Here is a 142,715-nt window from a genome sequence, read left to right on the forward strand (position 1 = left end):
TGTACTCTATGCTTCCAAATTCTTATGCTGTTTTCTTTCTTTCAGGAATATATAGTGTGATGAGGTAGGTAGAGATTGTGAAAAGAACATTTCAGGACTAACTTGTTGCTGATACACAACCAACACTAAGAGTTCTAATCCTCCCATTGAACATACAGATGGTTCGCTGTGCAGGGCATGTGCAAGAAAAAAGCACAAATCAGTCTATGTTTGCAGACTGGCTCTATCTTTCGTAGCATATTTAGCTTTGACACCATTCTCTGATGATTTGGTTCTAGGGAATGAAAACCCTACAGAGCAAGCTACATGCTCAAACTATCACTGAAATTTCCTGCTCCATCTGGAATGTCATAGAGTCTTTTTGAAGCCATTGTGTTAGAAAGTTAGACATGTTTCCTGATAGCTGATACCCTGTGTTTTGGATAAAGTCATGGCAGAAGTGTCACACTGAGAAATTGCCCAATAGATATTTACACCCATTTAATCATCCATTGGAGAAGTGAGGTGATATGAATGCTGTGTGTTGGCTTTCCAGCTCTACTGGATGTAGCGTAATTGTGTATCTAGGTTAATAAAACCAAAACATAGCCTGCTCTGTTCTCTGCAAGAGGTTTCTTATTTTCCCTCTTCTTCCCTTTTTCTTTCCACCCTCTTTTTTGATTTCTCTGCCCCTGATAAAATGACAAAATAGAATGGAAGCCAGTTAAATCACATTATTAGGGAATGCTGGGTCTTTGGGTTATGTTTGCAGACAGAAGCATTTTATCTACAAGCACGAATTTCACTAAAACTTTGTGTAAAATCTATTCATTTAAACCAATGCAACCTGTTTAAATGTTTGTTCTTGTAGATGCAGTAAAGCCAGCTGATAAATATTTTAGGACAAATCATGCGGTTACTAGATCAAGGTAAATTGCTAAAAGTAGTTTTACTATAGTTTACTCTTTTGTGATTGACCAACACAAGCTGCATACCTGTAAGCTGTCTAAACACAATCTGCACCTCCAGCATTTTTGAGGCTCTCTTCCATCAAAACCAAGCTATATAACAGTATTCTTTGCGGTACACTCTGTGCATAAATAATACTGTTGCTGCTGAAGCAGTCCATTAGACTGATTTTGTGAGCACACAAAAGGTATAAGCACTTTCTAGTTAGTAATTGTATATTGGACCTAATTGCACTATGTTTGCAATCCTTTCAATTAATGTCACTTGAAACTAAGTCTAATTCCTCTTTCCCCTCACTCAATGCAGGGTAATTGTAAACAAAAAACCCCTTTAAGTGTGATTTCATCGTAATACGTGTTGTGCCACTGAGTAGCCTGGTTTAATGTTGCTAAACAGTAGCCAGCTTGTCTGCAGAAAAACAATAAGTGAAGGAAATAATTTGCTGTTTGTGCACAAGAGTGTAACACTGGGGATTTCAGCAGGGTTACTGTAAATAAAAAGCTCGTTACACAAATAACCATTTCCGAGGTATCTAAGGACATTTCATTCTCAGGCATGAGTTAAGTTTGCTTCCAGTAATTAATGAAAGTTAAGATGTCTATAACTATGTAAACTGGTTCAGTTTCTGTGATGCGCACAAGTTCACAAAGTCAATTTAAAAGTTGTGTTGGGGGCAAGCAAGAGTCAATAGATGAGAGCAAAGTGGGTGGTTGGCAGCGCAGAGGAGACCTTCAGCTCTGTTTTATGAGAGGTGTTTGTATGTAGACATGGATATGTCTACCTGTGCTTCAGAGGCAGGTGCGGCTAAAAGGGTATAGCCGAGTACAGGGACTGAGACGATATGAGATTGGTGAGGAACAAAGCAAATAAATAAGCAAAAAGACTCAGAACTGAATCTAGACCAGCCTTCTTTTGTAGTTTACTGAGGGAATTAACTCCCTCCAGTACATTTCTTTTTACATCATCTCTGTCTTTTCAGAAGTCTGTCTCTGTCACCCACCTTGGATATTAAAACAGCCTTTCTTAGTTGTTCCTCATCTTGGTAGTTTTCAGCGGGGCTGCCAGGAAAGCTAAAAACCTCTTCCTTAGACTTTGGAAGCACAATCAGGGAGCTAAGAGGCCAGGATTAGTCTTGTTAATAAATGTGTGCAAGAGCACTCTTTCTGGGGCTTTCTGTTTTTCTAACTCTTTTCTTTGAAGGATTATGAGTTTCTACTGTCCCCCTGTGAGACAGCTGGAGTTTGCCTCATCCTCCAGTGTGTTGTGACGGGGAAGAGAAATTACTCAACCAGTCTGCTCTTGGATTTTCTGAAAGACCTTTTTTCCACTATTTTGGCTGTTGCAATTTTTTCTTTCTATGGGCGCTACTGAGACACTCACCATCCCCTGAGGAACTGCGGTCAGTACTATTCATTTTCTCCTAGGAATAACAGCAGGGATGGTAGCTCTGTCAAATTAATGTGTGTTAGGGTCACCATCCCTTGGGCTGTCTGACCTTGGAGAAAGGGGTGAGGTTTTCTAGGTAAACAAAAATCCCTTCTGATATTGAGCTGACATTCACACACATCCAGAAACCTAATTTCAAGTTCCTTTATGCCATGTAAGAACATGTCTCAACATATCTTTGTCCAGTCTCAGCTAGTACTCTGGAAAATGAGCAGACACTTGAGCAGGTCTGGAATTTCCACCCAGGGAGGGAGAAGCTGCACACCAGCCCATCGTGAAGGACATCAGCCTCTGCTAAAACCAGGGGAATGGATTCAGGCTGATCAATGACCTCGTGCTGGCTGAAGTCACTGATTATTCTGAGACCATTCATAAATTATGGTTTAAACAGTAACCTTTTTCAAGAGCTTGAAGTAATTAGGTGTGTAGATTAAAATAAAGCACTGTCATGGTAGTTTTATGTTGCATGTCTTGAGTATATGATATTTTGTCTTTGCTAGTAGAAACCTCCATCTGTACAAACATTACAACTGATACCACTCTGAAAGAAATTTGATGAGTGTCAGAAGAGAAATTAGTTATTTAATTAGTGTTTTGGTTGCACATATGGACGTGTAATCCCTAGCCAGATGTATTTGGACATTTTTTAATTTAAGCAGCATGGTAGGTTTTTAGATATCCAGTTACAGCCCTCCACAATAAAGTTAGTATTGCCAAGACCCCATTTCAAAGGTCTTTTTATTTGTTGTTGTTTATTTGTTTGTTAGGGCTTCTTTTGTTGGTTTGTTTGTGTGTATGTACAGCATCCCTCTCCTCTTCTGTCTCCATTTTTGTGTTTTCATTTTAGTAACAATCACTTCAGCAAAGGCCCTTCGGTTTGCTTTGATAAAAACATTCAGGAAGATCAAAGAGAAAGTGAGACTCAGCTGGTGGCCTTTCCCTTTAAAGAAGTGGCTTTTAGGCCATGTCTACACTACAGATGTTTGCTGGCAGGGTTGTGTCAAGCCGGGTGGGATAAGGAGTTTGATCCCTGTCAGGCAGATTTGTGTAAGGAGAAGCCCTGAGAGCAGATGCAATTTTTCTGGCTGTGCTATGTGTACTTGCTTGGCAGGCACGAGCAATAAATGGACCTGAATATGTTCAGTGGTGCAAGTGCAGTTTTGTCAGTTTAAAAGGCATTGGCGCACAGGAGACCTTAACCCACCTCCGCAGCATGTTGCTACCACTACGTTAGCCTGTGCTTAAAAGTTCTCACCAACGCGCCTGTGTTGGACTGGAAGCAAAACAACTCTGCCTAAAACTGAGATAGTTCTATTGGCAAAGACCCTGAAAGAAATGCGGTAAAATAACTCTCTGGTGTTGAACTATCTTCTGGTTTAGCAACCGGTTTAGCCTATACTGGCACAGAAACTCTTGCTGAGGCAGGCCTTTTTTTCAGCTGGAATGGGTTTATCATCTATAGTTTAATTCTATCTCATTCGCTAGAAAACTTTTATATAAAAGCAAGACATCAGTTTCTCCCCCGTGGTTGAGATTTAGTCAGTAGAAATCCTTCTGTGAAGATCAAGAGAGACGGACCTCTAAAATGTGACCGGCCTTGGAGGACTTTCCATTTTCAGTGGAAATTCAGCACTTTAGTGTTTGCCAAAATGAATCACAATTCCACTGTTCAAAGGAACGTTTCCTCTTGATAATGACTTGAGCATGGCAGTAATTTAGACACTTAAGAAAAGGAGAATTCTTTTCATTGTCAGGATGCTGTGTTTGTAGTGCCAAGGAGGAGATGTATTTTGGGGAAAGAAGCCTGCAGCTTAAACCCTAAAACACCGAAACGGAATTATGGGCTGCTGAGACTGTATTTGACAGTGGTACTGGTCAGGATGCACATCTGTCTCTGGAACCAATATTCAGAAGTGCACCTTCTGGAACAGAAAAAGAAATGGCTCTAATTTTTGCAATGAGAGCTGCTCTAGGCTTACTTATTTTAAATGAAATTTAGGGCATAACGTTCTCTTCTGCCACAATCTAGACTAAATTAGTTTTCCTTTAAATTAGTTTACTGTTTTTGTTTTTTTCTTGTATAGGCACTAAAAATGGTACAGAATGTTGATTCCATGCTAACTTTAATGCATATTACGGAAATCCAGTATTGTGAAATCATGTAAGTGCTCTTTAAGCGCACGTTTGCTTTGGGATGTTTAATAAGAGAAACTACCTTTATTGAAAAACAAACGTTTATGGATGCTATTGCCTAATGCCTGCGTCTATTTGAATGAATCTGGAATTTACCCCTTTCTTGGACCTTTTCCTTTGTTTTGCTTTTATTTTACCTAAGGTTTTAAGGTTTACAATGTTGCTAGGTTTACTAGGCTTCCAGTAAAGAATTTTTTTAAAATGTTGATTTGAAGGTGTGTGGGGTTTTTTTCTTCATGTTATAGTTCTACTTTTTTTTTAAAGTATGATCTTCAAGCCTGTTTTTGCAACAACCTACTCACTTAGGAGACTGATCCAAAGCTCTCTGAAATCAATGGAAAACATCCAGCAGGCTTCATGAGCTTGGGTTAAAGCCTTTTTTGAGAGCCTAAGAATGAAGGCTTTTTCAGTTTTCACTGTTGTGTTCTCAAATCTGAGTAAGTAGAAAATTGGATTTATTATTCATAGAAGTGGATCTACAGTAACAAAGGACCTGTAGTTCTCTACTGTAAAGGATATAGTTTGGAAAGATGTGCAGCAGGTAACTCTTGTGATGTGAAAAATGTAGACAACTGGAATTAACTGTAACCAAACATACCCTGGAACCAAGGCTGCAATTTATAATACAGTCAAGAATGCATTGCAGACTCCTCAATCGATAAGCTAATGAGAAAAAGGTCTGTAATTAATTACAAATCAACTGGGTCAATATCTTGTAAATGAAATATATGAAATTACTAACATTTGGATGAAACCTCTTTGCCAAGTATATTTATAAACCTCATATAAAATATGATATTTATAAAAAGAATAAAAGCTCCTTTCACTGTTCAAAGGCAACACCATGAATACTTGATTTCCTTTTGCTCTGAAAATTCAACTGACTTTATTTCAACCAGTTTCCTTCTCTGTATAAAGTAACTGAAATAGTCTTTTACCTTTAATTTGATACCTTACAATGAAGCATAAAAGCTATAAATAGGACTCTCGGGGTGCTGCTACCTGTGACTTACTGGTCAAAACATCTAAAATGTTGAAAGTTTGTAGCCAAATGATTCTCCTAGTAGACTGCAGGACCTGAAGCATTCTAATCCATGAACTTGGCTATCTAACGCCTTGTCACATTGATAGAAATAGTCCCAAAAAGGACAGCTGGGGAGTAAGGACATGGGCTAATACTGGTGCTTGAAAGCAGCACATTGGGTCTCCAACTACGAACTCTGTGCCTTTATAACTTGCAAAACTGGGAGTGCTACTCACCCAAAATCCTTTTCATCTGGCAGTGGTGATTTTTTTCATATGTATTTTATAATACTTCTGGTTTTTATTAAAAAGGCAGAGGGTAGTCATTTCAAAGGAGGAAACAATAGTGTTAAACATGTGAATTTACTTTTTTGTAAGATAAGTTTTATTACCTTGCCGCACACTTTTTAGTGTCCTTTTTGTAGAGGCAATGAATAACAGAGGATTATATTGTAATTATATGCAACATTAATGAGAGTTCAACTGAACAATGACTATTCTTAAACCGTAACACATTCATTGATATTGGAGATTTTTTTTCGAGCAGATGGACAAAATGCCCTAAAAGACATTGAGAATAAACAAAAATGTTAGGCCTTTATGACTGTATCTTCACTGTAGATGCTGCTGGATTTAATTTCTGTCATCATAGGATTTCACAGAGTTGTTACTAGGCTTCTTGGGTTGTCTGAGTTTCCTAGAGTTGCTTGTTCACATTAAAAATGTACCAGTGCTGTTTGTTGTTGTAGAGAACAACAATTTATTTGGACACACAAACAGGGAAATCAAACTCTGCCCACACAATGTTCCTGGTTTTGCCATGGAAATCCAAACCACAGTAGCCATGGGAGTTGCTGAGATATGATGTGTGAACAGGATCCTTTTGTTCTCTTCATCTTTCAGGGCAGACTGAGGCTGCACTTTTCAAGTTAGTGGAAGAAAATATGAAAATGTGGAAAGAGAGAATCTGGAAGAGCACATGGAAGTCACTGAGCACTGACCCACTGAAAGACGGTCTTTTTTCTACAAGGGACAAGTGTCTGCAGTAACTCTAAGAAGCAAGTACAGGAATAAAGGTCTTTACTAACTTTTTTAGGCTTTCTGAGTTCAAAAGCGTGTTGTGCTCAATTTTTCTTTGCCGCTGCTTTATTAACTTTTAAGAAAGGCCCTGCAGCCCCTTTTTATTGAATGATACAATACTAATAAATCAAGGTCTTTTCATTTATATTAAAATGCTGGTATTCATCATGTAGGCTATTGACGACAGGTTTAAAACACCAGAATGTTTGATACAAAAATGTACTAAGTCTTGAGTCTTTTCTTATACATTGGGAAGGATATGTAGTAAAAAAATATATCTAAGGTAGGTAGTGTTGCATGATTTTAGAGAAAAATATGTCTGTTTGACAGCGTACATCAGAAGAAATGATGGGGTGATATTTGACTCCTGTCACTGTCTTCAATTGCAGCTCTAGCTTAGTGCTTTTTCTGTCTGGCTTCAATGCAACTATCATCACACCTGAAGTCAAGACTTTCATGCCTACATTTGAGGAGCACTGAGTTGTTGCTTTTCCACCTCATGTATCTTGATGTTTAGAACATCTTTCTTTTTTCCTTTCCTTTCCAGATTGTAATGATTAAGGCCTACCCAAGCCTTCAAAGCCGTATGAGTAGTCCCATGAGGGCAGCAGTGAAGGAACCTTTCTTGGAGTCTTGGCTGCTGTGTGGGTTTCCTGAGACTTCCATGAAACCTCTTCAATCTGGGTTGTGGTTTTCTTTTCAAGTAGCACATTGCTGAGCTAGGCTAGCTCTGCTGAGGCTAGAAGTATTAAATCATGACCAACGTTGCAATTTCTTAGGTGAGGGAAGCATGGTCTGTCTCTACATGAATGATGTCCTTGGCTCACAAAACACTGTTGTTACTTGAAACAAGACTGGGACCTGTTTCCAGTCCTCTTTGTTCTTTCTTGCCAGCCTCTTCCAACAAAATCTTGGGTTTTCTTTGTAATGTATAATAAAATGTAGGTATGATAGTATATTGTAATGTGTCCATTAGTCTAAAGGTAGGAAGAAAACTATAACGACTGTTCATGACTACGTCAAAGAAAACCCTTTTTTGAATGGAAAATGTGTGTCATGATCTTTGTGTGTTATCAGATCAGCTAGAATTTCCTGCATGATTTAACTCTCTCGGTATATGTTATTAATATATACAGCCGAGAAGTTGTCCTGCCATATATTTTTCACTTCGACTTCTAGTACTTCTGTCTTGTTGATTTCATCTCTCTAAAGATTCAGTTCTGATTTGAGTCTCTATTTCTCACTTGCAGTGAGAAGTATAGTCACTCTCACTTGAAAGAGGCATCGCTGGTGGTGATAGACACCTGCAAATTACTAGAGAAATTACTTACATTTCACATGTATAGAATTAGCACTGCAGAGCTGGGACTGCTTGTATTTCAAACACATTCCACCTGTGCAGGATGTTGCAGATAGATTAGAAACGTCCATGAAATCTGTCCAGGAAGAAATTCTGTTACAGTACCACTAGTTGAGATTTCCACTCAAGCTGGAGAAGCACAATCATTTTTTTTTGTCTGCATTTTCCTCTTTAGATATTCCAACAAAATTTAAACACATGAAATCTGCATTACTATGAATATACTTTTTCATTAAGCTACAGAAACTAATTGGCACTGAAATTAGATTTCACATACAATTCATGAAGTCTTTCAAAAAGCTGAAACCTAAAACAAACACAAGAAAGCCCAATCAACCAAAACCTACTAGCACTTTTACATAGCGATATCTGCATTTTTAATCAACTAAAGAACGTTGCCTCCGCAACTCCATTGTAGGCCACATGTCATTTCGTTTGACTTTCTCCTCAGTTAGTCATTGCATTTCCCAAGTATAAATGCATTATGATAATATGTTTCAATTTAAATCCATTCCTTAGTTTTTCAATTGAAGCAGTCTTACATCTTTCTGATGTGTTTTTTTCGGGAAAGTAAGGGTAACATCATAGACTTTTTTTCCATCTTTGTCATTGTTTATTCAATTATTCTGTTCAAGGCAGACTGTAAAACGTTTACATTCATTAGTATAATTCTTTTGGCATTGATTGGTCTCGTGGTGCAAATGGGAGAAGAAAAGAGTCTCAGTATCACCTTTCTAATGAATTTTTAAGTGATGCAGCACAGATGAGTTGAGAGACCTGGAATGGGGAGACATCTTGAAATATGAAGCTAGAGATAATTTTTTGTCTTATATACTGCTATTTCAAGAGTTGGCAGTGGTCAGTTATTTTTTCTTTTCCTTTTTCTCTCTCTTTTTAAAGAAAAATGAAAGAAAATACAGCAGTATTATAGGCTTCTTGTACTTCTTGTACTTTTTTGTTTTAAAGACTAAAATTCTGAGACATATTACAGTATGGCCATTCAATAGCTGAACAGATGACAGCAAAACAGTCAAAGCAGCCTCCTTGGTGGGGTTATTCTCTGCAAATTACTAGAGAAGTAATAGGCATATAGGCATACCGTATAGGCATATTTTTCCATCTAAATTTCAAAGGTAATGCAACACTTTCTTCTTTTAAAAATGAAAAAAAAAAAAAGAAAAAAAAAAAGGAAAAAGAAAAAATAGTATATATTGCCCCTTTGCAGTTGCATATTCATAATTTCCAGCAAGAGCGGTAGCTTTTGTGTTGGCAGATGACATTAAGCAACAAGTAACGCTCTGGACAGCAATGAGCTCTAAGGAACATCTGCTGTATGGGGAAGGCATCCACCAAAGAGTGTGTCATATGTGTGCTGCTTATATCCGGTGGGCTTAGTTAAAATAAATAGTGAGATAAGATTTCTTGCTTTGATTTTCAAGTCTGCTGTTATTTTTTTCCCCCCTCACTTTGGTCAATTCAGTTCAGTTTGCCTAGTTGTAAAATGTGTTCCATAATATTTACTTGATTTACTGTGATTAAATCTTCTGTTATTAGTTTAGGTCCCCTTTGTTCTAGTTATTGTATACATTTATAAAAAATCAAAGTCTCTGCTTCAGGGAAAGTATTACCTTCATAAATAACGTAGGCAGAGGTAGCAAGAAATTCTAGGATGTATGAAGGGAAGTTGGGCAGCTGGGAACACAGCTAAAACAAAATCACCATATTTGCAAAGAAAGTCAGGAGGTGTTTGGTATTGAACCAACAACTAGTAATTCATCCATAAGTATGCTATCTGCTCTTTCTTATAAAGGGGTTAATTTAAATTCTCTGACAATTTGTTAAAGGATTTTCTGAAATCCTCAAAAGCTTCCAAAAGTAATTATATAAGCCAAATATGGTTTTTTATGTGGGCTGTACAAAGTAAGCCATATAAAACAATATATGTTAGAAGTGGGCTTTTTTAAGCATGTATTTTATCAAATTGACAAATGGAGAAATGTGTATTTTTAAAATTGAAACAACCACAAATTTTTCACTAATTTTAACATAAACTAACTTTTGTTCTTTCTTCCTTTCATGTCTCATGGAATTTCTGGAACTGGTGTTAGCGGCTATGTAGATTTATTTAAATTCCATATCTGGAGACAAATACTCCTTCCGATATAGCTTTTAAGTTAAAAATACACATTTGTGGCTCATACAGAAATCAGCCTATAACAAAGCTCAGCTTTATTATTCAGTTCTCAGGAGATAACAGTGTAACAATGTTATACATAGGTTACTTGAAACTAACTAAAAATACAGAGCACTCTCCTGAATTTTTAAAATCTATTTGAGTGTCCTGACACTGTGTTTCTTTGGTATAAACTACCGCCAACAATAAATATAAATTAAGTGCGTTCCCCAGCCTGTTTCATGAAATTATGGCACAACATTTTGAAATTCTGCCAGTTTAAGATACAAGCAAAAGTGCTGCTGGCTCTGGCTTGCTACTGTAAATGTAAAACACTAAAATGATGACTAATAAGAAATTGATGGAATTCAATCCTGCCCAGGAAATTCAAAGACCTAACAAGAAAAGGAGATAGAAATATGTGCCATGGCTCTGAGACCTGGTTTGTTTTCTTGAAACTTGATTCTCCCCTGCCTGAAATCTACTGGAATTTAGGGAAGATCAATAGCATTTGATGGCATGCCCTAGGAAGGAAGGGATTGCTCTAGATGGTGGTGAGTGGTAATTTGATTTTGGCACTGTTTTTCCTCCCCCCTCTTTTCCCATCTGACAAATTCACTTTACTTTGGCACTGTTTGGTCTGTGACCTTTTGATCCATCTTGCTTCTGGAGGTTGTTAGTTATTTTCCTTCATCACCCTCACCATCTAATCTGAGTGCTTGCCACTGCTTATACACCCATCTCCAAAGGTAGGGATCATTATCCAAATCCATGAGAAAATGCTTGGCCAGCATGAAGAGCTAAACATCAGCTAATAGGTCAAAATCAAGTAGACTGATGAGTTGGTCAACACCAGCTTTTTTCCAGATTTTGAATGTGGTTAAGTGACAGCTTGGAGAGTTTCACTTTACTGTCTGAGAAACTGTGCTTATTCTTTTCTTGTACTGATTTCATCCCTCTTCTAAAGGTTTCCGTGGCTAGCTCTCACCTTTCTCAGCTGTAAAATAGCACTAACAAGCATGCCTAGCTGCTGCTCAGCTGAGTGAACATGTTTTCAAATTCCATTCAACACAGGAAGTGTTATTACTTATCTGTTGTTATTTTCCTGGTGAGATTCCACTATAGGCATTTGTTTTAATTGCTCAATATATCTTCCCTATAGTCTGGGAATGTGGATGGATCTCATGATGTACAAGCAAAATCTGACTTGGGACATACTGATATGCATAGAAGATATATTGATATGTTCCTTTAATGTTATATTTATATGACAGGTGAAGTCAAGAGAACAGCTATGTTATTTATGCCAAAGACTCTTAAAAAAACGGTATTCACTGACACTAGTAGAATTATCCACAACTTCGTTCTGATCACATGTGGGTAACTTGGTACTTTTGTAACCAGTTTTTTTTGTTTTCTGATTGTGTAACAAAACTGAAAAGAAATAAGTAATATATTTCGGGTGAATTTCACATCGCTAAGTTGAAGCGTATCATTTCCTTAAAAAAGTTAATGTGCCAAGAGATTTAAAATGTTTGTTAGTTAATAGACACAAATTACTGTAATCACATTGAGATATAAATTACTATAATCATGTCCACTGAAATCTTTCAGTGATTATAATGCCATCATTTCAGTGTCATGCTTCTAACAAGGTATTAACTTCATGTCGCAAGTAGTTTTGGAATTGATATAGCTGTGTATCTTAAAGCCCGTTGGTCTTTGGGGAGACAAATGTCACTTTTAGTGGGGAAAAAAAAAAAAAAAAAAAAGGAAAATTCATAAAAGCAAGATAAATTAGTGGATGTGCAAGTCAGATAACTGAGTCCACACTGACCCAACTGCTGGTGTGCCATGCCATTGCTGCACCTTCTGGGAAGCCAGTTGTGGCAGTTACCCGAGGAAACTATAATCCAAGAAGGAATCCAATGCTAACATAGTTACAAGAATGAAAAGGGCTGCTACTTTCTACAAATTTAAGGATGAACTGCTATCCTATCTAGCTCCTGCTTTCATCAAAACTAACGTGGACTTTTGTAAGGCAAAACAAGGGAGAGGAGCCTGTTTGGTAACATTTTTCCCAGTGTGGCCAAGGGAGAAGGAACTGTTTTGCACAGGAGGCTTCTGCATTGTAGTCAAAGGAGAGGTTTAATGGTTTTACAAGTTACAGATGTTTACTGTGTCAATGATTTTCTTTTTCCTTTTAGGACTTTTTTTTTTTTTAATAAGTGTTTAAAATACATTTTTAAAACTGCTCCCTTAAGCCTAAACAGATTTCCAAACTTCTGATTTACTTTTAGTGAACTCCTTGCTTGATAACATCTTTGACTATCTGTAATTTAAATCATTGTACTTTTGAGAAATGTATTGTCTAGTGAAAGCTTCTCCTTATTTCGTCTTAATGACTGCCCCTGTTCATTGAGAAGAAACATGTAAACAGAGTTATTACCAGGGAAGAGAACTAATAGCCTTTAGTGGCTTAAATTGTTTGAACAATCATGCCCATGAGGAACTCCTTACACAAATAGTCCTGGTAAACTCAACAGGACTCTTCATATGGTGAAATTACTCATACAAGTAAGTGTTTGAGAGCAAAATGTCAGTATTTCTCTCCCACATTCTTCCTGTTCCTCCATGAAAGAAAACCAGCACATGAACATCAGAAGACATTTTTAGTGTAATATGTCCCAAGCAAGGATTTAATCTAGACTAAACAACTGCTTTGAATACTTGCTGTAACTATTAATTATTGTAAATGTTTTGATTTTTTTTCTATTACTTTCCTAGCTTTTACTTCTTGATTTAAATCATTTGTAGTGTTCCTACTTATTGTGTTCACTCAGTATTTAATGTTTCTTATATCTGTTTATTACAATTTAACAACCTCTACAGTCAGCTGCATTTTACTTAAAGTGAATTGATTACTCTAAAAAGGTTCTGGAATTAGTGATTTATCAAAGAAGTAAAAATAGCTCAAGCTTTGTGTCCTGCTAACAAGGCACTGCATATTTGTTTAATTGTGAATGCATGTTCAAAGCATATACAATAAGCCATCAAAGACATACTGCCTGTAAAAAGCTGTTATTTTTGTCTGACATGAGGTTACTCCAAAAGATGCAATTTCCCTTGCAGGTACTGAAATAATCTTGTTACACTTCTTATTTATTTATTAGAATTAGTGCATTCTTGGTACAGCTGCTTCATGGATACATGTCTTAATTAATTGATAAAACAGCTATTTTCCTGAACCAGTTAGCAAAACAGGTCACAATGGACATGTGAGATTTTGGAAGTAGATATGCAAAATTTCCCATAGTGTAGTGGTTTGTGGGGTTTTTTTTTTGTTTGGTCTGGGTTGGCTTTTTTTGTTTGGTTGGTTGGTTTTTTGGGGGGTGGAGGAGGTCTAGTGTTTTGGATTTTGTTGTTGTTCACTGTATTATCCTTGACCTAATGGCAAAATAAAAGCAATTGTATTTAATTTAGGCTGATTGTGAGTCAGCTCTGTATCTGATCTACAGCTGCTGAGGAAGTTAACTCGCTCACCCTGTAATTAGGTCTCTACAGCACCTTCCTCCTACATAAATGGGCAGATGGATTCTTGGTTGTTTTCCTGTGGTCACCAATGCAACCAAGGGACCCATCGAAGTGACAGGTACTTAAATTAATTTGGAATTTTTAATCATGGCTTAACACTTGTCAGCTTCAAACTATACGCTGTTGGGAAATCAGTGTCACATTATGTGATACAGCGGTTGTAAGTCTGCAAAGAAAACAGATTGTTTGATTTCTATTTTTTTTTCCCCCTATTGCTAAGGTTAACTGTCTGGACAGCTGTGAGTCGAGCCTTCAAGACACGCTGCTTTATCTGATTGGTCTCAGTCTTGATCTGGCACATGAAAGGAAACGTGAGGAAGTTTCAAGCAGAGATCATTTTGCAAGTCCAAAGATGAGGATAAGGTCAAGTTCACTTGCATTTTCACAGCATCTCATTTTAAACCTAAAACAAAGTGCCATGCAGACAATATGAGATTTAGTTTCACCCTCAGGAGTTACACATTGCTGGAGTATTTTTCATGTTCTGTTTACCAGCATCAAAGAGAAATACCACAATAGAGAAAGAGCAGTTATATTTTTTAAAGGTGATTCTTCCTTCTAGGGAACAAACATGTGGTGACTCTGAGTTTTGATGTTCAACTTGCACAGGTGTTGCCAACATCTCATGGGGCTGCAGGGCAATGATAGCATTTACATAAGGAGAAAGTTGTCATTATTCATGTGACAAGATTTTAACCCGCAATTTTACTTTCCTTCTGTAGGAAACTACTACTGCTTCCATGCATTCAGAACTGTGGAGGTTAATGCAGTGATCTACGGGATGGAAAACTAATATACATATATAAATATATATATATACACACACACACATATATATATACACACATATACATACATACATATATATATATAAAAACAGTGTACCTTATGGTTATTGTGAGCTATCTATGAAACTTAGGAATTTTAGCCTGCAGGGTGGAAGGACACCTTTCCTAATCCTTTCGGTATCACTGTTCAGAGAGGTAATTATAACAGTGCAAACTATAACATAAAAGTGAAATTGAACTAAAGTGGATGATGCGTTGCTTGAAAAAAACTTGAAAAGACACAGCACTAATCTGTTAGAAATTAGCTATGGTTTTATTTTATTCTAAATTTGCAAATTCTCCAAGGTTTCTGTCTGTTTGGGATTTGAAGAGGGGTGGGCGTGGTGGTTCTTTTGTCTTCAGAAAAGCGTGGTTTATAATCAAAAGAGCACAGTTTTGGGATGCTCTGGTCACTTGGGTGGTTATTAGGGAGAGCTGTGCACAAGCTGGAAATAAACTAAACCCTCAGTTCAAGTCCCCACTGTGCTCTGAGAGGAGGACAATACTAAAAGGATCATGATATGTCCTCCTATCTCCCTTTCTTGCCTTAATAGGTGCAGGGAAGATTCTGTGGGCAATAATACATCCATGTTCAGCTGTCATAGAGAAATCAATACAGATGTGCCCTCATGTTAGGTGGGGGCAGAGTATGTTTGAAAGGCGCGATGGATAAACGTGTTATGGCAATTCCCGTATAATTTTTGTTTGCTTCCTTTATGAGTCCCTTCATTTACAAATACTGAGAGCCCAAAAGAATTCCCCTGCTTTTTTCTGTGCTGTTTTGATAATTTTTTCATAATACCATGAAACCGTGTTTAACTTACTGTAGCACTTTCTTCCAGGGAGAGCTGATCTCCACACAAATTTATCCTGATCAATTTGCGTCCAATCTGTTACTGGCTTGATCAGATAGAAATGGATGACATCAGTGAAGCTGGCATATTGCTCCTAACCCTTCCTGATGGTATATTCGATATCTGAAAATAGCAAAGGATGTTCTGTAAAATCATTGTCCCCTTTCCAAGAAAAAGGGGCAAGTCTTGTAATACATATCTCATCTCTCTAAAAGTCTTAGTTTGAAACCACTTTTTGCTGCTGTTTGGTCTTTATTCCCGTTTTACTTCTAGGGTATGCTGTAGTCTACCAAGACACAGCCCTGACTTTCAACTTTTCCTAATTATTTTTCAGGTTTTTATAGGGTAAACCTAGGCAGCATCTGCCTTTAAGCAGACCTATTTTTCCTTCTCAAAGCGGTGTCTTTCATTATTAACTTTCAAAGAGCAAATCAATCCCACTAAGCTGCCACACTTCTAATTCTAATTATTTTTCCATTTACTGTGAGTGTTTCTTATTCCACATTTGCATTAATATAATTTTGATCTTCTCCCTTTTAAAAATAATATTACTAATCATTTATGTCACTTTACTTTCCAGTTCTATTAAGGCATTATTTACTCTCACCTTTGTGAATGTTTGCCCTTGAAGTTTTTAGTATTTGTGATAAACATGCACTTTCGCTGCTATCATTAGCTGGTATTAGCCATAAATTAACTACTTCAGCTCAAATTCAGCTCCTAGTTCTCCTCGGGTACCATCAAGAATCCTGCTCCTAGCCAGCCTTACATCCAAGGAGCTGGGAGACTAATTTCAGCAATTTAATAGCTCTGTCTCACTACATTCTTGTTTGTAGGCAAGAATGTCTCCTCCTTAAGTATTTTCTTACTCTTTCTTGGCTAATGGAAAACCTCTGGATATTTCTGATAGTGTTTGCCCCCTGTACTGTCTGTGCTAAAACATCCAGACATTCCAAGACAAGGGTATTATGAGCCAAAATTGTAACTGTAGTAAGTTTTTGTGGGTTACTGCCTTTTTAGTTCTCTGTGGCAGATCATATATTTAATATATGCAGTCAGACTCTCCTCTGTTGTCATGTCTGTGACTGCGCATGAAAAGAATAGCTGCCCAGTAACATAATATGTTCTAGTGATTTATACTTGTGGCTTTTCTACTTCTGAGGTGTGTTTACTGACTACAAGAAGAATCTGGCAAGATACAGGTTCTTATTTTTGTCCTTGGAAAAAAATGTCATGCCTTCCATAAGCACATGAAAGACAATATTATTTGTGTTTGTCTGATAATCTGCATTTTAGCTCGTTCAGTCAGTTGTTTGAGTTTGAAAAGCAAAGAGAAAAGCAAACACATATTAGTTTTGGAGAGAAGTGAGATCCAATCTGTGACACTAGTCAAGAAAACTTCAGGGGTCTCGTGAGTCAGTTATAAGGAGTTAAAAACATCCTAACAAGGTCCCCCTTTTAACAGTTTATATTTTACAAATTCTGTATATTTTGTTGTTGTTTGGTAATTGATATTATACACACACATATATTTTTAGCAGGTGAACAGCACAGGTTGTTTAGGTCTCCTAGCAAAGCCCATTTGTACATCATGTACAATAACTTGACCTCACTACAGTTTAGCCGTTTTATTCCTTTCCTCTCCAGTTCATCTGGATTCCTTCTGTGCTGATATTTGTGCTCATGATGTGTAACTTTATCTAAGGTTTTAGAAGACTAGTATTAATATCTTCTTACTGGAACAGGGGAGACATCTGTCTGGGTTACAAGTTGAGAAGACAATCTAAAAAGCTGCAGAACCAGGTTTTAAAATCTTGGGAGAAGCTAGAGCAGGATCAAGTGATCCTAGAGTATTTGACTTCTGCTGCAAAAAGATGTGCTAGACTCAGAAAAAGCAAAGACTGATGGTCTGTTGTACTCAAAATTTCTTGTTATTATAATGCAATTTGAATTATTCTCAGTTGGTTTGGAACATCTCTTTTTCTAGGCATGAGCCAATTTTTTCCCCCTAGCTTACAAAGAAATACTGACTAGATAATATAATCGTTGAAGCACACTGAGATGACCCTTAAATATACATATTGTATACCTGTGCACGTTGCAAGCTAGCTAAGGAATCTGAATACAACCTATCCTTGGCAGTCATGTAGATTCTTCAGGTATCTTTAGTGTATAAAATGAAATAACCCTTATACAATTAATAATGATGACAGAAAAAGTTCTTAGGATGGAACTTTCCTAGCAAATACATCCTCCAATATTTCAATATATGCTACAGTTAATGCCTTTAGGAAGGTTACAGTAAAGTTCACCCTACACTGACTGTAAGAAAAGAGATGTCTGTGGTGTGAGGGCTGCTACACATACCTATCTGTTCTCCTGGAAACTTGAAAGTAAATGCTTTTCTTAGGTTCATGTAGGTGTATGTGGACTTTCAGGAGGGACATTCACATGTATTTCATATTCACTGGTAAGGAATGGACATAATGAGTGGAGAGGTGTTAGGAGAAAACGCTTACCATATGCCGCTGAGCCAGTCAAGGTGTTACTTTGGCAGCCTTGTGCAGGACAGATTTCTGTGTGAGGCGAGGATATCTTCAGTGACAACATAAATGACTGTCAGGAAACTGAATTCACTATATTGTCGTCTAAGGCTTTGTTTAATCTCTAGAGGAACATAGAGGAAATGCATGGAGGAAAAACCCACCAAGGAATATTTAACAAAAATACAATGTCTGACTTGAAGTCCATGAGCCAGAAATTGCTGGAAGCTGGGAAAGGACACCTGGGAAAGTATTGTTTATTCTCCTATTACAGTCTTCTGCATTGTATCCTCTATCACAGAGGATAATTTGGCTTAATGTAGTGCAGCTGTTCTTACGTCTTGCACTCAGATTCATATGGATTTATTGATACATATTGGATATTTACATGTCCATTTTAGCTAATATGTGGTAGACATAGAGCCAATGGTGTCTCCCTGTAGAGCCAATGGTGGGAGCAAAATATTCCTGCAGAAAGTGTTTCAGAGAAAAAGTCTAGCTTACATTCTCTTTTTTCCAGGTAATCCCCTATCCAGTGATAGCAGAGGGAGATAAAATAGCTGAGCTGTACTGAATGTACCCGCTTAATATAGAACATGCATAAACTGTGGCAAGTCCTGTGTAACCAAAATTTGTGTTGTGCTGTATCAAAATACCACATCAGATTTAACAGAGAATAACAATCATAATGCAATTACCCCATTTCACAGCCACAAGGAGAACAAGGCACAAAGGGGCTTTTTGTTGGGTGGGTGTGTGTTTTTATCACTATTAAGCTGCAGTGTAAAACTGCCTGTATCTCTCAAGCCCCCAGGGGACATCTCTTGACCCTTCTGACTGCTTCTCGGCATGGTGGATTGGGCAGCTCAGCGTCTCTGTGAATAGCTGTCATTCTGCTGGCGTTCTGTTTGCTGCCAGCACAGCTGCAAGCGGGGAGCCCAACAGAGAACCAGCCTGCAAAGATTTGCCCGCGCAGGGTGGGACAGAGCAGGGACACTGTGGTACACGGGGTGAGGCTACCTCAGTTTGGACTCATTGCTGTGTTGATGGAACATGCACCTTGAGCTGTGCTGGAGCTGCTTTGGCTTCTTGTTCCATGGGCCTCCAGCCCTGCCTGTGTTTTCTCACTTTGCATGAGAGAACCAGCAGAATAACAAGATTGTTACTAACACACTTCACTGAGGTTTGGTGGTTGTTTTGGGGGGTTTTTGGTTGGTTGGGTTTGGGTTTGTTTGGGGTTGTTTGGTGTTTTTTTGGTTGCTTGTTTGATTTGGGGTTTTTCCACTTCTTTGTCTTGGATTATTCTGGAAATAGCTTAAACCCTAGTGCCCTCTTCTGACCTGGAAATAGGTGTTGGATCTTGACACAACTGTCCCTGCAGCTCCAGCTCAGCAGACACTGGAAGCCAATTGCTTGATGTTAGAAAATCATTTGGGGACAGAGATATTTTAATTTGCAATCAGCTTTAAAGGCTTCAACGTTTGCTCTGATCAGAAACAGGAGCTTAGGCAGAAATTAGGCTGTCTTATTTATAAAAACCATTTTTTTTCTCCCCTGGCAGAAGCAGTAGGCTTGATCTTAAGTCCACCGAAATTAAAGGGATAAACCCTTATCAGCTCTGGCCCAGCCCTCCACACAGCAAGTCCTTGGGCCAGTAGAGCTACTGAGCCTGAAAGAGGCATAATACTACCAGATCTTCAAGCGACAGATACTAATTAAGGATAATTTGTAGAAAATGTTACTTTTTGGTGCATAATTAACATAGGTAACACTGGTAAGTGATAATTCTACAGTTTCTTCTATTGGGAGGCTTTTTGATGCCACTAAACCAAATTTGGTTTATGTACATACCTCTAGACAGATGTATGTAATGCATATAAGGTATATCTTTTATACTCACGTAGCTGCATGAATAAGTTCATTCATCGCATATAGGCTGCCACCTCTGGGCTGGAAGGCAGCAGTTGTCCTGGAGCATGCAGCAGCCTCAAGGCGTATTCAGAAACTCTGCATTGTAGGGTGATTCCATCCCAAGGGAAATAGAAACCCCTTCTCTATAAAAATGTTGGTTTGTTTTGTATTTTTTCTAAAATCACCTTAAAATCATATTTTTTACTGAGCACCATTCAAAAAAATTCTAACAAATTATTTGTTTCTAAGGCACTGCCTAAAGTATTTTAAATGTTGCTAAATCTTGTAACACTAAATTTAGTGAGAAGAAAAGGTTATGAGTTAGTTTTCACAGTACTGGCTTTTCTAAACTGCGGCTGTTTGGTTATGTTTCAAGCAGTTAATATTCTGCAAACTGAGAGTTATGCAACTGCAAATAAACGTTCTCTACTGACAAAACTATTTGTTGATAAATTTAGATGGGAATTGTTGAGAGACTGATGGGCAGATTAACACTAGAGGCCTCTCTAGCAAAAGGTTTATCAACACATTAAGCAACAAAAGGGGTTTGTATAGTATTTTCCTGGAATATGCTTTTTCCAGCTCTCTATTGCCATCTTGAGTCTCTTGCCTTCTCCAGCAGAAAATCCAAGTTGGGGCGTAACACATATAAAGACAAAGGAAAAATAGATTTCCAGTCCTGATGGCTAGAGCCTTTTCCAGACATCAGCTGCAAGTCACCAAGTACAAGAGAAACAACATTATTCAGTTAAGTTGAGATAATACACATAGTGACAAACTATAGCAAGAGGTGAAGTGGAATGCCAAGGCAGTGCGATGTTAGTGGAAATTTGTTGTAAGGGGTGGCAGAATAAGGTTCCTGGAAAGCACCTGAGATCAGGTCCAATGTGGAATTCTTGGATATGTGTATCATGCAGACACCACCACCAGCAGCTGTCAGAGGAACTAATCAGAGTTCAGAATATATTTCCAGGGGGATAGAGAAATACCGAAAGCATTATCTTTTCTGTTATGCAGATGATTCAATAACATTCACTTTGTCCTAGAATTGCCCTTCACAAGTTTTTCACCTTCCTCTGATAGTCAATAAGAGAGGACAGAACACGTACTGTCGCTTTTATGATCCTAACTACCTGTTAAAGAAAATCTACAGATTTCCAAGTCCCATGGGATAGATGGCATTAAAAGTAGAAGCCTGAGGCCTCGGCATTTCTCCAACACCTCCTGCTTTCTACTTTGTAATGCTAAGATTTCTTTTTATAGGTTTATAACTTTAATAAGTCTTATTCTTTCTCACTGCCTTATTTCACACTTGATGACAGTATTTTCAGTCAGTATTCAGAACTCAGTATTTTATGAGTAATCAGTGTTCCAGGCAGCAGGAATATTATTGTGAGATCATTGTTACTAATTGAATACTTGGTGGGGGATCTTTTCCCCTCCACTGGGTGCTTGACATATGCTAAAAATAAGTTGCTAAAATTTGATTTTAATGAAATCTACTGTCCATTGCCCATTTTGGAGTCTGAACATATTTGGGCATAATATTAGCAATCCCAAGTACTTTCCTCTTCCAAACAGAGGGTAGTGGTTTAAGGTACCATTTACACTCCTTTCTAATATATCTCATAGTAGCAGCTGACACTAACACATTTTTAACTGTGCCAGCACAGGGTTAAATTAAACCCTGATGGAAACAATCTAAGCTGGATTTTCCACCCTGCTTTCTGCTGCTGCTCTACTGCAGCAAATATTGATCCTCCCTCTTAGCTTGTTGACCTGGGAATTTCCGCAGTGTGTGCCAAGCCGGTACAACCAGCTTCTAGACCCTCCTGACCAGTGCAGGGGGGTCACTCATTAATGCCCAAATGCGAGTAAAACTTTGAAGGTGTTAGGCCTAAAGAACATTACACTTTAGAATAACTGGCACAAAGGAAAAATGTATGTTTTGCGGCCACCACAGCTGAACAAATAGGTGTCTCCCCAGTCCTCTAGAAACCTAAATTCACTACTTTGTGTGTGTGTGTGTGGTTTTATACTCATTTCTGTGCTCATGTTGCCTTTCTGGGATTTAGGTGGTTCTTCAGATGCTGGTTATATATCAACCTTACTATTTCTTCAAAAGAATAGCTTAATTTATTGAATTCTGCCTTCCTTATTATGACTGCTGGTAATGGTCTTCCAAAGAGCTACTCAGGTACGTATTAGATGCACCCATCTTAGGCTCTCAGAATTCATAGAGCTGATTATATTTAATAACATTCCTGGGAATAATCTTTGCATGGTGAGTATTTATATTTGATGTTACCACACTGCTGTAGTGCTGCCTTCAATGCTACTTTTTAGGTATTTCCTGCTAGTGCCACATTAAATGATTACTGGATTCTTGGAAAAACAACAGGAAATGATATAATCATGCCCACAAGCTCTGTGTATTGACTTTTCCACAGACTTGGTAGTCTCTGAGTCTAAAAATTGTTGGCAAAACAAAGGTATTTGAGTTTATTCTTGATTCTTGTTGCTAGAAGCCCTGACCTATGTTTGCTTTATTGGGGCGTGGGTTTGTAGTTTGGGGAGAGAGAAAAACAACTAATTATAGGTATTATTGCATTTTTTTATTACGGGGTGAGTTGTTTAATTTTGTTGCTTTACATTCCCAAGCAAATATTACCAGGAATTCACATGGACACACTCTGTTACCTACAAGTAATTTACAGCTTGCATTGAGATGCAGCAGAAATGTCTGTATAATGGAATCAAAGCACTGCTATAAAATTCGTATGACACGGAATAAGTCATTCCTTTTTAAGCCTACCTCAGTGTATTCAAATCTTAAAGGATAACACATAAAAATGGAGGAAAGCTACAGGGGAAACTGTTGTCTGTGGCATTGTTCCTTGGTAGCCTTACAGGGGTCATGAGCTGTGGAGGACAAGACAAAGATTCGGTGGAAAATTATAGAAAATCACTCAATGCCAACATCACAGAAGCAAGAATAGCTGGAAGGTCTGTGCTTTTGGCCATGTCTAATGGTATCTCAAAGCGCTTCTTGGAAGATTTTGAGTATCTATAGCTGAGAATTCAAAATCCTTATCTTTTTGTTGGCCTGAAAATAGCTTTGCTTTTGAAGATATGATGACTCTTTCTGGTTTATTGTGGTGAATTTAACAAATAACTTTCTTATGGGTTTAGTTTCCATCTGACGGATAATTTATCCCCTAGATGCTAGCAATAAACAGACCTATTACACAGCTTAGAGCCTTCCAGCCTCATTTGGATAATTCCTTCAGTAAATTCCCTCCTCATCCAGGATGATTCCTCAGTAAATTCCCCAGGCCAAGTTGGGTTTTCACCACATTCCCTTACAGGGAAATCACTGGATGAGTCCCAATAGATGTATTAGATTAGTCTGGCAAAGTATTGGGGTGGTGAAACTGCATCCTTGCCTGCCAGGCAAAGTGCTGGCTCTGCACTTGTGCCCTGCTGTTGGCAATGGCTTGTTAGGGGCATTCATCAATGCTCCTGCCTCGTGCATTCCCCATATATGTTTCTTTAGAAGATATGAATATAGTTTAAACTGATAGCCACAAAACCCAGGAAATGAAAAGAGCAGTCTGTCTTCCCTGAAACCTGCAATGAATTCCTTCATTGTGTTAAAATTACTCTGGTGCCAGGAACAGCCTAACCTCACCAGGATGAGGTCAAAAAGTGCTATTTCACCCTAAAGCAGGATATTCTACCCAAGCAGTAGATGGAATAAATCTTTCCAGATCTCTCGGTCGTGACTGCTGGATGGCTTCCAAGACTCAAGCAGGCCTGTGTAGCATTAGCTTGAGGACTTCAGGATGCCTGTTGTCCAAAAAAAGACATATCCTATATAAACGCTGCTTCAGCTCTTCATTCACGGCGCTGGCAGCTCTGTAATGAGGCAGAGGACAGAATGCAGTGGCAGATGTTGGCAGTTGCATTTTCTGAGCCTTTCAGAAGGGCTCAAACCAAGAGCAGTTGCCCTGGTTATAGTTCTATCAGTCCCAGGCCTTACCCTCTCTAGAACAGAGGCACTGACAGTTGTCCTAAATCGTTAAGTACCTTCATGATGATTTGAAATATATGTGTGTGTGTATATATTTATATTTATATATATATATATATATATAAAAAATAATAAAGCAATATTTTTAAAACACCCACAACTACACAGAGCCACAACCACTTGGGGTGCAAGTACTATGCTTCGCTTTCACTTTCCTGTAAAAGGTGTAAGCTCTGGCCTACAAATATTACCATTTTTCCCTTTGAAAAAATCTAGTCTTCTTTCCCCACCCCTCTCCTTTATTTTTTTCCTTTCCCCTTGAGAATTGTCCTATTGATGGTGACTGACTGATTATGTAAAGGTCGTCCTGGATTACTGGTGTTTTGCATACAAAGTAGTAATGGTAACAGCAGGGTCACAATTCACTGCAGAATTTATCCCCACCTTTGACTTTTTTTAATAATTTCAGTTGTAGGGGCTTCTGATCATATATTTTATGGGGACACTGATGTCACTCAGATGGTTTAACTATTTAATTACTATCATTGCCATACTATATCATTTCCTTACTAGGCTGATTTTACTCTGTTGCAATGATAAAAACTAAACCACGTTTTTGGTTTTTTGAGGACATTTTAACTCCACCAGCACAACATTCTCAGACCCATTGTGGTTCCCAAGTTTCCTACTTCACAATTAATTGAAATAGAGTATGGATTTGTATTTTCTGAATGAGAATAGCCCCCTCCTCAGCATTTATTTTGGTAAGACAGACAACGTGCAACATAAATTCTGGCTAAAACTGACATCAGCTCGATGTAGTAATACACTGAACAGAAAGTTTACAGAAAAACAAATGCTGTATTACTGTGCTACATAAACTATTTGCTTTCTCCTGCTTGGGAGTTCAGACTGTTTGGAAAGTCTGCAAATGAAAACAAAAAAACATTCAAAACCTAAAAAAATATCACCCTTATTTAGCTGTTCACTTAAAACTTTTGTCACAGCAGATTCTTGTAGCCGTGTTATGTTAGTATCAAAAAGATTTGCCTTAACTGAGAAGGTAAAGGAGACCAATGTGTTTGTCGTAATTGAGAATGAAGAAACATGAAGCCTCTTTCCATTGTAAATACTTGTTGGGTACTGCAAAAATTTGCTTTGGCATAAGTGTTTACAGTGAAAACACTGACCATTCTTCAAGTAGTTGTAAAGTTCTGAATGTTGTTGCTAAAACTTAGTTACTCTTTCTTCTTTGTATTGTGACAGACTGTAGGAAATGACAGATAATGTGTTTTCAGAGCATGAACCATCATGCCACTTTATCGTTTTAATCAGTGTGAAAGGAATTATTTAGTTCACTGTCCAATTACATTTCTGAGTATTCTTATTTGAATACGCTGAGTACCTGAGAACAAGTAGGTCTGATTGTTTGTATGCTGAGAGTTGTGTGTACTCATCTACACATGCACCCATAAAGGTCAGGAATTCACTGGTCAATGCAACTTCCCTAGCAGGACTTAAATACCAGAAATAAAAATAAATGCAATGACAATTAAGTCAGTTTATCATATAATTAAATTGTTCTTGGACTGTTTCAGAGAGGTGTTCTTGAGCAAGGTGAATAATTGTATGTATTTTCATTGTAGTGGCTGTTACTGTAAATGGATTCATGTATCTTCCCTGGAATGGAACATGTTTTTCTGAAAATTTACCACCTGGCAGGAGCTGGGAAAGGTGAGATTAACTTATAGCACTATTGCAAATTTGTTCAGCAAATATCTGCAAATTTTATATATAAATCAAGGATTAGTTTTGTTAGGATCCCTTCCCCGCACCATATTAAATGTCTGAAAATATTGCTCATTGTTCTTCTCTAACATAAAATAATCCTTATTATTTGTTCATAGGAATTTGGGATATTATTGATTTCTACAGCATTATCTATATAGCTAAATATTTATAAGGAATAAGCCAGAGCTATTAAATGAAGGAGGTTACTTATATGTCTAAAATTTGTTGTTTTTATTTGAACCTGCCATGAAGATAGTACTTAGAAAGAGGTTTCTGATTAACCTCAGATCACACTGCTAAATAGAACTAGTCTCGAAACTAATCTGTTTTACTACATGATTAGGTGCTTTCATAAAACCTTGACTATTTATTTCACTACAAATGGCTGTGCTTGGGCACGATAATAATGTTCCGTTTCCTGTTGGGCTATTCTTAGATGTAGAAAACTAAGCTTCCCAGACCTCCCTGGAAATAGACTTATTCCCGAAAAGAAAAGCTGACAAGAAGAATTACTAACATACCCAAAAGCTAACTCCTACTCTGCAAGATAAATAGAAATAGTTCAACCATCTGCAAAAGCGTCAGTAGAGTTAAATGGCTTATATAATAGCTGGAGTCAAGAAGAAAAGATAGAGAAATAATAAGTCATCCTATATAATACTTTGGCAGCTACAATATTTAGGAAGGTACATATAGACTAAGCATAGTTTTGATGTCACTACAAGACATCTCCGAGAGAAATTACATAATCTTAATAGAGCTCCTTTAACTGTGATGAAATGTCTGGTTTGATCCCCTCTTGGAGAACCATGTCTTCATGTTCCAGGATGGTGTACTTGTTGCTCAGCTTTTTGTTTTTGTTCCCAGATATGCAGTGAGACTTGACTGACAAACGGCAAATGTCATATGCCTCCTCCTCACCCTGCAACCAGAAGGTTGGGTTAAAAGTGGGAAGAAAGAACAGGAGAGGAATAAATGAGAGCACAAGAAATTTGGCAGCATCAGAAATCTGTATGTACAGTTAGGTGCTGAATGACGTATTAAGGCGAACCACCTTAATTATAAATTACATGTGGTAAATTACAAGATAAAAGTATTTTAGAAAATAAATCCACCCCATATTGGTATGTTCCTTATCCTGAAGTGATCCTGGGCAGCCAAATGTTCTTGCAGTCTGTCCTTGGCTCCTTTTTGTGTTATACAGGTTACTTAGCCAAATTTGCTAAGTTACACATCTGAGCTGTAAATAAAGATCCCCAAAGCCTACTGTGTTCTCCTTCTTCTAAGATTCCCTTCGCAGTGTGGCCCCAATTGAACTAAGTACTTAATAAGTACTTAAGTCCCACTTAAATCAATGAGATTTAAACATTTGCTTAAATGCTTTGCTAAATCATGGCCTATTAAACTGTGTTGGAGATCACATTTCAATTTATATTGCTATGATTTTTTTTCCCTGGTGTTAACATGAGACCCCAAACTATATATTTCCGTAGTCTTGCTTGAACCAAAGCTGGAACTGCTTAGAGGGAATGTGTGCACAACCTGTATTCATCAAGTGCAAGAAATAGGTTTTAATTATTTTGGGCATCAACTACTGTGAATTTGTGTTCCTGATAAACTACACTAAACGTTTTTCAAGCACCATCATTTTCAAGATTAATAGCATGAAACTTTCCTTTTTGAGTAATGATTACACCGCCTGGCAAGTGTGGGGACATATAGTTTTTACAGGATGCAGATACATGAAAATATTTGAGGATGAAGAGAGTTAAGATTTTGTTCTTCGGCTGATTTGTTGGCAATCTTGTCTCCACTGTTTTTTCCACAAACGCAACTAGGATTGACAAGGAAATCAGCCTTTTGTAGCAGAGGAGTTGGCAAGAGAAGTTGCCAAAAGCATCCCCAAGTAATTTGATGTGTACAGAAAAATATGTCAAAAATATTGCAACTGTATATACTATAAACTTTTTAGAAGAGAGTCACATGTCCCATGCCACCTAGGGTCCCTAAGGATATTATTCTGGCCTTATAACTGCTTCTTTGGAAAAGAGTGAGGATAGACAGTGGGGAAAATGAGGACTTCTCTTGACTTCCGCTGTAATGCAAACTCTCTGCTTGTAGTGGCAATCAGCCAAAAGACGACAGCTCATACACCAAGAAAGCCCAAGTTAAGAGATGAGTAGAAAATACCAAATGCTTAAATTTGTCTTGGATTCTCTCAAAGATGCTAATACTGTTTTTTTGCTTAATTAGCCAAAAAAAAAAGGATGGTCTGTGCTTCTTTCATGTACGGATATTTCTTGGATGGTAGAAGCATGAGTTAGCCCACTTCTAGGGCACTGCTGTACATGTAAGAGGAAGAGCTAGGTGTTGGTTTCTTAGTTAAACAACACTAATAGGAGATAATTGCTGCAGAGCGCATCCCATTCTCTTCACATACACAACACAGCTGCCCTGCCAGAATTGCTCCAAGACTGGGATTTCTGAGACAGCTCGTTGTCTAGAAGTTAGTTAAGGTTTCTATCCTGGGAAGAAATTACTCTCAATATACATATTTTTCCCAACTAGGCAAGATTTATTTCTAGTCAGTGTTGAGTCTGTTGTTCAGAGCTTAGTTTTCTTTCAAGCAGCCAGGCTTTCCCAAGAGATCTCAGTATTACGTCTATAACCTCCAGGGTGTGGGTGGAAAAATAACTCTACCTCTCTTGGACATGAAGTCACCTTGCTGCAAGGGATGTTTTTCGTGGGCATCTGTATGCATTCTTAAGTGGTTTTGTACCTCCTGAAAAGGTGAGAATAAGTCATACATGCATTAAGGATGTTTAAACCTGCAGAATCATTAATTTACTTCAGAATGTAAAACATTCAAAAAATTAGAGTTCATCTCTGATTGACAATGCTTGTTATGTATTAATTGACATATATTATTAAAGTGTTTCTTACCAGGACTTTTTAACATCTCTAGTGAACTACAAAAAAGGGGGAAAATAGTAATCTGTTGAGCAGTGGAAGTAAATCTTTTCTTACACTTCATCTCATTATATGATTTCTTCATCTTTGTGTGTTAGTGAGGAATCTTGCTTTTGTAACTTCTGTTGTTCCCAAGCCTGGATAAAAATTATCACTTCTTTAAAAAAAGTCTTCTAATATTGCAGTGCACTTTATTTCACCTCAAAGGCTGATTTGTGAATTGTACACAAAAGTGTTCCAGGTTTTCATGTTGGTTTTGAAGATTTAATGTTTCCCCAACTATTTACTACTACCCACTCTTTTCTCACAGCTATGAAGTCTGGATATAAAAAAGATGTCCCTTCCCATTTTCATACTCTTTATCACATATCAAATTAAATTAGAAGGGAAAATGGAAAAGAAATTAAATTGCAATTATATTACTATCTTCCAACTATCATCATTTGATTTAATTTCAAATAAAATATTAATAAAGTATTAATTTTTCTTGGTGGGAAATTCCATTAATGGAACAGTTTCCCAGAGAAATAGAAACAAAGTTATTAACTGGCCTTTCTGCTTTAGTAATGAGATACTTCTAAAATAAATTGTTTTGGCTGGTTTAGCATTTGTCTCTTATGTATTTATGAACAGGCCTGTGACCTCAGCCTACACATGGTATGTTGTGGACCTTATTTTGGTTGTCTCTCAACTCTCTGTCTGTTGTAATTCTCACACCTTTTAGAGGTTGTAAATTGCAAACAGGCTACGAAAGAGTCTCCTTCAGAATCTACAATAAGAAATATGGAAAAATCATACACATCTAATTTCAGTGACACAATGACCGAAATACGGATGAGATATGTCCAAATGCAAATCCTCATGAAAAGCTTCAGAGTTTCAAAATTAGGTAATTATCATGTACACTTATGGTTGTTTTTCAGATAGAAAATTAAACTCCAGAAATGTCCCCCTAGCTAAATGAGGTTTCAGCAACGTTGAGATTAATCAATCAACTCTTCAATAAGAGCCAATCCTCAAATCCACAACAGCAAGTAATGGCTATGTAAATTGATTTCAGAAGGTTAAATGTGCACATTCGGGGTTCAGAGAACGAAGTCTATATGGCCGTATCCAGATGGATATCTGTGTGACTCACATGACTTTGCATGCACTGTAATCAGGAAAATTAGGGACTGGGTTTAGCTGAGGCCATCAAGTTTGATTCATGTTGGAAAGTTGGAAAGTTGGATTGGGTTTTTTTTTCTCATGAACTTGGTCCACAGAGGTCTGATATTGAATCAGTTACTTTGCTGCTGGGACAGGAGTAGGCATTAAATATATATATATATATATATATATATATATATTACACACATAGTTAATTTATTTATATAAATTTATATTTTATATATATATAATAATATATATTTATTTTTATATATAATATATATATTTATATATAAAATATATATATATATTTTTATATATATATAAATAAATTAACTATGTGTATAAGGGTAGAATTTTTTGGCTGATGGTTGGGCACATTTAAAGGATAACAACAGGATTTCTCATTAGACCTAGATGAAAATGAGATTTGGCAACTGTAGCTGGCTTCCACGCTAAGGTTGTTGCTGAGGTTGGCATCAGTGTTTTGACTGAACTTTAGAAGAACAGTTTGAAAAATGGGTGTATGGTAAGAAGGGGTTGTAAATCTGTAAGTAATACTTCCTAAAGTCTGATTAGTTAAAAACAGATAGGTTTTTGATTTAATGTTTAACCAAAAGTTTGCTCCAATATAGCGATTTTAAATAGATTTGAATAAGCATAAGACTTTTGAATTGCAGAGAAACCTGATAAGAACTAGATTTCAACTAAGAAAGGGAAATGGATGCATTTTGGAGAAGTCTTCTGTAGGTTTTCTCTGTAGGATGTTCCAAACTAAGGCTTAAATTGAATACAGGATTAAAAAAGGGACCTTTGGCTGTGTTGACATTTAATATCTGTTACGGAAGAGGTTCCCAGGCTAAAATCAATGTCATGTCCTTCAGACCTCAGAAAATTACAATTAGGGTGGATAAGGGCATGTAGATCTCCCTGGACTAAAGTTTTAGTGTTACCCACACTAAAAATATTTGGGGTAAGACGAGGCAGAATTTGCATTGCAGCTGTTCGCAAGAAAACAGAATGAGTTGAGTCCTCAGCTTGGATTTCTGTTTAGGTGGTGTCAGTCTTCGTCAGGGCAAGGTTTCCAGGGCTAAGTAACTGGCCGAGATTTTCTTAACCTTATGTTAGGCTTTGCACTTTACTTGTGTTCCTTGTCTGAATTTAGAGCTTAAGACCCCCAGCCAGTGTCAAGCTAGGGCATGGAATAGGCAATTACCACAATACCAAATGCAAATTGATAGGTGGGTATAGTGATCAGGCATGGTGAACAGTAATAAGAACAGCTGAATGACAGCTGAGCACAGCAGGAAAGACGACAAGTTTGACAATCAGAGTAATCAACACAAAAAGCCTCATTGCAAAGGACAGAAAAGTAATGGCTTCAAAAGATCTTCCAGAAAACATTTCTTTCAAAAAAAGCAGAAAGAAAAGATAATCTGATTGTGATGATGTGAAACATGTGCTTATGAAGCATATAATAACCTAAAACTGAGTGAGAAGGGAAAAAAAAAAAAAAAAAAAAAAAAAAAGAAAAACCCACAAACTCGTAACAGGAGGAATTGTTTAATTTTAAAATCTCATCCTTTTTAATGAGGTTTTGAAAAAATCTCACAAGGCATTTTCATTTTGAAATAAGTGACTTTCTGGAGCGCCCATGTGCGTTTGAAGCACTTGGAGCCCGGTGACTGAGGTTCTGCGCTGTCAGCGATCGCGCCGCAGCCTCGGCAGCCACCTCGTGGGGACTCGGCGCATGTTGCGGCAGAGCCCGGGGCGCTCCTGCGCTCAGCAGCGCGCAGCCTGGTGCGGAAGGATGAACTCTAAGATTTACTTTCTTGTCACAGTGATTTTTATTTATTTATAGATTTTTCTACTGGGTCAGAGGGAGAAGAGTCACAGAATCACAGAGTGTCAGATATTGGAAGGGACCTGGAAAGCTCATCCAGTGCAATCCCCCCATGGAGCAGGAACACCCAGATGAGGTTACACGGGAAGTTGTCCAGGCAGGTTTGAATGTTTGCAGAGAAGGAGACTCCACAACCTCCCTGGGCAGCCTGGGCCAGGCTCTGTTGCCCTCACTGTTAAGAAGTTTCTTCTCAAATTTAAGTGGAACCTTTTGTGCTCCAGTTTGAACCCATTACCCCTTGTCCTACCATTGGTTGTCACCGAGAAGAGCCTGGCTCCATCTTCCTGACACTCACCCTCTATATATTTGTAAACATCAATGAGGTCACCCCTCAGTCCCCTCTTCTCCAAACTAAAGAGCCCCAGCTCCCTCAGCCTTTCCTTATACGGGAGATGCTCCACTGTGGCATATGTCAGTGAGTAGTGGCTGTAGATAGCGGCAGACAGTTTCTCATCCTACATTTAAATCCCATTTTTTGGTACACCACCCCCCCACTCCCCCCCGCCCCCCCATCTCCTTAGATTTACTTTAAAAATAAGTATGTAAAGTATGCAGAGTTTGGGACACTGGCTGCGGAGCAGCTGGAGGTCCCTTTCATGCTGAAGCTAAATCTATTTTGTTATGGCACAAAAATTGTCAGCATTGCTGTTGACTTCCTGAAGGAGTCTGTGTTTGACAGCTCTACTCACAGGCTGAGCAGGCCATTTTCTGTTTCCTCCTTCTGAATATAATTTTTCCTTGAATTCTATAGGCGAGCTTCCTGAAGTTCTCTGGCAAGCTGGTCTACCATCACCATCCCCACGCCGTGTGAGTCGGCCATGTTTAACCGTTCACTTGATACTAGCAGGATTCCAGTCCTCAGGTTTGTGTCCTAGTGAACTTGTTTCCTTGTTATGGTGGGCAGTATATAAATGATTTATTGTGGATAGCTCATGCCTTTGTTTGAAGTATATACATGGTTTATCATGGGTAAATTTCTGAACTGGAAACCAAAATTATTTGTGCACCATTTTGGGAGGCCATGGCAAGAGGATTCCATGAGAAGCTCATGTCAAAGCTTTGTGAAGAGCAGAGAAGTTGGAGAGGCTGTGGCCTCTGCTTCCTCCTGACGTTCCTCTGGTTTTGGTCCCCCACTGAAGGTAGCTCTGTCAACTGTGCTCTGGACGTGTGTACACAGAAAATGATTAAAAAGAAAATATATTTTCTTGCTGTTTAATCAGGGAATTGCAGTTTATTGTAGCACTCATTTAAATGCTCACAGACTATGATCACCAACAGATGACCTTGCAATGAAAAGGATTAAACAGCCAAGCCACCTACACTGGAGTTAAAAAAACCCCCATAAATTGATTAAGCAGTTGTCAACCAGATCTGAGAGCTAAATCAAAGTGTGACTAGCATTAGTGTAATAATTATTGACATGGCAATCCAGGTTTTGAAAGATGTTTGTTACTAAAAGAAAATCTTCAGACATCTCAACATTTCCCCTGTAAGTTCTGTTCCTAGGAATCTCTCAAGAATTTGTCCTAGCCTGATAATGCATTTCCATGTCACTCTATGTGCTGAAACAAGGATAGTTCATGAACTATCAGTGACACCCATTGTGAATTGATGTTTTACATATTCTGAGATCTGGACTTTGTGGCATGTTTAGAGATGACAACATGCTGTTCATCATACCAGTCTCACAGAGGAACTCATTTCGGGTTGGTTTGGATATGGCACGAGTCACAGCATCCTGAATAACTGGGCTTCAGCATCAGGCTCGATGCAGCCTGTTCCCCTCCAATTTTTCCTGTTGTTGTCTTGTATCTGATGCATTGCTACATTTTCCAGTTATATAAATTTAAGTTTTGCAGGTACTTCCGCTAATCAGGAGACAAACACTTTGGGCGTTGCTTTTATGCCTTTTCCATCCATTATGGAATTTCTGCTAGGTGCTGCAATGGCCAGAGTGAGAATATTACCATCAAGAATGGTGCATGAGAATTTGCACTTTTTGAAACACAGATTTGAGATCCAGTGACTTGGACCTTTCCCTTTCAGGTATTCTCAGTTCCTAATTGGTCTATAGCAAGTCACAAGAATGTTAAACGTTGCAGGCAATCAGTCCATGTCATCTCAAATGGTAGAATCTTGTTCAGCTACACTCATCTCAGGTTACAGTTGTTTGGCCTCTGTGTGTGTCTGTGGATTTATTCTGTTGTTTTGGGTTTGTTTTTTTTTTTCTTCTCAGAGAAGTGTAGGTTCCTAATCTCATTGATCTGGTTTCTTCATATTAGATCATGTTACAAATTCCAAATCAGATTACAATACAATCAGATTAGTTTCTTCTCCTTAAACAGAACAACTTAAATGTCTGGACCTGGTACTTAAAAACATATTTTGGAGAATTTGTCTACTTTGAGTGTGCAGAAGTAGCAGAGCACTCAGTATTGAATGTATCATCCCCTTAATGTTATTTCAAGGAATCTTTCTGTAGTTAGTAAGCAGCGGATTAAACTAATAGCCTGAGAAAGCAGTTTTCAGGAGAACACTCTGGCAGTTGCAATGTCACTGCTGTTCCCACTGTAAGTTTCCTTTGCCTTCTTCGAAAACTCATGTGAACAGGGTATATCACACGGTCTGCACTCCAAGCTTGTTTTATGATCTGGCACTACATTTCTAGGAAGCACATTACTCATCTGAGTCAGACGTGTCTCTCTTTTGTATCAAAACATTCAATTACTTATGAGAGCTTCACTTTTCAGTAAAAGGTGTTGTTTCTGTAAATGTATGAATTTGTTTCAGGCCAGAGAATGTTGGCACCAGGCTTTGAAGAAAGCTGTATTGCATTCTCGTATTTTCAGCTGCTAAATTATGGGCAATTAATTTAAGGTGCAGTCCTCATACTATAGAAAGGATATTTTCAAGGTCTTTATGGCTGGAATCTTTGGTCCCACTAGACCATTTTCAAAGCCCTCAAAAAGCACTGGAACTGAATCGGAGCTAAATACTCCTCCATTTAGTTTAATAATAATAATAATCATCATCATAATTTCTCTAGTTATCTGCAGATATTAAGCATTTAACGTGGCATTGAATATTTATGCTGTACTTAAGATGTAGTGCTTAAAAAATTCACTGAAGACTTGAGCAAAGTAAAAACATTCTGTTCTTATTATTTCTGATATTAAAATTAACAACAAAAAAGTATGAGTCAGCATTATTGATATTTGAATGGACCATACATTAGAAGTCCCAAATTGTGCCAATTACTCGTTTAAGAACTGTCATTGTGGCAGAATAGTTAATCAAATGGCCAAGGAAAACATTTCAAGTCTTTTAAATGAAACTGTGATAGGTGAAAATATATATTCAGGTCAGAATATGTCCTAATAAACTATATAACCTTTTTCTTGTTTAGCTGAAAACATCTTCTTTCCAGTGTTTTGTTTGTTTTTGCAAGAGCCGATCTGAATTTTATTGTAGATAAAGCATACTTACCAAAGGAACCCGTTAATTGTAATAGCAAGCGACATACAAGGATGCAATTTGACCACACGGTGGAGCTTTCTGCTTTCTGCAGGAAAAAATGTTCATAAGAGAAGTCTGACTGCCAGACTCCTCCAGCAGAGAGAGCTGTGAAGTCCAAGTTCCAGAAAAACTGTTCTTTATGGAGATTTATGCTTCTATGTGCAACAAGAGACGTGGATGGCTTGTTTTCTGTTGTGTTTTGGTGGTTGTTTGTCTTTGTTTGTCTTGTAGGTTTTTTGGTTGCTTGGGGGTGGAAGGTGCTGTGGGGTGTTTTCTTGTCTGTTTGGGGTTTTTGTTAGTCTAGGGTTTGTTTGTTTGTTTGTTTTTCCCTGGGCCTGGAAGTTGCATCTAAGGGTGAAACTAATTATCAACACATTTAATTCAGACCAGCAAATTCCAGTTTATTTCCAGCATTATGGTTGCACTCTTAACCCATTGTCACATGCATATGAAGGGGTTCTCAGCCTATGCATCATCCCTAGGTGCATCAAATTCATCATACATACACATTTCTTTCACAAATAAAAACAGTAACCTATCCTCACCCTCTTTCCTCACTGGATTTCTGCCTACAAGAAGTTCATTGTATGTTTTGCCTTGCTCTGAGTTCATCTTGTGTCGTACTTGACTTGGATCGCATTGAAAGGAAAGGCTAAGGACCAGCAGCAGATGCAGAAACGTTACTTAATAAATTGCTAATCCATCCTCATTAACAAAGAAGTCCTTCCAGAGTGGGTATTAAGAGAAAAAGCTTTTGATATTTGTGCAGACTTAAGAGAACATCTGTGTTTGTGATGGCAGCAGATTCATTGCGTGACAATAGAAATGAAGCCTCAAAGAAACATCCTTTTGCCAATAAAAGATTTTTTACAAGAATCATCTTTCATTGTTCTTTTTCTTTTTGCTGATTTTTTAACTTTTATCTTTTCTTACCTATTGGTAGACATGTTACCCCATTAGAAATGAGCGCTCATCTTAAAAGAACTAATCAGATCATACACTAATACTTTCAGCGGTTCTGTTCTCTCACTAACTTTTCTGTCCTTTGAATTAGAATATGAAGTTAAAGGTCTGTCTGTACATACAAATGCTCAGGCTGAATTAAATAACCTCCTAATTTGGGATTGGTTCAGTTTAATTCTTTAGGCAATTAAACCAGTTACCCAATTAAACAAATCAGTATTAGCTACAGCTAAGATGATTCACGAGTATGCAAAGGGATTGCACTCATTTAATTAAACCTACAAAAAACTATTTAATTCCATTGATATAATGTCTGCATTTAGGTTTCACCTCAGAAACATTTGTAAATTGTGAAAAGAACCACAGATCTTAAAACTTTGAGAACATATGTTTTTTAAAAAACATGTGAAAATTATACTTTGGGACTAGAAAATAACTTCACAATTATACCACAAGCAGGAAAAGACAAAAAAAAAGGTCAAAATGAAGCTGATCAGTCTAATTTTGTCATGCAATATTAATGAAAAACTAAATATTAATGACAGGTCATGAGCCACGATTCTATTATCAAGACTTAAACTGCTTTGCATGAGCTGAGCTGTAGAGGATGTCCACATGCATCTTCATAGCACATCTCAGATCTTAGATGAGTGAATTTAGCTAAGCCCATGCTGTCTATTATAGGGCTTTTTCAAAGCATTCCACCTACGCAGCATATTAAAAAATATCATGAGACTAGTGAACACAATAGAGGAACTTACAAAAAGTAGCATGTGTTTAATGTGTGCTGGCAGGAAGGAGAAGATCATTTCCACAGTATCTACTTACATAATTTGAGGTTTTTCTTCTAACTTCCGGGCTTAAACACTTGACCTCTGTGACTTCAATGATAACATTTAATTCTACAGCAGAATAAGGCTTATGTATTTGCAGCATATGAGGTCCTTGGAGGTAAGGACTGTTTTAAATATATATAATATTATTATTTTGTTAACATTTACTTGATGTTTGTAAGCCAAATTTTGTGGGTTTTGCATTGTTTTTATAATCCTTTTGCACTGAGGATAGCTCACACAAAAGCCCCCAAATCCAAACAAGCAAAAAATCCAAGATCTTTACTCTGCACAAATGGTTTAAGGAACGATCTTCCCTTGAAGATGTGTGTTTTGTGCTCTCTTCTAAAAACTAGGCTAGAAACATTTAATGCAAAGACTATGGGTCTGACTTACCATCCACTGAAGTCAGAGGCAGAAAAGTGATTTTATTCATCACTGTAGTGCTCCTTCTGTTCAGCTGAATCACATCAATTCAGAACGCTTAAAAGCTCTATAACTTTCTTTTTTCCTTTTGAGACAAAAAGCTACTATGAGAAAATTTGTTATGTTGAAAAAGTGAGGGTGCTAATGGATTATTAAGCATCTGGGCGAACCTTACTAGACAGGTTTTCCTTGGGATAACTCAATTTAATAGAGTATAATAGAATTTTCTAGTATATGTTAAAGTCCAAATGTTGATGTGTAAAAGCAAAGAATGAAAGTCCCTTTGAGAAATCTACTTGATTATTTGAAATTGCTGTAACCTTATAACTCCTTATTCCAGTGATGAGATAATGACATAATTTCAAAGTGGGTGGCTTAGTGTAATACACGTTTCATTTAGATTCTTCCTAATAGGTGACGTTTATTGAAAGCTGACTTTTGAACCGTGTTCTGTGCCTTGTGCTATCTATCTGCCTTGGAGCCGTTGGACATTGTAATTACATTTTGCTTCATTTCCTGTATAATTTATGTGGAAATCCTTCCATGGTAGGAAAGTACAAAGCCCAGATAATGAGAACATGCCAACGTATAAGATTTAGGGTGGTTGTTTAGACTGCAGCTCAAACAGCCCATGACTCATGCACTTCCAAGGTCATCCAGCACATAGTGCGCTCAGGCAGCACAGCTCTTCTGAGAGTGTATAAAATAAAAACATTTTGCTGTTATTAATAAACATCAATCTTAACATCATTATTTCTAGAAATAGAGGTGTGTCTTATAGGTAGAGTAAGAAGAAATGCCAAACCTTTGTGTTGAGTTACTGTGGCATTTAGCCACTGGCACACTGTGTGAAGAATATTAAGAATAGTTTTGTGCCAGGGCATAATGTTTTGAAGTCTCCAAAGCTTTGCTAAATTGTTTTGTTACTCTTTCCGACTTTTCCCCTTGGCAGTTTCTTGATATGACTAGATGGGGGGTTTTAATTAATGTGTTTCTTAATGCCTTTCCTCTCCCCCCCCAGTCCTTTAGAAAACTCCTGTAGCTAAATCACGATACTGCCAGTTCCTCTTGTTACCAGCCTGGTCTAAATTACATCCAGAGACAATAAGCTGTATTTGTTTTCTATGCTAAGGTATTGTATATCTTCATTATGCATTGTTGGCTTCAAGAGTTTGTGGAATTTGTCTAGGTAGAATCTCTGAATCCTGTTTTAATACTGCAGACTCTGTATATACCTGGATGTCTTTCATTACATTCTTACCATATATTTCATGTGCTAAGAAGCAGAAATGGGCCACACGACAAGTGCCAGTGAGCATGTTGGCCACCGAAAGTGACGTTTCATTCGCTTTGCCTCCTTGGTCTACTGACAAAGTTTGCTCCAAATTACCTGTAGCAAAACTAAAGGGAGCAACTTTCCACAGAGTACAGAGAGACTATATTCATTTACTTTCTGTGATTGTAAGTTCCTTGAACTCTTCTTCTTTTCTTCTAAAATATGAAATTTCTTTTTATTATTTATTTGTTAAATGTTCTAAAATTATCTTCTTCATTTTCACTGAATCCTAGGTCTGGCTTGTAATGACTCAAGTAAGTCTGGAAAATAATTTGGTTACAGTGCTTTCAAAAAGGTCTCTGGTGAAATGAATATGTCTGTGGGATGCGCGTCATACTGCTGGATAGAAAAAACAGCACAAAATACAGGTTCTCTTGTAGGAGAAGTAGCTACAGCCTGTAACACCTGAAAAATAAGTTCTCATATGGTGCCTAATTACTTTCTTGCCACCTGAAAGGAAAGAGCTGCAAGTCCCAGGGACAGTGTGTCATGCAAACTAGGGCAGTGCTGCAAACCGGGTGCATCAGTGTTGTAAGAGCTATTGGGGCCTCCTCTGCCTCACTGTGGATACCCGGCTTGGCATGTGGCTGCTTCTGTTTGTTCCCATCTCCTCTCTGCTCCCCTTCTATTTGTCCTTAGCCACTGTCTTAGCACCAGGCTCTAAAATGCTCTCGACAATCTTCTGAATTTGATATACTCTGATGTGAATTGTACTGTCACAGAAATGTATATTTTAATAGTCATGATACTCATCTATGAATAAAAATAGTCAGGATGATATAAGATCAGTTAACTGCACAGGCGGAGCTTTTTAACGGAATATTTTTCATGTGGAATGTGAATTCACAAAGAATATTGAACCACGATGGGAGTATTCCCCTTGATGGAAGTCTGATAAATGTCAGCAAGAATTATGAATGTGCTGAAATTGAAGAGCAAAACATAGTGTATGAAATTAAACTGTCCAAACAGGCTTATGGGGAGACAATGATTTAACAAAGTTCAGTAGATCAATTTTACTCTCAGTAAGTGAAGACAACGGCTTTGGCATTGTTACCCTGGAAATCCCATAACTGCTCTTACATCCAGCTGCACATCTATGATATCTCTGGGGACTAAACAGGTGAACTGAGATTGTAATTTGAGAATGGAATGTCTTTCAAGTCCAACTGGATTGTCTTTTGATCTTAGTTCTTTCAGTTCTAAAAATAAATGTCCTCAAACTGAGGAGTTTCAGTGTTTCCACATGAACTTGGATGCTGTACAGCATCGTTACTGATCACTGGTTTCTATGGGGTTGAATGTTTTTAGCACTACTGATAATTAGTTCACTTAAAGATGCACAAGTCTCCTTTTTTCAGTGCTTCCAAATACCTTATTTCTCACCTGTTTTATGTACTGAAGGATCTGGAGAAATAATATTCGCTTGCTGCAATTTAAACTGAAAGTCCATGGGAATGGACAAGCATGGAGAATATAGCCTGCTGTTTGCTTGAATTTTCACTAAGCAGAGTTCGCCAACCCAGATTTTTCCTGGATAAATGTTTGAAAATGCAAAATGATCCTATGGATTAAATTTGAGGCTTCCTGTTACACACAGGGAGCTGCCACTAAGTTTTGCAATAAAAGGTTAATGTCCTGGTTTACATTCAGTTAATGGTAATTGAAATCAAATCTATAATCCTTGTAGTATTCATTCAGAGTAAAACAAACCCCAGTAGGTTTCTGGATTCAATAGAGCATATTGAAATAGGCAGCTGGGTGTTCTGGCTGCTAAACTGCTGAGCTGAAAGGCAAAACCAAAACCTTCTTTGTGATTCAAGTGAACGCTTCAGTTCTTTAAAGAGGCCATTGCAGGGGTCATGGGCAACAGAGGATGGCACCAACTTCAAGGATGAGCTCTTGAAGACTGCTTTTTGTTTTCTCTTGAAAAGCACTGTGCATCCTTCCGTCAGGTGGGCTCTGAATCCGTGATTGCTGTTTGTTGTGCTTTTAGTGTTCGGTAGTAACTTCAGATTATGTATGTGGTTCCAGCACTGGCAGTATTAGAGCTATATAAATATCAGGCTCAAATTGTTGCTTGGTTTTTTAGACTTCAGGCTTCCTTCTAACAAGCAGAAACAAAACTAATCTTCCTTGTTGACATGTTAAGATATACTCCCTAATTAAATCTATGTAAGTCATAAATGTTAGCATTTTAATGGGTTTGGTAGTGCTGTACTACCATCATATTAAAGGATACTGCTTTATCTGTGAAATGTAGTAATTTATGTGCGCTACCAATGATGATAAATCTTAATCTCTCCAGTGTGGTTCCTTCAAAAGAAAACTAAAGTATCCAAAAGCCCAGGGGGAAGTAGGAATAGTAATACAGAGGCAGAAATAGCTGAGTTTCTCTCCTGTATTTTTAAGAGATCTAGCTTATGTTCTCTGAGGGATTCAGGACATTACTGTGTCAAAACCTACCTTGTGGGTGTACAGAAGTTTTCCTTAAGTGTCTATCTGCTGCATGAGTTCAACATTTCTGCACATAGCTGGAATAAGCAGGCAGCTAATGGACTTTAGTAGACGGCCTGACTAGAGAAGCACTTATTCTCCTGAGTTAAGGCAGCAGAATCTGGCCCCCAATGCTTTGCTGACAGCTGAGGTGCCAAGGAACAATTACAGTCATGGAAATATATTTGAACTCACACTGTTGGTTTTCAGTTGTAAAATGGAAAGCATATCTTGCAGCAAGTCAAAAAAAATGATGATGTGGGCATATTTGCAGTACACTCTGTGCATCAAAGCTCTAAGGGATGTTTCTGGCATTCAGAGTGGTTCCTCTGTTGTTGCTCTTTCCAGCTGGAAAGAGGTGAGAAGCCTTTTTGGTGGAGACATGTTTCTGGGCTGATACCCATTCCTTTTGGCTGTTTGCTTTTACTTGATGAATGGTCTGACACCCTGAGAGGATGGTAGGTTGCTTCTTCCATCCTGTGATCTAGAAGACGAACAGGTAAACCTTTCCAGCGCTGGTGGATTAAAGTATGGTACAGGCAGTTTGATATCTCAAAGCTCTAACAGCCTCTATTTTACAGATTTCACTATTAAAATAACAAAATGCATGGCAGAAAAAAGTAAAATTTATTATGGTCCATCCTTCTTGGGAAGCTGGAAATTGGAGCCCAAACCCTTTAGTCTCTGTTGTGTACAAGAGATGCTCAGAATGGAGCTGGGACTAGCAAGTTCAGTTCCTGGAAGAACCCGTGTAGTAAGTAGAACGTGGCTAATTGGTGTTTCCACCAATGGATTTTATTAGGTTTACGACTCATGTACATGTGACAAAAGAAGGGGTGAAAGAGGTGGTGCAGAATACAGCTGCCTGGTTTTACTGAACGCTGAATAGGGGCATTAGGGGCATTTCTTTATCGTTTGGATGCTCTTCTGCCTTGTGTTAATGGAACTCCCAGATTTCTGGGGAAGCCTCAAACCGGACACACCTGGGGCTCTGGGATTTACTATTGGCTACATTTTGGAAATGCAGAGTCATTTTTATATGGTCCTTCCTTGTCATCTAAAAAGTGTGGAGTGAATTACATGAAATGGACTTACTCTTTCAAAACTGTAAAGCTATGTAAGCAACTCTCGGACTATAAATAATGAGGCTTGTTACTACTTAGTCCTGTAGTTATTTACATAAGTATACTACAAGGGGAAGAACCATGATTATGGAAAAGTAACATTTCTCAGCAAGTGGCAATATTTTACACTAACTGAAGGCAGAGGGAAAAAGCAGCCTGTGCTATTCTCTACAGGAAATCTAGCAGAGAGAACTTAATGTTCTTTCTTGTCAGAGGCTGCAAATAAAAGTTAACTACAGCAGACCATTGATTTATGTAACTGAAACCCTTGCCGCACTCCGCACAGAGCTATTAAGGAGAGAAAATACCAAGTTAGGAACAAGTAAAGACTCTCTGTAAACTTTTCCTTTCTCTCCCATGTTCTGAGAGTCAGATTATGGCCAGAGAAACTAATCATATCAAGTTTTCTTGATCTGTTTTAACAATACAACCCAGAATACCCACAACAGGATGGGAAATGAGGCCTGAAAGTGCAAGAATTTGCCCCAGAACATGCAGAGAGGCAGAGCAGTTATTTAAGACAGGGTTCTCGAGCTCACAGCACCATCCATTTGATGTCTTTTAAAGTGATTCTCTGTTAAATACACTTTTAGTATCTATTAAATTAATTTTGTAATAAAATTAAGTAGTAGAGCTGAAGAAATTGAAAATGTGCATCAGATGGTAATGTTTTCTAGTGTTTTAGCTCTAGGAATTGCCATTAGTATGATCAATAATCCAGGCAATGCTTATTTTAAGTGTAAAAGATGATACAGTAATTAATGGAATTGAACATAATTAAGATACAGCTATTGAGAAAAAGTTAATTGCTCAGCAATCTGTCTGAATAGCAGGTATTTTGATACTTCTAAAAGAAAAGCTGTAAATTTAGGTACAACAAGGGGAGGTTGTGGAGAGGTTGGGGCCGGGGCCCAGGAAAGCAGCAGCCGCATGTTGTGTCAGGGCTGTTCTCTGGGAAAGGGTCTGGAAGTCCTGCAAGAGAAGGACATTGCATTTTTCTGTTTATCAAGGCCAAAATGCAAACTGTCTTGCTTTACTGAAGCAAGAACGTTCTTCTCAAGCACATGAAGCGAAGATATCAACAGCATGTCCAGAGTAGTCCAACGCGGTAGAGTGTGATGGCACTTTGAGGGAAAACACCTCATCCACAGCAAGGCAAATTTGGCTGTGAATTATAACCCACAGCTGGCCAACCCTTGGACTCTGCTCCCTACCTCACTTCTGGGCATCTCACCCCAAAGTTGCCTGGCAGGGGCTGCTGTGTGCTGCCGCTTTAAGGCAGTGCCAGGCAGCAGGTCCTGTCTGCGGGAGCAGCAGGCAGCGATGCAGGCGGCGATGCAGGCAGCAAACCTCTGCTCCGCAGGACTCGCTGTCACTTGCTGCTCTCAACTTAATAACATTTGGCTGCTTGCGAGACATCTGACCGGCAAGCTAAAGGCTTCCTTCTAGCACAGCAGAGTTCCACCTGCTGCGGGCACAGCTGCCAGCATGGCAGCAGCGACGGGCTCTCCTGCCACAAAAACTGCCAAGTCCTGCAAAAAGTATCGCACGGTGAAGCGGCACGCCGGCATCTACACCTACCAGGAGCCACCCCACAGGTAAGAGACCCTTCTCTCTCCTGAAGTGCAAATCTGCCTTACCCGGCACAGAAGTGGGGGTCTTGTCTTTACGCTTTAGACAGAGCACGGTAAACATGGAGTGTGAGAAACATCACTCTTCTCTCTATATTTAGATCTATTTCAAAGCTCTTTTTTGTGTGTGTTTTGTTTGGGGTTGTTTGTTTGTTTGTGGGGGTTTTGTTGTTGTTTTTATTTTCACAAAAGTAATGTTTCACACTGCAACATAAACATTGAACTTAAACACTGTAACTCCCATGAGGTCAAGGGTATGGCAGAGTAAGAAATCTCTCTATACTTTTCCTGTGTAATTACACATTTCCCTTAGATGTCCCCTGTGACTGAGGGGACAGGACTGTGGACTGATGGATCAGTATGTCCTTTCAATGTTACCACAAGGCATGGATTAGGTTATGATTTATTTCTAAATGATTAAAAGGTGTTGCTCTTTCAGCGGAGTTGCAGGGAACTTTCCCAACAAGTACATAGCAATATAATTAGAAAACTTCCTAGCTGGTGGTTTGTGCAGTACATCAGATCCCTTCATTTAATTCCTGGGAGCAGCAGTGACCACAGGTTTTAGACCTAAGTCTCTACAAGAGTGAATATTGCTGCTGTTTCTTATACAGTACCCTGTTTTAAACGGGGAATTGTAAGAGCTCTAGCTTAACAAATGTGCTGACAGCATCAGAAAAGATGATTGAATAATCATCCACAGAAATTTGCATCAAAGCACATTAATCTTTTTCAAGGACAAGTAATTCTTGGTGTGCGGGTCCCACGCTCCTGTCCCTCTCAGAAAGGAACATGAACAAAGAGCGACCAGACCACGATCTAAGCATCTGGTCCCCCCCATTCTTACAAGAAAATATTTTATCATTACTACAATCAAAATAAAAGGCCAACAATATGTGGTGAATAAATGAACGTTAAGTGCACTTGCTGGGAATGTTTAGACAGCACTTTGCTCCAGAAGAATATACAGAGTGTCTTGCTAGCATGATGTACAAGCTGTATGGCTGGAAATGCTCAGGGAAGAAAGACTGAGATTCGTGTTGGGAAGCTGGGATGATTTATGACTGAGCAACAAACAGTGGAGAGGAAAAGAGGCACATTCTGGAGATGGGGAAATCATCTGAATTATTTGTCAGCTTTTAAACAATAAGGTCTGTTCCAGAGCTCACTGCTGTTATATTGCTCTAATAGAAAGGACCCTGTGCATATCAAGTTTGCTGGGGATCTGAATGGGAATAATTTGTCTTGTTTTTCTTCTTGTGGGGTGTGTGCTGGGCTGCCAGCAACTCAGATGATGATATTGGTGAAGAAAAGGCTGAGAGCCATGACCCAGAGCAGATCTTTCAGAACATCCAGTACCAGAAGGAGATTATCTCCAACATCCGCTGCCGGCCGTGGCCGATGAGGCAGAAGCTGAGGGCACTCAGGTAAGGCTGTTGATAATGCTTAGTAGTATGTTTTTTAGATAAATTATTTCACTCTGTCTCAAAAAGGAAAAACTGTCCTTTGCAAGCTAATTGCACGTGTTGATTACATGGTGAGAGGACAGAAGCTGGCCACAATCTTCAGGTAATATATCACAAATGGCAGTAAATACAGCCCTGAATGATGCTAGGGTGGCATGTGAATCATGAGGAATCCTTACCAGCAGCGGATCCTTTGTGTAATCTTGCAGGCAGATGCTGTGAGTTGCTGCCTTCCTGCTTCTGCTGATGAGATTTTGGTGGTCCTCATCCACCTTCTGCTGAGGTCAAAGACTGTGTATGACCAGATGACTATGCACCTCTCTGCATCTTACAAGAGCATTACAATAGATTTGCAGAAGTGTTAGCATCCACTTGAGATTAACTAGGCTGTAACGACAATCTTTTTATATTATGCATTTGGGTTGAAGCATTTCAAGACTTTGAACCAAAAGGACAGAGAGAGAAAAAACAAACAAACAGAGGAATACAAAACTCTCCCTGCAGTCAGACTTTCAAATGCAGAGTCTTCTCAGACAAAATTGGGGATTGGACTAGATGATCTTTTGAGGTCCCTTCCAATCCCAAACATACTGTGATACTGTGAAAATGCTCAGTAGTTTTAGGGTGTCAGTAAAAAGTTCAATAGGAAAAGGAAAAAGCTTTGCCTGGGAAAGGATTTTATGGTGAGACAGTCCATGATTGTATTTCAGAGCTTTTCACAACTTTTCCAGTCGCTACTTGTGTAGAATGAGGGGCTCTGAGTAACACAATCAGTGTAGAATGAATTTCTACCTTCTTGTGCAGACAGGCAAAGGAGATTGTGCTGAAGTATGAAGGGAGGCTCACGAGAACAAGAGGTTATCAAGCCGCTGGTGCAGAGGTACAGCTACATTTTCTTAAACTACAGCTCTTTTCTATACCAACAGTTATCTGCAGTTTTCATTCCCAGAAAGCATATGTTTGCTATGTAGTCTTGCTCTCCAACTCAAGAACTTTGTAGAGGGAGGAAAATGCAGTTAAAGTATTTTTTTGTGAATTTAGTAACTGCATTTTTGCAGACTAATTTGATGTGTTGAGGGATGGATGTTCCTCTACCAATGCAGCATAAGCTTCCTTCTCAAATAATCTACAAATATTGGTGCCTGCTAGAGGAGGTGATGGGAATGGGATACCAACAGCATGATGCCAGTATTCTCTGAAGGGCTATTTCACCAGACTCTGGGGCCACAGTTCGATAGTTCTGTATGAAAAATGTGTCTAGCTTTTAGTTTGGAAGACAATCCTACAATAGCTTATAGTAAATATATTATTAAAAAAAGGTTTTAGCTTGCGTAATACTCGAAGAATTTGAATCTAATCTTAGTAAATCTATTTACACCACTGAAAATAGACCTTGGCCCTCATTTCTGGAAATTAATGACATGTAGGAAATTTCATAAGTATTATTGTTCTGTTGATACTGTAAAGTTATCTAAGTCAACAAATCAGAAACTGCATTCGGTTTTGCACATGTAGATTTTTTTTTGTTATCCCCCCTGCACACCACGCTGTGTGCAGGAAGATGCTTTCCTCTGACCATGCAAGAAATGGAGGTTGAATAAAGACTCTACAAAATATAACCACAGGTTTCTGCAGGTGCCAGATGTCATACACAGAGCTGAGAATATAGTAGTTAAATTTGCTGCTGTTGAATACAAAAGCTTCCTTTTCCACTCCAAAAATGTCCCCTGAGGTATCATATTTCTCTTAAGTTTCAGGTTAGTTGTCTGTTCATTTGCTTGTCTTAGAAATCAGATTCATTGTGTGTAATGTAGCGGGATTCCCTCATAAATTACACAGAAGCCAGGTGTCCTGGCAATGGCCAACTTGGATGACTTCTGCTGCCTGGCCCCAGCCATGGAGAAGGTGACAGGGAATGGTGCCCATTGGCTTCTTCTGCTGGTTCCTTACAGTCTTTATGTGTAAAAGATGTAGATTGGAGGCTCTAGACTGTACACTCAGAGGTGTATAAAAGGTGCTTCTGTTTCGTCCCTGTTGGCAACTGAATGGTAAACAGAGTCAAGGACTCCTGTGTCCCACTCCTGCCTCCCAATTTGGTGTGTTTCTGAAACCTACCGTGGTTTGCTTTACCCACAGACATGCTCTAAGGTCTTAGTAATTAATGCTTGTAGTATTTCTTATGATACAAGATGAAAGAGATAAGAAAAATACTCTGCATTTCTATTTTTCCTTTTTTTTGTTATTTTGTTTGTTTGTTTTTAACATATTTTAAACATATTTCTCATTTTTCTGCTTTTTTTTCATCAGCTTTGGAGGAAGTTTATTCGACTTGCATATAATTTTGTGGTAATCTTTATTCCTTGGGAAATGAGAATTAAGAAAATCGAGAGTGAGTATAAAGATTTAATGGTATTGAGCAGTAAAGCACATGCTGGGTCTTAGGGTTTATTTTTGAATTTACTGAATTCAATAGATAATATTTGGGAAAAAGAGTTAGATGTAAACTTTCAACAGTGATGTTTTTGTTTAAAGTTTTGCTTTTTCTTCTTTTCCTGATGCCTTAGACACGGTTCTCATCTCTGGTCCTAGTGGCAGGTAACTTTTCAAAAGTCAAATTTGTGCCATCGTGGTTCTGAAAATACAGCAAGATTTCATTACAGTTTATTACAGCCCACAGGACAACATCCTTGGGCTGACATCCCTACATCAGCCTAGGGCTGTTAAACGTGGTTGAAACCTGCATCACCAGCCTTTGAGTCTTTGAATGGAATTAAAGCTGCCCTTAACATGACATCAGCAGCGAGGTTGTACATCTGTGCTTCGGTGGTAAAGAAAAGCAGATGCATCATGTTGCCCAGCACAGCAGCTTCTTGTGTAAATGCTGCTGGTAATCATCAGACTTCCTCAACAGAGTCTGTGTTGGAATTATGTTTTTCTCAACGACATGTTAATATTTTGTCGACTTTGCTGTATGCCCTGCGTGAATAAGAAGTGGTTTTCTTCTGTTTTATTGTTCAAATAATACTTCATGAATAAATGACGTGAGCTTTAATAGACTGCGTAGCTCAGATAACTATTTTCTGTGGTTTAAGGTCATTTTGGGTCTGGAGTTGCCTCTTACTTCATCTTCTTGAGATGGCTATTTGGAATCAATATCGTACTTACCATAATGACAGGAGCATTTGTAGTCTTACCAGAGGTAAGAATATGTTGTTAATAGTGACAGAAAAATGTTTACTGTTGCACTTTCCTCTCTGAATTAAACAGATGCCACACTTAAAGGCATACATCAATTTCAAATGTACAATTTAAAATGAATTATTTAAAATAAATTCCACTATTAAGAGGTTTTTTCTGCCAGAGGATAAGAGATTTTTGCTATTAGTGTTAGAGATTATATTTTGCCCACATAGTGCTGATGCTTTTACAGAATATGTTTGTATCCAATTACGAAAATGGAGAACCAAATCCTAAAAGCTGTAGTTGGTGTTGAGTATGCTCTAGTCCTCTAAGTGTCATTTACAGGCAGAAAATCCCTCTCTGGGCTCTGAATCATTGTCCATTAGAAATAATTTTCTAGAAGTTCTGAACAGCCACAACTTTGTTTATTTCTTGCAGGCAAGTAAGTCTATTTGTTAACTTTGTTAAATTATTCATAAATAACATTTTGCTTCCCCTAACCTGTGCTTCGGTAATGTTATCAAAAAACATGGGAATATCTGATTTTTCTTCTCATTGGCTAAACTAAAAAAGTAAATATCCCTAAAACAAACAAACAAAAAAAAACCTGAAATTAAAAAGGTGTTCACAGAATCACAGAATGTCAGGGGTTGGAAGGGACCTGGAAAGCTCATCCAGTGCAATCCCCCCATGGAGCAGGAACACCCAGATGAGGTTACACAGGAAGGTGTCCAGGCGGGTTTGATGTCTGCAGAGAAGGAGAATCCACAACCTCCCTGGGCAGCCTGGGCCAGGCTCTGCCACCCTCACCATGAAGAAGTTTCTTCTCAAATTTAAGTGGAACCTTTTGTGTTCCAGTTTGAACCCATTACCCCTTGTCCTACTGTTGATTGTCACTGAGAAGAGCCTGGCTCCATCCTCCTGACACTCACCCTTTATATATTTGTAAACATTAATGAGGTCACCCCTCAATCTCCTCTTCTCCAAACTAAAGAGCCCCAGCTCCCTCTGCCTTTCCTCATACAGGAGATGCTTCACTCCCTTAATCATCTTGGTTGCCCTGCTCTGGACTCTCTCCAGCAGTTCCCTGTCCTGCTGGAACTGAGCGGCCCAGAACTGGACACAATATTCCAGGTGTGGTCTCACCAGGGCAGAGTAGAGGGGCAGGAGAACCTCTCTCAACTTACTGACCACCCCCCTTCTAATCCACCCCAGGTACCATTGGCCTTCCTGGTCACAAGGGCCCAGTGCTGGCTCATGGTCATCCTGCCGTCCACCAGGACCCCCAGGTCCCTTTCCCCTACGCTGCTCTCTAATAGGTCATTCCCCAACCTATACTGGAACCTGGGGTTGTTCCTGCCCAGATGTAAGAGTCTAAAGATCTCCAGAGAGCATCCTCTGTGTGGCAGCTCTCGGTGGTTCTGCCCAGCAGCCCCAGGGCAGATGGGGTCGGGCAGCTCCTTAGACCTTCTCTCTCTTTCCCAGCTCCTGGCCGGAGCCCCGTTCGGCAGCACCGTCAGCAAGACCATTCCCAAGGAGCATATTGAATCTGCTCAAGACCTGGACACCATCTGGTCACTTGGGGCAAGGCTAAAACCGCTCTTTATTGTTTTGCTATCGCTGTTCTCTTGTAACCATTAGTTACTGCTCTTACTTACGGGCTCTGGTCTCTGCAGGGCTACCTCCAGTACTCCGTGTTGTTTTATGGCTACTACGGTCGTGACAGAAAGATTGGGAAAGCTGGATATCGGCTGCCTCTTGCCTACTTCCTTGTTGGAATGGCAGTGTTTGCTTACAGCTTTATCATTCTCTTAAAAAAGTAAGGCTCTCCGTTGTTGTTTATGAGCTTGAGTGTTCAGGCAATCAGTAATGGTGTATTTATCTAATTTCCTCTATTAATCCTGCATAGTTCTCTGTTAATCTCTTCAAGTCTGCTAACACCAGGGAGGCAGACTGAGTTTAATTATAGCTTGCCTCTTCATCTTGTTATCATTTGACTTTGTTCTCTCCTCAGTTTCACAGTCTATAAAAGGAGGGCAGAACAGACAATGATCTTTGTGTTTGTATAGTGTAAAGTTCAACACCCATGGAAGTCCTTTCTGTTTTCCTCTCTTCCGGTTATAAGTATTGCTACAACAAAAATTTATATTTTAAGTATAATGCTTTCAATGTTATTATTCTCATCTATTGAAAGACAAATATAAAAATTCCATCCTAGATGTAATGTTTGTGGTTTTTTAGCCAGCACATGGCATCTCATTCAAGGGTCAGGAGTAGGAGTTACTCAACAGAGAGAGCAAGACTACTAGAGCTGACCATAAATCCAGGAATGTGCAATTCTTGGAGAGGGGCAAGGTCACTCTATTTTTAGCACTTCCTGTAATAACTCTCTGATTTGAAGCTGAACCTCCGCTTTTTATTTTCATTCTACCTCCTGGTTTGTGAAAGGGTCACTGATATGTTTGACAATAATCTATTCACTTGCAGTTTCTGAAGATGATTAGCTCTTCCTCTGACTTAGCTCACTGACTCTTAGCTTATCTTCTTACAGTTCCCCTTTTAACGTTGTCCTTTTGGACGCCCTTTCTTTCATAAGCTATTAATTTCATTTCTTACACTTTGTCATATTCTGCCATCTTGCCTATCTGAGATGAGTAAGTAGGGGTTTTTTTCTGTTTCCCAAGGTCTGTAAAATGGCACTGAGTTTCTATTTGACAATGACGTTCATTCTGAGGGTGAAAGCAATACAGAAAACAAACAGATCTTGTGCACGATAACAAGTTTTGCCAAACTAGCTTGTAATCACAGTAATAGTGATCTTAGAGATAGTATCCTCCAGCTCGATCCTACCCAGAGGCTGTAAAATGTTTAAGTCCACAGTTCCAGCGAGATTTATTTGCTTTATTTTTCAGCTATAAATAGTGTAAATATCAAAATGCCCTTCTGCAGTGAGTCACTTCTGCAACAGAGCAAAAGTGAAGTTCATGCTCGGAGCCTCACCCAGTTTTATTTTTCCTTCATAAAGTTGCCAACAATGACCATAATTGCTGCAAACATTTGGTAATTCTAAAGATGTAGACAGCTGAAAACTATGAACCAGACCAGTGATTTCCTTCATATTGATCTTCACACATTAACTACAATTGAATACTTGTTTGTTTGTTTTTTTTTTTTACAGAATGGCAAAGAACTCAAGAATGAGTTTAGCAAGTGCCTCTGATGAAAATTACACTTTCTGTTGGAGACTGTTCTGCGCTTGGGACTATTTAATAGGAAACCCCGAAGCTGCAGAGAGCAAAGCTGCTGCCATAGTTAATAGCATTAGGGTGATAAACTGACCTTCAAATTATTTAGAGTTGATTTGTTTGTTCATCTGTAAATTGTATATATATACATATCTTTTTTTCTCATTCCTTAGCATTTCCTGTTGTTTTCTAGTATTCATTTACAGATTTGTTTGCCTAGGGGAGGGCTGGGATTGCAGTGACATCATACTTGCTGGCACTGTCATTCTGTCCCAGCGAGGCCATTGTGTTCTTCAAGAGTTTTATTTAATGACACTGTATGTGGGACAAGAAAGTAGACAACTAGAAACAAATTTCCTTCTGATGCAATTTCATTGAGTAACAGAATCAAAATCACGTTAACAATGTGAAAATGCTCGTTTATTTCATCTCTTCGTAACAAATGGTCCAGTGACATCTTACAGGTCTCTCAGTATTAGAAAATTGCTTTAAATACAGATGTTTTCCATTTAGAATTTAAGAACAGATGTTGTTTTCATCAAAAGTAATTTATTTCCCAAATTTGGTGTATTCTCATTAAGTCATTGTAACAAATTTCTTCAAATTGTGTCAAGGATAAATTAATAAGCTATAATATTTAGTTATTTCAATGACGGAGGATAACACCTGACAGTTCTGTATTGTATTACTGACACATGGATTCTATAGGCACATTCTGCAAAACAATCTGGAGTGTAAACCTCTGGTTGTAGCCTGTTGAACGTGCATGAATGAAAGCACACAAGTATTTGATTACTATGTATTTGTTTCTCAGAAATTTCCTTTGCTATGTAAGCTCACTTATCACTCTAAAAAGGTATGCAGGACAAAGAGGTATTTAACCAGTTACACTTCCAGATTGTAAACCTTTTTTCTTAGTATACTTCATATTTTCTGTGAAAGATATGCATGTTATTTTTGCTGAACACTATTAAAATGTTAATGCTGTGTTTCTTTCAAGGAAGCTATATTGGAAGAGCAGGAAAAGAAGAAAAGCAAAAACTTGTATGTATATAAGACCAGAGATACATTTCAAAGTACTGTTTCAATGCAGATAGCAATGCTAATCTGCTTCTCTCATACTTCTTTTTTAGAAGTATGAGAGATAGTAGAAGAGACCCCTGGTGCCATAAAACAACCTTTTTGTTTTCCAGGGCAGTGACTATAAGCTTAAGAATTATTGCAAACATCCTTGTGCTTCTTTCACTTGCTGGTAGTATTTACATCATATACTTTGTTGTGGATCGATCCCAAAGGTTAGAGCGCACCAAAAAAGAACTGACTCTTTGGGAAAAAAATGAGGTACTCTGTCTTTCTGCTGGTTTCATATTTCCTATATTTTAAGTTTTTATCTTAATTAATAAAGTAATAACTTTAAAGCTACAATGTCTGGAGTAAAGATTCCTGAGTGTGGTATTCCAGACCTCTAATTTTGGATCACAACTATTGTTATTACCAATGTCAATAACAACTTTTCAAAGCATCTCCTCCAAGAAAAGCAGACATGAATGCATGTACATCAGCAATATTTCAGTCAGCACTCAAGGTTCCACAGATCTACATGAAAAGCTACAAAAATGCAGCGTCTTTCTGTTTTTCAGGTAAGTGTGGTTGTGTCACTGATTACAATGATTGCACCATCTGCTTTTGAACTTGTGGCAGCTCTGGAGATGTATCACCCAAGGACAACTCTTCGCTTCCAGCTTGCTAGGTATGGGCATTAATCAGCATAGAATACATGGGGGGAGAAAGGGAGGAAGAGGAGAGGTGTGTTCTGGTCATATGTTTTGGTCCAGCCAAGACAGAGAATGAATGAGAAGCCAATGGAATGACAATGCCAATAACCCATATCTTATTCTTGCTGTTTTTAGGGTTCTTGTCCTATACCTTGGAAACCTCTACAGTTTAATCATTGCTCTCCTGGATAAAGTAGACAGTATGAGTGTCACTGTAAGTTTAACTTGTTTTCTGATGTGTAAAGCTAGTAGAATTTATAGAGATTTTTATTTATTGTGATACATATGAAGTCAGATGAAAACTTGTTTGGAACTGATGAAAACGTATTACAGTTTGATAGGATCGTGAAGTTTAGTTTGTAGTGTTTGTTCACAACTGCTTGCAGGTTTTTAGGATAATTTCTGTGCATTGCTTAATGACTAAAAACAAAAAAGTCATCACTTTGTGCCAAGTATTTCCTAAATTCAGCTATCAGTGCTGTCCTTACAGGTTTCATTTGTATTTGTACATTGACAGCTCCTTAACAGTCACCTAATTGCTGCTTGAAAATACATGAAGAAATGCCTGTATGTGTGTGTGTTTTAGAAGGGACAGGCATCTGCATTTATGAACAGTTGAAAAAGTAGCTTTTGGGATATATATTATTTCAGGACTCTGACATTAACAACGATGCAAGTAATTCAACCAACTTCTTGGCAACTAAAAATTTTTCTAAATATTACAATTTATCTACAACTATTCCTGATGTACAAATTAAAAGAAACAGCATGGTGCCATTGGAAGAGAGTCATGGTCAAGGCTCAACAGTCTCTGCCTCACTGGTTAACAAAACCGTTTCCTCCGTCACCCAGAACCCACAGGATCAGTGCTGGGAGACATATGTTGGTCAAGTACGTAACTGTTTTATTATGTCATCAACTTATTCCTAATCCATATTTGACAAAAAATAAATAATGTTGTACTATGTTCGATTTTAGAGCTTTTCTTTGTATAAATTCCAGGATTTAGCTAAGGATTGTGTAGAAAGGGTAAAGACTATGCAAAGTCATGTGTCCACAGATACAAACTTTGTTTTTTTGTTCTGTATCTACAATGTGTTCAGTGTTGCACAGATGTTCTTTTGCCAGTCTTTGGCCTCTGTCTTCAACTCTGCATAGGCAGATCTCTGCAGATGTGTGATACAGATCCTATTTTAAGAGGATACATCCTATTAAACTCATACAAAGATACGCAACCGTAAAAATGCATAAGCAGTAACATGAACCCTGTGCAGATTCGGTTTGCAGCCTGGATAGATGGAGATGCAGACCCGAGCCAAACATGATTGTGCTCTTGGTCATTTGTACAATATCTCTGAAATCCCTGTTCTTTCTGCTTTACTAAATCACCAGAGAATCAAATGTTTTTCACTTCCTTAGAGAGAAAGAGGACAGCAACAAAAGGTTTCAAAATCCTGTCAGCTCATAAGAATGGAGCCAGCTGGGTGGCAGCACCATGTATGCATGTTCCCACAGTTAGGTTGCAGAAAATCTGTGGACTTAACATGACATTTGTTGCTTTCCTACATGTGAAGCTGTCGTTATTTGTGGCCTTTACTTTGAGTGACTAGCAGCAGCAACACATACAGAGAGAAATGTTAACACAAAATTCAAAAGATGCTATTTAATGCAAATGTATTTTAGTCTCTGTCAGTGTTGCACTCCTGTCCAGGCCACTAGATTAAGAATGATGCCCATGGGCTTCTGCCTTGCTCTCAGCTCCTTGTTCCAGAGGAAGCAATATTAAAGGCCTTGTTTGATCGTCTGGAGCAAAAGACTCCTCCTAGGCTTATTAGCCTGCCTCCTGTTCTCATTTGTAACCCTCCTATTGCACCAGCAAATTTTTAGAATCAGTGTTCAGGGGTTATTTTGATTGTTCGGTTTTTCTTCCAGAACAGGCTAGTGAATTTAATCTTTTCTATTTAATTGTACATTTTTAAAGCCCAATTAAATACAGGATAACTCCATTCATTTCTAAGCACTAAAAAGGTTTCTTTTATGGAGTGATGATCCTACTGCCACTGGGTTTTGGTTTTGCATGAATAAGAAGCATTTCTCACTGTAAAACACTTAGCAAGTATGTTTACAACGGTCAATATGATAAAGGATTGGGTACAATAGCAAAACCAATCCACTTTGGTTTATCTAGATAAATATTCAGAACAGTCATTAAAAAGAAAGCCTGAAGCCATCATGACCGGAGTTTTATTGCTGCAAACAATAGAAGGCACAATGGAAGCTTATATTTGTTCTCTGTGCTAGAACAAAGACAATAAGGGAAAAGTCAAACATGAAAAGCTTAACAGGGAATAATTTATATATTCAAATCCTATTTTATGAGAATACTAAGCTTGAGCCAAAATACAGGTGCAAATGCAAAAGAGCCATACGCAGTCCAGAACAACTCAGTATGTGTGAACAATATGTATTTCAGGAGATGCTAAAGCTTTCAATTATCGACATGATTTTCACAGTCGCAAGCATCCTGCTGATTGATTTTTTTCGTGGACTGTGTGTCCGATATTTAAGTGATTGCTGGTGCTGGGATCTAGAAAGCAAGTTTGTAAGTACAGACTTTATTTTATCAAACTGAAATCCTAAAGATGGGTAGGCTCCCTTCCTTAGTACTGAACATCCTTAAAGCCTTTCAACAGAGAAATAATTTCTTGGTAGCATGCATGCATAAATGTACAGCTCAGTCTGAGTTTAAATTGCTGCAACTGGATGTCTTTCTCAAGCCTCCTCCCATGGCCGCGGTGCAAAACTCTTTGTCTTTCCCAAAATGAGATCATGGAGCAGTCCCAGAGTGAAAGATGAGACAGAGGGCATAGAATTACTCCCCATATTTCATCTTTTCTGTAGGTGTGTAACTTATCCATAATGTAGATAGTGGTCCAAGAAACAATAAACAAAAAGCATAAAGATCTTTAAGAAGATTATAGTGGTTAGCAAGGAGCTGTTGGCATGAAAGGCTGAAGGACTGTTCTTTGTCCTTAACTAAAGACATGAAGTAAACTAGAGATAAATTAGTTTATTGAATCCCCTGCTGCAGAGCAGGTTTTACTGTGTTCCCACTCTGTGCTGTCTGCAAACTGATTCAAATGCTTCTAATTAATTATATGGAAAAAAAAAAAAAAATAAATAAGACAAGTTATTCATCCTATGCTGTGTTTCTTGTAGCCAGAATATGGAGAATTCAAAATTGCAGAGAATGTCTTGCATTTGGTCTACAACCAAGGAATGATCTGGTATGTAGTCCATAAGTGATTTTTCTTGTCCTTTGTTGGCTGATTACTAAGTTAATCTGATGATTTCCAGTGAAACCTTTTCAAGTAGCATATTGGTAACGCAAGCTTTTATACTTTATTATCATGAGATTATCTGTTGATAGTGAGCTGTTGTTTAACTGATTTTTTTGGTTGTTTTTCATATGTTCTGCTATTAAAATTGCTTCTGGCAACACTGAGCACTGACATGATATTATGTTTCCAGGATGGGAGCTTTTTTTTCACCTTGCTTGCCAGCATTCAATGTTCTCAAGTTGATTGGACTCATGTACCTGAGGAGCTGGGCGGTGTTAACATGTAATGTCCCACATCAGCAGGTTTTCAGAGCATCTCGGTTAGTGAAAATAAGAACAAAAGATAAAGAACAAATCAAATGCAGACAATGGAAATGTCTTTTGTGCATAGGAACAAAATTACAGGAGGTTCTAGCTCATAAAATTGATGATCAAATTTGACAGTAATACTGATAGCAAAGGTCTGTGGAAAAAAGATAGTTACTGAGAAACAGAAGGGTTTGTAAAGTGAGGTAGTTAAAGGTATGCAAGAACTGAAAAATGTCAGGGAATATTACTATGGCCTAACATAAATGCTTTATTCCCATACAGATGATTGAACACAATAATCTGCATGTCTTAACTGTTGCAAGTCCTATTTCTTGATGTTTCTTTCTTTGAAAGCTATGAAGTATCCAATTTTTCCTGTTGTGTTGCACAACAGATGTCCCCATATTTCTTCTATCACAGTTCATATCTTAATTGTTTACTCAAAATTGAAATAATTTAGAACACCTTTGATTCTTAAGAATCGGTTGTTTCTAACATGTTTTGAAGATTAATCAACTTCTGCCACTGTTCTTTTTCTCCCCCAACAAAACCAGGCAGGAAGATCAGGTTTGATATTATAGAAGGGTGCTATGAACCACTCTCTGCCAGCAGCAGTATCTGAAAAGCAGCGCAAATAGGATTTTGATCATTAAGAGGCTGTTCAAACTGGCTCTGTTCAGACTTCCTAATCATAGCAGAATGATTTTGATCTTTCAGAAATGTAGATCTTGAACTTGTAAGGTAGATATAGACTTGCACCTTTTTATGTTGCCTCTGTTTTTCTCTCTGATTAGTATAATCTGAAACACATCTACACCTTCTTGCAGATCCAATAATTTCTACTTGGCCATGTTGCTGTTCATGTTGTTCTTATGCATGTTACCAACAATTTTTGCTATTGCCCGATATAAGCCATCTTCAAGCTGTGGTCCCTTCAGGTGAGTTATAATGGACTAATGAAAATTGCAAAGATTTTATTTCACCCTCTTAGAACAAATTGATCAGGTTCAATAATACTAAAATTACCAATTAAAAAAAAAAGTTGATAGACAAGACAGTTTTTTTTCTGCTGCCAGTGTTTTCCAGTTTAAGATATAAATAGGCGAATATGTCAACATTCTGAATGAGGCTCAACATTTTGCTTAATGCACATGGTTCAGTTATTTTATGTTTATAAGATTGGGATGAAACTCTTCGTTTATTCAGTGCAACAGTGCTTAGCAAACTGATGTGCCTAGGATCTCTTACAACTTAATTTTACTTAATTGGGGGGACAAAAGGGGATGGGGAGGGAGGTGGGTAGCACTTTTGGGGGGGTGGTTTTGTTTTCTTTTAATAATTTCTTGTATTTTTTTCCCCCTCTTGTAGTGGACAAGAAAAAATATATGATATCGTTTCTGAAACAATTCAACATGATTTTCCTGCATGGTTCAACACAGTGATTACTTACATCAGCAGTCCTGTGGTTGTCCTCCCTGCACTACTACTTTTATTGTAAGTACTGTGGTTTTCACAGGCAGTTTAAATTGATTGTAGCAATAGTGGCCTTATCCCTGGAGACTCAAATGCTGACACTGAGAAACACTGTGTTATTGTAATAAACACATCTGAAAAAAATACATGGTATATGGATCAGACAGGAATGAGAGTATGTTAAAAAGACTATCACCACATTTTCAAAAGACAGTTCTTGTTCTGGGATAGTGTTAGAGCAAGTTCACTATATGGTGTCAAGGCTTGCAGTGCTGCTGATTCCAGGAACTTTTAAGATCCTTCTTCCCTCTCAAGACCTCTTCAGAAATTAATTTTCCATTTCCTCACGGTCATTAGTTCAGTTTGACTGTGAACAGGGCTCGGTCTGTCATTTAAAGAACCTACTGAGTCATCTTGATTTCTGACAAGATAAATCAATTATGAAGGTCTGCTCTCAAGTGTTAATGTAATAGAACTTGCTGCAGACTGTCCAGTGAAAGTCCTTTATTACTGTAGTGTCCAAATAATTGTTCACAGCTGGGAATTAATATTTACTTTGACCTCTTTGAAACTCACTTTGTTTCTATGAAGCATCATTTGTCTTGCAGGTATTTTTGTGTGATTCTTTTTCCCTGTAAACTACAGATGAACGCACTTCATCCCACCAGTGGGCTTGTAGACAAATCAAAAGGACCGAAGCAGCAATACTTCCTATTTGTAACTTTTTCCTCTAAGGTCCCAGCCATATAAATATGAACGTATTTACAAATTTAAGTAGATCTCTTGATTCCTTCAACCCAATGGCTGAGCATATATGTAAATGTTTGTGGTACAGAGTCTAGCTATTACATAAGACTTTACCTCATCTGAAAGCCAGTGTAATCCATGTTGTCAGGCCAGATCTGACCTCAGTTGTGCCAGTGTAAACAAGGTGTTATTCCAGTCAGTCAACAAAATTACATTGGTATGAGTGTGCGAGCTCAGCTGTAATTCTGGTATCTCTGTTCCATAACTTCGGACTCATAAAAAAAAAAGATGAGAAAATATTTATCAATTTTTTTATTTTCAGCAACAACAAAACAAAACCAACAACAACAAAAGCTAGAAATGCACTCAGGGTTACATGCATAATGAAAAGACCTGCAAAATACACAGGCACAATTAGAACTGCTGTTAAATCTGTTTTCAGTCTTATTTCTTTCTTTCATGTACGTTTGCTTGAAAGAAGGTTGTGATCCATTATCACGGTATAAAGGAAATGCTACAAAGCAGCAACTGAACCTGTACATCATTTTGATGACCTATAAACCCCCAAAGAGAAAACTCCCAAGGCTGTTTGAAGTGACTCGTAATCACCTCTTTCACTTCTAGCATGCTAATCTATTACCTACAAAGTATTGCAAGATCATTAAAATTCACCAACAATCAACTGAGGATGAAGATCCAAACGGTAAGTACAGCACAAAGCACTTTTACATGCAATTCTTTGATTCTTCAGTAAAGCTCTAGTTATTAATAAATCTATAAAGTCACTTTCAGTGTTTCACAATGTAAAACCGATCCACAGCAGTAGATTTACTTTCTAATCCATAATTATTTACTGCTTCTCATTGTTTCGAATGTATTTTAGGAAAGAACTGAAGATAAGAAAAAGGTGGTTCAGATGGCAGTAGGTAAGTTGGTGACCTTTAGAAATAACACTATTGAGACAGTGTTTGGATGCAACCCGTTTTGATTTCTCATACACACAGAGAAATTCAACTAAATTGTAAAGACTGTACTTGCTGTAGAGTCCTCCTTTTAGATTAGATGGGTTTTAAGCTCAGCTTTACCTAATTTGCGTGTGTAGTTTATACCCAAAGTCTGCTGGGAAATTTGGACTGAGTATTTTCCTGCTTTTACCACCAACAGGGCAGAACCTGGGAGGCATCTCTGATGATTCAAATCCTGACAGACCTTGTGTAAAATGTAGAGGCTAGGAATCCGAAGAGAAAGAAGGGAATGGCCCCTACTGTTTGACCTGAGCAGGCTGAATATTTCATCAGCAATGAAAATATTTTAGACTTGTCTACTGTGTCTAAGGGAATTTGAACCTGCACCTTCTGCTTCTCAGATTTTAGCGGTGAGGAACCCCAAAAAGGATGCCATCCTTCTGGTACCTCCCAGTGAAAGGAACAAGTAAAAATTTGTGAAGCCAAAGAGAAGCCATGACTCAGTAGCTTTGTGGCCAGGTCTTAATGCTACTGCAATCACTTTGTAGCTCTCCAGTGGACACTTAAATGGTGAAATACCTGATGTATAACAATATGGTGACCAGGAGTAACTAGTAAGGGCAGAGGGGTATGGGTCCTAGTTGGATTTCCTTTGTTACAAAATGAAATTCAACTTTTGGCTGTGACCAGCGCCGTCACTGGAGCCAATTTGCTGAATCTGGCCACCTTCATATTGGAAGTGGTGTCCATTGCGAACTAAAATGAGGCTCTTGAAGAGAATCATTGGCTTGTTGCCTGCTTTGGAATCCTACAGTGTAATGTCCAGTGTTTTTTCTTTTTTCCTCAATATTATGTCTGCCATATACCCTAGAGCGCTGATGCACCCCTTTTTCACCACGTCTCCCTATGTGACACCAGCTTCTCTTCTCTGAACACAGTGGGGTTCTGTCAGCACTGCCTCTCCTGAATGAAGGGTGGATTTGAGCCACTGCATTTACACAGCAGTTTCTAAATTTAGAGGCCTGGATAGTTCTTGTAATAATTTCTGTTTTCTAGCCAGAATCCAAAATCTGGATGGGAATGACAAGAGACCTGAGCAAGAAACTGATATTATCAGCCAGGAGTCTTCTGTTCGGACCTCAACTCCCCGAAAGAATGGCAGTGTCTTAAATTTTGAATCTCCTGTGAGCAAAGGCACCAGAATACAAACCATTTCCCAGTCTGTGCCCCAAACTGTGCCTTCAACTGATGTTGCAAGACCTGTCAACACAACTCCCGCAACTTCAATCTCCTTAACACCAGCTCCCTCAGTATCAAGTGTACAGAAACCAAGGAACAACCATATCACAAACAGGTAAGACTGCTTTGGTTTTGAAATGGCATTTCTTCCATCAGCTCCATGACATACCTGTGTTTATTTACAAAATAGCAGTGTATTCAGACTGCCTGAGTAGTAAAACAGCTGATGATAGGACAACCAATGATAGGACAAGGGGTAATGGGTACAAACTGGAACACAAAAGGTTCCACTTAAATTTGAGAAGAAACTTGTTTGGGGTGAGGGTGGCAGAGCCTGGCCCAGGCTGCCCAGGGAGGTTGTGGAGTCTCCTCTGCAGACATTCCAACCCGCCTGGACACCTTCCTGTGTAACCTCATCTGGGTGTTCCTGCTCCATGGGGGGATTGCACTGGATGAGCTTTCCAGGGCCCTTCCAACCCCTGACATTCTGTGATTCTGTGAATTTTTAAAAGCAGATTCATTCATGAGTACTATTCAGAGTAGTTATCAGAGTTTGCACACTCCTCAAGCAAAGATAAATACTGTTTCCCCTCAGGCATATAACTGGAAGGGTTTGTGCAGGATACTGTTTCCATGAACAAGACAAACCCAGTAAGAGTGAAGGAACTCTGTGCAGAATGTCTGTGCAGGTCTAGTTGTAGGACAACCAGATTTGGACATCTGCAGGCTAATGCTTTAAGCTACCTGTTGGGTTTTTTTTCCAAGTGATCAACAGTTCTCAGAATAAAAAGAAAACAGCATGGGAACATAACTTGAGAGATCAATTGTCTTCTGCATTTTTACAGGGAAAAGCAAATATATGTCCTGATTTCTAGGGTATGTTTCTCAAACTGGTTCTAAAAATTTGGAACAATGGAGATTCTGTAAGCTCCACCCATTTAAAAAAATCTAGTGTTTTACTTCCAGAGCAATAATTTTTGATACATTTTAATTACATTAGACAGATAAGTTTGTATTTCAATAGTTTGTTCATTTTTTTTTGTTCTTCCTAAAGATACCCAAGCGTTGTGCATGGGAGTGCAAGTGAGCTCTGTAAAACAAAGCCCTACACACCAGTGACTTTCAAGAAGCACACTGAAGATGTTCATTCTGAGCCTCTCTTTAGAAAGGGCATTCGGCAGGTAAATCCGGATACTCTTGGGGCAGGGGCTCCTGTTTTTGTGGGACGTAGACCATACACTACCAGATACTTTGTTGTTAATGAAAATGAGTCCCACAAAAAATCACTCCGTTCTACCTCCCGACTCCAAAGGCACTTCAGAAAAGATGAATCGGGAGACATTATTGAGTTGTATCCACGCAATGTCAGAAGATATGTGGTTCGAACTCCACACCAGATGTATTCCCCTCATCCCAGTGAAGATGAGGAGGATGAAGAGGAACTTGAGAGAGAATTCATTAACAGATCCCATCGCCCTCGCTCACTGTCTGATCTTCGCCCAGCACCACGATTTTACATTGGGGAACGTGCTGATGGCCACATTCTTATGAGCAAAGATCTAGCCAGAGTGCATTACAAATCCTGGGATGATGGTTTTGAGCTGGATCTGGACAGGCCTCCATATGCTTACAAAAAAGTGCACCTGAACTATGCCGAGCCACGTGTGAAACCAAAATCAAAGCAAAAGCTGGAGCAATCTCTAACAGAATCTGATTCCATTTCCATTGAATCCAGCAGTGATCCGCAGAACAGCAGCAACGACCAGTATATTCAGGTCATTCATAGCAAGGAAAAGTATCCAAAACCTGGGACAAAACTCACCAAAAATAAACCAAAAAACAGTGTTGATCTAAATATGTCTGAGCCTAATGAACTGGTATGTTCAAATGTCTGAGAAAGTGCCCCAGCGTCTTTGTGTTTTGAACAAGTATACATGCACTTGTTGTACTTGCTGTTCGAGGTCTATCAGAAAAACTACAACATAGTCTTTGCAGCAACAGTGTATGCAGCCACTTGCAGTGGGAAAAGCATAAAATAGCCTTGTAGCTTACTGTTAACTGTACCTTGCTTTGCTATCACAACAGATACGTTGAATAATTTATAAGAGAAAATTATTGCAATTTTTTTACTTACTATTATGCTGTTAAAAACCAAACCTCCACATAGTGGAAAATCAAAAGCTATGTACTTGGGGCACTTTAATTAAACCAGTACAAAAATATGTTAATAGAGCCTTTCTTTGACATGGTCACAGCTGAAGATGTTTCCACTGAATAAATTCAGCAGGTAATCAGTTTCCTACAAATAGAGTTGCTATTTACAGTGTGATTGATGACAACATGGCTAGTTTGAATATAGTAGAGCTGGAACAAATCAGCAATGAGTTAATTACAGAGAATAGTGAGTTTCTTCAGGGTGTACTGCATGGGCAATGGAGTTATTTGACTGTAGCAATGCATGCCAGCCTTTTGTGTGAAATAATGGATCTTCTATTAATTTGCTGGTGAGACTCCTTAGCACAGCTTCACTGTGGACATCTTTCTTTCCATGGCCTTTAAAACAACTTGATTCATTACTCCTAATTTAATTTTATCCTGCTTTTCACACATCTGCAATTTTACACCTTCTTTAGATGCTGAAGATTGTTTTATTTTTCCTGTCATTTGAATTACACCGGGATAAAAGAACTGTTGGCTTTAGCCGGAACCGAGCTGTCCCGTTTCCTCGCAGCCGCCCGTTCTCCGGCGGCTCTTTTCCGGAGGGGGGGCTGTCCGGGGGAGCCAGACCACGCCACCCGCGGCTCCGGGCTGCTGGGGTTGGCCGCCCCCAGCTCCGCCGCCCTCTCCCCTCCGCCGCGGTTCCCGGGCCGGGCCGGCTGGAGCCGCGGCCCCTCAGGTGAGGAGGCGGCGCCGCCGTCGTCCCACGGGGGCGGTGCGAGCCGGAGGTCTCATAGCCGCCAGCCCGGCGGCGGCTCCGCCCTGCCCGGCCATGGACTACGCGGGGCTCGCCGAGGCGGCGGTGGAGAAGGTGTGGCGATACCGGCGGGACCCCGACGGCTGGCGGGGCAGCCGGAGCACTGTAAGCGGGCGGGGACTGCTGGTTCGGGGTGGGGGGCTGTCCGGGTCCGGCGGCTGAAAGCTTCCCGTCCCGCAGAGCGAGGTTTCGATTTCTTGGAGACCCTCCGAGGAGTTCGCTGGCAACTTGTGAGTACTCCCGGCTCCCTCCGAGCTGCCCCAGATGCCTGGGTGGGAGATAGGTCCCCGCCGTCCTGCCGCGGGGTGTCGGACCCAGGCGGGGCGGACCAGCGGGTTTGGTTTCGTATCGTCCCGCCGCAGGTACCGGGGCGAGGGGATCGTGCCCGCCAGCACCCAGCGCGTCTGGGACTGCATCAAGCCGGAGGTCGGCGGGCTCAGGACCAAGTGGGACAAAACCGTGAAGGATTTTGAGCTTATCGAAGCCGTCAACGATGTAAGTTCCTTTAAAAACTGCTCCGGTGCAATCGATGCAGCATTGTGTTCGGAAATACTGGGCTCTGCGCTGACTTCCCGGTTGTAGTGCCTCATGAAATGGCTTATATGCTATGTAGAGGGAGGTATTGAGTAATAATAATAATACAGAGATCTCAAGGAGTTGTATAGCCTCTGTCTGGATCAGTCTGACAGTGCTGGGATCAAGCATCTTTTTTTTCTTTTCCGTAAATTGTATACATTCTCTTATCAGTGGTTTATCTCTCTGTAAGAAGTACTAATACATTCTTGGCTAAATACTGCACACTTAAAATATGCAAATGCATAACATTAAAGATTCCCGTACTATGTTGTTGCTAATACCACAAATCAAGCTAAGCATTATTATTTTTAACAATCTATTTGTGAGAGAACAGGAGGTTTAGAGAATACATAGACTGAGCTGGGCAGTGAAGCGGTCAGGTCATCAGGTGTTACTTCAGGCCCTGAATTTCACCATGGCAGCACACGATGCTCCTGTCGCTCTCTGCCTTTAACAGACTGACTGACCCTGGGACCTAGCACTTCATCTCAGTGTCTCTGTCATTAAAATGAAGACGCTGCACTTGGTGCATTGCATGTGAAAAGAGCTATGTATGAGCAGTAGTTGCTGCTGCTGTGGTTATACAGTCAAATTTCTGTGTCTGTTTGCTTTTTGTTTTAAGTGTGTCAGAACCATAAAAGGGCATTTGATTTAGATCCCCAAATCTGAAGTAGATGGAGATGCTTAGAAGCAGCCAGGGTGCAAACACAACCAGTCCTGGGAGTGTTTGCTCAAGTCCTGAGAAGATGATTTTGGGGGCAGAACCTTACAGTTATTTAGTATTTATTATAAACTTGAACTTTAGGAATGCTGCAACCTGCCACTTGAAATTCACAGAATTTATCAAACCTGCCAGCACTTAGCAGTGTGGTAGAAACCTCTGTTTTGGGAAGTGTGTCACCACAGAGCCCCCACAGAAGGGGATGGTAGTGTTAAGCTTCCTGCAGTGTAACAAATCTGGTTATCAAGTTGTGATATGATACAAAGAAGTTACCTTTGTTAGCTTCCTAGCAATGAGATTCATTTTGACTCTTCTATGAGGGTAGATGTGCCAGATTTGCTTTTCAGTATCCCTTGTGGTATCTATCCTTAAATAACCTGTGAACAACACATGATGTTGTTTTTCTCTGTTAAACTGTCCTTCATCAACATACTGTAGTGTATTTTGACTGTGCTGGTTTGCATTTTGTTCAACAAAGGGTGAATAGAACTCCTTGATACAGTTTTAAGATGTACCTGAAAGTACAGAGATTTTTTTTTCCTGCTGTACTTTTGAAAGCATCAACTGATACTACTCTGTGATTTCCAGAATGTCTCTATATGCAGAACCACAACCTCTTCAGCTTTGATGGGGGCTATTTCACCAAGAGAATTTGTAGATGTGGTATCCATAAAGCGGTACGAAGACGGGACGGTGCTATCTGCTGGTAAGAATGATTGTGCTCTCAACATGTTCGCGTTATGTTAAGCGATAATCATCAGACACCAGAAATAAATAAAAAATTAAAAAGTAATATGCTGTTTAGTGGTTGTTGGTCTTGTTTCAGCTGTCTCATTTTCCCATCCTGTTCAGGAATACCTTGCCAGGAATTTATATACTCGCTAGAGTGCAGCTTGTCAGCAGTCAAGCAGCATATACCTTTGTGACATGAATTAATTGGAAGTAACTTGAGTGACCTCTCAAGAAAAGCAGTGCCCTCACACAACATGGGTTCAGTGAAGCCCCCTCCAAGTGTCTCGATACTTAGTTCAGAGCTCAGTAGCAGTTGCTTCTAAATTTAACACTTCTTTGATTTCTCTGTTCCGTGACCAGAGTGGTTCCTTTTAACGGTCTTTTCTGACCGCTGGTATGGCACAGCCCCACATTTAAAAGGTTATACTGCCATTCTTCTTAAATGTTTTCTCTTCTCAGCTGGTGCTTTGAGTACCAAGGGCTTTTTTTCCATCTCCTATGAAAATGATGTTCTTCTTGAATGCTTTTCTGTATAGGCACCAATGTGGAACACCCACTGTGTCTTCCTCGGCCAAATATCGTGAGAGGTTTTAATTATGCCTGTGGTTGTTTCTGTATACCTCTACCAGGGTAAGAAGTGATCTTTTTGATGTCATGTGTTCTAAAGCCCTTCTTATCCATTGCGCAGTGTGTTTGTGTGTGTATGGCCACATGTAGCCTCTTGGCAATAACATCTTTCAGTCTTCCTTTGGCTGATAATCATTATGACTTGAGTGCCCTTTTTGTTCTCTTGCTTTTGTGCAATGAATTAGTCTCTCTTCATTTCCTAGAGTAAAGTCTTTTAATGTTACAGGAACTATCATCATGGTAGGATTCTTGCTGACCTCTTAAGAGATTCACCAGAACATACAAATATGGTCTTAATTTTTGGTAAATGAGTATCTAGTTGTTTATTACATTGCCATAATTCACAAACAGAATCATGTACCTAATTAGGGTTTAGTTTAACTGTAATTTGACTTGTGGGGATAACCACATTTCTTTAAATTTGGAATTTATGTCTCTTGTTTGTTGTTTGTTTTTAAAAAAAGTACTTAGAAATATTTATCATTGGACAATAAATATAAAAGTAATCGTAAAATTCTTAATGCTTTTAAACCACTGGCTATAAAATCATTTGCATTGTCTTTGCAGGGAGCCAGACAGGACTCAACTCCTCGGTTTCTTTCAGTCAGATGTTGGTGGCTATCTTCCCCAGTCGGTGGTGGAATCCTTCATTCCAACTACCATAACTGCGTTTTACAGCAACCTGACTAAAGCTGTTAAGTCATTAAAAGTGTGACAAGACCAATTGCTGACACCAGTAGCTGAGGGTAGGAAAAAATGTCAGCTTGAGGGTAGAAATAGGAAGTGGACCTTATGGGACTTTACTGCCAGCAAAGATACTTTTGAAAGGTGGAGAGGAAGCAATGGCTTGAATGAAGTACATTTTTAAACCAGCATTTCCTACCTGTCCCTATACAAAGCACTGTTTTCTTTTCCAATACGATATCCTTCATTTGCTTTAGCAAAATATCAGACTGGAGGCTGGAAAAATCCTGGAGACAGCTCTGGTGGCTGTCTGTGGGGAGAAGATACACAAATGACATTGTTCTGGGCCATGCTTTGTCAGTGTGTGCAAGGAGGAGCATTGCTAAAACCCACTTAGCACTACAGCATCAGCTGAGTGCAGGTCAGCCCTGTTTCATCTCTGAAGCTCCCCGCAGTCTCCTGTGGAATAATGTTCCTTCCCCAAAAGAAGAGGTAGCTCTTGTGCTGCTTCCACTCGTGGAGCTGCTAAGATGCTTCAGTGGGTCCAAGACAGCAAATGGTAAAAGCCAGAGCAAATTGGATTGTGTGGAAGATCCTACTGCTTTTTTCCAGCAGACTTCAGTACTAAAGGTAAATACGCCTTAAGTGCTTTTTTCCTGAATCAAGGTCTAGCAATGCAAATCAATTCATATGTCTGTGGGTTGGCAAACAAACATTCTTCCTTTCTTCCCTCTGTTCCAAAACCTGTGATATTCATGTCATGAAACAAACTGCACTGACACATTAGCAATAAATAAAGAGTATTAAGCACTTTACCTGCCTTTTTAAAAACTGCACTTGACCATTCTTACCTGCATTTTTGAACCTTTTTCACTCTCTTGTGGTGAGAGTTTTAAACGGGTAAATAATCTGTTCTGTAGCTTAGTCTTGACTTGACAGACCCTAAGGACATGCTTTTTCTCTAAGACCTGTTTGCCTCATAGCATTATCTTGGGAAATTGGCTTCTGATTTTGTGTGCAGTTTTAGAAAATACTTACGGTGCTGGTTACTGCAGGAATATCAGACGTTACTATAGAGTACGTATAATTACAAAAGGAAAACTAATTGCTGAATTAGGATTTTAAATGCAGGTTGTGATTTTAATTCTGTACCTTGATTATTTGACAAGGTTAATATGCTCTGCTTTCTGTCCCTGTATTTTATATTTAGTATAAGGCATGGACCTGCACACAGTTTGCCACTGTCAATCCCACTCTATGGAATAAATTTTTCAAGGAATTGATTTTTAATCTAGTCTCCTTTGTGTACAAAGATTTTAAAATTTGTATGTGTGTGATGAAATAAATATTTTTCTGCTACATTCTGCTGTTTTTCCTGGATTATCATTTGAAATGGTTCCTCATGCACCTGCTTTGCCAGAAAGGAAATAAAAGAGCCACTTGGACCTCCAGGATCTCTCTGAATTCAAGGCAACAAGAGAGGGAAAAGCCTTCACTCCAGTTCACACTCCCTTCTAACTGGGGATAAAGGTGTTTTGGTGAGAGCACTCACCCTCCCAACTTCTTTGCTCTTGATTCATTCTTGTTTCCAATATAGATTGCTGCTTTCTGTACTTAAGAAGAGTAATAAATTCACTGAGGAGATGTTTGGACCCTGATATTACGGAGACTCATACATATATTTGTCTAAACGTACCGAAGTTGTTAGGCACGAAGTTCAATATCTCGACGCTTCTTTGCAAGACTATTATTTGCTTAATTTGCAAAAAGTTCAAGGTGCAGAGCTCAGGTCACCACTTGTTATTCCTGCAAGTAAACCTTTTACAGACAATGGGGCCTTTTCTTCTTTATTACTCCGAGCAATAAAGGTGTTAGGTGAGGCTCCTCTTTGGGATAACTTAAGGATCCCTTTTCTAAATTTCAACATGGTCTATCCAGAAAGACTTAAGAGTTCTTAATGTTCAGCCTTCTGCCCTCCAAAACTGGAGATGGAAATGTCTTGGCAAAGATCATCTTGTAAGATTTTGGAGGACTCCCCAGTGAAACTCGCCGCCTGCCACCCGGTGTGTTTTGATGCAGATGCCAGAAAATGCAGAAGCATGCAAAAACTGAAATACTTTGCAAGTGAAGTGAGGAGAGCCCCTCTGGGAAAAAGTGAGAGCAAGCCTGTCTTGGTGGTTCTATGTCAGTTCTTAAATTGATGACATTAAAGAGCTGTTTCAGGTGAGGACACCTTCAGCAGATGTTAAATACAAGAAATTCTACCAAAAAGAAAAGAGAAATATTCAGAGAATTTTAGGTAGGTACCAGTTAAATGTACAAAAAGATTCCCTCTCATACATTTTTCCTGTCCTGGTTCCTACCCAATCTGTAGAAATTTTGTTTTGAGGATGATTTTGTTGATTTGTGGAAAAAACAACTCAGCTGGGAAGGGGTTTAGAACTGTGGAGGTAGGTGATCTGTCAAGAATATTCTTTCCAGGATTAACATAGAATTAACTTGTGAGGAAAGGCCAGAACAAGTTCTGTGCCGGTATCCAGTTAATACCTTCTGCTGTCTGTCCTGCTTCCCTTTCTCTCAATTGCTGTTTCTGTGACATTGTGGTAAGTGCACGGAAAACAGCTTCTGAACTCCTGCAGTTTATGGTCTGGTGAAATTAAGTATTCGAAGAAGGATGCAGCAATTCCAGGCTCTGAGAAGGTGAATGGCCAAGGACAATAACCAGTGCAGCCTTCTGGCTTTCAGCTAGTGAGTCACTTCCATCCTGATGTTGCATCTCTCCCTTCAGTGAAATAGGGCAGAGAAGACCAAATAGATCCACAAGACCATCTTGCCATAGATACACTTGCTGCTGCTGGTAGAAATCCACACATTGCTTAGAGAGCACTGACAAAATGCCGATAGCAGCATCTGAAGCATGGATTTATCTCCAGGTTATTTAGTGTTTGCAGAATAAATATTTGGATTCAGAACTTTTAATTCCTATATGCTCTCAGTGGTACTTTTCCTTACAAAAATAACAAAAGGACATTTCAAAAAATGCATGTGGTGAGAAGGTAAGAGTTGGTTTTAAATGACCTTATTACTCTCCTGCTGCAGTCCTCTGAGACCTTTGGCTAGAGGAAAGTTAGAAAAACTTCTGCTATATTATCTTCAGCATCCTGCCTCACCCTTGCAATACCATGGGCCACTCCTTCCCCCTGCCCTCGTGTTTCCCTGCAGGAGCTGAGATGCTTCTGTCAGCTGCTCCTACAAAGTTTCCCTATTCAGGTTCTGACTGTTGTGTGGTTTGAATAGAAAAGCTGGAGTTTTTCAGGACAGGTTGTCCTTTTGACACACAAAGCTGTATCTACCTTTCTCTGTCCTTTCTACCTTGTCTAAAGCTTTTCCTTTGCTGTAGCATTCAGGCTTTTAGACACATCGCTTACTCCTGGGAAGGTAAGGCATGAAGGAAGGCTTGTACAGTAGGACTGAAAACTTAGCACAGAATGTGCTTCTGATATCTGTTAATAGCTTAAGATAGGAGAATGCTATAGTTGTCACATATTTTATTACAACCAGTCTATCATTAATAGTCATTCTTTTATAATTCTACACTTTGGAACATCTGTTTCTGAATGTTGAAATAAGAACCATGCACGTTTCGTGCACATCTGATTTTATCCCAGACCGCTTGCTCTGTAACTGGCAGTAAGATCATGCATACTTTTCATATGTGTCTTCTGGGTATCTTGCTGTGCTAGCCAAATGGCTGCAATTAATAATATCCTTTTTTTTTTTTTTTTTTATTTGTAATATGGGCAGTAGTCTAATCCCTCCTCTTACAAAGTTTTAGATGATGTGATGGTAACAGAGCTTGGATTCTTCCTCTTGATGACAGCTGTGATGGGCCCATCAGGTAATGCCTTGATTATATTCCACGCTTCGAAACGAGTGAGTCCTTGCATGACAGTTGTGTGCACTTGTAATATCTCATCACCAGGCTGAACAGGGCTGCTCTGTTCTAATGCAGTCCCTGGAGAAAGAAAAAGGATTTCCTTTAATTCATTGTGCGGAGGAGTCTTTAACAGATCCTTCACTTCTTAAGGATCACCAGCATGTTTGGTATAAACCACCTGGGCTCAGCAAACAACAAATTACTGGCACTGCACAGGGTAATGCTACATTTACAAAAAATATTCTTTTCTTTGTATAAGCCAGCAGTCAGTTATGAACTGCACAAGTTTGCATCAGCCAAGAACCTGCTTTGTATGCATTTATGTGTGTTTACCTTTAAATATTCTGTTGATGATGATGGGTTTATCTCCGTGAACAGAGCCCTTCCCTCCTTCCAGACTGAATCCTAAACCAGCAGGTGTTTTCTCTAGGGTTACAGTGTAGATTGTATCTTCATTTGCTGGAAACAAATGGAAAGTTAGCAGATGGGCACCACACAGTCTGGAAAGCTAAAACATCTGTTACAAAAAATGAACTTCCATTTTGCTTGTAAAGGCAGCATAAGCTGCCAAATGAAAGAGAAAACTATAATTTTTAATTCCTCATTTTGTTATTATAAAGCCCTCTGGGAAGCTGGGGAGAAAGAGTTGAGTTTGAATTCATGGCAAAGAGGAAATATAAAAATGAAAGCCGGTGACATTTACTAGAATTAGAAAAATCTGTTCAATGAACAGAATTTAAGGTAAACATATTTGTCTTTATGTTAGTTATGAAATCATTATCGACTACAAAGCTGCTAATGTTTATTTGCAGTATGAAAATAGAGCTACAGATCTCTAGATTATGCTTTAGGAAAACAAAAAAAGCACAGAAATATTTTCAGAATGTGACAGGTTCTGTAAAAATCTGACCTTGCTGTGTTTCATATGTAGCCATCTGCTATGTCAAACAATAGCACATTGTTTGTTCAAACAGAAATTCTCTTTCACAGAGAAAAAGTCTGGTAAACTAGTATCTAATAATATTAGAATAAAGAATCACTGTCCACTGAGTTGTCATTATATCTTCAATTAGACGGGTTATTACAATAATAAACCTTGTATGTCTACAGACATTTATACAGAGGATCACATGTGTTTTTCAGAGGGTTCCTTTATTTTAGAAATCCGTTAAGTCTTTCCCTTTCCAACAAAGTTATTCCAAACGTCTGCCTCAGGAATGTTTTATTAACTGTGCTGTCTTTAATCATGGTTCTCAGATTTACACAACCAACGCTGAGCTCCTTTATGAATGCCCAGGCTTTCAGGAGATGAGTAAACACTTAACAAGTGGGGGCTGCAAGGTAACACCACTGAACTTACCAGACTCTCGTGAGGCATCACTTGCTACTGAAGATGTACTGGAGTCAATCAAAACACTGTGATTTTTTTCTCCATCCTTAGCTTTTCTGGTGACAACAACAGCTTGTCTTGGTTGTCGAGCCTGTCGCATGATTGCTGAGGCATCGTTGTGAGTCGCACCTTTCAGGGACTTTCCATTAATGGATAGTACTTCATCACCTTTCTGAATAGTTCCTTCCTGAGATGCTAGCCCATTGGGAAACACTTTGTGAACCTATTGAAGAGCCCAGTCAGCACACACACACACAAGAAAAGAGAGAAAAAAGGACAAATAAATAGATCACTTAGTTAATACACCTTACCACGTGCATTTTCCATTCTTTGCCAGGAGCACGTTGCTTCTAGTGTGTTTCAGGACTGAGGGCTGAATAAATTTGTACAGAGAAGTTCTCCTGGGCACAGCCCTTCTCAAGCAGCTCAGCAATCTCCTTCGCCCCAGTATCAGATAGCCAAGGCCTTGCTGCCCATGGTACGTACCTTCCCCATGCTGCCTCCTGACCCCTTGCTGCTCTGCTAGTGGGAGGAAGAAGGCACGAAGCTGGTCTCTAGCTCCAGGTGTCTTATATGTCTACACGCTCACCTCATTCCTCCTGACCATCCTGCATGGTCTTCTAGAAGCATGTGAATAAGGTGTTGGTTACTTTCTGATGAGGGCTACATGTTGTTCTTGCAGAGCTGTTGGGGGACACCACTGCCCAATCACCTGGAGAGGGCAGCTCTGTGCACAAGGATCCTGTTTTCACCCATTAAGACCATGATTCTTCTGACTCTCAGTACAGCTGTCTACTTTGATTATGCCAAAACCTATCTCTGTAGTAGAAACGCAATAAGCTATAGGTTTTTAGATAGAATAGTTGCCTTTTGAGTATTTTTAAGAAAGCTGCTACTTACTGTTATCACTTTGTTTTCTAGATCAATGCCCCCTGCCAGGCTGAATCCAAGCCCAGTATCTTCTTCTTTATGCAAAATTGTAACATGAATGTCATCAAATTCCTAGGCAGAGAAAGAAATAATGTTGAGAACTTCCCAACAGATATGTCAATATGATTGGAAAATCAGCATATTTTCTTTTTTTCCATTGTGTATTTTATAATGCTACTTAGTGGCATAAGCATAATACTGAGACATGTTTAGTAATTGGTTTCTATCAAATTTACGTATCAGTTACCCATTTTTATAAAACACTAGTTTGTGTCTAAAATTGTTCTGGTTTGGTAAACAGGTTATCGGTTGGATCTGGACCAGGAATCGAATGATATTAAAGAGTATAAATATCAGGTACTGTAGAAATAGAAAATATTGCTGACTCATATTAGATGACCTTTTCATTGAAAAAGTGGAAGAAGAATCTGGCATACAACTCATGTGGATATGTGTCACAGCTTAAAAGTTGCTTTTCAGTCTTATTTTTATTTTTTAGCAATGTTGTAGTAGTGGGTAAACTGTCTCTGACAGTGTTATACCAAAGACGAGTTTATATAGGGTAACAACTCCTGTTTAACCAAGTTTCCTAAGGAAATTCTTGACCACAATTTTGCAATCATGTTCAGTATGTGCGCAACTGTAGTTGCATCTTTTGATAGAGTGTCATTTCCTTCCACAATCGAATTCGATTACGGAATTTCCTTACACGATCAAATCGAATTTCCTTCCAAATCAAATCTGGGTACCTGTTGCTCAGAGACTGCCCTGAAAGTTCCATGAAAACAGGTGACTTAGTATAAGACTAATGTCCATTGAAGGCAACATTGCAACAGAGCTTTTACTGCTCGTCAGACCAAATACATCAACTTGGGATGTTAACAAGAAACACAAATTGACACAAAACTCAACTTTCTTAAATCCTGCTTGTCAAACTGTTTTTGTTTGCAACATACTGGCCAAGTTTGATGTAGTCTGTAAGAATCTGTCTGACATGAGGATATGTGTAGCCAGCACTCTGCTCACGCTCTGTGTGGTGCAGACACAAACCAGGACTAACTGGGGACACATGCCACTGCAGTCAACTAAGGGGCAAAAACTATATTAACTCTGGTTTGTTGGTGCATTAATGCAGTTATGCTGCTATTTCACAGCTTGGAGTGTCTTAACACCACAAGCATGCAACTGCCAGCAGAAGCTGAACTGTTGTCAATGCAGAGTTCTGGATGTTATCTGCTGTTTCTTTTAGTGTGTGCAGTCTTAAAGTCTTTACGGTTCTGGAATGCGCATATTTAACCTTGATTTTGACTTATTCTGAGCTTTATCACAATTTTAGATGAATCCAAAGACTAAAGATTGCTCAGTGTCCCAAAAATGAGGCATTGGGTATCTCAGACTGGCAACTTATATGAAAAGAAAGGCCTCCGAAATATCAATACCTACTTCTGCATGCGCTGACCTCACCTGCTGAATAACTGTTATCCCATTAGATAGATGGATGTTACTCTTGCTTAGTTATCTTTCAAAGACTTCTTTGAGATTTTTGAGCTAACCATTACTACTGGTACATATTGAGATGACTTTTATTTCTTATAATATCAAGTTGCAAAGATTAACCAAACGCATCCACTCCACAGCTTTCTGAAACACTTGCACAAAGAGAAAAAGCAGATTTACCTTTAAGGTTGCTTCATCTAGTGATTTGACTTCCTCTATAAGCTTTGCTAACTCTTCGGGGGACAGCAGAGAGATGACGGACTGCCCTGACGTGCCGGATGCTTGAGGTGAGCCACGTTCCTGTTCCTCTCTCTCGCTGTCTGCTAGGCTCGCGGTATATTCTCTCAACTCAGAGAGGCTGTCCCATGGTGACAAGAATAAAAAAGACATGTTAGTCATGAAAGAATATACCCACAAAAGCACAGCAAAATTTTGGAGCAGTCCTCTTTTGGTCTTATCAGCATTTAATTGGGGTAGTAGCTCCTATAATAAATATTGTGACAGATACAAATATGAATTAATCATGTTAGCCTAACAGAAGAAGGATCTATCACATAAAAGAAAAGGAATAATCAGGCCGCAGGCAATCTCCTTTATCATGGAGATGCTAGAAATATTCCTCAGGTAGGAGGAAGCTTGAAATACACATGCTCTTGTACAATACAAATGAAAAATCAGCATAACAGACATGCAAGTCATCCAGCCTTCCTGCTTTAAAAAGTTCTTAACTTAGTCTGTGCTTTACTACTATCTGCTACTGCCTTAGAATGATAATCTGTCTGTGGATCAGCACAGATTCTCAACAATGCTGATCTGCAAATCTGATTTTTAAATATGGTGTCTTACTTCAGTGAAAATCCAGTGTCCTGGTGGTGATTCTCACTTGCGGGTGAGAGAGAAGTCCCATCCTCCTCCACGGAGGACTGAGACAATGTGTCCAGAGTCTCCCATGCGCTGTTTCCAGAAGAGGCTGGAGACTGAGGAAGGCAAAGCAAAGATTTCATTAAAGCAGATGAGACCTGGCTACTGATGGAATAGATTTTGCTACACTTTTCATCATATGGCTTCATCATCTCACAAGACTGGGACGCAGTAAGTGGGAAGCTTCGTGATCTTAGGCTGTGTGCTTTTGCTACTGACACAAGATGAGGAGTTGCAACAGCTTCTGTAGTTAAGAGACCCAAGGAATTTTCAGTGTTGGCATCGTTGCTTTTCTCTGAGCCAGCTGCAGGAACCTCCCTGGGGGAGGAAGATCTGTCCAGGCTCTTGGTACCTGTGACCACAAATGACTTAGACTGTGGGCTTGTTTCACAATGCTGGAGAAAGACTTGGCTCAAACAGGCTGGAGCCACTTCTGGCCCTGTTGCAGTGGGACAAGGTTCTTTCTGGGCCGATGGTTTTAGGCTAAACCTTCGGTGTATTTTCTCAGGTGACTGCGGAGCACTCAAGGATTCAAATGAGCTTATTCTTTGTTTTATTGATGATCCCCTAGGAGAGACACGGGATAAGCTGGATTGCCGTTCTTTGCTGGAAATACCCTCAAGGTCAGGAGGACTTTGATCTGACTGTGTTTTCAGGTCCGAATTTGCTTTTCTCAGTCCCTTCAGACTTTGGCGAAACCAGGCTGGCTTAGGTGCAACAGGAGGACCCTTTTTCATGCTGTCATTTTCATCGGATTTTAGCACTTTTGAACTGACTGTTTCTGATTCTGATTTCTTCAAAACTGTCTCCGAGCTGCTTTGATTTTGATTCTCTTTATTTGTGTTGATGCCAGGTTGCAAATCTAAGTGGACGTTGTCTTCACTCATGGTAGGGTTAAATAAGCTTTTTATGCAGTCAGAAATTTTAACCCAAGGGTCTTCTGCTGTCGTATCAAGACTATAATCTACCCGTGCTTGTCTTTTAAGTATAGGCCTTTGTACTGATGAAAGTGGACACCCTGTATTAGAAAAACATTGATTATAAAAAAGCCTCCTTCTCTGTCCCTTATCTATACATTGTTATTAATTCATTAAATTTGAATTTCGTTCAATCCCCAAAAGGTATTTTTTTTAAAGCTTCTGAAAAGTTTAAACTTTTCCAAAATTCACATCTCTTGATCCACAAGTTCCAATTCTCAACACTGAAATTAATGGAAAAACAAGGCTCTTCTGTGCTTATACGCAAAAATCCCTTTTCTAAAGGGCCTGCAACTTCTAAAGGTAACCTGAAGTTCTGGAATGTTGAAGTCGCAATATAGGATATAACACTTAAAACAGAAGGCTAAAATTGCAATGTTGTTCACAGCCTAGTGAAAAAGTTGGTGTTACAGTAAATTCTTTTTGAAAGCATTTTTTTTCTTTCATACCTCTATGAGCACACGCCACTCTAAGAAGACTCTCCCCTGAGGACCTTTGATCAGTATTTGTTCTTCCTTACATTTGTGCAGGCATTTCATGTTGCATTTTCTAGCAAGCAAAAACCTAATTGTCAAGCAGGAATATTTTTTACATCACTGACTGATTAAGCATTTTAATGTCAGCCATGATAGAGCTGAAGGGCAGCAAACTGTTGTTTGTGCAGTTACACAGCTTATCTGTTTCAGTATGAATAAAAATATTTTTAAGGCAACATTTTTTCAAATTATCTGAGCCAGAAGTTATAGAAGTACTTACAGTTTAGGTTGTAAGAGTTGTCTAGTTCCCTTAACACTAAGTTTCCATAATTCTAACTAGCAAAACAAGATACTAACTTATTATCAGCGGTTTATACCATTGCAAAATTTAAGCCTTGAAACTATGCATAAAAACGTACTTCAGAAATGCTAAAACTAACCTGTAATATAAAATTTTCAATATAAATAAGGAATTCCACCTGGAGAAGTACAGCAATAATATGCCTATCCATTAACATAAATTCTCAAAGATTAATCAGTAGTTTGAAATCTCATCTGCTCACCATAGAATTTACAGATAGGGGTTGAAGTCTACAATTAAAGAGGAACGTGAAGTCAGCTTGATACCCAGTTTGGAATCCAAACTAAATGCTAGGTTCACCTGCAAAAAAAATTCCATGGAATTAAACGTACCTGAATTTGCTTTTCTTTCTTGATCTCTGCCTGCTGGAACAGCGGCGATGTGGCCGGTATCACATGCTGTGGGAGAAGTGGTGAAGACACTCTGAGTTACATCAGTTTGATGTCTCTCTAGCGCTGGTTCTCCAGCTTCCTGCTGAACAAACAGGAAATAGAAATGTGACAGAATGTAATCATGCAAACCAAACCATGTATGAATCTGAAAAAAGAAGATCATTTGTTTCCAATCTGAAAAGAAATATTGAATAGAAGTCAAGCTTTCACTTCTGCTTGGGAAGTAATCCTCATAGGACTTAATTTATTCTGTGTTTGAAGAGTGCTGGAGTGATACTTTATGGTTCCACTTGTAAACAGATTGTGGAAAAAATGCAATTACAATCCCCAAAAATTAGCACTAAACTTTATAATAAGCTAAAAGACTGCCTATTATAATTATCTTTTTTTTAAGAAAAATCAGCTGTTCAGTAGACTTTTGCAAAGCAGTCATGCAAATTTCCTCTAACTTCATGTTAAACTATCTTTTCTGTTGAAGCTTTTTGCCCTTAAGCACCAGCTAAATTGTTGCTGCAGTTTCAGAGCTCTCCCTTTCTTGTTTTTGGCTGGAAACAGGGTGAGAGGATTAGTTTGAGGTTGCAGTAAATGCCACTCTCAACATCATTAAAATGTAATCTGGAATTTGCCTTTGTAACCAATGATACCGAGTTCCCATCTGCTCTGCTCTGACACTAGATGTACTCTCTGCTATGTAGTTAAGCTCCACAATTACTAACAGGAACCAAAACCAAACAGGATAGAGAGTGAAGGTCTAGAAACAAACAAGATTGTCCTGAAAAAATCAGTGATTGAACAAGTTCTTAGATTCTTGGTTGGTTGGTTTTGCTTTGGTTATTTGTTTGGCATTTGGGGGGTTTTTTTGCTTTGGAGATGTGTTTGTTTGGTTTGGGGGTTTGTTTGTTTTTGTAATGTGTTGGTGTTTGTTATGCAGTTTTCATATTCTAGGACAAGCTTTCTCCATCCCCCGCTTACTGGGGTCTTTCAATAAAGCTGCACTTGTGTTCTGTTGCTGTTGGATATGGACATCAGATGGTCAGTAAGTAAAGTAGCTAATTTGGAAGCACTAGTAACAGACAGTTTGGTCTTTGCTCTTCACTGATGGCAGTTATACCTACCTTTTTATTGATGCAGTTTAAAGCATAGTTGAAAATGTCAATTAAGTTTTCTTGATTATGTAAAAACAACCTTACATTCTGCAGAACCCCCACATACTGTGTCATGCAGGCATTAGACTGACTAATACAAAATGTTTCTGGAATAAAGGTGAAAAAAACCAAAAAGACAAGCAGTAATAAAATCTTCTCTTAATGACCCGAAATACATTCTGACAAGAAACCCTCTCTCCTGGGGACTTAAAGGAGCTGTTGGCCTGGGATATACAGACTTACTAGAAGAAGTTATCTGCATTAACAGATCTTGACTTTTCATAGACTTCGTTGAACTTGATTTATTTTTTCTCCTTATCATTTAGAATAAGTGAGTACCGAAGAATAATAAGTTGCATGCAGTGATAAGTTGAACAAGTACTTATTTGCCAGAATTTTACTTTAGAAAGTTCATTTTCTGGTAGCTGTTGATGAATATGTTTGTATTGCTCTCTTTTTAGGGGATGGTAAAAGTGCGACCTTACCCGAGGTGCTGAATCAAAACTTTCTTGGATATTAACATTATACTTGGACTTCAGTCTGAGCTGTATCTTTTTATTTTGATCTCTGCAGTTTGGGAACTGTGGGGGTTTTGGTTGCATTGCATTGAGATCTGCTCGTCTCTGCTGCTGTATTACTAAACCCAGGGGAAAGAGGTTTCTTTTTTAAACAAACCACAACTTCATTTCAGCGTGCAGATCTCACAATCCCTCACACTCATGCAAATGTGAAACACCCTTTCTGTTCTATCTTGGGTGAGAGGGAACTGAAATTTAGTAACGCACAAATACATACTTAGTTTTGAAATACTGTAGCTTATCAACAAATATGTATATGCCTCACAATTTAAATAAGTTTATTTACTACCTCCTCGTCTCCAGAAATGTACGTGAACCCAATACTGCCTGCTGCACATAATGTTAGTGCTTTCTTCCAACAGAAATCCACCACTGTAACAAACAGTTTTGTGACTTCTTAGCTTCATAAATGATTTGCCTCTCTAAGTGCTGAGGTTGTGACCAACCATACCGAGCTGACATCAGAGGCCGTGCAACCCCCTCCAGTCCCAGCCCAGAGTCGAACTGGAACCAGAAAGGGTCCAATACCACCAGTGGCACTTGTTCATTAGGAATGACAGGGAGGGACTCAAGTTCATTCTTGCTGCTGCTCTCACTGGGATTTTAACTCAGATTCCTTGATATGGAAGACAATTTCCTTCAGGCACTTTTCTGCATTCTGACCTTATTTTGAACATCATATTTTGACCTGAACTGGCTTCACTAAGGCACATACTTGAGCCTCATTCCCTTCACCCAGTTCTCATATAAGTATGCATACTTTCTCTTTCTTCTCTGCTTTTCTTTGTGCCATCGTACAAAATCACTTTGCCTTCCCCAGTCCCTCTCTCACGCAAACACGAGAAATGTTGCTTTACCTGAACACTTGCAGAAGGTGATACAGCCACTTCGGATACAAGCTTTTCTTTTCTGTCTGCGTTACACTGGTCATTACATGTACAGTCCTGCTTAAAATATTTCCTTGGTGGAGGTTTGGGCTTTGATGATTTAGGTTTTCTAACGAGGATCTCTGATGATTTCTTAGCATTTTGCAAGGGCTGACCTCTCTCACTACAAGTAGGAGGGGAATTTCTCTCTGAGTTGTTACCAGACAATGAGTACAGCAGGCCAGGCTGTCTGGTGATCGGTACATCAAGGCTATGTACTCTTCCTTTCAAATCGGTCAGTTGGTACCCAGCGTTGTTACTACATGAGGACCTGGGGTTGTAGCTGCTGTCACTGCTGGAGCGGGTCATTAGCTTCTGCGTCCTGCGGTTGCAATAAGCAGCATTCCTTTCAATATGTTTTTCACATGGATGTCTTCCATGCCAGCTCATTTCTAGTTTTTTAACACCTGTATTGGGAATATGTTCAAAGCATCTGTTCAGATACATGCAAAGTGCTCACTGCTAAGATTCAGCTGATTAAATTTGCAGCTAATACCGTCACCAGTTGATGATAAGGTATGATTTATGCACTAAAGGCTTGTAGATTGAAGAGTCAACAGTTACATTCTTGGACAGCAAAATAATGTTACATTTTCCCCATGGATATATATATCAGCAGTATAGTTTTGCTGATGATTATTCCATTACCTTTGGTTCTTTAGAAGAAACAAGGACGCTAAAAGGAATATCATTGCAATATGTTACTGTGAGAGGATGTCACAGGTGAACTGGGCAAATAGCTGCAAACGTGACTGCATATGCCTTTACTCATGAGGGGATTAACAAGCTGTTCCCAGGACATCACCTGCACTGTGCAGTTCCTTGCTATCATGGTCCTGGTCATCTGCTGACTATTGTTTGAAAAGCTTTAAGCAGAAGTTATGAACTGGAAAGGATGAGAAAGAGCAAGAGGCAGTTTGCACAGAAGTTTTTGCTGACGATCAGACAGGTGTGGTCTTTTCTCATCACTGTGGTAATTTATCTTAGGAGGCACTTTAGGAGCACTGTCCTGTGAGGTTTCCTCCTCTTCCTTTCTGCTCTGGGTTACTTGACTCTTACCAAGGGTTCTAACACAGCGTGTGCTCACCCTGTCTGTCTTTTAAGTCAAAATTACCATGTCTCAATGAATGCATTTCTTCCCTTACCTTCAGTACTCCATTGATGTCTCTCCTTTCCAAATCTGTTGTTTTCTACAGCTTGTGCAACAGCTTCTTTTAGCTGTTGCTCAGACACCTAGAAAATATCATGCCATTATACTCTTAAGAGATTGCTGTGGGGTGAGTAACATTTAAACATTTATTCCTTTCACAAAGATTTCCAAGTCCTGCAAGTTCTCTAATGGAAATGAGTGGACATAGATATACCACACATCAGCTAATTTTAAAGCTAAGTGCACACCATTAGATTTATATATATTCCAGTATAGCTAAAGTATATCTATGGATTACTGTTTATATTGTTTTTTAGATAAAATGGGATCTCTCGAAGATAAATATTCTTTTTGCATATTTCCCTGTGAATGGAGTTCTGGATTTATCAGTATAATATCATTTAATACTATGTTTCTATTATCATTTATGCAACAATTTAAACCTGATAATCATTTATACAGTATTTGGTATTGGGAAGCATTTTGTAGAAAAATCTTGCAAGAATTAAATACTTTAATATTAATTTAACTACAAATATTGGCTGAGCAAGACCTAAATTTTAATTACCAAAAGATGGGTATAGAAACATTTATTTGTTCGGGTGGGGTGTTTGTTTGTTTGTTTGTTGTTTGTTTGTTTGGGTTTTTTGAGGGTAGTATATTCCCCCTTTCAAATTATTTTCTTATTATTGGGAATTCTTTCTTGAATAAGATATATATTTTCATTTATTCCTTATATGGTATTTCTGTAGCTTCCTTATTCACAGCATATGAAACCCATGCAAGACTGTCTGCAGTGATCTTTACATTTTAAACAATCATATTTAAGATTGTTTTCAAGGTTATATCTCAGGTTTGTTTGTGAGCAGCATCTTTTGTTATCAACATTTTTCCACCTCCTTTAGATTAGTTCCTGCTCCGTCACTGAGTCTTAGTTCTCAACATATGCTTTATCAGAAATCAGAAAGAAGAGTCTGCTACCTGCGGTTCAGGGTGTCTGCTGATAATAATCTGCACCGCACCAGGATCGCAATGGCTTAGTACAGCATAAACTTCATTGAGAGTTGTATTTTGTACTGAAGTTTCATTAATTTCAATAATTTCATCTCCACACCTACAGAGATGTTTAAAAAGAGAGACAGGATGTAAACAAAACAGATTTTCTTTTCCTCTCAATCTTGCCTCACCCATGTGCATATACACAAGCAAATTCATGTGGTTGACCTTTAATTCAATCACAGTACATCTCTGTTCCTGTTAGAGAAAATGAAATGAGAATGAGCTGGATGTCAAGGCTTTTTCATACAACTGCCTAGTTGCATGCAACTTTTGAGCTTTCTTCATCTTCAGCTATTCTCACTTTGTGTCTGATCTTTCTGCTGCTTGCAGCTCAGCTGCTGCTTCCACCTACATCTTCCTTCCTTCCTTTCAAGTCAACGCTTCACTTTTTCTGTCTTTATGGTCTGCTAGATTTATTTAAGGTCAGAAAAGATATGTTTCTGCTACATATGAATAGCTTGTTAATAGAAAAATTCTACCGAGATGCCATAGTAATCCTGCTGACTGCTAGACTGAATCTTTCTACGTGAAATCCAAATTGGGCCCACATGGAAACTGAGGCTGCCCTTCTCTTCTCTACTGCAAATACCCACGTGCATTAAGATTCATGTGATTCGTATCATACTAATTTTCGCATACCTAAGACCGCAGTTCTTTCAGCTAAGGTCTTAGTCGTGTAGAAAGGGGTGTTACAGAGCACCTAATATTAATCAAAAGGCCTTGACTGAAAATGCTGTGTTCTGTTCAATTCTAAATATGTTCACTACTCATGGGTCATAAATCTTATGAAGTTAATTTCTACATTTCCAGTAAAAGTAACTTCAGTAAATCTGTATTTCTATTGGGCAAGTAGTGATAGAATTTGAGCTGCTTGTGTCAGGAAAAACTGGCACTCAAACAAGCCAGAATATGCCATATGTTTGGGTTTTTCCAGATACTTTCTCATTTGGAAAATCTCCTCCAGGGAGCTTGTCTAAGACCCCCAAATCTTGCCCAGCCTAAACAAGAGACAATAATTTCACTGGGTTGTGATATATTTGGAAACCTGATGTGTCTTAAATACTCATGCTCAAACTCTCCGAATAGCACATATGCTTTAAACCCCAAATCCTCAGAAAGCACAAACAGGTCAAAAATAAGCCCGTAAAAGAGAGCAATGAAAACCTTGTGGTGTAAGACAGACACTCTTTCTCATCCTACCTGAGTCTCCCATCCATATGTGCCACTGAGCCTGGGGAGAGGGTGTGAATAAAAATCCCCGAAATACACTGGAAGTAGGGAATGCTACATAACCCGATTCCAAGGCCAACACCTGGCTCTGAAAGAATAATTAAAAATTTAAAAAAGCAATCAAAAAAAACCATTGGAACATTGGAGAGAACTTTTTAAAAGCTGTCCTCAATTTAATTAATTTTCTCTATGCAAACTAGATATTCAGTGTGAGATTGTTCAATATTAGCTGCTACTCCTACTGCTTTTATCTCTTTTTTTGTGTTTTTTTTTCTATTTTTTTTTGTTCCCCTATGATTAAATTGAGTGCACACCAATCAAAATCTGGTTTGCAATTCATTAGTGGTGTATCACAGACATAATGCAAAGCAGGTTTATTTTGCAAAATATCTGTCATTACCAAAGAATTCAAATGACTTTACAAGGACACAGAATAAAGGAGAAAAAAAAATTAAGGAGGAACAAAAATTAAGGAAAGAAAAAAGCTAGGCATGTGTGTCTATTGTTTGCTGTATCATCTCAAGCTTCCTTCTGTTTTGTATAATGCAGTTTAAGTTTTTTGTGAATTTACCCTTTTTGCTCTGGACAATCACTCTGTTGGATCCCACATTGTGTTTGGTAAGTCACACTGTTACCTCCGAGAGACTTTGCTTTGTTCATTGCTTTGATGTTCCCACATTTAAAAGTTTCTTTCATTCTGCCAGTGGTTGGTTATAAATGGAAGATGGTGACAATTGGAGAGAAGGTAAAAGAACTACTAGAAGATATAGATATGTATTTTATTTGCTTTCAAGCCTTTTCAATAATGAAATGGACTGCTTGCATAATTATTGGTGAGCTGCATAATCTGCTTAATAACTGGTACTTGTTGCCGAGAAATATACTTGCTCACACTTGGTGCGCTGACGGGCACCAAGATCTTATTTAGGGTATTATATAAAGTTAGTTCAGGAAAGGAATCAGGTTAGTGAGGAAAGACGTTCAGAGCGCAACCAAACAATCAGTGCCTTGTTTGCCAGTGCTCAGTTAATTTTACCACTTACCTTTGTTTAGGGTAACTTCCATTATGACCCTGTCATTGGGCTTTGTGGCACTTAATGAGAACGCTGCCCTTTCTGAACTGAAAGAGCTGTTTTCTTTGGTTATGCATGTACTAGAGTTCAGTGAGTGACACAAGTGGGGTGACAGACAACTGGAAGCAGAATGAGGTGGGCTGAAGCTTGTCCTGACTGTAAGTGTCAGAAGACCCTTTTTGGCCTGCTAGAAAGAAAAGGGAATGAATGAATCGGTTGAGTTCACGTGCACATTGTGTGTAGACAGAAATTGTTCTGGAAGAACAATACATAACCTTGAATTTTTGTAAAGCATCATAATGTGTTAATCCATGCATGGATTCTCCATTCAGTTCCAGGATTTCATCACCTGTTTTTAAAGAGAAAAAAATGTACTGTGTTACTGTTACTGTATTGTGCAGTGAGATACATGATACATACATGTACACAAAAAGAGTCTTACAAATGCAATAATGGATGCAGGTGTAGAAGTCACTTATGGCTCATTTCAGCTTCACTTTAATCTGCCTTTAGGTATCATTCTTTGGGAATCTGGAGTGAGAAAAGGGAGGAAAGAAGGATTTCCCACCTTCTTGTAGCCTTCCATCAGCAGCAGCAGCTCCACCAGGAAAGATGGTCTTGACATAGATGCCTATTGGTCCATAAATGCTGTCTTTCCCTCCAACAATACTGAAGCCCAAACCCTAATTTATGAAGAAAAACAGCATGTGAGAGTCCATGTTCAGTTCTCATAATGGTTCATTTGCAGTTTCTTCTGCGTTACCTACGTGGGCAGCATTAACAAATGGAATAGCATAATCCATTAAAAAAGAGTTAACTACATGCCAGTAGTATAATAAATCTAGAATTTCAGCAGAATACCCTCATGATTTGCTTTTTGTTTGCTGCAATCGATTCATTATTAGAAACACACAGGAAGGTGTCTAATTTTTCTTTCCCCCCTTGATTCAAGAGCAGCCTTGAGAGATTAATTTATCTGTTCTTCTCCTTAATTTTCTCTCCCATAAATGAGATTGTAAAAAACACCACATAAGGTTTTGATATTTCTACTAATTTCAGACACATTAGTGTCATGGAGATCTCTCTCTCTTACCCTCTACCAAACAGAGTTAATGCATGTTGTAAATTTAAGCAGCACCAACAGACCTTCGTAGGTAGATACTCGTCTACTTTTTTGACCTTTTTTCCCTTATATAAAAGTAAAACACTACCTGCTATCCTTAGAAGGATGTTACAAGACTAATTCACACCTCTGGAGCCATTTAATGTCCCTCAAATGTAACGTAAAAGTACTATGCTGATAACATCCTAATAAACTTGCAAAATACAGAAAACAAATAATTATTTTGTAAATTATGATGATGATCCTAGTTCATGGAATGATTCCTGAGGTTCATCTCACAGCTTAAATAGTTATAAGTAAAATAGTAAATATTCTTACTGGAAAGATTATTCATTAACAAATTCAGAACCCTATCCAACAAGTTCAAAAGCTATGTGTTTATGTTCATAGCTTCTGTATTCTTATTTTAAGCATATTCTTCTGTCTTTCTCCAGGCTTTGTGGTCATTTGGTTGGTTGGTTGTTCTTGTTTTGTTTTCTTTTTTCAAATGTTTATTGTTTTTTATTGAGATCATGTGCATTCCTGGTAGCTGTTGTTTTCCTTCTCAACAGGACTGTCCTTATGGCTCAACTCTGACTTGAAGAAAGCTTTAGGGTTGCTGTGTGAGTGCAACTTGCAGATGACACAGAGTTTATGACTCCAAGCCCACCTCCAGTTGCCAAAACTGGGTAGCAGTGAACCTCAGTGGTGGTGTTGGTAGCTTGATGTGGAGCTGTTGTTAGAACCCAAAAACTGTGCTTCAGCAAAGAGATACTTCAGAACATGAACAAAAGCAAGTGAATGATAACTAATCACAAATTTGCAACCCAGAAGTAGTAACCTGGATACTTGAAGTCGCTTCCCTGCACTTTGCAGTTTACATTTGTGAAATGGAGTAAAACTCTATGGTAAATCAACAGAACCAGTCTTACCTTCCCTTGTCCTTTCATCAATACAATGTTTGAGATTACTGATGCCTGTGAGCCGCAGGACGTGTGTACCAGTTGTGCAGTGCTTAGTGATCTAGATGGCCTTGAAATTGCCTGTAAACATTAAAATGATAATAATAATAATTATTGTTGTATTATTATTATTATTATTATTATTATTATTATTTTAAAACAGCATCAGAAATTCATAGACATGCATTAGGACAACTTGTTTACGTCAAATTTTCATCTTTATAACTAATGGTACTAAATATTTCTTTTTTAAAAAAAATCAATTCTCTCTAATTTTCAGAAGCCAGGCAATAACTTACTTCTCACTGAAAGTGTCCTGTAGTGACTAAACTAAAGCAAAACTAGAATGTTGGCCACTGAAGTGGTGTGATGGTGTAGAAAGATGTATTGGTGCTTTCACTTGCTTCTCCATGTCAAAATCCCATTTGTGGCCTTTAGGCATCCTAAACAAGTATTGTCGTATTTGCCCCTAAGAACTGAATTCAGAAACAAGAAATTCCAACCCCTTCCCTCATCTTGCCACTACATAACTTTATATTGAGACAAACAGAACCTGATTTCAGCATTTCCCCAAAAATGGGAATTAGCACCCACAAAAGTTCTTCAGACTGTGAAATACCCTCTGCTGCCTCCATTAAGCTGTGACGTAGGCTTCTTTCTACATCTGGAAGAAGTGAAGCACATCCTCTTTGCTTGATATCCTAGGTAAGCAATTTCTCAGCGCTATTCTTACCTCCATTCCACAGATAGTGGATTTCTTAACTCCAGCCTCTGAGATTTGACCTATTTTAATGGACATTTAATGAAATATTTAATGAAAATCTCCTATTTCAACATGGAATTGGGTATTACAAACTAATTTAAGCACTAACAAAAGTCGTTACCGAAAGCTGTGCATGAAGTTCATTGGGGCCAGACTTAATTGTACTCATTACAAACCTAAGAGAGCTCAACACTTTCTTTTTTAAATGGAGCAAAGTGAAACTAACAGATGTTGAAGTGTGTGTAACAGCAGCCAGAATTTCAGAGTTTTGAGGGAGTTTTGTCTGGTTTTCAGGCGATTTCCTGCAACACTTACGGGGACTCTCCCTCCAGAGCACTCCAGCTGTTGGGAAAGAGATTTGCGGCTGGTGTGGAGGGCGTGGGGCTGCCTGTCCCTGAAGGGCACAGCTGGCCGGGGTGCCATGCAGTCCATCTCCCCCATCCAGTACGGGTTTACACCTGCTTGTTGTGGAGAGAGAGGCTGCGTTATTTCGCAAGCGTTGGACATTTCTGCATGTTCATTTTGTCAGGTAAATGCTACTTAGAAATGCTTTTCGTCCTGCAAATCTGGTGAAGGGAGTGAACTTCTCAATCCATACTGGGCAGATAGCCATTAACGTTAAATATAGTAAAAAGTAAACGTTCCCTACTGAAAAAGCATTGGTCTTTGAGAATATAACTTAAAAAAATAACACACAAAAACCAACCAAAGAAAAAACAACAACAAAAAACCCCAAACAAAAAACAAAGTCACAAAAAAAAAACAACCAAAGAAACAAACAAACAAAAACAAACAGAAATCAAAACCAAACAAACAAATACACATAAAATGGAATGCTTATGCACTAAACCCTGATTGTAGAATATTGTGAATATAAAGGCTGATGCTGTTAGGTATCAGCAATCTTAGCTGAGGACCCCAGAGTACATGTGGAGAATAGCTGCAATTTCTTTCAACGTTGCCGTAACATCACAGGATAAAGTGCTGTGCACTCCCTGAATATTATGAGAGAAAAGATTACTTCTTTGCAACTTACTGGTTGAGTTACTGCGAGTCCGTTGACAGGCAGCTTTACTGTGCAGAAAGCCATTTAGTGCTTCCAAAGGCCTTTCCTTACACGTTGGTGTTTCCTAAAATAAATAAATGAAGAGGAATAAGGCTATTGCTATGCAAGAAATTCTCAAAAGTGATTTGAACTTGAAAACAAAACTTCTCCTAATCTGACTTGCGCAAATTTCAACCTGAATTTAAAAAAAAAAGAGCAAAATTAATTATTTTAAATAAATGCATTTATAAAGATTAATCCAGCTCAAAATTTTGTTATAAACTTGATTATAACTTGCCAAAGTAAAAAGAGATGCATAGATTCTTTAGTCAAAATTGATAGAAAATTAATTGGGTACCCCTAGGTGGTTCAGACAAACTAATATTTTGATGTACAATAAACTGTAGCCATGCTTGTCTATTTTCTGGAGATAACTGGCACTTTGAGATATTCAGTTTCCATCATCTTAGACAGGCATTATTTTCAAAAGGAGAATTCTTAGGCCCAGCTTTGCAATGGTGGGTAGGTGTCTAACTTCTACTGATTTCAGAGGGATGCATTTTAGTCAAAATACAATCTGCGTGTTTAAAAACCTTAAAGGACTAGACGTGAGTTTTTTGCAAAAATTCAGCCCCTTCTGCTTGAAAAATTTTAGTTGCTTTTGAAAATATGGCCTCTAATCCTAGCATTTCAAAACTTGTAGATAAAATGTTTGGTTTCTAAATGCAAGTTTTTAAAACGGTTTGAAAGTAAATAAATGATTGTATCTGAGCAACAAATGATGCTCGGAATAACTTCTGGATGTGAGTGGTTCCTCACATCCCGCTTCTGTTGTGACACAGGGAATGCCATTGATCCTGAGGCAATCACAGTTAAAGGAAAAACATTTCTAAATGCAGGCATCATACAGAAACTGATTGAAATATAGTTAAACTCCAAATATGAAAGGGTTTTGTTCTGCGGGGGCTAAGAAGGCCACAAGAGCAGTATCAGAGCAGGGTTTATGTGTTCTAATCTGTCTGGAGCCAAACAAGGCACTTTCTTCCCACAGCCTGATTTTAGCAGTGCTGTTTGGAGATTCCTCAACTAATAAATGATCATTTTCCTCTTTGACAGCAGGTGGAGCCATTGCTAAGTAGCAAAATCCTACTCCTCTGTGGAGCTCTTCACAATAAAAAATGCAGAGAACATCCTTAAAAAGGCATTTTGAAAATGATTTTGCGATGTGTCTCCTATCAAGCTAGCTAGCTTAAAAAGCCTTTGCTATTAGCCCTTAATTAATTTGGTGCAGGTTTTCTTTAAATGCACAGTTCACCTGGCTGCCTCTTGGGTGGTATTGTGCTTCAAGAGTTTAATATAGTTCCTTTCTGGCCACTTAGGCATTTAAAGGAGAGAAAATAAACAAAAAGCTTGGCAGAATCCAGCAGACATCTGGGTAAGACAGTTGTTCTCTGTCATCCTAGAAAGAGGTGCATTCTATTCAGACCTGATAGTAGCTACATTCGGGGGTGTTTTCTCAGTCTAGGTTTATATCAGAGTTTTCTGTGTGACCCTACTGCAGAGAACAGGAAGAAAATGCATTTGTTTTTTCCTTGAATACAATGATCTGAAGTCTTCAACAAATCTCTGGGTGAGCTCTGTTGTCTTCAAAGTGGTAAATGTGTGTTAGGGAACTAACCCTGTCCAGTCATCATCCTTGGGTTTGCTCCAGAATTTGCAAGTGAAGAGCCTTTGGTGCCATCTAGTTTGGGTGGGGATGAGAGGACAAGAAAGCTGAAATGAAATGCCTAATCCAATGAAATAGTCTCTGTGAAAGAAAGATTAAAAGATCACTGAACGATTTGGTGAGAATCCAGGATTGCTGACCTGTTAATGCTCTCTCGTGTTCCTTTCTCTCTGTAGCAAATTCCAGCAATATTTACAACGGGAAGTTCCTAGCTATAGATCCTAGATCCACAAAACTTGTTCAGTACTCTGCTCTGTGGCTTCAGGATTCATGGATCTTCCCTTAAATCCACTTCTGCTTTTGCTTATCTTCCAAATGGAAAATCAACATTGTCAAGCTGTGTGTTTCTAAAAGGAAGGGTTGTTCAGCCCTTGCTAGAATTTCCCAGGGCCTTGGCCTCCCCATAGCCTCTGTTTATCTGGGAAAAAAACTATGCTGAAAGTCACCAGCGTCTGACCACAAGAGGTCTGGGGTTTTGTCAGGAAGAGCAAAACCATGTTCTTCAGATGTCTGATGCACAAATTCCCCATCTCTCTCAAGTCAATGTTGTCAAATCACCCCACTGTTGTGGGAGGGGACCACAACTTTAATGCTTACTTTGCTAGACATCATGAAGTTCATCAGCTGTGTTCTTGGGTGAATAAGAGACTCAGTCTCCTTGCTGGAAAGATCTTTAAGTGACTGTCCTTTTAGTGTTAACAGTTCATCCCTTGGGCTCAGATGACCATTCCTTAAAAAAAAAAGAAGAAATTAAAGAGGAACATGCATGCCGTTTTACAAAGAACAGTTTGGCACTATTGTGCTGCATGTCTCATTGAGGAGTGGACTGTAATCGTTCCTTTGCCTTAAGCAGACCTGCCATGAGACATGTTGATGTGTGATGCACCCCATCCCCTACTAGATTGTTTTCCTGTTGCTGGTCTCTTCTGCTTAGTCTTGGTGATCAGTTCTTGCCTTTCCATATATAGCTTATATCCAAGCTAAGGTAGCATAGAATAGAATAGCCCAAGCCAGGCAAAATATTCCTCCTCTCTCATCATCTTGGGTTTGCAAGTTGATCAGAGAACATATGCTCTACTCCCTTTCCGGAACTTTGGCTCACATTGCTTTCCCGTGGCCTTGCTAGGCTGGTGACATCCTACATTGGCGAATAGCAAAACACTGTTTGGAAACCTGATGTTATGTACAAACTTCCATTCTTCCAGGTTTTATTTTTTAATGTAACTGAGAAGCATCAGATCTCTGAATGGTCACAGTTTTATTTTTCCAGAACTTTGACCTGTCCTTTTGACTGGAAGCATTGTAAGAAATTACTCCCAAACATCACCATCTTTCTCTGAAACTGAACCTCAAAGCATAGCTCGTCACAGAAAGATGGTCATACAAGATGCCTGCAAACCAATGGCTCACTAACAAGCCTGCTGATTCCACGTGTACCGTACCTGTTCGCTGTGCCTCCAGCAGCAGGCGCGTGGCTGCCCGTGAGCCCTTTCCAGAAAGATGCACAATTCGGACTCCTCGAGAGCTTGATTCCTGAGCTGCTGCTCCCTGTGCTTGTACACAGCCTGCAGATGCAGCTGTCCTGATGCAGAAGATGAAAGGTTTTGTGAAAGAAATATGCACTGAGGACATTAAAAGTTACTTACAGTTATCCTGAGCCTTTTTAAGAAATGCAGAAAATGTTCTTGTTCTTAGAACCAGATTGCCTCCAAGTCGAACAGGAACAGGCCTTTAACACTGTGCATTTGTGAAAGAATAATTGTTTTATAGAGTCAGTGTTTTAAAAGAAGTTGTTTTCCTTAGAACATTAGTGGCTTCTGGCTATGACAAGGAAGTATTGGAATAGAGTGCCCTTTGCATGCAGGGGAAGAGCAGATAATAGACTTTTCACAGTAAGTGGATAAATTTTGCCTATGCCAACTATTATAAGAAAAGACAGGGAGGAAAATAAACGTATGCCAGAAAAGGAGGTACTCTGGAAAGCAGAAAAGGTCTGAATGGAAAATAAGTGTATACAAAACACCAGAAGCTCCACCGCTGATGCAGACTTGTTAGGCGGAGGCAGGGAGGCAGAGAGGACTGCAACAAGAGAAGATTCTTTGTGCACTCCAGACTGGTTGAGGTTGCTGTAGTCTGTGTGTTGCATCTGGAGGACTAATTGTAAGCACATTTTTAACAGTTATGAATCATTAACATATGGCCATACAGAAAGAGAAATAGTGTCTGAAGTCATATGAGTAAGTGAAGCAAAGAATGGATTGACTAAGCACATGAAGGTCAACACGTTTGTCTAGGACATATGCTCCTGCAGCACAAATGCATGAACACTTAAGAATTCTAAAAAGATATGGAAAGCTAACACACCGTTTGTTTTCCATTTGCTTAGTAAATCTCCTAATTCAAGTATTCCCTTGTTCTGCTCCCAGCTGAACCCACCTCCTCCGCCCTGGCCAGCCTCTCCATACTCCACATAGTGAAGGGGATTCTCAGTGTATCCTGGATCCAGGCTTGTTCCCAAGAGATTTGTATGACTGAGGTATAGATTTCTGAAGGGGAGGCAAATTTCATATGTTAGGACAGGCCACAAAATATAGCAGTGGTCAACTGTCTGTATTGCTCCCAGGTCCCCTGCTCAGAGTGGCATGAACTATTTCCAGTAATCCATGGTTGTCTGGCAGCACAAAGAAAACTTTATAACAGCTTTCTTCACCATCAGCACGGTTTCCTTTCTGCCCTAAGCAGAGCTCATCCAGCCCCGAGGGTTAGAGCCATTATACCCTTTCACCACAAATCAATAGGAATCACATCGTACTTGACTGACAGCAAACACAAACTTCACATTTATGGCAATGTCAATAAAGGTCATTATCTTCCAGGCTGAGTGTTGAAGCCTGGCTCCCATTCTGAGACCTACCAGAGTAAATCTAAGGCTGTGAGTGAATGAACAAATGAATGAATGAACGAATGAATGAAGTATTTAACTTGGAGCCCCAGGCTCACTGCAGGCTGAATTCAGCAGGTAGTGGGTAAGGACTATACTTGTATTGACTGACTGGTTAACTCTGTGGTTCACTTTCATTCCAGATCGTCTGTCATTAGTGTGGAGTGTCTGAATTTTACGAAGCCTGTTTTGTTCATGAAGTGTTCTCCAAGAGAGTAACCAGTAAGAGCGTAGGCATGGACAGAATTCTATTATAAACCAGTTTTTTGAACTCTGGTATTAGTTTTGGAGCTTCCATATTTACTTTTCACCCAAGATAAATATCTTGGGAAATATATAATTTAAACCAGGGCTACATTATGTTCCTTTTTATCTTATGTCAGTGCTTTGAAGTCTTTGGCATGGTAACATAATAAAGATTAGAATTCTGATGTCTCAAAATTTCATATCCTGAGTAGCAAAAAATATGAGCTGCCTTTTCTGTTTGTTTGCATTGGTCCTTTAGGTATCAGTAAGAAACTAGAGGCCAGATTCTGCATACATGAAGCATCCATTAGATTCACAGGATTTTCAATAGAGTAATGTACTTGTTCTTACATGAGAAATGTGAGATAGATAAGAAAGGCAGGAAATTATTCTGCTGGTTAGCTAAGTATTTTGAGATGTCAGCTGATCATGGGTTGGGGCTGTTGTGAAAGAATAATTGTATAACAGAGTCAGTGTTTAAAAAAAGCTGTTTCCAATTTTTTCTGTAGTCAGAATTAAAGTTTGGAATTGCCAGCTTTTCTTTTTAGGTGTCCTTACTCTTGTGTACCGCTCCCTTAAAAAATCTATGTATCCTCTCACAGACACTGGTCAGGCACACACACAGACCTTTGCATAGCTGTTGTCCTCGTTTCATTTTGTTCTTGATTTTAAATTAACGGTGGGCCTTTTTGGACTGCTCCCAACTCATCTCTGTTAAGAGCAGAGCATGCTTATGCCCTTCCTATAACTTGCTTGCAGTGTGGAGCTGCTGCGATCATCGTGTTTGTAAAACTCTTCATAGTTAGTTGTCCAAAAGTCATTTGGCTCTCATCAGTTTCACAGGACATCACAGAGTGCAGTGGGTTTGGCTCTGAGGTTTTTCATTGCAGCACCATGTAAGTCCTTTGGGGAAAACATTGTATTTTGTACAATGGGACACATGCCAGGCTGGAAATTCTGGATTGTTTGGGACATACATGTGAAATTACACCAAATAAAAATTGATGTGTATATTGTTTCCAAGAGCAGTAAGTTACATGCACTTAGAAGGAAATGGAGGTTAAATCCATTGTACACTGCAGAAAAATCTCAGGAACGATTTTTGTTCAAATCTGTAGTCATCTTACCAAGCTGGGCTACATTTCAAATATGCAACGTGTGTCGGATAGTGCTGCAATTCATTTATGTGTATTACTTAAGAAAAAAAAGGTTTTTACAGGGCTGAAGGGACATAAGGCAAATATCTGTGTGTTGTCAGCATCTGCACTTTTTTGGATCCAGGATATAGATCACTATATCCACATCCAAGTTATTGCAACATGACAGAAAATTAATAAAAGCTGTTCTTTAGAAAAATAAACATTTGACCAATTCATGTGCCAGTAGTCAATTTACTTTGGGTTTTGTTCTTTAATATCTTTTATTTCCCACCTCACTTATTATTTTATGCATAGAAATACTGCTGACAGTTCCAAGAGTAAAGACAGTATTTATTTTGCATCCTCCTCCTTTTTCAAGTGTCCTGACCATTTTGAAAGGTGATTTATAGTGCTGAAAATTTGCTAATATAAGGTGGGCAGATTTGCTGTTGTGTGGGCAGGTGGATTCTAGGTCAACTTTGGCTGGTTATTGTTAGAACTTATGCTTAAATGTATATTTGCTGCCAGTGAATAAAATCTCTCTACTTATAAGGGGCTTTGCCACCGAGCACTTCAAGACTGGAGAAAACTGTGTTATAAGTTCCACTCATCGCTGTGAAAACAAAATGAAGAAAGCCTGTGGGAGTGTGTTATAAGCAAAAAAATCTTTAAACTGAATCAACTTGGCTGAAAGATAAAAGTCGGAGGTGGAATTCAAGAGCCTCCTGGAATGCATGTTTGTCACAGGTGAGATTAGATTAATTTTTTGTGTTTAGTTCTGGAAAAGTTATTTGCACGACCAGGCCAACTCTCTCTTCTTGCTCCCCTTTTTTTGTCATACAAAATGCAAAACTTCTGAGTACGTTTTCTCTCTGCCACTTAAAGAATTTCTTTTTCCTTCAGGTTCTTATTAGACATTTCTAGCCCACAGTCCTGTGTCAAAACATCTAATTCCAGATGTTGTTTAGAAATAAGGGTAACCATGGCATCTGTGGAAAACTGAAAACTTTTGTGCAGTCTTAACATACGACACAGTAGTGAGATTGTCTGAAACGAAGTGTTATACAAGGCCAGTTCAAGTAAGGTCTTTGACTCAGTTAACCAAGCGTGTGACAATGAGCTGATTGACTGCTCTTAAAAAAAAAAAAAGTAACAGCACAATAATGAATTTAAATATTTAGCTTTTTTTGCCCCCCTGTCTGTGCAATGGCTGGGATTTCCAAGTGTAAGATTAAGAGAATATAATCTTTGGGGATTTTCTTCTGCATCAGTTCTAATAGAGAAAGGGCCAAAGTCTCTCTGGCACAAAATGACATGACTCCACCAATTCTGATGTGCCCCAGCCAATGCCTCGGTCTTTTCAAAATATTTATAGTAGATGCAATTCATTTTCCCAGCAACATATTCCCATTGCAATTAATAAAATGGTAGAAGCTAGAAAGTCTTTGAATGGTGCAAGAGTCAGGGCATAGGATTAAGGTTCTGCCCTAGACAACCATTCAGCACATCAGATGTTACAGATGTTTCCACCCATTATCTGGATTTTGGTTTGTTTTTCTGGGAGCCTTTGCCCTGGCGTGCATTTTGCAGTACACACTGTCTTAATGTAACAGCCCCTTTCTCAACTTGCTCTGGGGATAACATGGCCCTGAAGTCACAAAAGCAAGAAAGCCAGGATGACAGAAAGAGAGAAAAAGTAGGAAAAAGGAGGCGAACATACAAATGTCTAAATAAATGCAATCTTCTCTCCTGGCTTTGTTTTTCTATCCTGCCCATAGGCTCATGTTTGAGACATTACAGTCTGTTGCCATAACATTTGTCCTGGTACCTATGGGCCAGCTAACCAGTGCTTGCATAAAAGCGAGTTAATAAAAACATATTCTACTGATGACCAAGGGAGAAATATGACCTTTTTACTTTTTCCTTCTTCAAGCAGAAGGTCAGGGACCAAAGGAAGGAAGGATAGAGGAGTTTCTAGATCTGAGTGGAGCCATGCAGTCAGATCAGCTTGGATCTAGTGTTTGTATAGAGTCAGCCCTTCCCTGTTATAGTTTTAGATGCTACTTCAACCAGCCCCTCTGGCTGGTAACTCTCAGTGCTTCCCAGGGTGTTGGTGGTGCAGGGAAGAGGTAAAGGGAAGTTCTTGAAGCAGCTTTCAAACCCAGCAGAGATTCTTGTTCTCTGAAGAACTGGAATTGATAGTCTAGTCCTCTCCATTCTTCCTACTACTGGCATCCTTTCAGACTTTGTTATGATATGAGCAGACAGGGTCATCTTCAGCAGTGCGTGCTGTGTCATTGCACAAGGTATCAGACACCACTTACAATTTTTGTGTTTTCCTTTCAGGCCACCTGAATGCTGCTGATTTTCTGAGAAGTGAACTATAAAGGACACCTGCTTGTTTACAGATGGGCAAGATGGCTTTGCACCTCTTTCCATACCACCCCATCTTGGAAGCTAAGTGGTCCAGAAGCTGGCTGAACAGATGACACCCAGGTAATCATGGGTGCTCTAGACACAACAACCAATAGTCAATATGAGTGAATATTGGAACACGGAAATGAAATTAATTCAAAGTCTAATAGAGGTTGTGCTCACACTGTTATGCTTCTCCCAATGGCTACAGCAACATTTTCTATTGAAGACTGAAGTGAAAGGAACTGATGCCATGATTTATAGATGCCAACTCTTCAAAAATCCTCCTCTTACCTCTCATTTTCTTGTTGTAAGTAGTATATAGTTTCTCAGACTGTTAGTAATGGGCCACAAGACTACTCTTTGGGATCCTAAATATTTTGGTATCAAGAAAATGTGCCTCTAACACATATGCAGTAGTCCTGAAACACTGTTTGATTTTCTGATGGTTTATGCAATAAATAACCCCATACAATCAGCAGAGTGTGGCTCAGAGAGATACTTTAGATTTTGAACAGAAGAGAAGAACTAGTATTTGGGATACTGATGTTCCAGGTTCCCCTTTAGATCTGAAGAAGAGATGCACAGGAAGCATTAAAAGACACAGCACTTGTAAACATTGTTCTTTCCTTCCAGAAATTAAGTTGTTCAGTTTTGTATGAGTTATTAGCACCTTCAGAGTCGTGCTTAAGGCTGCAGGCACTGGAAAGGAGAATAGTGGAATATCCTCAGCAACACTACAGAAAGAATGGAATCAATTTTCTTGAACAAAGACAAGGATACTTTAGCTCTGAGTCACACAGCATGAATTTCTGAAGTGTCACATGGAGATGGAGAGAGTGAGCATTACACTGGAACTTGAAAAACGCTGGTTGACTCCTTTCTTAAAGAGAGCTTTTGAGCTCTCTAAGACATGTGGTACAGGAAGATGGTTCTGACAGGTTTGTACTTTATATGGAAGATAGAGATCACCACTTTCGTAATATCGGGCAAAGCCTCAGCAACGGTAGTACAGGATAATGTCAGTGTTCCTGTTACCAAATTTCATCCTATTTAGCATGCAAAGACTTTTTAGAATCACTCACCAATCCATGACTCTGAAAGGTATGGAAGATTAGCAAGTAGCATCTGAAGAGGTTTATATTGCTTTGAGAGCTCTGGAGAGGGCATTTAATGTACCCATTGTCTACTATGACACTAAGCAGCCCAAATGCTACTGTAAGGGACTGGGCTGCTAATTAATGTGTCACCATCCATGCAGGCTCCTGACCCATCCTGTTTAGTGAAACTAACACTCCAGCCTAAGAGTGGATTTATACCATCAGCACTTACATTTTGTCAGTACAATGGCATTAGTTATGAGACTTACTCTGTTCCCCAGATTCCTATTTGAGCTACTCACCAGATATAAAAGCAAATTATCTAAATTTACAGTCTGCAATAAGATACTGAGTAGTTTCATGTGGGTATGGATCACAACAGTTATTGGAACCTTGCGTATTTTGGAGGTACACAAGCAAGTAGACTGTGGCAGCTGATACACACCTAAGAAAGTGCTTCAGCTTTGTTAAAAGAGCAGAGGAGGGTGCCCACAGAGACCAACTCCTTCACTCACAGAAGGAAATCATCAGAGTGCACACGGACTGTTTCCAAAAGGGAGATGGCGGTATAGTTTTGCAGGTGACTGAGTGTATTTTGAGACTTGGGCCAGTGTCGCCTATTTATGTTTTCTGTCAGAATGTAATAGATAGTTGGCTTGGTTTTGTCCTCATGCTGGGGCTTTGCCAGGGGCTGGAACATGTCACATCCAGAACTCTGTGCTGCTGCAGTTCTTTGTGATACTGGGCTGCATGCTGTGATTATTAGCAGGAAACTCAAGGAGTAAGGGGAGATTCTGATTTTCTGTGCTACCATGTCTTTAGATGTAGAGGTCTAGTTTTAGCTAATTTCTATTGAAGGTATGTAAAATAAAATAGAGTATCTAAGAAAGAAATGTTATACGTGAAAGAAACAGTTATTTTACATAAACCACTATTTGCATAGGTAAAAGACATAATAAAGAAGGTGCCAGGAGGACACAAACTGTATTTAAGACATGCCTTACTTGCAAGGAAGACCCTTTTACACATCACATCAACAAACAGAGAGAAAGTGAAAAAATTAGGGTATGTCACTGAAAAGGAACTTCCTGACAGCATCTAAAATATATTGCTCAGACTGAAAAATTCTTCAGACCTTTAGGGTTAATGTAGATACTTCTTGATTAAAGAAAAATGTTGTAACATGAGGCTGTTAAGAATTTTACACCTCTAGGAAAAAGTGACATGTCTGGTGGTTCTAGAGCCATCAATACCTCCTTCCTGGGTCAGAGAAAGAACATCTGCTTGCTGAATCTCCCATGTCTTTCATAGTAGTAATATAATTCTTGCTTCCATGGCTTGTGAGATCTCCTGGTATCACACTTTACAAATGCACTTTACTACAGCTACAGTTTTGTATTTTGAGCTGAATACTGTATTTCAGACAGAAAGCACCAGCTGTGCTAGTTCAGATACACCGAGAGTGGCTGAGCAGTCACCGGTTTCAGCAGAACATCAGTCAGCAGAGTGCAACATCCCAGCAGGGAAGCTAATATATTTTCATGCTGCTTATGCAGAGCAGGAACACTGCAGGCTCACAGGGTCTGAAAAAGTCAGGTACAACCCTATGTTCCTGAGAAACATGAATTAATTCATTTAGAAACTACTGCAATAGGAAACATTACAATATATCACACTGACTTCCCTACCTTGGTGAGTAACTTTCCTCTCAGGTTGTTGCAGTTCTCATTTGCGGCAGCTTTGGACTGGACCATGCTGGTGATCACGCGTGGAGGGTCAGGTGAGCTGTCTTCTGTCTCTGATGTGCATGGCAGTTGTGTTCTAGGACAGCAGTCAAAATCATCTTGACCCCAGCTGGTAGAGATCTCAAAGGGATCAGGGTATTTCTCATCAGGACTTGACCCATCGTCGCTGTTTTTGGCATTGCAAAGTATAAGTGATCTTGAAATGGAGCGAAACTTCCTTGACCTCCTGTTCCCAGCATCGCTCTTTCGATCCATCTTCAGAGAGCTGGTGGTGCTGCTCTTTTTCCTATCGTTCTCCCATTTATGCGGCATGATACTTTCAATAACTTTCTCCGCTTCTCTGGTGCTAAATATCCTCCAGGAAAGGAAACATAAAAAGTAAGTTGTAATATACCCCACTTTCTCCCACTTAATAACCTACACTACTGGAAAGCCCTAATGAATAAATCGAATCAACAGAGCCTTTCAGTCTGCTAACAGCCACGTGATATCTCATGACTTGCTAATTCTGTTTCTGTGCAGTGCTCTACTAAATTCTCCTTCACCTTTTCATTCTCTTCCCTTGCTTCCCAAGCACAGTGGAGTGCTTTTAATAAATGTTTTTGATGCTTCCATTTGTGCTACTTCTTTTGGGCTTCTGCTGAATTTGCATGTTGAAATCCCAAATTGAAAAGGAAGATACTTTAAAAGCATTACTCTATCCTCCTTACATTATTTGGAGAGAGGAAGCTCCTTCTGAAGTTTGATTCATGAAACCGCTATAATTCAAAGAAGATTAATCAAATTGTCGAGGTTAAGTTCTCCGCCTGGCACATCTGATTTGTAAGTGGTTTAGCAAAAGTAGATCTTAGCTGTGAGAGAGTGAGGAATGTCAGGCTGCTATAAAGCTCCTACCTTTGCAGACCAGAGCTCACTTAAGACCACGCATTTAACAGCAACAGAGAGATCCAGTGAAGCACTTAAGATGTGAATATCTGATTAGGGATTGAACTCTATAAAGGAATACAGCTCCAATACATCAATCAAAACATGTCCCATTACAGAAATGTTTTGTTTCAGCATATGATTCAGCATATGAAATTAAGAGGAAATGGAAGAAATGCTACACAATCAGAATTGTTGGAACTTTTGTAAAGTTGGAACTTTTGTAAAATGAATAATGAGCACGTTAAGATAACAAAGGGAAGATTTGTTAAACTGTTTACTTTTTCTCTCAGAAAAAAGGTTTGAAGAAATATTTTGGTAGGTATGTGTCAGTGCTGAAAATTCAACAAGAGGAAGTAGAAATTAATTACTTTGTCTTTCTCGCTTAATTTTTATTATATTTATTACACAAACTTTTCCGTTCTCTTCACAGCACCTATTTGATACTGTATGCTGCCATTTCCAAGAAAATACCTATTGAAAAGAGAGGATTTGCATAAATCGAAGATCCTATAAGGTATCACATGCAAAATTCAAAGTCAATGTAATTCAAAAAGCACTTCTCAAAGATATCATTGAGAGAAAATGATTGTACATTGTGCTCTAACCTAAGTGGTTGTGTTTGGTTCAGTGTTTTGGTTTGGTTTGTTTTTTTGAAGGGGGGGTTGTTTGCTGGTTGGTTTTTGTTTGTTTGTTTCGCCCGTTTCTATGCAGAAGTAGGTAGATAAGTATGTACTTTGTACCTGAAATGCTGCGGGTGATGCAGAAATAGAAAAGGCAGATCTTCTAAAAGCTCCTTACAGCCACAATAAACACAGGCCTGCGAGTTCTGACCAAGCCAGATCCATATAATAAACACAAGCCAGCCTCTAATAAATCTGCAGGATTATTTTTCTTTTTTTTTTTTTTTTTTTACCCCCTTTCATACAAATAACCAGGAAAACCAAAACCAGATGGTAAACACTATGCCATTGAGTACCTGTCTATAGGAGCTATATGGGATTGCTGGAGAAATACACAATTCAGCATGAATCTGAGTTTGTGTTTGTAAAAGAAAAAGAAAATGTACACATAGCTTTTTCAGGAGGAGCAAAGAGGTCCCTTCGTCTCCCAGGGAGAAGGGTGTTTATTTGAGCAGTCTTTTCTGGTATTTTTTGATAGGTAACGCTCCTACAGCCTTCAATTTATAACTTATTTTCCATCATAGCAGTCCTAATATTGCTCTGCTCCCTGATGTCTCTTTTCCAAAACAAAATCCCTAACATTTCAGAAGCTCGTGCCTTGAGTATTGGAACTTGTCAGGGTGCTATTCCAGGGCAAAGTTGAAGTTTGAAAGTATCCAGATAACACATCAAATTCCACAAACGTGCTGTGTTTTCTGCCCCTCTCACGTGTGTCACTGGGATCCGCTCAGCTCCCATGGGAGTGTCTGACCCCACTGGATGGGAACATTGGAACTGGAGTCACTGGGCTCCCAGCTGGCCCTACACTGGCACAAGAGAAGCTTTCGAGGTCACACTGAACTGGTATATTCTCCATTCCCTTCTGTACACAAAATGTTCTACTTTTTTCTATTTTCACAGTGGCCTCTCTTATGAATGACAAGATTTGCAGCCACGGTGATGATGGAAGATGCCCAGTGGCACGGCCACACTCCCTTCCTGTGACACGGAGCACACGCCGAATAAAGGGACATCTGAACTGTTGCGTAAAGACACAGAGGCCAGAGGAGATGGAGAAAGGTATGACATAGATGGAGCTCGTCTTTAACCCATAGACTTTGTGGCTGACATGGGGTCTTATTTCTCTAGGATTAATCTCCCTTCCTGTACTACTGAGAGAAGCTGCTTTTCAGAACCTCTATGCAGTAATTTATTTTGAAGTAGGGAGACCAAAAGTGCTATGAATTACATTAGAACAATAATTTTGAGAACTTAGTAGTTGTTGGTGTAATTCAGCATTACAAGTGTGCATTTTTTTGTACACTTTTTTGCTGATTACGTTAATTAAAGGCTGACTGACACTTATTCCTGTTAATACTAAGAGACATTCAAGGTTTGAAGATTTTTAGAAAAAGACACTTTTTAGTGTTAAGCCTAAAGCTTTAGTCGGCCATAATATGCATGTACCCATTATAACTGCAATTTTTGAGTTGTGAAATCCCTGTTAGCATCCAACATGCATTAGGAAATGAAACTTGTAAAGCTTGATGTTGCTTTTCCTGCATGTCTGAAGGTAGGTAAAAATGTAATCTGGCCCATTAGACCAGACTGTGGAGTTTAAAAACCAATAGGATGGCTAGGATGAGGGGAATTTCTGCAGGCACATCCCCTCAGCACCTGGGTAGGAAGCAAGGAAGCTATTAATGCCCTGAAGGTGTATGAAATGTGCATCACTTGAAAGTCTGCAGCAGGGGATGGTGCTCTTCTGTGATTCTGGCAATTGCTAATAGACACTAGCAATAAGAACATCAGAAATGAGCCCAAATTGCACGCAGACCTAAATAATCTTGCCTGTGGGAGAAAATGAGAAGAAATAGCACTTTTCTTTCAAGGATTTCAATGCACTCTTGCTTCCTCAAAGGATGAAAAAAGAGCTATTAAGCACATGGGTCAGCAGAGGACTTGATAGCTTAATGGCCAAAATGCAGCTCTCTGGAGACCAGCGTGCTAGAATGAAGGATGGAGAGATGCAGGAGCCCTTTCTCGCTCTGCCTGAAGCTGCCTGAAGCTGCTGAGCTTCAGAAGGCAGCACTGCCATCAGTACTAAATGCTCCCAGAGGTGTCTCTGTGACTGTGCAAAGCCACTGGGATGCAGAGAACACACAGAAGCACCTGTTGAAAACATTGTTTCAAGCGCATTCTGCCTTTCCACCCCTCTGCAATGCTCCCGAGAAATTTTACTCTATGCAGAGAGAACATCCTTTTAGCACCACTGCATCAGCTATTTCCTCCTCCCCAGCCCCCAACAGAGTTCCATCGGCTCAAAGACCAAGTTTAACCCTGAATAACTTACCTAGTATCTCAAAGCAAGCCAGGAGCTGAGGTGAAAATAAGCTCAGTAGACCTGAAGACTTCCAGCTAAATATTTGCTCTAAGATTAGATCACAGTCCAAGTCTTAACTAAAGCAACATCCTTTCCAGAGCTGCTGATTCAGGGTTGCGTAAGTGACAGAAATATAGGAGGTACCAAAAACATAGTCTATAAGTTTTCCAATAAAAATATCCAGATATGTTATTTTACACAGAAAACAATATCACAAGTACCAGAGAAGCTTTATGACTCATTGCCACCTTCCACCAAATTTAATTCAAGCTATCATGAGCATGGACAATTACTTCAAAGACAATGCTCCAAACCATTCATCTTTCCCTCCAGTACACTCACTGCTTGTCATTTTCTCTTGCCATTCTTATACCTCCAGCATGCCTGATGGAAGTTGTCTGTGGTTTGTAATGCAAACCAAATGTTCCTTCTCTGTTTCTTTTTTTTTTTTTTTTTCTCTCCTAGCTTTATTTTTCCAGTTTTAAGTCTAAAATCTCCTAACACAGTCTGTCTTCTGCAAACAAAATACATGATTTGAGCTGTGCCCATTTGGTTCAAATTTTTGGTTGGATATTAAACGCAGCGTTTACAAGATGCAATAATTTGATGTAGCTTCCAGACTGAATGCAAATGCTCTGCTGTTAACCAGACAGTAGGAAAGACAGAGTTTTTCTTTACTAGCAAGAACAAGATGAGTTTTACATTACCAAGTGCTGACAGTGTGATATCTTGCATGCCATTTTAATCTAGATCTTGTGATCTTTATCATATTTATTACTGAGCAGTACTATTAGCACAGAACTATTGCAGATGTCTAGAATTTCCAGGTAGCAGGAAGAGCTAGACATTTGGAAGTTTTCTAATAAAGAGTAAGAAACTCTTCAACAGGTGAATTTAGTGTTAAAAAATAATTTAAAAAACCCTAATTGTAAAATGAAAATTCAAAAGGAGGAACTTAAAACAGCGAGGCAGACAAACCTGACTCCTGCAGAAGGCTGTTCCTCTTCATAGGCCTGGCAGAAAAAGACAGAGTGAATAATTGAAAACACACTCTCATGGTGTCACGTGGCTCGGTTTCAGTAATTCTGCTCAGTACATTGGAACGGAGCTATTGTTTCCTAATTGAAGAAAATGTCAGCAAGGATAGACAAACAAAAGCAATGGGATGCAGTATTGGGGAAACTGTTTCCAGCAGGCTCCCAGCTACCCAGAGAAGGCAGGACCATTTAAGGAGTTGGTGTCACCAGTTTTTACCCATCAATCTCTGGTCCTAGGATTGATGGGGTTCAGGCATGTTGAACCTACTTGGGGGGAGCAGACAGAATCTGTGCTAATGAAATGCAGGTTTTTCTGCAGGAGGCTGACATGGCAAGCATGTTTCTCATAATTTTTAGCAGATATTTGAAGTATTAAGTTAGTCAGAATTTCATAGGCTGCTTCTGCTCCAGGAGCAAAACATACTAGGAGCCACTTCTGAATGCCAAGACTTAGTATTGTGCACCAGTCCCTTTAACCTACCAGTTCTTAAAATACTCTCCCATTTATGGACTAGGCTACAAATTTGTGATCCAACCTGATCAAGGACTCAGAAAATTGTTGCTTTTCCCATCGAGTATCTGGGAAATGAGAACTATGCTATCAATTCCCAGTTGTCTCAGTTACACCATTCATTCATACATAGGGAGTTTGTAAATTTTTAAAAAATGTTCCCTAACAAAAATAATTCTCTGAAACAGTCGGTGTTAGTTTATTAAAATAGTGAGGCCTCTTTGGAATGAACTCACAAAATTTAAATCCTATACTTTTCAGGAAAATGTAAACAGAAACTTAATTTTACATCTGAACCTGTCTGGTCATGGAAATGGTCAACAAGAGACTCCTTAGACACCTGCTGCCCTCAGTGTTCTGTGCTTAAAGGTCCTGGTTTTATTGGTCTGCCACAAAAGAGAGAAATGATAAAATAGGTTTAAAACTTGTACCGATAGAGTCTCATGTTCAGTGCTCCAGTGACCTCTAGATAAAACATGGACTGTGAAGACAAGCATTTGCCCCATGAGAATGATGTATGTGCTGGGAGAAAAAGTGAAGATGAAATCTCTACTCTGTACAGTGTCTACAAGAGCCTCAAACCACTTTATTCCTGATAATACAATTGTGGGTAATTTATATTTTAAGTGTTTACAAACAGAAAATAATTTTACATTCTTTTCCCAACAATTAAGTTTTCAGGATGTTAGTTCCCCAAAGGAAATCTTTTGTAAAGGAAATGGGTTTAACCTGGATCACTGGATGACAATAAATATGGAATATTACCCAACTCTTTTAAATTCTAATCTTGTAGAAGAAACATAATTTGTCACTGAAGAGTTATCCAGTAGCTTTCCTGGAAAGGAGGAGAAATAGGAAGCTGATTTTGTGTTTTTGGAAAGAGTTCCTCACTGTATTTGAATAGAGAGGACAGTGGCCTTGTACATAAAATGGGATTTTATAGCACTAGTGCTGTAAAATTGAAATATCAATGAGGAAGCAAAGCCACATACTGTTTACCACTTAACTGCCTTACACTGTAACACACACGTGTTTTTGTTTAGCAATAGAGAACTCATTCACACAAAACCTCAACAGCCCCTGAGTTTCGGTCCAAAGTGATTGAGCTGGAAGCTCAAAAGCGTTGGAAAGCTCTTCTTATTTCTTCCTATTGTCACATGCTATTGCGTTTCCCGACTATGGGCTGAATGCTGTAGTCCCTAAGCCACTGGGAGTTTTGTTCATTCAGAATCTGGACTTCTGCCAGGGCCAGCAGCAGAAACATAAATATCACAAGGAGGGGCTGTATTTTCATGTTGTTTCACTCCTAACCTTTTGCAGTTTTTTCCATCTTCTCTGAACAGTAATTGTTCAGTGCCCAGTGGTGAACAGAGAAGCACATTTTTAGAAGCCTTAAGGAAAAGGAGAGAGAGAGAACCTCTGCTGTGCCTGCCATGTTGCACTAATGGTATGCTTTGATATTGGATACTGTGGTCAATCTTTATTACTTAGCTCAAAGGTATCACACCAGGAAAAGGGCAATGAACACTGGTCAGAGGCTGGAATTTTGTATTAAAAGATTGAAATTATGTGGACTCTCCTTTGCAGAAAGGATCTGCCGTGATAAAGGTTGATGAGATAATAGGTACTATAGGGCAAATCAGCTGTTTTTCCTTCCTGCCTTCTCAGGTGAGGGACGGGAAAAGAAGAATGCAATAAAATGAAGAGACTTGAAAAAATAGGAGGAAATACTAAAACATAATAATGTGTGGAACAAGAAGACAGCAGAAATTATGAGCCCTTTGAAGTTAGCTGGTTTGCATTTGATTTCAGTGGGACAGAGATTTCACCCCAAGAGGTGAGTTGATGAAAATAAAATCTGTAGTCAAAGGGAATAGGATGCAGAAGAAGGAGCAGCTCTTGCCTCCAAATGAAAGTCAAACAGTACCATCAACTGGTAGAATGATACTTCTGCCCTGGGACAGGGTCCTAGTTACCATAAAATAGAGGAACTTTTCTGATGTCTGGATTTAGTGTCTATCGGAGATGGCAAAAGGAAATAGAGGAGCCATTGAATTTATTTTTTATGACAGTTCTTCTCTTTTGCCTGACTAAAATCAGGGTGTGTGTGGAACCATAGCAGATATAGGAGCTGATCCCTCTTTTCCCCAAATTATTTTCCGTATCCAAAGGTTTGAATTCTAGAGGACAAATATGCAGACTACTCAGTACTAAATATTTTGCCTGTTGCTACTGGTGATAACCTTTTCCAAAAAGGAGCATATAAATTTAAGCAGAACATTAGTACTGCGCAAAGCAAATCTAAGTAATGATGGAACTTAGCCTCAGTCCTGATCTCCACCCAACTCCAAATACTACTTGTGTTAATAGGAAAGACAATAGTTTGGAGTAATCTAGATTTGGTCCTGTCCTTACATTGCTCAGTAAACAGACTAATTACTTTTGTCTTAAACATAATCACAATTTTCACATTTTGCCATATTTCAGTCAACAGTGATGTTGCACAGGACAATCCTGCTAAGCCAGGACTGGATTAGTCATCTTAGTCTCGGTTTTGCAATTTTCACTCTGCCCTTCCATCCATCAAAACATAGCAACATGGCACGTTGAGTCACCCTATAAGCACAGTAAATCCAGCAATGGCTAACAGCAATTACTTCAAAGGAATTACCTTGTAAAAAGAAAATTTAAAAATACATATATATATATATATATATATATATATATAAAAATCAAGAGAGAGCTTCCTTTCAGGAAGGGTTTCTTCTGAGTACCTTATTGGTAAGAGTATGCTGGCACTCTGAGGTTTTGTATGTATTCCAAATTTGTTGGAGCTTTTTACATTATGGTTGGTTAGTTTTGTTTTAGCAGAAGCTACAGCTCTCCCATAATGGATAAATATTGCATTATGTCAAGTTAGGTAAATCTCTTTTTAATTTCTTTCGTCTCTTTGTACCTAACCTTTGCCAGGAAGCACAAAGGTTGTTGGGTTTTTTTCTACAGATGAAATTAATCTTGTGTAATGTAACTGTAATTTAGCCATTTCTGGCTCCTATTAAGCTTTTGATTTCAAGAGTATCCAGACGCAATGAGTTTCATGTGTTACATAAAAAATATACTTCCTTGTAATTGTTTTAAATTCACTGCCTCTAGGATTTGTTCAGTTCTTGTAGTAGGAAAAACGTCCTGATCTTCAAGTCTCTGTAGAATCCTTTTCTCATTGATCTCTATGCTGGTGTCATCCTCTGTCTTCTACACACTTTCACCTTTTCTTCTTCTGCCCCTTCATTCTCTCAGCTTCATGCTGCTTTCATATGTTTGGATCTCCTTCTTTTTCTCCAGATCCTTTTTTGCAAATCCACTTCCTTTTGTGAACTTTATTACCTGACTCTTTCATAACAGTATCCAGCTCTGCAGCCTTCTAGCCTGTTTTCCAGTGAATTGCCTTTCTGGGAATTAATAAAGTTTCTACACCTTGTCTTCTCAAGCACTTTTTTGTTGCACAAAGTGCTCACGCTCTGCGTGATTACAAACCTTCTTCTGGTGTCCTTACTTGTTGCAGTGCCTTAGAGATAAGCTGTAAAATAGTGGTCATATGGTTCCACAGAAGAGGGTCTAAGTGTACACCCCTCAAAAAGTATTTTTACATCATCTTGAGAAAATATCCTGGAAATCTATTAAGAATATCTTCCTGTACACATACAGTGTTTTGTTTACAGAAGTAGCCCACACAACGTTGATAAGCATTGTGTGTGACTGAAAAACTACAGCACTATCAGTGTAAAGAGCATTGATTGTAGCATTGGTGTCATATATGAGGTAGAGCAAGAATGGTGCCCTTTTAACAAAGGGTGTTGGGTAGTGTTCTGTTATTTTAATAATTTTTGTACAGAGTATATAAACTACATGTAAGTGATTATGTTGGGTTTAGAGAAACGCTACAGAATATTTGTGTCAGCTATGAAGTTTTTAAATATCTGGTATTGAAGAAAAGGTCCATCAATATTTTTAAAGCTATTGACGAACACACAGTTCATAACTTACTGCAGCACCAGAGTGGTAAAAACATGTGAGCTCCCCTGTGTTGTGTCATTTTAATGTAAAACAAATATTTTAAAAAGTTTTGACTTTACCTCTTCTTTCCACATTTCCAGTCACATAATGTTCCTTTTTCATGTGACTTTGCATTCCTTTTGATTTATATGCCCCTGAACTGTAGGCTGACATAAGGGGCCATTTAGATGAATGAAAGGAGAATTATTAATTGCCAAAACTATGATTTATCAGGAAAAAAGTAAAGGGCAAAAGAAAAATGAACTTAGTGTACATACAAGAATCATATGAATTTTTTCTCTGTATTTGTCATTAGCTCAATGTAAAAAATGTATTTAGACCCATCTAGTTTTACATTTTATTGTGAGTCCATGTTGAATTCTGTCGTATTCATTGTAACCTTTATTCCTTGAACATATAGATATGAATGAATGGAAGAACTGAAAAGGTCAATCGATGGAGTTCATCTGAGTTACCTGTGGCAGAATTTGCTCCATGTTTTACATGCTGGCACAGGCACCACTTTCTGCAGCAGCCTGATCTCAGTCTCACTGAACTCAGGAGCTCATTGTCCCTCGGCATGTCACAGATCGCAGCACGGCCCTGTCTTGGTTGCTGGGTTGGTTGGTTTGGTTGTTTGGGGTTTTTTGGGTGTTGTGTGTTTGTTTGAAGGGAGATGCGGAGTTTTCGGAGTTTTGTTTGTTTTTCTTATTGTTTGTTTTAATTAGCATTGTCAGTGATTGGTGTGCAATTATGTAATCTCTTGGATATCTATGACTAAATAAGGTCACTTTACCATATTTATAACTACAGTTGTCATTTCACCTGCAAAGCTTTAGCAGGAACTACTGAGTGTTATGCCTGGTGCCTGGCACATGCAAAGCTACTTACACAGGCTGCAGCTTAACTCTGTACTAAACCAGTCTTGAGGACTCCTCACATTTCTGTTGCTTTTCTTTATCTCTAAGGCTGTAATAATCAAAATGAAGCTGAGTGAATAGTTTTTATTTATGGCGTTGAAGATAACAATATAAAATTCCAGTGGCAGCTCTCTTGCTGTTCTGCAACAGTGTAGCTTTTAACACTATCTTTAGTCGTAATGCACACCACGTATGTTACTCACTAGCATTATTGTTGACAGCAAGATGAGACTAGATTATTTTCCAGGTTTCTCATGAGTAAAACAGTATAATCTGTCACGTAAATTGCTCCCTGGTAAGATACAAACCACAATGTTCTGGTGCTTTGTGGGATCTTGTGACGCCCTGTTCATAGGTGTGACAGATGGTACTGGAATCAGCTGTAGCAGCCTAAACAGTCTAGGACCTGGTGTCTTTGGGAGATGACTTTTCTTCCATGTTTAGAAATCAGCCTGAACCCTCAGAGCAGTATCTAATGTTAAATAGCTCAGAGCTAGTGACTGAGAGATCTCAGCTGAGGACTCCTGATCTTGGTCTTTGTTTTCTTCCTGCAGAATCACAGGTTTCAAGCCCAGCAGAATTTGATCTATGTAGCTAGTCTATTTGACCTGTCAAAGATAAAAAAATTAACCCATAATTCCTGTACTGATGGTGATAACTTCTGCTCCAGGTAAGGCATATCTTTCAAAACAAGCTCAAAATCTTAATGTAAAGACTTTATTCCACCCTAGTCGTGAAAACTTGCTGTACCCTCAGATAGATTGTTCCTCTGGGTAGTTACCACGTCTTTTAAACATTGCTGTGTCCTTGCACTCATATGCTTATATTTCTGTATTTGTCCTGGAGAGCTTTATTATGGCACAGTAAAGGCCCGTGATCAATTCACCAGCACTTTCTGTGAAGTAAAGGGAGACCATGGGGTGGGAGGTGTCATGGAACTTTATTGCATGACCTAATATTTGATTGTGTCGGGGTTTTATGATGACCTTAGTTTAAACAATGGGAAAATAACTGTTAGTTACAGTACAGTGTCTGTAGTCCAGGGCTCCAAGATAGTAGCTAATTAAGCTCCATAGCATTAGGGAGAGGAAAGGGATGCCTTAATCCATAAGAAACTTGTACAACTCATATTGCAGGTACTGTATTTGTTTTACAGCTGATGGAGGGGACAAGAGCAGCTATATGATTGGGTTGTGTGACAGTTTGTCTGCCTCCTGACCCCATGGCTGTCTTGCGAATAGTCTGTCCAGAAAGGCTGTCTGGATATGCACAAAAAGCTGGTGTGTCTGTGAAAGTGTAAAACAGCATGTTGAGGCTCACACAGCCCATGTACCACAGGAGGCTTGGTCCCGAGGGCAGCCACTGAATTACCTTGACTCTGGAGCAGAGATCTGCTCAGGGAGGTCAACTTTTCCAGTGCCCATTCCTCACGTATGGTCATTTTTGATTGAGATAATACTTACTCATCTCTCCAGAAGAATCAATACTATATCCTTTGTCCCAGTTTGGATTTAACCAGAAGAAACAGCCTCTTCTGGAATTTAAGTCCCAAATAATTGTCCAAAATCATGTTCAAAGATAACCATACAAGCACCAGCGCCACTCAGGATTTCCATTCTGATTGTTTCCTTTTTCTTCAACATGTTTTAAACTGATTAGAAATTTTGTCTTTTGATTCACGGAGTAAATCTTAGAAGACTTGACTCAAACATTCAAGAGGTAAGAATTCCCAGACCTACGAGTGTTGCATACAAAACCAGGAGTTTTTAAGTTGTTGTTTTCATATTTCTGGCTAAAACAAGGGACCCCAAGTGAATAAAATGAGTAGAGCAAAACCGTTAAGGTTCTGATAATACCAGTTTAGGCTCAGTGTCAATCTTCGGCAAAGGTGTAAACTACCTACAACTGAACCTTATGAACCACATCTAATACACATCATGCACTGTAAAGCAGTAACAATCTTCCCCAGCTCATTTTTTGACATAACACTGTATTCAGTCTGGAGATCTTCTCCCATTTCTGATACTGACCTGCTGTTTTGACCTTAGAGAGCTTTACTTTCCTTCATTTCTGAATCCTTGCCCTCATAATTGAAATTGTGCTGTGGCTGTCACATTGTTTCTTGGATGCGTGGGCTGGGGATTTCTCTGATGCAAATTACAGTAAGATATTTATATATATATATATATAAAGTATATATATATACTTATATATATATATATAAGTATATATATATACTTTATATATATATATATATAAGTATATATATATATATACTTTAATGGGACAATGAACAAAATTATTAACAAATACTCTTAGAAAACAAGAATAATTTGCTGGTGTCGAGTACAACAACCCATGCTGTATTAGGCAGAATCTATCACATACAAAGTTTATTCTATATGACAGAGCGGGCAAATTATTTTACAGTGTACAGTATGTGTCATACTGTAATACAGACAGCATAAATGTTGTAACCGCACTGGGCAAATAAAAGCAGCAGAACACATCACTGGCACTCTCTAATAGCAAAGAGCTGTAAAAGTGATGGAGACAGCATCATCTGTTGGGTTAGTCCTTCAGCAAATATTGAAGCAATGTGACAGCCCCACAGCTCTGTGTCACCCATCCACAGCCACAGGCTGGTACAGTGGGGGTGATGGGGGCTGTTTGTCCCCCACCACACTGAGATCCCCCTTGCAGAGGAGCAGCAGGGGCTGCTCCTGAAGCCCCCTGTGTGCTCAGCTTAGAGCAAACGCAACAACCGAGGTTACACGGGCAGTGTGGAGAATAAATCATCAATATCTGTGTGCTGTACTAGGCTGCATGGTTTTTTTCTGTAGGCTCGCACTGTATGAATCAGTCACTAATGAGGGTCATAATAGAGGGTGCTATTAAGTGAACACTGCATTAATGATGCTGGCAAGGTTTCAAGTCTACAGATGTTATTTATAGCGTATGACTAAACAAATACGTATCCCCTTTGAGGCTGAGACTCTGGAGCAATTTACTGATTTCCTGTATAGGCTGGTTCATACAGAGATTCAAGGAAATAGTGCATTTGGATGTCTTGCTTGGAACTGTGATCTGAAACTGTAGTAGATAATAATATTAATGCTTAATTTTAAAATGGTTTGGAAATGTGCGTATGTTTTCAGAGGGTTAGATCCTACCCCTGTGCAGTTCTCATGGAGAAATGCCTTTTTTTTTTTTTTTTGCATTGCTTCTTTAATAAAAATAAAATATTTAAAGAATATAGCCTGCAGTTACACAGAAGACTTGAAGTGAGTAGGAAGGTTAGAAACAATTCTGGGGGAAAAATAAAACAAAACAACTTAGCAAAAACTAAAAAAATAAGTCACATATCCTCTCCTTTTCATCTGGATTTGAAATTAGTTATATTATTTATGAACATGAATTGCAATGAAATGGATTTTCTAGATTTAAAATGCTTTTGAATAATCAGTCATTTGATTTGTGATCTTGTTTCTTTTCTGTCTCTTATAGTATTGCAGGTTTACAGAGGCCTTCGAAACTGAAGAAAGCTATGAACTCACTAAGTCTGTGCTCTACTCTGCTGGCTTTTATATGTGTCAGGAGAAACATTATACAGCAAAATATAAGTGCCCTAAATGAAGGTACTTCCATGTAGAGTGTCTCTGGCTTAAGTCATAATGTTGAAAAGTGAACAAGAATAATTGAATTCAAATTTCTCATATTATTTAAAAACAGAGCAACAATGACAGTGAACAGACAGATGCATAGTTTGTGAAACACCTCTGGTTTTGCCTTTTTTCTGTTTACCTTTCTCTTTTAAATTCTCAAATTAAAACAGTTGAAAATGATACATACTGACATGTAGAAACAGCTGACTTTATGGTGCCTAAATAATTGTCTATAAAAATATCACTTACCATTGCCAAGTATCTTCTTATTTAAGTCCACTGTTATCATGCCTTCTTGGATGTGAAATATGCAGCAGAGTCAGTTCCCAGTGTGTTAAACACTTGACAAAATAATAAACGCAGTGGAACTCCACAGTGTTTGGATATTTGACTGTAACTCCTAAGCATGCGAAGAGACGACTCAATATAACAACTTTTCCTCTGCAGAAAATGCCTTGCTATTTGCCAGCAAATCCTTAATGCTTTAGATTGGGTATTTCCAACTACCGCCCTACTTGCTAGGCAGATGTGTATAAAAGAGATGTTATTTCACTGAATCAACCACTGAGATCGTAACCCTTTTCCTGTACCACAAACAGAAATGCAAAACCTCAGACTTTCCTTTTGGACTTTTACTGACTTGTGTTTGTTGTAAGAAAGCAAAACACAACTAGTCCGAGGGCTAATAGATGGAAAATGTGCTAAAATGTTTTAGATCGTCTCATTGCTTCTCATTCCTGCAATTCATTGGTTAACTGGCTCGTGCTGTGTTTATGTAGTTGCATGGTACAAATACAACACCTAAACTTCTTGCCCAAAGTTGAAATGATTCATTTATGACTTTTTACGCCCCCCTCAAAAAAAAAAAAAGAAGAAAGAAAACACACAGTGCTCATTTAACCCAAGTGAGTGAAAACGCCTTTCATAAGGTCTGCAAGGGCTTTGGGAGGTTTTTCTTTGGTGAATAAAGTCTGTGTACTTGAGGAAAGAGTGTTGTCTGAGGACGGCAGAAGTCAAGCTAAAGCAAACAGACACAAACTAGGATCCTTTTGCTGTATGGAAATGAGATAACAGCAAAGGAGGTGCAAATGTTACATCAGTTCACTTGAGAGGGATTCATTGTTTTGGGGAACGGAGTGAAGGCAGAAGGAGAGAGGAGGTATTTTTACAAGGGTTTGTAAGACTCTGGTAGTGCTTTGCTCTCTGGAATTACATCATTGGTCTAAGTTTATGTCTTTCTGTGAGGCAATTACTCACCTTAAATAGATAATATGTAGGCTTTCCATCTTCTGGATACTTACAAATATTACTTAATTAAATGTTATGGCCACAGTGGAGAAAGCACAAAGGAAATCATGAGTGATTGCCATACTAAGAAGTGGAAAACAGGACTGAGTAAAGACATTTCCTCTGCTCCTTTTTCTAGATTGGAGAGAACAGGGCTATGTGACAAATCACTATTCCATAGGATGTACCACCCTGATTTCTGATACCAGCTGTGGATCCAGTTACTGTCAGAAAGAGAGGATTATGATGGGCAATGCTTGTTCTCCTGCCTGAGTCCCAGCCATAATGAAACCATCCCAGCACAACCCTGATGGGACAGTGTTATTCTGCCTTCGTTCATCATCCTCTCCAGATGGGGTATTAGAATTAGTCAAATTGTAGCACTAGCAGCTTGTTTCAGAACCACAGCTGGGATCAGCATGTCTAGACTAGCACTGATTTATTCCTGGCTTTCAGACCTATGTGCATGCTACTATTCCATGTGCTTCCTGTTAGAGAGGTAATAATGCCATTTCACAACGTAACTTTAATTTTTCTTATTTTTTTCCCCTCTCCTTTTTATTGTAATTAGGATTTATTTTGCTTGTGTGGGAAAATATCCTGCCTCTTCCCTGGACAGGACTCCTGCCAGTTCTGCTGGAACAGAGCAAACTTCCAGACCGACAAAATAAAGTTCACAAAGGAAACAGTTAAATTTTCTGACTGCATTCACTGTCACAAAAAATGCTAAACACATTTGAAAGTTATATAAAACTGCATCAGTTCATATTTTCCCCTTCTGGTTTCACAGCCCGCTACAGCAAAAGGACCTTGTGACATGTCCAGGCTCTCAAGAGCTTAGTAATAAAAATAAAAATCCTCAGCAGAAAACAACACTCCACAGCCTCCCACTGCTGGCCAAATGAGTTTCCCATTTTCCTCACTTATCCTCAGACTAAACAATGTTAAATTTACAAATCTGACATCTATTTATAGCAAGCATTCTACCCCAGGAAGCACAGAGGTTGGTGTATATCATTGTCCATAATCCACAGGACAGCTTTCAACCTGACATGTCAAATAATTAGGGGAGAAACCTCCTGCCTTAATTAACATCTAAGCAATATATGCACTGAGGCATACTATAGCCCTCAGCTGGGTGGTGTGCATGCGTGGGGTGGCGTTCCTTTGCTGTAAATTAATCTCTGATTTTACTTTTTCTCGTTTGCCCTCAATAGTAATTGATAATGTCAACAGCATTGTGCACTTCTAACAGCAGTCTGCAGAGCATGGAGAAGCAACCTGCAAATTAATGGGTGTCCAACAGCGCTGATAATCCCGACAGCAGATGCTGAAGTAACTAAGCTGGTGAACTGTGCCTGCCCTGGGGGGAAATTGGGCTACAAACCGTGTGGGGAGCAATGGGCTGACTGGTGTGAGACTGTGGAAGCAGCAAAGGGAAGTTCAGATGTGTAGGTGCAGGGCACAAGGTGAAGAATGGGATTAAAGGAGGAAAGGTCTCAAATTCGGGTGTTAGGCTGGATTTGAGGAGGTTGGTAAAAACTGAGTAGAAGATGCTGCGTATAGGCTGAGCCTAAAGTGGGTAAGATGTGCTGGGCTGGGCCCTGCAGGCTGAGCTCAGGGGAGAGCAGAGAAGAGGTTCAGTGAGGAGCTGATCCCTTCCCTTTTCTCTGGAGCAGCAGGGAAATGACGTTCAGCCCATCCACAGTGTGTGTGCCGCCTGCCATCTGTTCATCTCCACAGATATACAAAGGTCAGTGGATCCTACTGTCCTGTTTACAAACTGATGACCAGGGGAGCAGAGACATTGTTCAGAGAAAAAAACCCCTTACTTTGAAGGGTGTTACAATTCTCACACCTTTAAAATTCTTTCTATATCCCTAAATCCTTTTTAATTCTCTTTTCCAGGTGATTTCTGTTTCTTTTCCGATAGGAAAGCAAAAGAAACTAATCTTAAAATGAAAAATACTTTATTAATGTATTTGAAGGTATTCTTATTTCCGGTGTTACTCTCCAATCCATCTTTAACATAGCCTGACATCTTGTTTGCTTTTTTGACCACGACTGTGCACTGAGTAGAAGTTTCCACTAAGCTGTCCACGGTAACGCCTAGATCTTTTTCTTGAGTGATTTTGCAAACCATCAGTGTATATGAATAGTTCAAATTGTTCCTTTCAAACACATTACTTCACACTTAACCTACGCTAAATTTCAGTTGCCGCCTTGTTGCCCAGTCCTTTCCTTTAGGGTTGTTTTTTTTTTTTTTTTAAAAAAAAAGAAAGTTGTGGCTTTTCTAAACAATGACATATAATTTCCCAATTATGTTGTCTCTGCTCTTGTATGCTTGCTTTCCAGGTGAGTAGTAAATATATTAAATTAACACCAGTCTTGGTGTATGTCTTGGGATCTAACCTTCTTAATATCCTTCCTAGCTGAAAATATCCCTTAATTTGTATTTTTAATTTGTTCTTCACTACTTTCTGAGTTATAATATTTGTATTAGAACTCAGCTGTTCTTTACCTTTAAACACCTTGTGTCTTTCAAAATATACAGCTAGTTTATACTTCTAAAATTACACTTTTGTCTATTATTCTAAGTCTTTATCAAATAATTTAATGGCAATTGGCTGTTAAAATTCTGTATGAACATGGAGAGCCATAATAGCTGCAGGCAAAGTCAGCATTTACCCAGAGCAGCAGAATGGTGGGAGAGAGAAAATCATAATCTCAATGCGCAAGGGTCCCTTCCACTGTCCCAGGAACACTGTGGAGTACTTAACAAGCAGCTGAATTCAGTAAAGCTTCTCCCAGGTGATCTCATCCTAACTACTGAGCTCAAGTACCTTCTTCTGTGCATCCAATCTCACTTCTCCATCTTTCCCTCCCGGCTTCCTTGACCCTGGGAGAACAGCATGTGCTGGCTCAGGCTGCTCAAGCAAAGAGCAATGAGAGCAGGAGGGGGCTGGAGGAGGCAGCTCTTTCCTCCATCCAGCCCCAGGCCACCCACCCTCAGGGTGGCCTTGGATGCAGCCTTGAAAATGGATGTGCGTGCCAAAAACATCAAGGAGAAGCAGCATCCTTACTACCGAATGAAACTTTAAACGAGCCACTTTATGATCAATTCTGGCATCCACTTCTTTTAGCACAGATGTTAACAAGGTGGGAAGAGTTCAAAAAACAATTATAAGAAGTCTGAGGAGCGTCATTTGCAGTAAGAGACTAAAGAATTTGTTTTCTTCCAGCAGATGGTTGCAATGTGTTTTCTTTACTGTCTGTCTACATACCTTCATCAGATGGAATGCAGAGGACTGGGATATGAAGGCAGATGCATTTGAATCAGAAATATGGTTAAATGAAAGTTCATCAATAAGGTAATTACACTTCTTGGAATGTTTATTCTTCTCTATGCAACTTCCCACATTAGGGGTCTACTGGTGTGGGGATAGTGGCTAATCTCATTTCAACAGTTAATACTGTCCTAGCCAATTTAGGGAGTTACATTTCTGTCTAGTTCTTTTATCAAAAGCCTGCCCAGCCATTCGTATTTTGCATTAATGTTCTTCTGGATTAGAAGAAATTTCATTTCCATGGATGCATTTTCCGAACTCTTTAAGAGCCCCTTTCATTGCCTATCAGTTCAGTTTTGACTTCATTGTGCCACCCTCAGGAAGCCAGTCTGGCTCAATGATGCTGCTATGGGGCAGGCACAGCAGCTCTAGGTGGTGAATACTCCCTTCATGACAGTTACACTGGAGGATTGTGCTCACTTAATTACACTGTTCATTTGGAAAAAATTGCTGCCCTGCCCCAGCATGTTAATAAGTTCTCTTTCATAGAATAGCTTCAAATATGAAAATATGAAAAATCATTATTGTGTATTTAGACCAGTTCTGACAACAACTTTCTTGACAATATGAATCTTGCGTTATTGCAGAAAACCTGAAATTGCTATAGGTTACGTGGGCTGATCAAAAAACTGTCACTGCTTGCCGGCTTATATGTAATGCTTAACTTCTAAATCCAAACAGCTAATGGTTGTGCCATGTGACAGACCAAATATGTGGTATTAACCAACTTTGCCTCAATTTTTCTGTGATGAATGAACGTTCTGTTCTCAGAAATAATTGCTTAGATGAAAAGGTTGCACACATCAACCATATAGTGCAAATGGTTACTCCCCAAAACCTTGTTGAGCTGATTTCATAGGAAGCAGGAATTTGTGTTGGTGTTTCTGAATGCTGTATAATGCCCAGTGTTCAGTAGAAACCAATCACTAATCCCAAAATGCGACACTGTTTAAAATCAGTTCGCACTTAAGGACAAAATTCCACAACTGCCCAACATGGCACAATCAGTTGATCTATATGGATTAGCATGGGACAGAGGAAAATGTTGAATTACAAGTAGTTCTGGAAGCATTAAAATTTTCAAAGAGCAGTGAGAACACTAAGCTACATTGTATCCAAGGTCATACATTGTAATTGTTGAGATAGCTACATGGATCCCTTTAAACAAATTCTTATTTGCATCTGGAAAAGGAATGTGGGGAAAAGATAATAGATTGAGATAATTTTTGGCTGAATAAATTGATAACTTAATCAGACTCAATAGCTCTATTAATTCCATCTGTGAACTTTGGTGCTATTTGAGACCAAATATATGCAGAAAAATTTTATGGTAAATTGTAGAATGCCAAGACACTTAAGAGCAATGGTAACATCTGCTTTGTAACGTTTCTGTGTTGTTCTTATGAGTACTAATGTTATACTGGATTACCATGTGATGCCTTGAAGTCATTTATAATTAAACCTGAATATGTCCCTGAGCACTTAAGATTACACTAAAAGAACTAGGTAGTTCAAAAGGTAGTTTCAAAATAAACCAATTAATATTTTTAGATGAGGAAAGATTGTTCTCCTGCAAATGCTCAACTACATACACATTTTTTCTATGTCAGTATTAAAGTATCTGGTGCGTGTATGTGTATATAGTGCTAATTCATTTATATTTCTCTCTATATATACATACATATATATGTATATTTATATGGCAAAATATGCTTCTTTTCATGGTCAGTTAAATTCACTGGTTATTTGCAAGACTATAATACATCTTGGGTGTTCTGACTAAATTAATGCTGCCAAAATTGTCGGGAAAAAGACCAGAAAAGCTGACGAGCTGACGAACTGTTCAGTTGTTTCTTTGGGATACAGAAGAGGCAGAAAGCCCAGGCAAGAGGAGCAGTAGGAAACCAGGGAGGAAGGATAGAACCTGCTGTGTGATGTGGATTTCACAAACTCTTGTGTTTAATCTTTTAGAAACCCTATAACAATGATCAATGCTAGTTAGCATTTCAGGGGTTTTAAGAGGTTTTGCCCATAAAGGAAAGAGGACTCATACTTTAACTCAGTGCTTTGCTTATTCACTAGATTTTTGCTTTTATTTTCCTTAGGGATTTAAGGTTTTTGAGAATTTTACAGGTAACATTTTCAGAAACTGCTAAATGCATTTTCTAAAGTGATTTTCGTAGACTACGATCTCCAAAGGTATGTAAAACCTATTTCTGAACAGTTTTAACTTGAACAAGCTCCAGAAACAGCTCTTCAATTTCTCAAGACCGATGTCACTTCTGCAAATTGGACTTAGGCTAACAGTTGGTTAGGTATTTTTAACTAGCATGCCATATAATTAAATAACTAAATATATGTATAAAAATAAATACTGCCATGTATAATTCTTATTCCGCTCCGTGGGTTTGTCAGACCCACAGGGGCAGCACTGTGGTTTGTGGGCTCTTCTCCTAGCAACTTCTATCAACGTCAGAATTACTTACCCCTCACTAAGAGTTTACTATTTGTTGCTGGTGTGCATGTAGAATTCATATGCCTGTATCTCTAGCTATTTGCATCAGGTCTACTTCAGTTTCTTGTTATCTTACAACCACTTTTAAAAACAGCTTTATGGTATTACTTACTGAACTTCTCTGCTGTAGTTGTTCATATTTGGAAAAAAAGGTGAAGATATGGTCCTGGCCCCAAGGAGACTATAATTAAAACAAGACCAGCATTATAGAAACATATATACTGGCAGGCCTGTAACTGGATGGTCTGTTTAGTTTTGCTTTGACGTACTGCATGAAGCAGCATTTAGCAGATGTTGGGAAATTACCTCTCTGAGCTTTTCATATAAACATACAGTAGAGACTCATGTGTATGAATTAATTTCATCATCGTATGTGGGTATTAATGTCATCAGGTATTTTTTGATGTTTGGGCCTATTCTACTGCAAGCTGAGCTCTCCTTGCCAAAAAATACAGAAACTCATTGAGAGAAAGCTAAGTGACTCTGTTCTAGGAATGCTTTCCAGTGTAGTACTGATGACTCTGTTCTCTGGTATAAAATACATTGTTTTGTACAAGACCAGAAAAACGCGTCTCCCTTGGTCTTTATGGCAAGCTGTCCCTCCTGTTATAGGTAACACTAACCTATGATGCAAATCATGTAGTTGGCAGTATTATGACTGCTCATATCCCTGCTGAAACAGCACAGCAGACATCCAGCAAGGTGACAGGTATTTCCAGTTCTTCTCTTACCCAGGGGAATGCAGTATTTGAGGATTAGATTCCCTTTTACAGCTTCCAGGACGAAGTCACATGAGCATGAAGAGGGGAGCTGGCAAACTGTGGCTTGCCCCTCTCTGTGCTATGTACAGGCAGGGAAATAAGGCAGGTCAGGCAGAGACTGGAGGTGAGACCTGGGACAAAGCCTAACACAGAACAGAAGAGCGGTGTAGCAGACAAAATGACACAGAGATTTCCTGATTTCCACATGTATTTAATGTATTTTGCATTTCACAACTGTATTTTTATTTTGTGGCACCCTTAGTTGAGTTGTCATGCATTGAAGAGTCCTAAGTGTTTCTAGAGCAACAGCGATGGCTTTAAAAGAACACTCCTCACATCCAGATTACAACAGACATGCAATATTTGTTTAGGGTGAGTGGGCACAGATGTTATCAAAACCAAAATCTTACCTCTCAACTCCACCAAATTTCCCAGTGCTTGGATATTTCCTTCCATTGTTGTATGGAATTTCTTATTGTAATGTTCTCTGTGAGGTTTTTTTCTTCCTCCCCTTCCTCCCCCCAAATGTTTTATGCAATTACCAAACCTGTACATGGCCTCCTCCTCTGATTAGCTGTCTGTGCCAAAACAATACTTCATGACAACCACTGAAAAGAAAAGCAGCCTCTGAAGATCCTGATGTGATTAGGGTATGGGGCCAGGGACTTGTGCTGAGTGCTAGAAGAGCACTTTATAACCACGGATAGAAGACATGGCAGAGAAGTGATGTGATGTGAAATACGAGTTGGAGAAACATGCAAGAGACAGGAAGTGAAAAGGCAGATTTAAAGCTGGATTTTCATTTTCCAGTGTTACCAATGTGTGAGTTTACTAGGAGGATGATGCTTTTCCTTGCTGACTCTGAATTCTCTGTACCTCTTCCTTACTTTTAGTGTTGTGCTGCGAACACACATCTGTACAGTAAAATATGTGCATATGTGAGATCTCTCTTCCTCAAGCCTATGAAAAGCTATATTAGCACAGCACTAAATCTGAACTAATGCACCCCATCCCTCAGCAAGGACTAATAGCTCAGGATCATCTTCATACTTAGAGCTTTTGAGCAGCCTGGAATGGAAGGCAGAGTTTTATCTTCCCCAAATGTACTTTGTAGAGCCGTCTGTATTAGACCTAATTTGAAAGAAGCATTAAAAGCTTTCTTAATACATTATTTTGCTTTTCACTGGTATATGTCAAAGTGCTTTGCAATAGAGGCGAGCATCATCGTCCATATTTCCTTACATGCAACACTAGGACAAGCAAAATACAGCGCCCACCCTTAGCTACCCAATGGTCAGGTCTCCAGCACCCTGTCCACTAAACCCTCTTGTGTCTCTAACTGGCAGTTGCAGGATTCTTCAGATTCTGCACTACTATTAAATCCCATAATTCTTTATATTCAATCCTGTGTTCATCAGTAAATGTCCAGAGCGGCCAAATTAGAAACACTGCAGTGCATTTTACGCAGCCTAAATTTTTTCTAGTTTAATATCTACAAAATCAAAGCAGAATTATGTCAATCTATTGTGAAAACAGGCAGAATTTTAATCTCTTAAATTGGAGTAAGTAGTAATGGTGTTCCTGTAAAAGCATGCATCACTTATCACACATCAGATTTCCTATTGTTACACAGAAAGTGAAAGAGAAAGCTGATTTCCTCTAAGTATGTTTTGCTTAAAAATTAATATTCTAATTAGTTTTAAGAAGTTGGTTGTATACAATATGCAATGCTCCATGTTCTTCTCTCTACCTTTGTTGCTTATTTATTTTCCCAAATCATAATAAAACATTTAATGGCATCTCCTAGCCCAGAATTCAAGCCTGATTTAACTTGGTCAGCTTTTCTGGCATTGTATCAGGGACTCATTTGGATTTAAACAGTCCAGGTTGTTTTACATATATAGCGATAATTCTGCCATTTAGAAAAATGTGGCGCCATCGTGTGAAGAAAACGACGAAGTGTAAAAAAAGATTTTAAAAAGCTGGTTACAGAGCAGTATCTGTGTTCTATATCACAAATCAGCTGAATTATAAATACATACGATATAAGAAGTTATGCACGAATCTGTGGGTTTAAAACTGTATTAGGTAAGAGGAAAAACTGATGATTGAATCAGCGATTGTTTCTTTTCCAACAGCTTGGGAAGTCCTTTTCTATGAGCAGAGTCTGATCAAAACTCTTCATCAGTGTCTAACTCGGGCATTACCTACTTCTGTGCTCATTTCTATATGTGTTTATGTCTTGTGTTTTCCTCTAAGACTTTACAAAACCTGGTTTTGTACAGGCTGCATTGCTCTTCTCCCACACAAACACACACACAAGCGCTCCAGTCCCTTCTGTCAGCCAGCCAGAGCTCTGCCCACACAGTTCTCATTCCTGCGGGAGCTCACACAGAGCTTTGTTTTAGCAATGGTTTTGGTTTAAGGCCTCTTCTTGTTCCTTACGTTTAACCAAGAGGAAAGAAACTTTGCAAGATTCTAAATAGCAGCTCCTAATACCAATAAATGTCCACCATGCTCAAATTAGAAGCACTGTAGTGCATTCACACAGCCTTAGTATTTCTGCTTTAATGCCTACAAAATCAAAGCAGAATTGTGTCAATCTATTGTGACAATGTGAGGAATTTTAATCTCTGTAAGGCGGAGTAATAACGGTGCTTCTATAAAAACATCCATCAATTGCCACACCTCGAGTTTTGTATCTTTACATAGAAAGTGAAAGAAAAAGTTCCTAAAGGTCATTTTGTCTATAATAACAGATCAGTGAAGGTTTGCACATGAGGAGTGTGACTCAAAAACTGTCCTCGGTGATACGCTCCCCCAAAGCAAACCTGCCTGTCTCCCCCTCTGAGACCCTGGATACCAAGTGCTAGTGAGCCTGGTCTGCAGGCTGCTGGTTTAATTCATGCTGAATAAAGGCAAGAGCTTTTAAAGCCTTGCCAGTGGGTTTGAAACAGATTGTCTGGGATAGGGCTTGAAGGCGCAGCGTGTTTGCATTGGTTCCTTCTGTGAAAGTTTAGTGGTTTCGTTGTGCTAAAACTTGAAAAGTTTTATTTGACCTTTAGGAAGATTGAAGATCTTTGGAATCCTTTTCAAAAATGGAGCTTTATGGAGTGTTTTACTCAGAAATTCACTCACTGTGTGCAGAAAGAGCCCACTCTTGTGGTATAGCAAAAAATGGAATATGCACAGTTGTAGCTTTACTGAATGGATGTAATGGAAGGTCATACATCAAGAAGATTCTCTGTGGTGCTGTTTCAGCCTCCATATAAAGACATATAACTCTATGAAGTAATGACATCTGTTTTCCATATATTTGCATCTCATGCTTGCTTGATTTGGGGAAATAAGAAAATGTGAGTTCCAGCTGAAATTTTTACCATTCTTGGGCCATTATATTTTTTCATGTGGATTTTCTGGTGTGTAATTAAGTATGAACATAGACTCCAATCTTATTCGATAAACTTACAGTGTCTCTTACTCTTTTTCTATTTTGGCACTTATTTTCATTTAAGTGTTTGGAGCTTAATGTTTTGACAATTTCACCTTGTCATAAATCTGAAGCCAATCCCAAGATAAAGAGATCCCACTTGTAATTTTTCTAATAGTTGGCAACTTTGTGCTACACAGAGTGTGGAACAAGCTCAACAAGCTCAACTTCCTTTCAGATGAACTTTAAATGTCAAAGTATCCCATGATAGCTTGCGTGAGCTTGGGTTTCAGTGTTTTGGAAACTGTACACTTCTCTTTTTAAAAACTATGACACTTGCTTGGAATAATTGGTTAAATATACTCTGAAGGTCAGTCAGGTAGTGAAAATATATTCAATTTCCTGAATTCTGACATCTTTTGCCATCAGTGAATGTGAAAAATGGGAAAATGAAGCCTTCCTGATTCAAGAATTATTAATGTTGTGCATCATTCATCAAATTTTATTAGGTTTTGCCCACTGTATAACCTTAATGAGTTATGATGAGACTATGCAATGTTACTAATGGTTGACTTTCATTTCCATTTTTAAAACAAACATCTCTAAAACTAAAATCTGAGCAGAAAAACCAAGAATCAGAATGTCATCAACCTCCGTAGGCTGTAGTTTGTGATTTTTATGTTCTATGTTTCTTCACAAGACCCTTTTTTTGCGATCCCACCAGGATGAGGCTCAGGTCTATCAATCATCAAACCATCCTCAGGGCCGGGATTTTTTGTAACTATTACCCAGTAATTCTTATCTTCTTCAGCTTTATGAGAGTCCAGGTAAGTGTGACAAACTACTTCATATTCTTTTCCAAAATAAGACCTGCAAAGTCAAAGAAAAAGTGGATGGTCAGGGAGAACATACCCAAATTCAGCAAACCTGTGTTATTTTTAAGTTTTTCAAGGTTTTCTCATGTTTCTCTTGGCTCATTCAGAAATATCACCATGCACTCGCAAATATCAGACCCTTACAAGAAACATAATAGCCTGCTTTATGTCCTATGAATAATTTAGGAATTTGAAATTGAAGGGAAATGCCATCTTCCAAGCCTCAGAAGTAAAGCAGCCCCATCAGTACCAGGCTCTGATACACCCATTCAGTCCATACAAGCCGGTTACATTCTTCCCATCACCAGTCACATCACCATTTCTTTCTGACTGAGGAAGACGCTTAATAACTGTTTCAGCCTCAAACTTCCTGCGTATTAACCTGAATTGTTAGATTAACTTTAATTTGTTGCGAGATTGATTCATATGGACATAAGCAATACACAGTTTTATGCAGCATGTTTTTATTTAATTCTCTTACTCCTTACACTTCTTAGTATGCCATTTTTTTCTTAAAAAAACAAAACAAAAATCAGGTGTATTTGCTTAGGATATTCAAAGGGAGAACCACTAAGAAGCTAGAGAAGGCTGGAAGAATGATATGATAGATGAGATATGATATACGAATTTAAAAAGACTGAGCTGATTGTCTGCAGCATCACAGTGGCACATGTTTCAGCCCAGAATTAAAATAAGGGAAAAGAAAATGTGTATTCTGCATTCATTTCCATTTCCTCAGTGCATTCCTAAAGCAAATATCTTGCTTCTTACAGTAATTCTTGATGTTGGCACATCATTATGTACATCCCTGCCAACTACAAATTATTCTTACCTTGTCCAAAAGTTCCTTGGAATGGCTAAGCTCCGATTAGTATGGCAATGAGTAATAATAATTTTAGAGTTTGCCTGGAAAAAAAAAGGGGGGGAGAAGACACTTGACATTTTTTACACAAATTTTAGCTATTCTTACTCAAATTAAATGCTTTTATTTACTGCTTAGTGTAAGCCCGCATTGCACTATGTCACTCTGAGACTGCTGTACATTGATAGTGAGATACTTTACACCCCATTGGTTCTCAACACAACTGTCTTAACAGTTCAGAGCAGCCGAATGCTCAGTCCTCAGGTCAGAGACATTCCCCTGTCCAATACATTCCATTCCACTCACTTGTGCTGGACACTTAAATAAAAAGGTCAAGCAAGAAGCAGAGAGTTATTCCAGTGGCCTGTGCCATCAGGATTATTCCATTTACAATTGATATTTGCCACATGAGAGATCCAGATGGTTTGGGGATACAGCCTAGAAATGGACCTTTATCTTTCACCAATTTGCAATTTTTTGTGTATAACAGAATAAATTTTTAGTCACTCCCATTTACCAGTACTGTGAATAACAAATGTTTTCTTTGACAATTACATAATTTTGTCTGTGTTTACTACTGAGCTGATTCATGTAAATGGGTCGCAGTTCAAGGCTGTAGAGGAACAGTTGTATTTGTGATATTTTGCTACACACCCAGAACCTCAGGAAGCCTAGTAGTGATGTGGAACAGGAAAATACTGCATCTGCTTAACGTATTTACAAAAGGTCAAAATCCACATGTGGAAAAGCATTGGTTTATTCAGATGCCTTGTTTTTTGTGTTTGTGGGGTTTTTTTATATATACTTTTTATATTTAATGTACAAGAGTTCGTTATTAATCACAGCCCCTAATACTGGAAATGGAATTTAGTGGTCAGAAGTCCTAAAAAGCAGATTTCAAGTACTACATTGTCACAACATAATGTTGGCCTTTAAAAAATTCTGATGAGAAAAACTGATCAAGTCAACCTCAAAGTGAACACCAGAATCTAATAGTTGTATATGCAGACTCCCTGGTTAAAGGTATAATTCTGTCCCTCTCCCCCTTCCTAAAATTACAGGTCAGAACTTACATAAGGATGTAAATATGTGAATAAAATGAACACAGCTTTTTTTCTAAGTACTCCGTCTACTGTTTCAATTAAAACTTTAGAAAATGTTATGAAGATTTAATTTCTTACAGGAACTGGAAATCCTTCAGATTCAAGACGCAGCTGGGGATCCAAGAAGGCAGCTTGCCAGCAAGTCAAATAGGAACGCTCACTTGTCAAAAATACTTGCTGAAGGTAAGATTTTTTAGCAAATCTTATAAATGATTTATGGTCACTTGCTAGATATAGCTGTAAATAAAAAAATATATATTAAGGATTGTATAGAGATAAATGAAACAAGATATGTAATTTTAAAGAATAGCTTTCAACACAAAATATTTTCACTCAGCTCCTGAAAAATGATTCTGCCAAGCTAAAGCTACGCATACAAAACCCATAACATGGGTTCAATATTGTTGATAAACTCATTAAGTAGCTATTCAAAGAAAATGCAAAAAAGTCCCTCTAATAATGAATTCTTTCATGATTCACAAGCTAATTTTAATTTCCAGCACACCTGATCGCAGGCAAGTTGCATAAACTTTCTAAATAGCTATTTCTTGTCTTGATCTACATGTGATTCAGGATCTGTTCTATAAAGCTAAGATGTTGAACTACTGTACAGCTTTATGTATATAGTAACTAAATGCACAGTATCAGTATATGCTGCCACTGCTATTTGCAACTTGATTGCCTTACCATTGGGTCAGGAAACCCTCCTGTTGTCCCAAGACCAAACTTTTGCCCAAATCTGACTGGTTCATCCACTGCACTTCCATCAACACTGTTAAAATTGTAGAGAGGAAGAAAGAGACATTCAAATAATCATCTTTACTATTATTTTTTGTTCGATTATTTGTTTTGGTCTATGGTTAAGTTTTGTGGCAACACTTTTTATTAGGTTTACCTTTAAAAATAGGCAAAATCATTGAAAAGACATTTCATACTTGACTTACTGGTTGAAGTATTTAACAGAATAGAAACAGACTATATCATTTACTTTTTATGACATATCCATTAACATACAGGGTGGAAAGATAAAATACAATGAAAAATCAATCGGAATTCAGCACTGAGGACCTCTTTAAAATATACTTAATACAAGCATCTGAAAAATCAAAGACTAAAGGCAGAACGGTGTGTGTGTGTGTGTGTTTGTCTGTAATTTAACATTAGCTGCTAATAATAGATGTATCTGATGTTCAATAATTTGGTTCATTACATCAACATACATGTTGGTATATCTCTATTTCCAGAATTATTGTATGATGTATTTTGTATTAAAGAATCACTAAACTAAGTGCTAGGCTTTCTAAGTATATTCAGCTTAAAAAACCTACATAGCTCATGAACTTAGTCTATTAATGAGGGATTTGCTAGTGTTCTGTGCCAGCCACTCTGAGATCAGACAGAAGCTAAGCAAAATTATTTGATTCCAGTTCAAGAAGGCCTATAACTATGCTCTTGGCATCAAAATTCTTCCTTTGGTCTAACTCAAAGTGTTTTGCTCAATCAGGATTACATGGGTTAGTTTGTACTCTTATGCACTATTTTTATGATAAAATACATGCACTCAAGCAGAATCTTGCTGAGCAGGACCCTACTCTTCTGTTTCTTCTCCCACGAACAACTGGAATTAAATATATCTTTGAGAGAGAGAATGTGTTCTTTGATTAGGTTTTTGGGGTTTTTTTTAGGACAACAGAAACGCTGTCCACTTTATGCAGAACAAAAGCATTGACACAAATCTCTGCTTCAGAGATCTTATCTGCAGGAGAACGAATAATAAAACTAAGCACTTTTGGGACATATTTTGTATTCTACAGCTGAAATATGACCCTATTAAAAACAGCTGCAGAGTTTACCAAATGATATAGTGAACTCAATTCTGTTTTCACACCAGCTTTAAGCTGATTTAAACTTCCTTGGAATTATTCTCAGTAATACGCAGAGCAGAATCAAGCTTGATGCATGACCCAAATTAAAGACTCTTAAATCGTTTGTATATTAGCAAACTTGACTGCATATTTATTCAAAACAAGATACTGAAAGCTAACATAATAATGGAAAGCAACTCAGAATAAAGGACCAAACCTTAAAATACAAAAAGTATTTCGACCCACAGGGTCTGCACTCTCAGCTGCGCTAACTCCACAAGGGGCTTGTAGTGATTCAAATGAATATATGGATATTTCATCCAAATTAATTGCCAAAGTCAGACTGCAGCACGCTCCAGCGGAATTCTCCACCGAGGATTGGTCAGCGGGGTTCAAAAGCATCACAGTGTCTCCAAAATGAACAAATCCATCCTTAGATACCGACAGCTCTATCTAAACAAAAACATACAGATTTGTTACAGAATTATCTGAACCTAGTATCACAAGTATTTTAGCATGTAAAATACTAACCCATCGCATTCTTCATGCTTAAAGAGCACTAATAACCGCTATGCCAGTTTGTGGAGTCATAGACAAAAGCTTCTTTAAAAATTACCTTCTTTAAAATATTATCTTGGAGCTTCTTTATTTTCTGTATTAGAAGTTCTCCTCGTTCTCTTTTTTGTATATAATCCCTCAAGCGCTCCTGCTCGCAAAGAAGTGGGGGGGGGGGGGGGGGGGCAGACACGTTATTCCGCAGTTACACCCTCAGGTTTTAACCGAATTTAAACAATTACAGGAGAAACACCGTGAGGTGCAGAGGGGAAGGGAGAAAGGGAGGGACCCGTTTCCAGCGCTACCTCCTCCAAACTCGCGTCCTCGCTCCAGTTGCCTATCAGCACCCCGGGCCTGTACCCGGACATGGTGGCGCCCGGGCTACTCCGCGTCCGCCGTCGCCATGGCGAACGCTCTAGCTCGCGATTGGGCACTAGAGAGGCCGAGCCCGCCAATGAGCGGCCGCAAGCGGGAGGGAGGGGGCGGGCTCTTTCTGCCCAGGGGCGGCACCACCCGAGCCCAAAAATGCGATAAACGTGAGAAGCGGCTCAGATGAACCGAGTGCTCCTCCCCGGGCATGCACGGCGTGGTGGGGTTAGCGCAAACAGAAGACAGAAGCGAGCCTCTCAGGAGAACCTGCCAGACCACAATCACAGAATCACAGAATGTCAGGGGTTGGAAGGAACCTGGAAAGCTCATCCAGTGCAATCCCCCCATGGAGCAGGAACACCCAGATGAGGTTACACAAGAAGGTGTCCAGGCGGGTTGGAACGTCTGCAGAGAAGGAGACTCCACAACCCCCCTGGGCAGCCTGGGCCAGGCTCTGCCACCCTCACCGTGAAGAAGTTTCTTCTCAAATTTAAGTGGAACATCTTGTGTTCCAGTTTGAACCCATTACCCCTTGTCCTACCACTGGTTGTCACCGAGAAGAGCCTGGCTCCATCCTCCTGACACTCACCCTTTATATATTTATAAACATTAATGAGGTCACTTCTCAGCCTCCTCCAAACTAAAGAGACCCAGGGAAAGGCCTCTGCAAGTGAAAAAGAAAAAAAAGCCCTTATGAGTGTCCCAAAGCAGCTCTGCAGCTCTTCATCTCCTCACGCCAGTCCGAGGGGTTGATGATCCCCTGGCTTAATGCTCACACGTGTTCGGGTGTAATTGTATATACAAGTACTTCTGTTCCTGGCTCAGTGCTGTGATGTGATATTTGCACAAACAGAAGATGCTGAAATTCAAGAATTTGAGCCAAGCTATAGCTTTATTTACAAACAAGTAGCCTTTTACACTCTATTTGTCATGTAGGTGTATCGCCTTAACGCAACAAACAAGCTTGTGCCACCAATGTTACAGTATCGGTGAATATTGTGAATGTTCTAGATCAAAGTTTTGATTCCAAATGGTTAGGTTTGTTATTGTTTTAGTTCTGAAATCTACTATGGCTCTCTACAACTACCCAAAAGGAGGTTGTACCATGGAGGGTGTTGGTCTCTTTTCCAAATGACAGGATGAGAGGAAATGGCTTCAAGTTGCACCAGGGGAGGTTCAGATTGGATATTAGGAAAAACTTCTTCCCAGAAAGGGTTGTAAAGCCCTGGAACAGGCTGCCCAGGGCAGTGGTGGAGTCACCATCCCTGAAGGGGTTTAAAAGATGCGTAGGTGAGGTTCTCAGGGACATGGTTTAGAGGTGGGCTTGGCAGTGCTGGATTAATGGTTGGACTTGATTATCTTAAAGGTCCAACCTAAATAATTTTATGATTCTATGAAGACAGGCTAAGTTAGTGTACTATGTATTTACTTTCCAGATAGCTGAAGCAATGATTCTCAATGATGGTGTAGATCCTTACACAGGACATTTAATCTCTTCACAACTGTCATGGTTTTCTTGCAATTTGCAATTCTTGCAATTGCCATGGTTTTCTTACTATTGTAAGGTTTCAATGCTGGACAACTCAAGAAACTTAAAATAAAACGTCTTGTGGTTTGGTCTTTTGTTTTGGTTTGGGGGTTTCGTTGTTGTTTGGTTTGTGGGTTTTGTTGTGTGTTTTGTTTTGTTTTTCTTTTTATGGATAGCTGAGCTACATGTTATCTTCAGCCAGTTTTGACAACAATTTGCATGAAATCTGGCTCTTTTGTGAGTTGTTCTTTTAAACCAAAGTCTATTACAGAAAAGCTTATTCAGTATATCCCAAAGCTTTTAAGCAGGAAACTAAATCCATTTTTGTTCAAATAGCGCCACATTGTGGTGAATTGAGGTAAGTGACGCTTTCCTAAACTAAGCCCTGTTAAAAGCAATGCTGAATTGTTTAATTTAAATAGGGAGGAATCTTTGCTTATCTTGGCCAAACGTAAAATACTTTCGGAAGTATTAGATATGATTTGAAAACTGAAGTGTTTTCAGAAAAGGATATTGAATTAATCTCCTGTGTTGATAGCAGTTTATACTTAGCACCTAAAGTTACATTCATCCTTTTTACAGAGCTAATGTATTGATTAGGGTGACTGGTTAATCATACTGGTATGCAAACGATTAAGTGCATTTATCACACTTTTGTTCAAAGCTGCATTATATATTCGAGCTTAAATGATTTACTTATCTCAATGTGCAATGTCTAAGAAATTTCAGGTTTTGTTGTTGTCATCGTTTGTTTGTTGCAGAGTTAAGCTACTTTTAAATAATCTGACAAAAAGGACAAGGTCTGAATAGATATGAACATAAATGAGGTTCAAGGAAGAGGTGTGCCATCTTTATTTAGAGGAAGAGGCAGAGCATTAAGTTTCTCTGTGAGCTCTTCCACTCATATACCTTCTTATTTCACAGTGGAAAATGTTCTTTTTATTTGTATCTGCTGTTTGGCAATTTATTAAAGTCTATTCATAGTGAAAAAAATACCAAAACAACGTTTAATCATATGCAGATTGGATGAGAATATTTTTAATACCTACCTTTACTGCCTTGGGAGAGTATCTATGTTTTTTCCTGTTTCCCTTTGTTTTTCCTCTTGAAAATTACGAATGTGCCAAATATGATCAACAAAACAGCCCAAACAATGCTGCACAGGAGTAAAACATATGTTCTTCAGGACAATTTGTCTCCTTTCATTTTATTATTTCACACTAGCATTATTCTGGCACATGCTATGAATTAGAGCATAGCTATCATTTTTCTTTGCTGTTATTACATTTCTGGCTATTAAAATGATTAATCTGCTTGTTAATAATACAGCTTCAGTTTCTTGTTCTAACCTACTCCCAAAACACTCATCTGTTCACAGCATGAAAAGAATTAAGTAGTTTATGCGATAAGATTTAAGGATTGTTGTTTTGCCAGACAGTTGTACTGATGTCTCCCATTTTGGCTGTGAATTTCAGTGTGGAGTTTTCCTGCAACGCTGAGGAGCAATCAACCTGCTCATGGTATCGTAATTTCTGAAATGTAGTCGTCCATCAAACAGGTCTCTCAGTCTACCTTTTACAAGAATGGGGAGTAGGACGCTTGTGCGTTGTATTGGCAGTAAGTTTGCTGATGTAGGCACACGAGTGGAAAGTTTCCCAATATTAGATCTGGATAAAGACATCTAAAAGTGCTATGATTGCTCATTTGGTGTTTTATAACAAAAAGATTCTTATAGAGGGGGAGGGAATAATTTGCAATGTGTCTAAGACCACTGAACACTTGCCAATTAAAGTTTGGATTGAGTTATCTACATCTTCATGGTATTCTCATTCTACTGGGCTCCCATTTAGACTTGTACAGAGCATGCCTTCTTGAGAAAAATGGTGTATAATGGAATATATAACAGCTCTTCAAATTGAGCTTTTTCATCATGACTGATCATGCTAACTATTTGAAAGCTTTCTCCTCCGTCTGGTTGAATATTATTCAGGAGATGGGCATGAAAAATTACCAGAGCTCTGAATCTCTCAGAAAAATGTTGTCATTTCAGTAGTAACTTTTGAAAGGAATATAGAAACGTTAAAGTATGTCTCCAAGGAATAACATTATATTTTGCAAAGAGATCTGTATTAACTCTGAAGACATTAGAATACTTACATTGGCAAAAATAACTCAGCTGAGAACTACTGACTGAGTCTGGTGAAGTTCCCCCTGACTGGAAAAGGGAAACATAACCTTCATTTTTAAAAAGAGAAAAAAGAAGACTCATCTAGAAAATCTTCAAGGCCCCTTCTAACCCAAACCATTCTATGATAGCGTTTATTAGCACAAGCAGAAGCACCATTAACAAAGCTATATTGCTGATTACATTTACCTTTTCACAGGACTGTGCACTTTGTATACCTACACTCAGGCAACTTAAAAAAAATCTGATTTTTCAAGCTATAGAGAATTTATCCAAGGTATCATGATCAGAACAACAAGACTGGCCACATCATTGGCTAGGCAAAAGGTTTATGTTTAATTTGCAGTATTTAATGTATGTGATACGATCTCAGCTGGCTTCTTTTAAGCACTACTTACCAGGGACCTAATTGGAGAGAATTTTGGTAAGTGATGTTTCACCCTACTTCCAATATATCGAGTGCATTGGATTTACTGAGCTACTAAATTCTGTCATCACCCACAGGCACTGACACAAAATCATTGTGGATGAGGCGTGGTCCTATTTATAAAGGGTGGAAATCAGGTCATTGTCTCTCTTGTTTACTGATCTGTTTAAACTTTGGTTTCCATGAATACTCATACTTGAGATTTTGAAATTCGCCTTTTGTTAGCAATTTTTGCATATAAAAAGCAATCACAAGATTGTCTGTAGGGAGAAAAAAAGCCCTAAACTCCATGACTTTAGCTGATTTGACTATGTCCAAGCATGCAGACCTGCCGATGTGAACCTACTGCACCTGAAACTGAAAAGCAACAATTTTGCATGACCTCTTGTGAACCCAGATCATTCTGTTTCTTCCCACTTTAGGGCTAACTATAGATAGTGCTCAGGGCTGCCTCTGCTTCCCTGTTTAGCTTTGCCTGCAGCACGATCTTTACCTCCTAGTGTGAATCACCTCCGTGCATCAATCATGACCTGGTTATGTCACTTCTCTCCTTCGGGATTTTACTTCCCCGTGATGATAGTGTTAAGATAGAAAAGAGTCTTTTACCTTAGTTTTCCATGGTGGAAATATCTGCTTCAGTCTCTTGAAGAAAAGTAATGATGTTTACAAATAATGCTAGAGATCCATGTCAATCCATCTTCCAACCTTTGCTAAATTTGCTTGTTAGAAGCTCTGTCCCACTGGGCCTACATCAGAAGTTTATTTGTGGTAGCCAAGGTTCAGAGATAAAGACGTGTCAGAGACCAGAATGCTTTACTTTGCTTCAAATGAATATGTTACATTAAAAAACAGGAACAGAAAGTGACTTATGTATTTATACCACAAAACATGAATCAGTTAAATATTTCTGGCATAACAAAAAGGAACATGATGAGAATCTTTTGTCCTAAGGGGAAAAGAAGATGTGTATTGTAATTGTTTTTAACATTTTCTGCCACCATTCCACTATTTATGGTTTTGATTTGGATGACCTTACTCTGGCAGTGTATTTATGTCAGACATCACGGCCTATAGAAAATATTTTATACATCTGAAGACCCAAGTAACTGTTCAATTTCAAGACTCTGAACATTCTTATATTTCTTTGTTTCTATTGGCTAGTAAATTAGCACTTCTAGGTTGGTAGCTATTTTTTTGAGCTGTGAAAAGAAATATTTCAATATAATACAGATGATATTTCAATGTAATACTGAAGACTCAAGGAAGCCCAAATAATGTGATAAACAACAAAATTACCAAAATGGTCACTGTAAGGTACAGTGTATTTGCCAGTTTGAGAGGGAAAGCTAGACCAGTCATTCTTTGAACACCTGTTCTGGGGAGAAATAACTCTCTTGCTGAAATAAGTTTTAAGCTTTGGTAAATGTCCTCCTGTTTGCTCTTTTCAGTGGAACCAAATGATACAGAATTGGTCATCTCCAAGTTTTGCATGAATCTCTCTGAAAAAAAACAAAAAAAGGGGGGTGGGGAAAATTAGTATAAAAGCAAGATTGGGGTTCTTTAGAAAGGGGTCAGAATATCTGTCCACAGGAACAGTGTTTAGTTCTAGTAAGAATTAATGAGGAGTAAGTAAAATCAAATAAGAAGTTTCAAGGCTATTTAGCTTTTTAACTAGTGCTTGTACATGGAAAGTGAAACCTGATTGCCTTTGAGCAACCTTAAGCAGTAGTAGCTATAGGAAACAAGAAATGAAAGAGCAAAATTAGTCATATAAAAACTAATGGGCTATATTCAATAAGAGAAAAAAAATGATAGATTTTTATTCTTGTTGCAAGGTACACCATGAAGTAAATGGATTTATATTTCCATAAGATGATAATCAAATAAGGGAATATATCTCCATTTTATGTAGTCTTTTGACATTAAAAGCTATTCTGTCTCTTAGAGAAGACTTGTGGGGATGGAGTTCTCTGTGGAGAACAATCACTAAATCCACAAAGCACTTTTTAGTTTCTGTTTATCCTGGCAGCGGTCTTTGGCAAAACTTAAAGCAGCAATGGTGTCTCAGAGAAGACTGGCATGATTTCCCATGATGTAACAGGGTATGTAAATGATTCAGTAGAGCCAACTTTGAGATAAAAAAATTCTCAATAGAGATGGTCATGCAGGAATGCAAATTCCAATGCTTAAGAGTACAAATATACAGTTAGGGCGATGATGCAGGCTTTTATGTCAAAGTATTGGTGAATGTGCAAAATAAGGAACATTGGAGAACTAGTTAAGTTAACAAAGAGGTTTCCTGTGGTAATCTAGGCCACTTGCATATGATATTCTGGGAAACTGAGAATAAATTCGGAGAGAAGAAAGGCAAGTTAACCTTGGGAGACCAGCTGGATCTGAACATTGGCAGTAAGGAGAGAGGAAAGTTTGCCTCTTAGTGGCTGGAGGAGGAATAAGTGGCATTCTTCTGATTCTTTCAGACTCAGGGCATGAAGAAAAAATCAAATCTGGCCATGTGGTTCTGGTTGATAAGGAATGCAAAAAGTGTTATCATGACAGAGAAGGAAGCTTTAGAATAAACACTTTCCCCTCCCTTCTCTTTTCTTCCATTGTTTTGCTCCTCTCAAATTCCATTTCATTTACTTTTGCTACCTCTCAGGTTGTTTTCTTCATTTTGTTTCTTTTTCCTTATCCTCTATTTCATAATCCCTTGAGAGTCCATAGGCACTTCAGAGGACACTCCACTGTTACAGGTATTTTTGTTGATACGAATTCCTGCAGGTACTTACTGAATATCATGCTTATTCTCATTATTTTATCCATTATTTTTATAGTCACCATTCTCTTTTTCCCTCCTCTTGTGCTTATTTGTTACACCCTGTCTAAAATGTTGACCGCAATAAAATTGAAGGGCAGTGCCTTAATCTCTTCTGAAAGGTACATTGGAAGTCCTGCGTTTTTTTACATATATTTTATATCACACTTGGGCATGTATTTATAACATTATTATTTTTGTAGCAAGTGTCTTCTCCTGACTGCATCTGACATATTATGGAGCACGAAAGTGACTAAAAGTAACAATAAATTGTGGAAATTAGGTGTGGCCTTTCACAAAAGTTGCAGGTACCTCCCATGGTTGGGGGAAGCTTGGCTAGTATTTTTTCATAACAAGATTAAACATTTTCTTACTTTCAGTAAAAGTCTTTTTAATATACAGTCTGCACTGTCTTATAATAATGATTTTTTAATCTGTTTTTCTTCCCCAACAATGCTTGTGAAGTCTTGCCAAGGCAAAAAAAAAAGGGGGGGGGGGGGGGAGCGCAAATAAACTGAATAAACATGTATCTGAAAGAAGAAATGATTGCAACATAGAATGCATCTGATTCTTCTTTCTGTATATGTCCAGGAAATGTCAAACCAAGACCCGCAGAAGTTGTTAGGAATAGCCCTGCCATTGTCAACTTGTAGCAGAAATCGATCAAAGTAATGAGCCTCATTCTGTAAAATCATAAAGGATGATTCTTTTCCCATCAGCAGGAAAATATTCTGGAAGCCTGGCAGCATCTGTTCCTTCTTACATTTTTTTGCCTGACTTATTTTGTGTTGTTAGGAATCCTGCACGATTTTAGTTAAACTTGGAAAGCTGGGGGACAGATTTGTCACTTTATTAACTTCTGCTGCTTCCATAAAATGTTTATATTTTTATGCTTAATTTACTACTAAGATTCACTATTCTCATTGTTTCACATATCCTGGTATGGACCAGCCACTCATCTATTTCTTCGTTAGCCTATGTTCAGCTGTGGAACTGGTAACCCAAGCAAAAGCTACCAGATGTGCCTAAAATTAAACTAGAATTTTCTTCAAGGAGTAGTAAAGAAGATATTTGAGTACTCTATGATATCCTTCTCACTTTAATGACAGGTAACTCTAATATTAACCTGCTTATAATGCATAGCTGTGTTTACTTCAAAGCATGCTCACAATTAGCTAGAGGAACTTGAGCAGTTATTTGTCTTGATGCTTTACAGGTAGAGAAACTGAAATAGGGTGTCTGTGCTTTACAGATAGAGAAACTGAGGTAGGGTGAGCAGCTCCATGACATAAGTTGGTCATGAACTTTAAATTTCTATGCTCAAGAATAGAGTCCCAATAGGGTTTGAAGGCTTTCCAGCTAATAGAGATTCTCTGCCTTCTCAATATGTTAAGTGATAAAAGTAATAAAATAATAACTCCCCAGCAATGCCTCACATCACTCTCTTATACTTAGGTGAAGTTATAAACAGATTTTCGATTGTCTGTGGAAATATAAGTGCGCAACTAAGATTTTAATAATTTCCTCATTTTTTCCTTTCTCGCTAACAAATACTTCACTTTAGTTCTGTGCTCAGTGTTCTTTTCCCCTTGCATCTCTACCCAGCGTTTTCCCCTATGTATTTCATAACACATCCTCCTTTATTGTGTCTTCCTGTAACAATAACATACCAATGGGATGTGTAATCTTTCAGAGTGGGGAAATGGTTTTTATAACCCAAAAATTACAAGTTGGAACATAGCGAGGAAATGTTATGCATATTGAAAACTCCAGGAGTTTGGGGACCACAGACCACGCTACAAAACTCCAGTGAGTGTTCTCTTCACATTCAGCCATTGTGGTGTTTTCAAACTGGGGCTGAGCAGCAGAGAGGATCAACTCTGGATTGGCATCCTTATGTTATCAGGTCAGGTCTTAGAGCTGGAAAAACTTTCAGCAGGAGGTTCAGCATTCCTTACATATGAGAAAAAAAAACAGTATATTGGGCACATGGGATAATACATATTATCCCTGGGAGGTGTGTGAAAACGTGGATTTTGCTGATTTTTTTTTGCAATTATTACAATGATCATTGACACAGGCTGATAAATTATGCAATTTTTGGTCACGTATAATAAATTAACTTCTTCTGTGTTACTGTTTTCACTGTTAGGAATACTTGCAGGCTTGGAAAGATAAGTGAATCTCTGAGAAAAGAGATTTTAAGGGCAGTTTTCTTTCACTATAGTTCATAATTCCTTAATGATTTAACATAGGCACTTCAGTATAGGATGGTACCTGAACCTCTCCAGATTTTTTATCTTATATTTGGAGTAGCATTGCTTATATGCTTATACCAGTCATTGGGGCAAAAAGGGAAAAAGGTAATTCAAAGCACTGGAATTAAAAACTATCATCCTTAGAGTAATTTATGTTGCCTAGACTGTTACCTGTAGTGTTTTCATGCTTGTTGCTAGAAGGGGTTTGCTGGTGGCAGATGGAATCTTGTAGTGGTTTTACCATTCTTTTCAGCCACATGTTGTTCTGTTGTATCCCTGTGTTGTTCTAATCCCCAGGCTTTGCCACGGTGGTATCCTGAATAATACATTTTTATATTTTCTGAGGAAAAGTAATGAGCTGCCTTTTTTACCTCAGCTGTCTATAGAGCACAAAGATCTAGAGATAAAACAGGCAAGAGAGGTGGCGACAGAGATGTTGTGTGGACACAAAGGGTAAAGACAGGGAAGTTGAAACCTGTAAATGAGATTCAAAGAGGAGATGAAATATGATAAGTGTCAGGCAAAGTAAACGATAATTCCAGCAACCTTGCGGATACACTGGAGAACAAGGCGAGGATTTCAGGAAGGAAGAGGAGGCGGTGAGACAGAATGAGTTTTCTCCATGTGGTCAAAGTAACGCCTTGGTGCTTTTTTATAACACTAGATATTCCAAAGCAGTCTGGTCCTTAGTAATTGATTTGTGCTGCAGGTTACACCGATTATTTCTAGAGATTTGCTGAAGGTAGGAGTAGGAAAATGGTTTTTAATGGCAGTCGGTCCTGCAAGTAAGTGTTATAGCACCACTATGTAATTAATGCCAAATGTGTCATCGTGCCTTAGTCACTGAAAGGAATTTAGGACGGATGCCTGTATTCTCAGTGAACAAAATTACTGTTTCACCCTAATTAGACTAATTTTTACTGAGGACAGTGGTTAAGTTATATTAACAATACCTCCCCCTCCAATATTGTGACAA

At 38.8% G+C, this 142,715-nt stretch overlaps 4 protein-coding genes and 2 long non-coding RNA genes across 16 annotated transcripts; 4 read left to right on the forward strand and 2 right to left on the reverse strand.

Moving 5' to 3' along the window:
- Window positions 1-32,531: 32,531 nt before the first annotated feature.
- TMC3 (transmembrane channel like 3) lies at window positions 32,532-64,084 on the forward strand. The gene is made up of 22 exons (XM_005513898.3): window positions 32,532-44,090; window positions 45,407-45,550; window positions 46,394-46,469; window positions 47,897-47,978; window positions 48,682-48,788; window positions 50,255-50,353; window positions 50,446-50,588; window positions 51,948-52,095; window positions 53,015-53,058; window positions 53,208-53,355; window positions 53,655-53,764; window positions 53,925-54,003; window positions 54,441-54,680; window positions 56,263-56,391; window positions 57,009-57,076; window positions 57,321-57,449; window positions 58,266-58,376; window positions 58,807-58,932; window positions 60,283-60,361; window positions 60,542-60,584; window positions 61,680-61,977; window positions 62,917-64,084. Exons 1-22 carry the CDS (start codon window positions 43,981-43,983, stop codon window positions 63,755-63,757), a joined length of 3,354 nt encoding a protein of 1,117 aa, XP_005513955.2. The 5' UTR covers window positions 32,532-43,980; the 3' UTR covers window positions 63,758-64,084.
- A 588-nt stretch (window positions 64,085-64,672) lies between these two features.
- STARD5 (StAR related lipid transfer domain containing 5) lies at window positions 64,673-69,537 on the forward strand. The gene is made up of 6 exons (XM_065076505.1): window positions 64,673-64,941; window positions 65,017-65,066; window positions 65,199-65,331; window positions 66,722-66,839; window positions 67,402-67,495; window positions 68,060-69,537. Exons 1-6 carry the CDS (start codon window positions 64,852-64,854, stop codon window positions 68,205-68,207), a joined length of 633 nt encoding a protein of 210 aa, XP_064932577.1. The 5' UTR covers window positions 64,673-64,851; the 3' UTR covers window positions 68,208-69,537.
- Window positions 69,538-71,709: 2,172 nt separating this feature from the next.
- On the reverse strand, window positions 71,710-115,954 carry IL16 (interleukin 16). Of its 10 annotated transcripts, none has more exons than XM_065076496.1 (21): window positions 115,807-115,954; window positions 101,346-101,757; window positions 93,259-93,398; window positions 92,414-92,546; window positions 90,082-90,175; window positions 89,361-89,506; window positions 88,253-88,363; window positions 86,787-86,901; window positions 86,494-86,567; window positions 86,189-86,402; window positions 85,116-85,233; window positions 83,838-83,970; window positions 82,852-82,939; window positions 81,638-82,113; window positions 78,998-79,139; window positions 76,777-77,869; window positions 76,111-76,288; window positions 74,404-74,505; window positions 73,474-73,726; window positions 72,447-72,572; window positions 71,710-72,191 (listed from the first exon to the last, which is right to left on the reverse strand). In XM_065076496.1, exons 2-21 carry the CDS (start codon window positions 101,712-101,714, stop codon window positions 71,998-72,000), a joined length of 4,299 nt encoding a protein of 1,432 aa, XP_064932568.1. In that variant the 5' UTR covers window positions 101,715-101,757; window positions 115,807-115,954; the 3' UTR covers window positions 71,710-71,997. The 10 variants fall into 10 exon arrangements, with proteins under 10 accessions (XP_064932568.1, XP_064932569.1, XP_064932567.1 ...); XM_065076497.1 differs by lacking the exon at window positions 115,807-115,954 and adding an exon at window positions 106,350-106,567 and having other exon boundaries at window positions 101,346-101,748; XM_065076495.1 differs by lacking the exon at window positions 115,807-115,954 and adding an exon at window positions 106,350-106,567.
- On the forward strand, window positions 94,774-98,623 carry LOC110355558 (uncharacterized). Its single transcript, XR_002408310.2, has 3 exons — window positions 94,774-94,979; window positions 96,696-96,889; window positions 98,489-98,623. It is a non-coding gene; the product is annotated as an uncharacterized LOC110355558 (long non-coding RNA).
- Window positions 100,048-119,105, forward strand: LOC135580555 (uncharacterized). Of its 2 annotated transcripts, none has more exons than XR_010475341.1 (6): window positions 100,048-101,437; window positions 102,760-102,843; window positions 103,910-104,068; window positions 111,394-111,591; window positions 112,447-113,611; window positions 115,400-119,105. It is a non-coding gene; the product is annotated as an uncharacterized LOC135580555 (long non-coding RNA). The 2 variants fall into 2 exon arrangements; XR_010475342.1 differs by having other exon boundaries at window positions 112,447-112,562.
- Window positions 119,106-127,375: 8,270 nt separating this feature from the next.
- On the reverse strand, window positions 127,376-132,581 carry CFAP161 (cilia and flagella associated protein 161). Its single transcript, XM_065076504.1, has 7 exons — window positions 132,463-132,581; window positions 132,219-132,308; window positions 131,820-132,055; window positions 130,425-130,509; window positions 129,816-129,974; window positions 128,605-128,678; window positions 127,376-127,767 (listed from the first exon to the last, which is right to left on the reverse strand). Exons 1-7 carry the CDS (start codon window positions 132,523-132,525, stop codon window positions 127,581-127,583), a joined length of 894 nt encoding a protein of 297 aa, XP_064932576.1. The 5' UTR covers window positions 132,526-132,581; the 3' UTR covers window positions 127,376-127,580.
- Window positions 132,582-142,715: the final 10,134 nt, after the last annotated feature.

Source organism: Columba livia, chromosome 11, assembly GCF_036013475.1.
Source record: "Columba livia isolate bColLiv1 breed racing homer chromosome 11, bColLiv1.pat.W.v2, whole genome shotgun sequence".
Lineage (NCBI taxonomy): Eukaryota > Metazoa > Chordata > Aves > Columbiformes > Columbidae > Columba > Columba livia.

Coding starts and splice junctions, on each gene's coding strand:
- TMC3 (XM_005513898.3), top strand. CDS start 43,981: ATGGCAGCAGCGACGGGCTCTCCTGCCACAAAAACTGCCAAGTCCTGC. Junction 54,004..54,440: donor TAGACAGTATGAGTGTCACT/GTAAGTTTAACT, acceptor ATATTATTTCAG/GACTCTGACATTAACAACGA. Junction 56,392..57,008: donor GGGATCTAGAAAGCAAGTTT/GTAAGTACAGAC, acceptor TGTTTCTTGTAG/CCAGAATATGGAGAATTCAA.
- IL16 (XM_065076493.1), bottom strand. CDS start 101,714: ATGCCGCATAAATGGGAGAACGATAGGAAAAAGAGCAGCACCACCAGC. Junction 90,176..92,413: donor ACTTCATGATGTCTAGCAAA/GTAAGCATTAAA, acceptor TATTTATTTTAG/GAAACACCAACGTGTAAGGA. Junction 88,364..89,360: donor GCTCTGGAGGGAGAGTCCCC/GTAAGTGTTGCA, acceptor TAATGTTTACAG/GCAATTTCAAGGCCATCTAG.
- STARD5 (XM_065076505.1), top strand. CDS start 64,852: ATGGACTACGCGGGGCTCGCCGAGGCGGCGGTGGAGAAGGTGTGGCGA. Junction 65,067..65,198: donor GAGGAGTTCGCTGGCAACTT/GTGAGTACTCCC, acceptor GTCCCGCCGCAG/GTACCGGGGCGAGGGGATCG. Junction 66,840..67,401: donor CGGGACGGTGCTATCTGCTG/GTAAGAATGATT, acceptor TTTTCTGTATAG/GCACCAATGTGGAACACCCA.
- CFAP161 (XM_065076504.1), bottom strand. CDS start 132,525: ATGTCCGGGTACAGGCCCGGGGTGCTGATAGGCAACTGGAGCGAGGAC. Junction 132,309..132,462: donor AGGACGCGAGTTTGGAGGAG/GTAGCGCTGGAA, acceptor CTTTGCGAGCAG/GAGCGCTTGAGGGATTATAT. Junction 132,056..132,218: donor AAGATAATATTTTAAAGAAG/GTAATTTTTAAA, acceptor GTTTTTGTTTAG/ATAGAGCTGTCGGTATCTAA.